The 141,066-nt window shown below is 47.1% G+C and overlaps 7 protein-coding genes and 1 non-coding gene across 9 annotated transcripts; 4 read left to right on the forward strand and 4 right to left on the reverse strand.

Annotated features, from left to right (window-relative positions):
• Positions 1–780: 780 nt before the first annotated feature.
• LOC149364480 (malectin) lies at positions 781–13,349 on the reverse strand. The gene is made up of 4 exons (XM_089574445.1): positions 12,757–13,349; positions 9,177–9,356; positions 4,816–4,873; positions 781–1,996 (listed from the first exon to the last, which is right to left on the reverse strand). The coding sequence occupies exons 1-4, from the start codon at positions 13,105–13,107 to the stop codon at positions 1,758–1,760; spliced, it is 828 nt and encodes a 275-aa protein (XP_089430571.1). The 5' UTR covers positions 13,108–13,349; the 3' UTR covers positions 781–1,757.
• Positions 13,350–13,559: 210 nt separating this feature from the next.
• On the forward strand, positions 13,560–23,814 carry LOC149364481 (protein phosphatase PTC7 homolog). Its single transcript, XM_089574444.1, has 6 exons — positions 13,560–14,011; positions 14,345–14,524; positions 15,809–16,007; positions 18,691–18,814; positions 20,270–20,399; positions 23,488–23,814. Exons 1-6 carry the CDS (start codon positions 13,768–13,770, stop codon positions 23,601–23,603), a joined length of 993 nt encoding a protein of 330 aa, XP_089430570.1. The 5' UTR covers positions 13,560–13,767; the 3' UTR covers positions 23,604–23,814.
• On the reverse strand, positions 16,479–16,552 carry TRNAN-GUU (transfer RNA asparagine (anticodon GUU)). The gene has a single exon. It is a non-coding gene; the product is annotated as a tRNA-Asn (tRNA).
• A 1,205-nt stretch (positions 23,815–25,019) lies between the features above and the next one.
• Positions 25,020–38,454, forward strand: 14-3-3epsilon (tyrosine 3-monooxygenase/tryptophan 5-monooxygenase activation protein epsilon). The gene is made up of 5 exons (XM_089574446.1): positions 25,020–25,302; positions 30,140–30,339; positions 31,431–31,537; positions 32,564–32,907; positions 34,938–38,454. The coding sequence occupies exons 1-5, from the start codon at positions 25,239–25,241 to the stop codon at positions 34,991–34,993; spliced, it is 771 nt and encodes a 256-aa protein (XP_089430572.1). The 5' UTR covers positions 25,020–25,238; the 3' UTR covers positions 34,994–38,454.
• A 1,821-nt stretch (positions 38,455–40,275) lies between these two features.
• Positions 40,276–43,632, reverse strand: LOC149364484 (uncharacterized). The gene is made up of 5 exons (XM_089574447.1): positions 43,413–43,632; positions 43,227–43,334; positions 42,514–42,569; positions 42,340–42,436; positions 40,276–40,636 (listed from the first exon to the last, which is right to left on the reverse strand). Exons 1-5 carry the CDS (start codon positions 43,502–43,504, stop codon positions 40,552–40,554), a joined length of 438 nt encoding a protein of 145 aa, XP_089430573.1. The 5' UTR covers positions 43,505–43,632; the 3' UTR covers positions 40,276–40,551.
• Positions 43,633–43,730: 98 nt separating this feature from the next.
• Positions 43,731–82,723, forward strand: LOC149364485 (ATP-binding cassette sub-family C member 5-like). Its single transcript, XM_089574448.1, has 29 exons — positions 43,731–44,413; positions 45,871–45,966; positions 48,741–48,899; positions 49,997–50,141; positions 51,255–51,402; positions 53,441–53,523; positions 53,634–53,807; positions 54,797–54,944; positions 58,938–59,194; positions 60,854–61,006; positions 61,455–61,598; positions 61,758–61,829; positions 62,643–62,767; positions 62,839–62,911; positions 63,989–64,346; positions 65,762–65,821; positions 66,188–66,387; positions 67,126–67,183; positions 67,310–67,446; positions 68,242–68,371; positions 70,550–70,832; positions 73,207–73,393; positions 73,837–73,926; positions 74,188–74,377; positions 77,383–77,542; positions 77,978–78,056; positions 78,839–78,952; positions 79,528–79,692; positions 81,235–82,723. Exons 1-29 carry the CDS (start codon positions 44,265–44,267, stop codon positions 81,343–81,345), a joined length of 4,248 nt encoding a protein of 1,415 aa, XP_089430574.1. The 5' UTR covers positions 43,731–44,264; the 3' UTR covers positions 81,346–82,723.
• Positions 82,724–88,053: 5,330 nt separating this feature from the next.
• LOC149364486 (uncharacterized) lies at positions 88,054–102,000 on the reverse strand. 2 transcript variants are annotated; one of them, XM_089574449.1, is made up of 4 exons: positions 101,952–102,000; positions 101,179–101,791; positions 95,739–99,749; positions 88,054–89,436 (listed from the first exon to the last, which is right to left on the reverse strand). In XM_089574449.1, the coding sequence occupies exons 3-4, from the start codon at positions 97,376–97,378 to the stop codon at positions 89,202–89,204; spliced, it is 1,875 nt and encodes a 624-aa protein (XP_089430575.1). In that variant the 5' UTR covers positions 97,379–99,749; positions 101,179–101,791; positions 101,952–102,000; the 3' UTR covers positions 88,054–89,201. The 2 variants fall into 2 exon arrangements, with proteins under 2 accessions (XP_089430575.1, XP_089430576.1); XM_089574450.1 differs by lacking the exon at positions 101,952–102,000 and having other exon boundaries at positions 95,739–97,777; positions 99,666–99,749; positions 101,179–101,839.
• A 35,924-nt stretch (positions 102,001–137,924) lies between these two features.
• On the forward strand, positions 137,925–139,109 carry LOC149364487 (uncharacterized). Its single transcript, XM_089568700.1, has one exon. The coding sequence runs from the start codon at positions 137,937–137,939 to the stop codon at positions 139,107–139,109; it is 1,173 nt and encodes a 390-aa protein (XP_089424826.1). The 5' UTR covers positions 137,925–137,936.
• Positions 139,110–141,066: the final 1,957 nt, after the last annotated feature.

Below are 141,066 nucleotides of genomic sequence, written 5' to 3' on the forward strand. Positions count from 1 at the left end.
TAAGATCAATCTGTGCCAATTAAATGTCACAGTGAAGTGAAAATCCTATTAACAAAAGCAAAACTGCTGTATGTAGAAAGAGAAAACAACCCATAAGAGCCCCCTTCAAAAGCACACCAAGAAAAACACTAGCAGAAAACTGGCAACAATGAAAACAAGCCCTTTCACTTCCTTTCTCCAAAAGTCCCCCCACCAAGAAACAAGAAAAAACCAACAACAACGAGGTAACAGAGGGGTAACTTTCAATGTCGCCTGAAATTTCTAGAGTAATGTCTGCATTTTCCTTTTCGTTGCAAAAGTGATTCTCTGGCCTGTGTTTCATAATAAGCCTGTCATGTCGAATTGTATCACGCACAGCAATCAAATGGCGAAGGCAAAATGTGGGCCATACCAACTCTCGCAACAAAATGCTTGGCCTGAATCAAAATGTTAGCCTTTCGCAAGTTTTGCCTTTTGGCACAAAGCATAAGTTCCTCAAACAAGCACAACTTCTGCCCTCTCCACCGCAGGTGCAGAATTGGAAAGCACACTGCGCTCGGAATGTTTCATGGCCTGAAGACAGCTACACGAAGACTTTTGTGTTGAAATTTTTGTGCCACTCCCCTGAAGGTACATGCTAAAACCATGAGCCTTTGCTCTATTTGTGCGTAATAACTTTTATACATATCTAGTATGTACACAGTTTAGTTCTCTGCACATGCTAAGTGGCCACCTTTGCCAGGCAAGACAAGCTACTGAGACACACAGCTTCTCTTGTTTCTGCAGCTGCAACTTGACCTTTTATCTCGTCAAACGCAATCCAATGTCAGAACTACCTGGAAGCAATGCAAGTGTACTCAACATGCTACAGTCAATGCCACGAAAATGATCTGCTGTGAAGAAATGCCCCAATGCACTGTAGTGAATGCAAATACATTCACTGCACTAGACGCACACCCGTACGATATAATCGACAGAGCAGAAATATTGAAGAAAATGTACAAAAAGCAGCACTCACTCAGTACAGCATTTGACCTACCATTATGCGCTGTCATCATCTTGCAAGAAAAAAAAATAAGGCAAAAATCTTCATGCAAAGCACTGGCCACAGAGCAACAGAACTATTAAATTATGCTTATTTTCTACTTGATTTTGAATCCAATTATTAACAACCAACACAAAAGACCGGTAGGACTACTTGCAACTTGTGCCATCAGCCACAATCAGAACAAAATGGCCTGTATTACAAATGCAGACTAACCATGCCCCAGGACAGGGCCTGTCAAGTTTCCACCAGCGCCACTCTGTTTCACATGATCAGTGGAATGAAGCACGAAATTATGAAGTTCCACTTCATGCTGCATGATGTAGACGACAAACTGTGGACCAAGAGAGTCTTTTTCAATGTCCACCTTCCCAAAAGGGTCAAGCCCCCGAATGTCTGGACTTCAAAATGAAATGCAGTAAGCACAGAGCCTGCGTGCTCGCCATCGTTTTCGCCGACGCACATGAGACGACTGCAGTTTCTTCAAAGTTCCTTGGACTGCAGCAAAAGCTGGTGGCCCCTATGTCTAAGCCAGTGCGTTCATTCAGTGCACACAGAGGGCAGCGCCTCATAGAAGTTGGCGTCTTCAGAGGAACCAAACATAAGCTTCGACTGCAGTCCAAATGAACCTACAATGCTCTGCGCATCCCACTCCCCTCACACCCGAGCAGCACCCATTCCTCTTTCCTTTCTTGGGGCTGCGGCACCAAAATCCAAACCATGCGGACAGTGCTCAGAGTTTGCAGAGGCAGAACAACAGCGGAATGAAGGCTCCGATGGCAACAAAGATGGGCAAGAGGGCGCTGCTATCGTCTCCTGTGTACGGGTTTGGGCTGCGAGGCCCGGAGGGCCGCCGCGGCTGATGCTGAGATCCTTGAGCTGAGTCGCCAGAACCATGACTTGCAGGTGCATCCTCCTCCTCTTCCTCATCCTCGTCATCAAGTTCTTCCAATGGGGGCATCTCAGGCACGTCTGCAAAACAAAAACAAGAAAAAAAAACAGCACAATGGATGGTAATACCTTCCAAGTAATGACCACCTTGACCACAATTGCATAACTTTTTAAAGCGTTAGCTCTTCTCAGCTCATTCCACAGTTTTGCAATGTTGGCGTCAGCAGTGCACCTGCCTTGGTTGGCAGGTGGCTGAGTGGAGAGAGCAAAATCCATCTCTCCACTTCGAGGGGAGATGAGAGGGAGGGTGGATAACAATGGGCGGCGAGAGAGACACCACAGCCTCCAAGCACAATCGAGGGGTGAGGTCAGTGGAGAGGAAGTACGGCGTTCACACTGTGATTGCCGGACTGGATTAGGGGAGTGGGCTGGCGGTACGGCATGCAGTGTGACACGTCGCACCACTTGCCCCACTGGCAGCAGCAGTGTCTCGCTCGGTGAACTTGGCAGTGAACCAGGCCACTGCTGTGGCCTGTTGCGGCACTGTATATATGATAAGAAAGGCAGCGAGGCTGCGTGAAAGGCAATACGTGTTACAGAATTGGAGGAAAGTCTGCTCAGCGACAGTCCCCCCCCCCCCCCCCCCCCCCTGCAGTTTCCAACTGTTGGATGTTAGTAAAGTAAAGTTGGATGTTAGTAAAGTAAAGCCGTGTGGCTGAGTTAACTTCATGTGGCCAGTCTTAAAGGTGCACTGAAGAGGAATCTGAACTTGTCTTTTTGCCGCGGGAACTCGATCTACACGTTCCGAGCTTTCTTAGAAACGTCGATTTATTGCCCTGTGTGGCCGATTTCCGTAATGAAATCGAATTAACGTCCGGCTCCCGCCTTTTTTTTTTAATTCTCCCGCGTACGATGGGCGGAGTCGACCAACGCGTGGAGCGCCTTTCACCCAGTCCCGTGGCGCCTTGACGCTCTGCCATCGGCGGAGTAATACGTAGTAGTCCGTAGTAGCAAATAGTCCGCGGGTATTTTTATTTCTGCGGGCTTATTTTGCGGCTATATTATCTGCTAATGAAACTATTTATTCATGGAAACCTAGAAAACAAAATAAAGCAAAAGCAAAGCCTCCATGGAGCTGACTGAAAGGCACTTCACGCGTTGGTATACTCCGCCCACCGTACGCGGAGAATTAAAAAAATAAAGGCGGGAGCCGGACGTTAATTCGATTTAATTAGGAAAATCGGCCACAGAGGGCAATAAGTCGCACTTTCTAAGAATGCTAGGAACGTGTAGATCGAGTTCCCGTGGCAAAAAGACAAGTTCAGAATCCTCTTCAGTGCACCTTTAAAGGTCTTCGTTTCAGTAACCTAACCAATAAGTTCTAAACAGAAGTCACTGACTGGCTGATCGCTGTTCATGAGCACAATTGGCAGAACTGAAACAGACTGCACTGATTTTTTTTTTAATGCACTTCTCGCATATGTATGTTTATAAAGCTGCCCATGTCAGTGTGAGCTTTATATGCATTATACACAAAAGAAATAAAAATATTAAAAACAATCATAAAAAAATAGAGATCTCAAAGTTTTGCACCCTCCCCCTTAAAAAAAAAGTTCCAAAGTCCCCGAGTTTAGACCAGAATAACATGAAAATTCTTTGCTTTCACACCATAGCTAACCCTCAAACATTCGTGTTACACACGCATAATCGTCGTGTGGGTTGTGTTACAGCATTAGCAGCATAGTCCTCATTTGCTGTAAAACCCGCTGTCTCCAATCTCCAGAAGAACCCTCCAGTGGGTCAAACTCCAGGCACCCATCCGTAAAAATGAATCTCCAACCCATGGGCCTGCACCCGCCACCCACACCCACCTCCGCATTCTCAAAGGCCTCCACCCAACTCCTGTCACCCACCAAACACCACCAGTGAAACGGGAAAAAAAAAAAAATCGACTAAGTCACAATGGGAGGCAACCATCGTAGAAGAAAAAAGTAAAACCAACATCGCTAACGCAGATTCGTCACACCAGATCGTATGATCGCCTGTCAATGTTTTTGTTCTTGACGACCAAATAAAAGCACTCGCTTTGTGCCACCAGGTGCTCAAACTAGTACATGCATGAAAACAAAACAATTACGAAAATGACACAACCGGATGCCCCCATACTTAAAAACCCACGTGACAGTTAAAATAAACAAGCCAAAATGCAAAACAGACTGCACACTGACTGCAAATGACTACAAAATGTTCTTAAAAAGCGATCATATGAGGTGGCAATGCTCATTAAGTGATGCTGGGTCTTGTTAACTCCACGAAAAAGAAAGAAAAATATGTTTTGCAAGTGTCGCACTGCATGGAAATGCAGAAATGGATACAGCAACAATCCTGTGCTCGGGAAATTGAATTCTAGAGCATTAACTGAAATGTTGCAAGACGATGGCTGGTAATGATTTTGGACCCGACAACCAGAGCTAGGCCTTCTGGCAAACGGCAATCCTGAAAAGCTCAGCACATGCGAACTGTATCTTTCTTTTGAATTTTCCACGATTTTTAGTCACAAGAGAGCTGTGTCTTCACAACATTTTGACAAAGTACTGTGTCTACTTCTACAAATAAAATCAGTATAACAACCTATGAAAGTGATAGTTTTTAATTCAATGCTGAGACATCATGTATGGCCGATCCAACTCAAGCCGCACAGTCAGAGTTGGGATTAAAAAAAATTGGCATAAATTACGTTTTCAATCAGACTCAAGATCAGTAACTGAGCATTCTTTTGTTTTTGATAGCCAGGCAAATATGATGATGGTTGCAAGACAAGTATAACAAATATGGATGCATGCAAACAAGGCTAAGCAAAAAAAAAAAAAAAAAATTAGAGTGCCCAGAATAAAACTCACCATCCAGAGTTCCCCTCATCACATAGATGGCATTTATCTTTGGGTTGTCCCGGTAGCCCTGTAAAATGAAGCAGGCATGACATGTAGCAACAAACGTAAGCAAAATTAAAGTAGAGTTTGTGTGTACTATAAATTGATATAATTAACAAAGCCTAAGCTCCAAATTTCCTAATATTAACTCTGCTATTAACTCCTACTACTTAGGCCAGACTGTTCAGCAGACAAATTGATTTAAATATGCGATGAAGAGTAATCTGAACTCGTATTTTTACTGCTTAACTCGATCTACACGTTCCGAGCGTTCTTAGAAGCTTTGAAATATTGCCCTATGCGGCCGATTTCCCTAATTTAAGTCAGATTTACGTCGGTTTCCTGCCTTTTTTTTTTAATTCCCCACAAGCAGTGGGAGCAGTCGACCAACTTTTCAACCACTCCCTCCGCGGCTTGCCGCTCTGCCATCGGCGGAGCGATACGTAGTTATCGGCGAAAGCAAAGAGTCCACGCGTATTTTTACTTCCGTGGGCCTAATTTGCAGCTATGTAGTCTCTGACTAGACTGATTTATTCCTGAAAACCTAAAAGAAACAAATAAAAGCGAAAGGTACTCCATGCGTGTGTCGACTCCTCCCACCGTATGCAGGGAAATAAAAAAGAAAGGCGGGAGCTGGACGTTAATCCGATTTAATTAGGGAAATCGGCCGAACAGGGAAATAAATCGAACTTTCTAAGAACATGTAGGTTGAGTTCTCGCGGCAAAAAGACGAGTTCAGATTCCTCTTCAGTGCACCTTTAACACACCTTGAAGCACTGCCATCGAGCCGAAATCACAAATATGTCACAGACACAGCATGAAAGTTCATACCTTTTACTGCAATCTTCCAAAGTTCACTACAGTAGACCCCCTCTATAGCAAAGCCATACAGACCAGCAAAAGTCTTTACTCTATCAGTTATTGGTGATGGCATGGCTCTGAGGATGCTCTCTGGCTACTACACTCAGAAATAGCTTCCATCCTGCTCTTATTGACCCTTTATATATGCAGTGTCGATGCTGTCGTGCTGCGAATGTTCGCCTTGTTCTTCCCTTCTCTACTCATCACTGCACTTTTACTAGCTTTCCTTCCTCAGCGAACCGCTCCGCCTTCTTTCTATGTTCACAGCCCGCTTTACTTTATTATCTTCTGCGCGCGCTCCGCGTACTTTGCCTCGCGGCCCCAAAGCATTTAAAAAGTTGGCTTCTCCTCGCACTCTCAACCTTAGTGGTGAAGCCACCTCAAAATGTTCGCCTTGTTCTCTTCTATACTCATCACTGCACTTTTACTAGCTTTCCTTCCTCAGCGAACCGCTCCGCCTTCTTTCGAAGTTCACAGCCAGCTTTACTTTATTCCCGCGCGCGCCGCGTAATTTGCCTCGCGGCCCATAGGCCTTTAAAAAGCTGGCTTCTCCTCGCGCTCTTGAGCTTGGTGGTGAAGCCACCTCAAAATGTTCCCCTTGTTCTTTTTTTTTAATACTCATCACTGCACTTTTACTACCTTTCCTTGCTCAGCGAACCGCTCCGCCTTCTTTCTATGTTCATAGCCAGATTTACTTTTTTTTTTTTTCATGCGCGCCGCGCGCTTTGCCTCACGGCCCCATGGCCTTCAAAAAGTTGGCTTCTCATCGCGCTCTTGAGCTTGGCGGTGAAGCCTCTTAAAGAAAAAAAAAAAGCGCCATTTTATCCTCTTCGATATCCGTTTTCTTCCTAACGTTGGCCTCACGATCTTCGCCTACGCAAGTGCCGCGATGTCACCATTCCGCGGGAAGTACGCCGCCACGTCCAGATGCCCATGACTATAGCCGTTTCTTGAAAAGAAATCCTTACTATAAATGCACAGTTGTCTATGGAAGGCGAAATGGGCCTGCAGTTTCACTTTACTATATTCGAGCATTTACTATATCCGAGCATTTAATATATCCGAGTTTACTATAGCAGGGCTCTACAGTATTAGTTTCACATCATGTCACCCAAAGAAAAAGTTAAAATATTATGCAAAATTCAACATGCAATAGAACACAGTGCCTGGTTTCTGTGCCGACTTACTAAGGCTCCTGCTGCTGTAAACAATATGCCGTTCTGGTCTAAGGATGCATTCACACCAGTGAGTTGTGGAGGTTGTGCAAACATTTTGCTAAAAAACCAACAGTCGAAGGACAGTTGTGCCCTGCTTAATTTTTGCAGCCTTGAAACCCCGAGTTGCAAACCGCTAAGCCAATCAACGGTGCCTCAGAAGTGATAGGAAGTTTGTTCTACATCTGGCTTTTCATTGCCAGCAACAGTTAAGATCGACAACTCTTGTTCTAAATCAGGCCATTTGGGAAAGCCAACCTGCATGCCACGCTTGCTACGATAATGTGAACAGCAGCACTGTTCACTCGCTCTTTGATTGAAAGTGTGGATGCACCTTTAATCATGTAATGTCCAGGCCACGAAAATGCTGGCAAAAGGTACTAAACATCTGGCACTCAGCTGGTTGCAGTGTAACTTTTCTCTAAATTAATGGAGAAATTTAAAATCACTGCTTTTAATCCCAACAGAAAACTTGAAATTTGCAAGATGTCTTAAACTCAATTGTTCACACCCTGGTGCACACGGAGAAAACAAGGGACGCCAGAACCAAACGGAGAAGAAGGGGTGGGGTTCTGAGCTTCTCCACAAAAAAAACATGGGAAGGCCTTGACACCCCCCCCCCCCCCCCAACCAACCATCCCTCGCCCTGTTTCGGCGTGCCCCTGATGATGTCTGTATTGTTTTATCAGCTGTAAGGAAGTCAGATTTTGCAGTACGTCACCTTGCCACACACCTATTTGTGCCCCTGGCCGGTAACATCGAAACTACGTCTCAAAAATATGTTGAAATATGAGATTAGATGATGCTGTCAGGATCTGATAACCTTACATGGCATTAGTACTGTTTCTATCATGATCGACACGTCGTCAAAGGATTAGCTGCACTATTAACTAATGCACAGCAAGAAAGAAGGCAACAGAAAAGCAACAATCAAACACTGATCCATAACACTGCTTCCCATTGCACAATCACACTATGCAGTAGAACAAAATAGAGTGTTCTGCTTCCATTTTCCGCAGTGATTCAGCACTGTTTTTTGGTAACTCTTTTACACACTAAGGAATGCAGATAAGTCAGAGTTGTTTGGACTTGCTTCTTCCCATACACCACGCCACTCACAATGCTGTGTATGTTTATTCTGTTGTTTCTAGAGGAGTTCACTTCCCAGTACTACCCTGAGTAAGAAGTAACAGCAGCAGCATAGTCAGTCCTGGTAGAAACACAGTTCAAGGTTTTCCTACTTTGTTCATGAGCACCTACACATCTCATGGCTTACATTACATTAGGCCAACTGAGGTTTATGCACTGTGTTGAAGACACAAATCACAGCTGAAACACATTGTGCATTTCATATTGAAATTCTTGGGACTGCCAGCTGACTTAATGTACCGTATTTTCCGGTGTATAAGACGCGGCTTTTCTTTTGAAAATCTTGCTGGTGCGTCCTATACAAGGGTGCGTCTTATATGCGAATTTTTCATCTTTTTTTTCTGAGTTCATCGATTACTCTGGTTCATGCTCAAGCTTTTTTCACCTAAAAAATATCACTACCAATAACGCGGTTGTAACACGGTTAATACTTCAATACCGGGACCGCCGTGCGCGACATTCTAGGTGATCTTTATCATGAAACGGCGGGGATGACGACTTCCGGGATCACAAGCGCGCAGCTGTTTCGGAGGCCCCAAGCAAAAGTAATGAGAAGCGCCAAAAGATGGTGACAATCGCGCTTCTCGCCATTGTCAAGACAAGCCGGCGTTCTTTTTTAGTCTCTTTTCCAACTTTTTTTGCTCCGTGCACGTAGTGCATGTTTCAGCCGAGTTGCTTCCAGAAATGGGTGAACCTTTTGATAGCGCATCTGAAGATGAAGACTTCGAAGGTTTCAAGCAGAAATAAAATGTTGTTATGGACATATGGGGAGCTGTATAGTTTTTCTTTCTTTTTTGCTAAAACGTGGACGGGTACGGCTTGAGTGTTGCCTTTTTCGATCACTTAGCGTTGCTTAAGAATTGCTCACAGGTACGGTGCATTTCGCGATAGTCGCGCAAGCGTGTTTAGTTAAGCCTCAATAGCCTAACTGGGTAAACTGGGGTGCGTCTTATACACGGGTGCGTCTTATATACGAACTTTTTCAGTGACAGCTTGCATATATGGCAGGTGCGTCTTATACACCGGAAAATACGGTAGTGATTGCACTGACACAAAGCAAGAAATTGAGCAAGTGTTGAGCTAGGGAATCCAGGCTTATTCATCTACCTTGATGAATTCAACCTTGATCTTTCCGTCATGGGTGGACTCTTCACCGTTGATGCGCAACTTGTTGCCCTTGATGCTGAATGCAATGTGCTCGTCGTGAGCAACTCCCCGTCCAACCCTGGCATGGATGTCCAGGTCAGCCACCACCGTGTGCTGCCCATTCAAGACGACGTCAAACACCTGCATGGGCAATTTTTCTTTCTTTATTAGCAAGAATGTCCGGAAGCAAACAAAACACAGAGCAAAAGAAAGTTCTGAATGCTGAGTAAAGTTCAGTCCAGACCGCTTTTTTTTTCTTTCAAAAAGTTTAGCACGGAAACACGACGACACTGAAATCTCCCTTCACAAGATCCTCAGCAAACGAGAAAAAATCAAATGTAAATTAGGGGGCCCACTTAGTTGCCGTGGTAGACTTTGCGGCACCATCTTCATATTGAGCAACCTTTACGGCCGCATTAAGGGCACGATTCCTGATACTGCTTCAAAAGTGCAGTAGTGATAGCAGCATTCTTATCACTTTTACTGCTTTGTATGGTACTGCCTCATGAACAGATTATGTCGGTCTTTTACAATAGAAAGCTTTCTCGTCATGTGGCCTGGAGATATTCTAGAACATTCCTTCTTTTTTTTTTTGCACCATTCTGCAATTTTTTTGTGTGCGCAAAGGCTTTCCAGAAAACATTTCTTTGCAGAGCAAAGCACACAAGTCTTTTCCGGAGCTTTTGGTCATGCAACCCAGAAGGTGATGAAGAAACAACGAGCAAATGTTGAGGACTTCTGAAAATGATGAAACACGACATATAAAAAGAAAAATAAATGAAATACAACTTCTTTTCAAGTAGCATTTCAGCCCTTTTGTATAAAAAACAGGCAACTTTCTAGCCACTGCACTTGGACAGCGTGTGGAACCGTCTGTGGAGTTTATTACACCACTAAAGTCACGTAGAACTCAAGAAAGAAGCCCCCCTCAAAGGAAGGCTTCCAATCGTGTCAACCTGTTCTTCTGATGTCTCTTAATCACTGTGCACTTGAAAACATAACCAGGTGGCTAGCAGATACAATCAGGAACAGAACTCTCCAAGACGAGCAAGCAACAACCGAAGCGAATAGCTTCAGCCCACGCTTCAGAAGGATAAAGATGTGCTCACATGGTCTACGGTCTTATGCGTAGTAAACATGAGGTGGTAGCTGGAAGAAGTGGCACCTGTGTAGCTCGACTGCTTTTTGCATGTCCTGGAGGCTTTTGTCCCGGACAGTACAAGGTGACTGACCACGGAATCGTGACAATAAGGTGGTGCCTTTAGTCGGAGGCCTGCTTTGAGGAACACTTGCCAGTTTGTTCCCGAGTTATATTCAACCAAAAAGTTTTCCACCATGGTGGCTCAGTGGCTATCATACATTGCTACTAAACACAAGGTCGCGGCAACCCTGGCCGTGGCAGCTGCATTTTGACAGAAGTGAAATGCAAAATTCAGTGCACACCAAAATACTCCTGGTGGTCGACGCTAATATGGAGCCTACCTCTATGGTGTCCCTCACAGCTTGCAAAAGCAGCAGCTTTAACACTTGCCACACAGATTACATTTAACGGAAAGACAGTGGCAAAGAGCAACGAGAAAATTATTAGCAGCTTTGGCAAACTCTGAGCAACACACAACGGTAGAAAACAGTGTCAGAATTGGGACCAGTCGAACTGCTCATATTTAAGAAATAGTGCACCAGACTAATACAAAAAAAAGAAAAAGAAAACAAAGGCAGAAATGCAGGTACTGTAGACAGACAGACTGGCCTTCCATAAGCGGTCTGTCGTGTTATTCCTTATCTGTCTAGTCATCCCTGCGTGCCTGCGCTCACTGTTTCATAACTAGCCAGGACTGTTATACCTTAAACATAACAGGAGTAAACAAACTATGTTGCAGAGAAATGGCTAAGAAAGAGAGACTGTTGGTAAAATAGAAATTAAATTTCCCACCGTCATCTTAGCTGTACAAGACGGGTGTAAGTTACTCGAGGAAAAATACTGACATTGTGACATTGTGCCTAGAAGCAAAACAGTGAAATTTTAAAAGTTACTAGTGGAAAGTGACAGGTTGCTGGTCTTTAAAGGGACAAAGAAGACAATTCCATCCAACTTTTTCTTCAAAGTAAAAAATTGATTCTGCAGCTCGGTCTGGCTATGGTGATGTTTGGTTGGTTCGGTTTTGGTTTTATTGGGTTTAACCTCCTAAAGCGACTCGAGCTATGAAGGACGCTGTAATGGAGGGCTCTGGATAATTTCGATCACATGAAATTCTTTACGGGCTGCAAGAGACAATTTATTGAAAGGTGAGAGAGTTGAGAAGTGCCGTAAAGATGCTTGTATTTTTGGTTTGTTTAGGCTCTTGGTCTGGTGGCCCCAAATATATTCAGGAAGTGCCGATGCCTTGCACTTATTTACAAATGTTTACCATGTGCCGCGTTACAAATCGAGGTGACCACATCGACATGGTGTTTCAGAAAAAAAATAACGTATAACACCAATTTCACCCATACCAACACATGTGACGCTGGATGAGTGCTGAAGTCTCATGGGAATGTGGTCGGTAGGAGCTACTTGGCCTTTCCTAGAGGCTGCCAACACCTTATGGAATAGGATAAAAGAAGTTCTCATTGCGTTAATTATCTGTAAAGGTAAAACTGTTGCACCAATGGAAAGATCTTAATATTCGCAGCCACAAAGCCTGGATAAGCGATGTGATCCACCGGTGCCCCAGGCCATAACGATTATGCTAACATCACTGCGAATTAGCTTTGCGAATTAGTACATTGCCTGCATGCTGAGAGTAGCCACAGCACAAGTTAATGTCCATATTGATCAGAAATTTTAAAAGCAAATGCAGCTTCAAGTCTAAAGTGCACAGGCTCAACAAGATTGACTGGCGTCGCGCGGTAGGCGCGCTAAAATAAAATATAAAGAATCAAACTAAAGGAAGGAGGCAAACAGAAAGCAGGGAAAATGTCGCGAGGTCGATAAGGCAGCGCGCCGTTAAAATGTCAAGCGATGATGAATGCAGACATTCTACACGGACTGCAAACGTGTAAAACTAGGAGCGTAAGCATGCCTCGTTGGCACATCGAAACATGCGCGAAATCAAGCACGGATGTGTTCTGAGTGGGATTCCCACCTATCTACCGGTGCGACGTGCAAGTCGGAAGACGCGCGTGAAAAAAAAAAAAAAAAAAAAGCAGAAAAACGAGAGCACAGTTTCCTCAAGGTAACGACAAAGAGGGCAAGAAGTCAACACAAAACAAAAGCGGAAGTCTACAATGTGTGCGCTGTAGAAGAGCAGCAGATGGCTCGCCGCAGGTTCCGGCTCCTCTCGCGAGCGCCTGCAGACTGCTCGCGCGGCGAGTTGGGAGATCGAACGCACTCACAACGGAAAGCAAGTGGCGGATAATGCAGTGAAGAAATAATGGAATTAGCGCTCGTTAAACAGCCCGAAGTGCTACGAAAGCAGGCGATCTAAACTGCAGCCGCATGCATTGTAAACGCGTGACTAGCAGTGGAACGCCACGCAAACCGTGCCCCTGCGATGCTTACCTTCCGACCCGGTGAATCGAAGTAGACCTCGCAGAACTTGAGCACCAGGACGTAGTCACCGTCCTTGTTGACTGGGATTTCGTAGCCAAATGTGGCGGTGTGGTAACGCTCCGTCTGGTACAAGATGTGGTCGTTCTTGTGCGCCCGGCCAATGACTAGAAGCTTGCCGTAATCGGACGCCGTGCCGACTTTTCCGAACAGAGGATCCCGCTTGTACCTGATGCCGTGGAGGTCCACATGTTCCTCGCCACCGGCATTGATCGCGTAGATGACTTCGCCCAAGCAGAGGGCAGGATCGCAAAACGAGAGCAGAACGCAGAGCAGAAAAAGTGATGCTACGAAGCGCTGCATCCCTACGACGGCAAGTGAGGAGCTGGTCGCCGGGAGCAATAAATAATGCCAAGAACGAAAGCTAAGATTTGTCTAAGAGATTAGAAGACTATATCCGTCCAAGGACGACTTTCTACACGTTTCAGGCATGAGCTAGTCTGCTTACTACGCACGATTTAGCTAGCAAGCGCGGACACACCGAGAACATTGCGTCTACAGGCAAGCGGCCACCGAACAGAAATCCACGCGAAAGGATCGCTGCGCCGCCGGTGGCGGAAAGCTACGAATTCCTGTAGTTATAGATTCGTATGCGAATAAACGGCAAAAAAAAAATCCACTTTTAATGACCACAGTTATACTCTAACTAGCTTTAAAATTGCCAAAAAAATACTACACTTAAAAATTTATTCCGCAAGCTACTGTTTTATTTTACGGCTACCGATTGCAGAGACGCCTGGTTTGGCGCGCGTCGGTTTCGCGTCTGCTGACCGTGTGTGATCGCCAAAGTGAAGGTCGCCAGAGGCGCTGGTTCTCTCGTTGCAGCATGGTTTAATAATCGCGAATCGTTTTTGCCCGCCTCGTCGGTAAACATCCATGAAAATTGCCTGCTGAAAACGTCAGCTGCAACCTGTCCCTGGAACATGTAAGCCGCAAGCACTTGCCGTAAACACGCACACTGCCATGCAGTCGGTGTTGATGTATGGACGTATCCTCACGCGTGCCCTAGCGAACAGTGTTTTTAGCTATTCGACATGCACCACAAGCTCCGACGCGAAGTACGCCTGGGCCAAAGGCGATCTCAGGCTTCAGACGGTCACTTGCGGCTTTCCCAAGGAAAGGAACCGCTTCTCCATAGGTCTCGGCAGGGGCCAGTTCGGAGACGATGCCTGCTTCGCAGCGAAGTACAAGTCCTTCGACGTCCTAGGTGAGCGTTTTAAGCCTAAAAACTTTCTCTCTGGTCTCTGGAAGTTGGTTTCTTCTAATAGTGTGGCCGTCTTGTAAAGGGAACTGGTGGTATCCGTGTTTACTAGGAATACTCCTTAAACTCTCTCCCTTCTGGCGTCAAAGGATCCGTCAGCGCAATGTCACGCAACAAGGTGAACGTCATTCAGCGCTGTCAGCGAGCTTGGCGGAGTTGAATGCAATGCAATGCAAATGCGGGTGGTCAGGCGCGCAGATCGGGGCTGCGCACGTGATCTTTTCGCTGTTCTCTGAATGTAGGTATGGTTGCTTTTTTCTTGTGATATCTCCGCCGCAGGTGTTGCGGATGGTGTCGGTGGATGGCGGACGTACGGCGTAGACCCGTCACTCTTTTCGACGGCGTTGATGCGCAACTGCGAGCGCGTCGTCCACTCCGGTAGATTCAAGCCAAACTCGCCGGCGAGCATCATCGCGTCCAGCTACTACGAGCTCTTGGAGAACAAGAAGCACATTATTGGTGAGCTGCGCGTGTGCCTGTGTGTGTGCGCAGGCCTGCTGACGACAACGTCCTGCGTTATCTGGGAACACGCGATGCACCTCCATCCGTTTGTCCCAGTCAGTTTAGCTGTTTGAATGAGTGCTGCGCTTGACCGTTTGTTTTGCCTCCAGAGCTGGTTAAAATTTAAGTGCAGCTTTCTTATCTGCGCGGTTGACAGATTATCGTTTACTTTTAGACCTTACGGGAATTCTGAGATGTATGTAACAGTTCAGTGTGGAGGAGGAGGCATATTGGGAATGTATGGAATTTTTTTTTAATCATCTTCAAGTCTATGTTGGCATTCGAGGTGTTCATATGACTGTCTCTTTTATGCACATCGAAGCATGTTACAAGGTTTCTGGAGAAATATGTAGAATTTATAGTTTTGTGAGTCAGAAGTTTGCACAGGATACAGCTGGCAAGTTTCGTTGAGTATGCACTGGTGGCAGAGCATGAATGTCGACACTTGTTCTTTGAGACAACTATTTCCAAGAATCTTACTGCACAGAACATATTGTATATGTCACTAAAAATCCATGCTACCGAGCTTGCAACTAGCGAATGATGCCTGCTAAATGTTTAAGATCAAACAGAATACTGTTCTTACCACGAATAAGACATTGACCTTATCAGTGTACCCTGTTTTACGGTTCATGTTCATGTTGTCTAGAAATGCTTCCACTGAAATGTTAGGTGTGCGCGAAGGTTAGCTTGATTCACTGTTCACTATGTCCCTTCTTCTACACTCGACTGAGGACAGCTGTTAGCTGGATTGTTTCAGCATCATGAATGGCAAGTGCCTACAAGTAGAATGTATGAGAAAGTGGATCGAAAAAATGCAGTGAGGCATACATCTAATGCCACAGTCACAAGGGCAGCTGCAGTCTGGACCTGCTGGTGTCATAAGGTCAATTCCAGTGACCCAATTAACTCAACAGCCATCTCAGTCAGTAGAGGTTTGCAATGATCAACTCAATTGCAAGGATCAATTAGAGCAGCCTTGAACTGTGTGTACAATGAAAAAAGTAATTATCGAAACCTGATAGAGAGGAACAAGATTGACCTGCATTATGTTGCAAATTGTGGACCATACTGACTCGTTCGTCAGTTAATTTTGTTCTGTGCAAAATAACACCCCCACAGAGTTATTAGATGGTCGACCCTTGGTCGGACAAAAACAAATGTTTTCCAAGTGCTGTATCCTTGAGTTTCTTCCATTTTTATCCTCTTGCTCACTTCCTTTTGCGTTACTTGCTTACACAGGGAGCAGCACGGCGTGTGTCCTAGTTCTGAACTGCGTGGAGCGCATCCTGTACTCGGCCAACCTGGGGGACAGCGGGTTCCTGGTCGTGCGACGGGGCCAAGTGGTGCACCGGTCTCAGGAGCAGCAGCACTACTTCAACACTCCCTTCCAGCTCTGTCTGCCTCCTCCAGGTGTCAGTCAGTTCGTCCTCAGCGACAGGTACTTGACTCTTTTTGCTATACAACAGGTCATTTTCAAACACATTGGCTCACTGCTGGAAAGGGCACTTGGAACGCGCTACGATACTTGTGTGTGCACTTCCCCATCACAGCCAGCGTGTTCGGTGCATTCCACTGTGTCTATTTTAATTTTGCACTGGGTACAAAGTCACTTTAGAATCTGTAGGTAGGTGCGTATCCAACGCGCTGTTACAGTAACGAGAGTGCTGGTGTTGCTGACGGCAGCAATGAGGAAGCATTTGTGGTTTGCTGAAATGCACATGTTTGACCGTTTCGAAAAGAACATCCGGATGACTGTTCTGCTATTTGTGTAGGCGCACCCAGCAACCTTGTGGTGAAAGTATTGTAATAAGGGAGTAATTACTCATTGACCTCCACCCAAGCGCTGCCATACGGCTACAAAGGAAAGCTATACAGCTTTCTCAGAAAATTCGCAGTTAAAGAAAAATTCGTCCTGGTCCGGGGTTCGAACCCGGGACCACCGCTTCAACGGAGCAGTCGCTCTACCAATTGAGCTAACCGGGACGGCATGCTTTCCTTTGTAGCCATATGGCTGCGCTTGGGTTGGCGTCAATAAGTAATTACTCTCTTATTACAAATCTACTCCACCTTGGGGGATTCCCTTAAACATTTGACCAAGGAAAGTATTCTGTCCAACTAAATTTTTTCACCATTCTTATGCTCCTGTTCCGACTGCTATACACTTATCGTAAAACCCTGCATATAGTACAAGGTATGATTTGGGGATAGCAAAAACAGAAAAAAGTTTTAATCCCCATATGATGCGAGTACGGAAAGGTAGTCAGCTCAAAGACATTCCGGAAGTCGCGGAAGTTGGTCATCCTCAGAATATTTGTGTATGCTGCCATGCCAAACACAACACGTGTAGCGCAGGTGCCAAATATCTGGCAGGTGCAGATCTGGCCTTTCCCGAATTCTTTCCTTCCTCCATGGCCCTGGTCACCATGAGGTCAGGTCAGTGTAGTGAAATAACGTCTGAATCCAAACTACCAAACTATGCCACCAATGGATAGCACCTCCCCTTGCTCAATAATAACTAAACCGGAACTGCAGATTATGGCCAAAAATTGTTAGGATCTGCATACAATATGAGGTGTAAATTTGGCATGGTAAAATCTGGAAAAAAAAAAAAAACCTATTATGCGCGGGTTTTTACGGTACTCTACATACACCTGAATGGGCTTGGCTCACATCATGGCTTGTTTGTTTCTTTTGTGTTAATTGTTGCATTCTAGGGGAGGTTTTGCTTTAGCTATTTTTTGTGCGGTTGCCTCACATAGAGGAACGCCAAACAAGTAAAATGAAGACACTTGCTCTAAACTCTGTAGTAAGTTACAACTCAAGAATGCAGCGGCGAATGCCCCTCAGAGAAGGCCCATCCAGCCAGTGGCGTCATTCAGTTCTTTCTCTGCAGTAGAGGTTAGGCAGGAAAGGGACAGGAGCCTTCCCCCCTCGGCACCCCTAGCCCAAACAACCAACAACCCACTCCCACGGGGGACGAAGACCCTTCTCCTTCCGTTTCTTCACCACTGGCATTCACCACTGCATTCTTGAGTTGTAACTGACTATAAGTATCTCATTTTTGGTGCAAAGCACACCAATTAATTTCTACTGCTCAAGGAATTCTTGAAAGCACTTTAAGCTTGTCGTGTTCACTTGTGCAGCCTTGACTTGCACAGCAGTTACGTTAAAGGTGCACTGAATAGGATTCTGAACATGTCTTTTTGCCGCGGGAACTCGATCCACACGTTCCTAGCATTCTTAGAAACAGTGACTTATTGCCCTGTGTGGGCGATTTCCCCAATTAAAACGAATCAACGTCCGGCTCCCGCCTTTTTTTTTTTAAATTCTGCCTCGTAAGGTGGGCGGAGTCGACCAACGCGTGGGGCGCCTTTCACCCAGTCCTGTGGAGGCTTTGCTTTCGCTTTATTTTGTTTTTTAGGTTTTCATGAATAAATAGTTTCATTCGCAGATAATATAGCCGCAAAAAAAGCCCGAAGAAATAAAAATATGCGCGGACTATTTGCTACTACGGACTACTACGTATTACTCCGCCGATGGCAGAGCGGCAAGCCGCCACGGGACTGGGTGAAAGGCACTCCACGCGTTGGTCGACTCCGCCCACCGTACGAGGCAGAATTTTAAAAAAAAGGCGGGAGCCGGACGTTAATTCGATTTAATTGGGGAAATCGGCCACACAGGGCAGTAAATCGCAGTTTCTAAGAAAGCTCGGAACGTGTAGATCGAGTTCCCGCGGCAAAAAGACAAGTTCGGATTCCTCTTCAGTGCACCTTTAAGTAACAAGTGTGCGTTAGCCATTGTACTAGTGCAGGGCGGTTGCCTGCTCTTTTCTTGCATTAAAACATCTTTGAGACTTAATTCTGGGCCATGGTTATGATAGCAATTGCAATGCTAATCTGAAATGGAGTGCTTGTCTGGTGTTCATGTCTGTGAAGCAGTGTCCTTGAGAATGAAATGGCATGCTGTGTACAGAAAAACATAAAGATTGTGATATGTTTAACATATTTTTTCTGTACTTATTCAACTGAAAAAGTTCACTTTTACATTATCTTGTAAACAACTTGTGTTTGAAGCTCTGTAAAGGCATTGGATTAATGGACCTCTTGTTCTTGTTTGTGCAGCCCTGAGTCAGCAGAGACATCTTCCTTTCCCGTCCAAGAAGGGGACCTGATCTTGATGGCGACTGATGGCCTCTTCGACAACTTGCCCGAGAATATGATAGTCAATGAGCTCGCACAACTTCGGGTATGTCAGGGGCTTCTCTGAAGTATGAAATGCTTCATGGTGGTGCTTGACAGGCTTCATAAGTGAATTTGCGAAGAGAAAATCAAAGTTAATCTTCGAGCTTAAAACCTCGCCGTCAGTGGAGCACAGAAGTAACACTAGGAAAGGTTCCAAATAATGTTAGAGGTCAGTATAGCAGAAATAACTTGACAGGTGGGTTAATAAGAAATTCATGTGCGAATCGTAGGTATATAACAATTGTGCATAATATTAGAAAGCCAAATTTGGGTGGCCAGTGCCACATGCTGCAAAGCCTGGCTGCGTTGCCAGTTGTAGTGGTGCTGTTTCACGGTGTCAAAAATATATAGTGGATGAATCTGGTTTTCGTTTACATGTTGTGCCTGTTTATGTGATGACATTCTTTGTGATCATACTAAGAATAAAACACACATGCAGAAGTTCTTGAAGACCTAAAATACCACTTGCACAGAAAATAAAATTTGCCAGTATAGAATTTATTTCTATATTCTGTATTTGTACATAGTGTACAGAGAATTCCGTTTTTATGTGCGGGAATTTAAAAAATTCCTGTGAGCAAACTACTGGCCTAATCGAGAGCAAACTTCGCTCACGGGGTAGCATATTATGGTCTACGTTATTTGAGATGTAATTAAACGTCGGTACTTGCCTGCATTTCCTGAAATTAAGAAAAAACTGCTGTCAACTGCGAGTAAAGCTGTCGCAGACGAGAGCTATACGCGAGCCGAGCAGCTGGTTTGACAGGGCGCGCCATCTGCCGGAAGGCGACATTCGACGAGCAGACGAGCCGGGACGTCGTTTGCCTCGTCTTCCGGCAGATGGCGCGCCCTGTCAAACCAGCTGCTCGGCTCGCGTATAGCTCTCGTCTGCGACAGCTTTACTCGCAGTTGACAGCAGTTTCTTCTTAATTTCAGGAAATGCAGGCAAGTACCGACGTTTAATTACATCTCAAATAACGTAGACCATAATATGCTACCCCGTGAGCGAAGTTTGCTCTCGATTAGGCCAGTAGTTTGCTCACAGGAATTTTTTTAATTCCCGCACATAAAAACGGAATTCTGTATATTGCTGCCTTACCCTTATCCTTTTTTCCTATGTCTCCTCCATTCCTTTCCCTCTCCCTGTCCTTTTTATTCCCGCTACCCGCAGCTCAGGTGCTTCAGGTTTCGATGTGCCGTGGCTAGCTACATCTTTTTCCTTCCATTGTTATTTTTATTAATAAATAGCCTCTATTAACAACAGTATAGAATGGTTGAAGTCTGCTGTGGCTTGGAAAAGGTGTAACAGGTTTACCTTCCCTCTTTTCTTTTACGTGGAAGAGTGTAGGTCTTGCTGTACTGCTGTCGCAAATTGTTTTGCAACGACAGGCTTGCAGAGTTGCACCTCACACGTGTGTTCGCCTTTTTTTTTCTCTCTTTATTCTTTTCCATCCTCCAGGACACGAGCTTAGACAGCATTCAGCAGACGGTAAACTCTCTGGCACTGCAGGCCAGGCGGCTTGCATTTGACGAAGCCCACCTGTCTCCGTTCTCCCTACGGGCACGGGACAACGGCATTGACACTATTGGTGAGCACAGGTGTCTCTTTCCATGCACTGTGCCGTCCTCAGGAGTTGTGGCCGGTTTTTTGTTTTTGGACAACCTTGATTCCTCAGGCAGCCTTTTAGCGCCTGCCATTGTGCAGTGCAATCCACTTATGACGATGTTGAGAAAACTGGAAAATCTAATCATTATAATCGATTATCATTATATCTGGACCGGCAAAAAAAAAAAACACCAAAAGAACACCCCCCCTGTATTCCTCTATACTTGTAGGTATAGTTATCATAGTTACTCGTGTAGTGAACCTACTTTTCTTCCAGGAAAGTTGACATCAATTTAGGAAGAGGGTTCATTACGCATACGTGGAAAAAAGGTTTTGAGAGATTTTTTTTTGTGAGAGTCGAAATTTTATATCGTTCGTCTGCCCGCCAGTCCTTCCATCCATTCATCAATCATCCATGAAAGCACGCAGTCGGCCGCATTCGTGCCGCCGGTGTATAGCATCGAAATCAAATTTTTGGCTTCTACAGAGTCCTAAATATCGGTCATAATGTTCCTATGTGCTGCATTGCAGTTCCTCAGTAAAGTCCGTATTAATGTTGTACAATGCACTGGTGGTATCTGTCATGCAGTATTGCATCATGGTGTGGGGCACAACTGGCGTGACAAACATGCAGAAACTACATTTGCTACAAAAAAGAGCTGTACGTTACATAGCTGATGTCCATTATACATACTCCACAAAACCACTTTTTCCAAAATATGAAATTCTTCCTGTGTTTTGTTTTTATAATTACAGGTTGATGTTGTGCTACAAAGGTTTTGTAAAGTTTGGCATTGATTACATAATTCATCTGGCAAAACTCCAAAAAAACACAAATATTCATCAGACCCGACATAAAGAAATGTGGTTTGTACACACCCCGAGAACCTCCTATGATGAACAATCTCTATCTTATACATTACCTTCGCTGTTAAACTTACTAGACCGACAAAATTTTGATCCCTCCAGAAACCGAAACTGTCGCATTAAACATTTTTGTCAACTTCTTCATTTGCAAGATTAAACCATGCCTTCCTATTCGCCTAATTTTGTTCACCACTGTTGCTTATGTGTGTTGATTTATCTGTATTACCTTTTGTTGCTTCTCCGATTGATTGCCGCCTTGTTTCATTCTGTATTACCCGTTGCTTTGTGATATTTTTTCTTTCATTTTTGTGTAAGACTGGCCGTCACCCTGCTGTCATGCCAACTAACAAGGGGTCGGGACGTCAAGCTGTTCGAGCTTTTAGTCCCGTACTCCTCCTTTTCTAAGGAAATAAAATTAATGATTATTTGATTGATTAATAATGTGCAAGTCTGAAAATTTTGGCTACTGTATGGGTACGGATGAGAAAATTTAATGTAATTTTTTTTCATTTATGTTTGCCCCTAATATAACACCCCCACAGATGTGGGAGGGTGTCTTTGTGGTAATAAACTGAATTGAACTGTTCTAAATCCTAACCAGCTAATTTTTTGTAATGCAGCACGAGAGATTCTAACTTTTGGGGTGTCGTGAGGAAGGGCAGTCAACGCGCTGATGTACACTCGGGGGTTAATGGGCTAATGGCAAATCAGCCGCATGCATTGCATTTCCCAGAAGCCACATGCTGTACTTTTGCATTTTGGCCTGGTGGTGCCACAAATAGTTGACACCACTTCTCACACCACCTCCGTGCAGGCTGCAGGATGCGCTGCATTTCTTTCTGCTGCTGTTTACTATTAGTGCCACTTTGCCTTGCATTCTTGCTCCCTTCCTTGACCTCTAGTTCCACACGCTTATGGTTATGATTACGGGCATAATCAACAGCTTTCTTACTAGGTCTTCTGTCTTTCAAAAATTTCTCTGTACAAACTGCTGACTTACTCGTGTTGAAATATTGTGCACTAGAGTAGTGCATTATGGTCTATTTGCTTTAGGAAGTAGTTTAGGTGCTTGCCTGGATTGTCTGGAATCATTGAGAAACTGTTGTCAACTGTGACTCCCATTTGTAGAGGAGTAAGCCAGGTGGCAAATAAGCCAGGCAGTGCAACATGCCACGGAAAAAATTCAGGGGGCACTTTGGCTCTCTAAAGTGCTGCAAGGCGAAAGCGTTTCCTGGCCACTGTTTGTTTCTATTTACTTTTTTTATTTTTCATATTTTTTATTTATTTTTTGCTCTTTTTCTTAATTTTGTTTTTTATTTTAATTTTCACATCTTATTTTATTTTTGTTTATTTTCTAATTTTTCCATTTTCTTCATTTTACTCCTTTTATTTTATTTATGAAGCCCATGCATTCACTAGATGCGCCTTTATTCATGCTGGAACTTTGAGCCTTTTAAGCAGTGACGCCGAAAGGCGGACGAATCTGCCGACTCGTCTGTCGACACTCCTGCGGATGCGTCGGTCGACACGGCTGCCGACGCGTCTGCTAATGACAGTATGAGGCATTAAAGGTTTTCGCCTTAATAAACAACCGAAACAGAGCACCCATTTAGGCGGATGGAGTAGTGGTTAGGTTGATGCCGCCAAATGATGCCGACGATCAAATTCATTGCTTGGCTCCATTTTTTTTAGAAATGGGAGTCTCAGTTGACTGCGGTTTCTTCAGTTTGGCAATTGCTGATGTTGAATTAGTTCTCAAGCAAAATAGACCATACTAATATGCTACTTTTTGTGCTTTATACAGGTGCAAAATTTTCACAATCCTCCAGCCAGATATGAAAGGTTCTGTAGTAGCTGCTTGATAGGACTTAGTTGGAAGCATTAAAAAAAAAAAAAGCCTGTTTTGGGCCCATGCGTGGTCATACCCAAATTGTGTAGAGCTGCATTCAGGTTCAGTTGTCCTCTTCAAATTGATATGCAGGGTTTAGTAGAAGTGCTAGGAAAGGCTGTTAAAATTGCTGCCTTTCAGGTTTTTCATGCTGTCTGTAGCTGTGCAATTCAACGTGTAGATGGAGTGCATTTTTGTGTTACTACCCTTTCATGGGATATGGAATAAAGTTGGCTTTCGTGATTTTGGGTGCTGTACAAAATGTGAGAAAACGCTCTTATTTTTTGTGTGATCTGTTTTTCTCTTTTTCACGTAGGGGGAAAACCAGATGACATAACAATTCTTTTAGCATCTGTGACTTCCAAGCAAGGCCACAGCAGGGAGACGTTGAAGACTAACGTAGCACGCAACACGTCACTTGACCATGGATAATTCTTCCTGCACTCGTTGTTCTTGAATTGTGGACAGTGCGGCGTCAAAAGTCAACCCTGGTAGAGAGGAAGTGGTTGTGCCTGTGGTGACTGCAGTCAAGAACTTAGCCTAGACAAGAGCTACTGGTGTGTCGCCACTTTTGCGGCCAGATATGTAAATAAGTTTCAATTTGAATAAGAAAGTAAATAAAAATGCTGATTTAGGACCTGTGCTCAGTCTGCTCGTCTTTTTATGCGTGTATGTTTGTGTGTGCATGAGTGGCTTGGGTGCAGTAAGTGTGTACATGTAGTGAACCCTTGTTTGCCAAGCCTTTAATGTAGCCATAGTTTTGTTTTGATTGTTGCATTTACGAAGTATGGTGCGATCCCAAACACTGTCGCAGTATGTCGGGACCTTGTCTCAATATTGTTTGCCATTTCATGCACACATTATTAAATTCCTAAAAAATGGTAAAGTGAACAGAAGAGCATGCGAGGCACGTTTCTTTAAACTGTTCCTTCTAACCACCTATCCTATAAACAGTTTTGCTCTCTACTCACCTCTCTTCCTGGTCTTCAGAAGCTATAAAACAAAACTCTGTCATCCATTTTGCCAGGTTTATGGAGAAACATATTAGCATCAGTAGTGTAAAACCACGGTATGTGGCATAAGTTGGTTGCAACCAAGGCAGTTGAATGATGCAAAACAGGAATGCTTTGCTTTGAAGGGGTAGCTTGGCAGCTCTTCTGTACATTTCCAATTTATATCTGCATGGCCTGTGCAAGTTCTTGTTTGAGAATTTTAATAAAGAAATTGGCACATTTAATATCAGCTCCATGCCTCTTGAAATGTTGTACCTGAAAAATGCTTGCAGTAGTGTGTAGTTTTAAGTGTGGGAAACTGCAAAAATAATCGGCACGGCCTCTCGGGAAAAGCAGAGACAAGCCCTCATTCAGAGCGCATTGAAAGCGTTGGGCTGACGCAGCTCGATTGGCTGCACGAATAATGACGCTTATTGACGCTTTTATGTGATCGTCATGAACGTTGTGTTCCTTAACGCTGCCCGTCTCTTGCTTGCGCATGTGATGAGTCTCCCGGAACATTGGTCTTACGAGCAGCTGAGGCGCCGCTAAAACCGATTCGAATTTCGAAGTAGCGGCGAACAAGCGCGCTGCCGATCGACCCTTCCGGGCGTAGCGTTCGGCCAATACGGCTGCAGCAGACGAAAAAAAGAGAGAGGGGGCGAGTGAGAGAGAAGGAAAGGGAAGTGACAGCTTCGGCGAAGAATTTCTCGCGTCCCTGAACTTGCAAGTATCGTTTAAGCGGGCTTTATCTCCGGTACACATAGTTCCTGATTAAGTTGCCGACAGCCGCAAGGGCGTTCGGTTCGGCTCGGGACTACTTTAGCATCGGGGCGCGGCGGAGGCTCCGGAGACACCCGACGGCAGTCCGGCCGCTTTGCTGCATCGGCGACTGCTGTGTGCGTGCGTGCGGCGGCGGCGCGTCCGGCGCGGAGTAACCTGTCGTTCGTGGCGGCAAAGTGTTAGGCCTGGTGCAACCGGGAGGTGGAGCGGACTTTCTCGGCGGTGTGTCAAGCGTTTCCTAAGTTATTCACTGCCTCGGGCACCGGCACAGATTGTCCCTTCCTAGTTCACCATGGCCGAGAGAGAAGACAACGTGTACAAGGCCAAGCTAGCGGAACAAGCCGAACGATACGATGGTGAGCGACGTGCCCTCCCGAGTGTCGAGTCCTTTTTGGCATAGACGTTAGGCCTATGCCGCCTTGCCTCGGCCTCGACTGTTTCTGCATTTCGCAACGAAACGCTAATCCCTTGCGAGAGTTTGGTGCAGGCGTTGCATACTGTACGGTTCGCCGCACCGGATGCGGTACTCGGCTTTTTTTACAGCGTACGCGTTGCCTGTGTAATGCCCGAGACAGATCTCGCGTGCCCTGCCCACGCTAGCTGTGACTGCCTTCGGCTGTAAGGTAGTTCGTTGGCGTGTAGTTTACGTTGGAAACCTCCTCGGGGAGCGCATTTGTTCCGATTAAAAGCGCACACTAACGTGCACAGTATCTTCCGTGCGGCAGTAGCGGCTGCAGTGAGGTCACTGGCTGCTTTGTCCGGCGTTGGCGATATGCCCGGTTTTGACATTTGGCTGAAGGCTAGTGGTTGATGCATGGCGAGCGGTCGTTATGCGAGCTGTGGCTAAACTACTGCGCCGATTGTTACTCGGATATGGCCCTTTGAAAGCTGCGTTTCGCGGAGCGAAGTCGATGCGGTCCTTAGCCGGCGTTTGGTCCCTGCCCCTGGGACCTTGAGGGAAGTGTGCCTGTCACCAGCTTGGCAGCGTTTCCATTTTATATTTTTTTTTTTAAAGCTAGAACGTGTAGGCAGACCGTATGTGCCGGTCGTTTGTTGGGCGTTCGTTTTTACTGCATAATACTGTGGGGCGGCGCCCTTGCTTTTGTGTAGCTGCCGCGGATAGCGTAAGCGCTGCCGTTTTGTGCGGCCCCTAAACGCCGTTCAGATCAATGTCACGGTATTAACAGTGCGCGTTGTTTATTTGTGCGGTGGAGGAACTCGCGACTCCTCGCGTTGAAAACCGCTGCTAATCAATAATCTGGTCAAGGAGTGGAGATCAGTGCTGCTGTTTCCGGTGTGGATAGTGTTCTGGAAGCATGCTTACGTTAGGTATATAATTATTGGCATTTGCGGTTGCTCGGCCTTGTAGATATTCGAAGGGACACTGATTTCTTTTAAGCAGTGACGTTTTGCCCACGAACGAAAGCTTCTGCGGCGGTGGCCGCTCTTCAAGTAACGAAAATGGGGGAGTAACACATCTGATTTGGGATGCAATAGCATGTTAGTGCGGCCAGGTGATGGCCGCGGAAAGCATTTCGTGACCTAGGCAGTGGCATTGTCAAGATTCATCGTGCTATCGTGTTATCTTGCACGGCAGAAATGCCATCCACGGTCGTGGCATTTAATCAGTACTGCATGGTATTTTAGTATCCAAGGGCAATTTGTGTCTCTCCACTTGTGTGCCCTGAAATTTTTTTAGGTGGGCTAAGGCCACACATTATGCAGTTTGTTTCGTAATTCATCGCTCTTGTTGCTAGATCCAGAACTGGCATTGTGAAAATTGTCAGCTCAAACAATGCCTTGACAGTAAAATGGACTAAGCAAGGTATTTCCAGAGGGTCAAGGAACTGTGCAGTTAACACTTTATCATTGCAGTGGTAGTTCATGATCCACCGTAATGTCACACTCCTCTTGTATTTTTATGCACATCCGTGTTGTGCCTTCATTTGTATGCCACCAGAATGCTCATTTTTGGCTTTAGTATTAGTATTACTTTATTTTCGAAGGGCACTATGAGTTCCTGCAATCTGCACTATTGTAATAGTTGGCTGTATGAAACTTCAAATGTCCTTTGACAGTTCCATATCCCACTTTGTGTGGGCCCAGTTGCATCTTGCATTGTGGTGATAAATGAAGTCCTTCAAACCAACTTTTGCTGAGTTGGTCTGTTAACTTTATGAATTTGGATGCTGATTCCTGGTGTGCAATCAGCAATCGATTTGCATCAATTTAACGGTGCCACACTTTGAGGTGCGATTCATAGAAAATGTTCGTTTGCATTCGGCCTTCCTTTTTCTATAATCTCATGGTTTCATGAAAAAGGCAGCCTTGGTGATGAAGCTGCAGGTGACTCTGGCCGCTTCTTTACGTGAATGATTGGGGTGAAACGTCCCTCTGCCCATGCCCAGCGGCTGGGAACTGTTTCCTCGTACACAAGGAAATCTGGAGGCTATAACATGCCCTTTTGTTTTCCTTAAGCATTGTGGGCGTTCTGTTATTCGGTAGTTTTTGTTTTCTCAGACTTCTAAAGGAATCCCTTATGGTGCGTTATGGTTTATTGCTGTGCCTCTTGTGAAGCACTTAACGTGGAAGGTAATGGAGCACCAAAAAAATTGTATTGAAAGTTGTTAGTTTTTATTTGTGGAAAAGCTTGCACCACGTGCGAGTGGCACATTTTGTTAGTGGTTCAGGGTGCTCTGTATCTATTTTAGAGCATTATAAGCACACACTGTGATATTCACCAGAGGAGAGGTTGAGGCGCTTCAACACATGGTTGGCCGCTGCTAGTTGGTTGCTTTTGGCAGGGAAGTGCACAGCGCTGTATGCAATCTGTTGTGCCCAAGCTCACTGCTTGATCATGTGGTAATATGCGCCGACTTTCAGCCAGCATGCCATATCTTGACCAAAGCTAGGATGTATAAACCATGCACAGGCATTGTTTGTTGTAAAAGTAGCGCTGAAATTTCTAAACACATTATTTAGAGAAGCGCATTACAGCCAGATACTCTTCAGGTAAACAAAAAGAAAGTTGTTGCATTATGCATACCGGACCTCTCGGAATAAGCGCGACTCTTGGTGCTCTAGCAGATGTGGCCCACTGCATAGCTCAACTGTCGACTGCATTGCCTGGCAGAAATCAGAGCAAGCCAGCTGCTCCCTATGGGCGAGGCAAAGAATTTATAAACAGTTTACTTTATTAAAAAAACATTGTGCCCAACTTCAGTAGGACAGCGAAACTTGAAGGCAGCACTTTAGTTGGGTAGCACTCACAGGGTCTTCATTTAGGTTAGAGTGTAGTTAGGAATACATTGTTAGCTGCAGACATTGTCGTTTTTGCCGAGATGGCTGGCTGACAATCGCTGCACTGAAACGCTGGCTGTTATCGAGCAACGCAGCCCTCATAGAAGATATGGGATCAAAAAACCTGATGCAGGAAACTAAGTTTCGCTTACATGTTTGTTGGCATATTTCAGTTTCATGTAAGAAGCCTGAAGACACACAGCAGTTTGGTCTCTGCAGTAGTCTCTTATGATTCAGACCTACTGCAGATCTCAAGGGTGCAGTACTTCGAGACTACTGTTGCAAAACCTCTTGGTGCACTTGTATTGTCCGTGACTGTTCTTTCTTGCTGCATCCCAATCCACCTTTTTTCACAAGGTGTGGTGCCCTGTAGGGAGTCCGTGAAAATTTCCTACCCATAAAAACTGATTGAAAACAAATAGTGGATAATGCAGGTGTAAACAGCTTGCTTGAGGCGCCAAACTTTGATGCGGAGTGGCAGGTGTGTGTTCGACAGCTTTGTCATTTGCACCTGTCACCAACATGGAACTGCACATTTTTAGTGGAGCCTGGTACAGGGGAGGGGAGGCGCATATGCATGAAGCGGCAGTGTGGAAAAGGCGGATTTCTTGTGCCTAATTGCCAACTGCACCACATAATCTCCTTGCTTCTTCGCGGTTTGTGTCACAAAAGCCTTGCTACTGTTTAATTACATTCAGCTTTGCCACCATTGAGTGATGGACGTGATACAGCGAATTAGCTTATCAGGGATTAAGTTGTGCGCCTCACGTGACCACTTTGAAATTGCGTTCTCTGTGCACGCACAAATGTATGAGTGTTTTGGTATTGTTTCACAAATGGTTTTGTTTCAGAACCTTGTTGGTATAGTATCGTTACGGATATGTATAATGGCATTTAAAATTTTTTATTCAGTTTGATAGTTCTTTAAACCACTCGTCTTTGTCTCCCTCTCTGGAGTAAAAGGAAAGAGGATTCAACCAGGTTATCCAAGCATACATCCAGTGGGAGGGGTAGAGAGGAGAGGTAGGTTGTGCCCGTTGCTTTTTGGCGTAGTGATGGCCCTGTCGTGGCCATTAACAGCAGACTTCCAACGGAGCATCTACATGCTTCTGCAAGTCTTGTAGCACTGTGGTGGAGTCATGTGGAGATGAAATTTGCAGCCGCTGTCTGTTTTAAATCCCCCGGAGGGAGAAATGTCTGACTGGCATAGTTCTGCCGTGAAACACTTGCTGAGTAGGCACAGTGAAGCTTTAAGTATCACTCGCACCTTTTCTTGTAATGATTTTCCACCTACCCAATAACCTGCTTGCTCTGTGTGCGCAAGTTCAGCAAGCAAGCAGAAGTTGTCAACTTGTTTTGTCATCTACAGTGCTGGCCACGCTGTTTTGGTTGATCATAAGCTAGAGCTAGGTGTCTTCTATAGTACATGCCTATTTTATTACTTCTAGGCATAGCTACTAGCTCCTTCGATGATCCTGCCATGGAGTGCACAGGGCAGTGCTCGTTTCTGGTGTTACTACCTACTTGACTATTGGCGATGGTGAAACAGTGTGGTCCTGTATCATAGGAAGCCTTCACTGCCTTATGCTCTTAGCATTGCTGCCTGATGTGCGGAGGCTAGATTGCAAAGCGCCATTTGTGGCCCAAATTTCTGCTGTATATCCATCTGCCATGCACTGAGTAGTAGTTGGTCATAATAGTGCTTAGCAGAGCAGTGGAATGTCTCTAGCTTTATTACCAATCTAGTAGCTCCTTTCTCATGGCTAAGGGTCATTTGTATCTGTTGGGGATTGCATATCGTGCACTTTCTGAATGTTTCCACTGTTGATCGTTTAGATTGCTCTGGTCGGGCCCCGCTTTGACCGCACACGTCTGCATACATTGACGTTGCAGAGATGGTCGAGGCGATGAAGCGGGTGGCCTCCTTGGATGTGGAGCTGACAGTCGAGGAGCGCAACCTGCTGTCTGTGGCATACAAGAATGTGATTGGTGCCCGCCGCGCCTCGTGGCGCATCATCAGTTCCATCGAGCAGAAGGAAGAGAACAAGGGTTCCGAGAGCAGGCTCGACATGATCCGCCAGTACCGGATACAGGTACCCCTGCTCTCGAGGATTCGTTCATCTGCGCGGTGCTCGAGCTACATTCCTTTCATTTCATAGCTCATAACTTCTACATTAGCTGTATTCATAGCTCATAACTTCTACATTAGCTGTACAAAAAGTGGACATTTCGTGAGTGACTGCAATGCTGTTGTGGTAAAGAGCTGCCTTACTTTGCCTTTGCATGCCTTCAGTGTTGCTTATCTTGTCAGGAGTCAGATGGCAAGCCATTTTAGATGTCATCCTGGGCAGCTGAAGTAGGGTGAATGTTGGAAGAGCGCAATGACTTGCATATTTTACCTTTGAGGAATAGTTGCGTCTCTGATGAAAACAAACTAGATGAGTAGGCGTGTACCTGCTTGCAGACATTAAGTGCTTAAAACTTGTGTGCCTTGTACATTGCTTGCCTATCATGTGCCTGAGGGTGTGTACGTTACTCTATAGCAGCCTCAGAAGAGGCGTACTTGAAATGAGTGTAATAAAGTTTCAGAAACTGGGCACACCTAGTCCCAGCAAGAATTGATCATTAGCATCATCATCATTGATCATCATTAAGCAGGCATCATTATCTTAGTTGCGTGGAAGTTGCATTTCGAGTTGAACTGAAAACATTTTGAACCCATGCAACACAGTGGCATGTTCATTTCTTCAGTTCAGTCAGGTCTACTACATTGACACTTACATGATTGTCTACATAGGCTGCTAAGAACATCCCTATGAAAATGCCATGTGCATGTAACTCTGTATATTGGGTGCTGATTGAACACAGGAGGATTGAAGGGAAGGTCTCTGAATTCGGCAGCTTAGTTTCGACATTGTGTGTCGTATGTGCTTCTTGCAATGAATGCATGCTTGCACTTCATTTTCATGGTTGATATAAGTCTGTGCCGTATGGCATTTGATGCAGAAACATTGTAGTTTGGTATGTCTAAGTTTGACTTCTAGTACTGCTATGCAGCCTGTAGTGAGTAAATTGTGTTACATGGTTACTATTACCAGTTCAAGTTACAGTTACGGAATCAGCAGTGCATATTTGTGTGCCTGCTTACTGACGTTTGGCTGTGACATTTTCTTCTGCTGTGCAGGTGGAGACGGAGCTGAAAGAAATCTGCCAGGACATTTTGGACGTCTTGGACAAGCACCTCATCCCCACTGCCTCCACCGGTGAATCCAAGGTGTTCTACTACAAGATGTAAGTTGGGAAGGTGTTGCAGTGAAATCTTGTTAATTCGCCTGCCGTTAAATCAGACAATTCTGACTGCTGTTTATTCGGATGGCCGGGGCTGGCACCGGTTACTTTGGATGGGGTCCTGAAGTAGCGCTGTGTCAGGGTGTAACCTGCTGGACAAGCGATGATCCAGAAATTTGACCTCAGGCCTGAACTGCATATTGCAGTAGAACCTCATTAACTTTTACCGTACTGGTTGTGTAGTGAAGCATCTTATTTACTTTTGTTTTTCCCTTTCCTTTTGCATTCATTTTTACGGTGATCCACGCGCTCGCCATAATTTTGAGAAATGTATTAATCGTAAACAGAGAACTCTCATAAATGTGCCAGCACTATGCGTTGCTCCAGTGTCTGCCGCTCTTAACTGCACAACTATGCTACCTTCGTGGTACATGAGTAACATTAAAGTTTTACTACAGGTTTTTTTTTTTTTTTTAGCGCAGCGTAACGAAAATTGAAAATTGGTTTTTGAGGGACAGACATGGTGCAGTAATTGTCTCTCATCTCGAACACCCAAACCGTGCCATAAGGGAAGGTGGGAGTGACAGAAAAGAGAAAGGCACTGTAGTGGAGGGCTCCGGAATGACTTTGACCACGTGGGGTTTTTTAACATGCACTGACGTCGCATAGCACGCGAGCAGTTTTGCATTCACTTCCATTAAAACGTTGCTGCCGCAGCCTGGTTCGAACGCGGGAACTCCAGCTCGGTAGACGAGCGCCTTACCACTGAGCCACCGCGGCGGGTCCACTGTTTAAAGGCACCTTTTAAATATGGCTCAACCTGTGCACACTCATATTTCACTCTCACTTCATGGCACTGAAGTCATGCTCCAAGAGCATTGGGAAGTGGTTTAGTTAGGCAGACTTGAAGTGACCATGCATTTCGCCTTCACATTGGCTGATTCTGGCTCTGGACAGTTTGCACTGGAGTGCTGTTGTCGCTGCAGCTCTTCTCTAACCGACAGAGCGCGCTGGTTGACTGGTGTGCAGGAAGGGCGACTACCACCGCTACCTGGCCGAGTTTGCGACGGGCAACGACCGCAAGGAAGCAGCCGAAAACAGCCTGGTGGCGTACAAAGCAGCCAGTGACATTGCCATGACAGAGCTGCCTCCCACGCATCCGATCCGCCTGGGCCTGGCGCTCAATTTCTCGGTGTTCTACTACGAGATCCTCAACTCCCCAGACCGGGCCTGCCGGCTGGCCAAGGCAGCCTTTGATGATGCCATCGCCGAGCTCGACACCCTGAGCGAGGAGAGCTACAAGGACTCCACGCTCATCATGCAGCTGCTCAGGGACAACCTCACCCTCTGGACCTCAGACATGCAGCACGAGGGTATGTGCTCGTTTCACTGTCGAACCCGGTGCACGTCCATATCTGTAGTGCTTTAATACACTTCTGGATGGAACCAAATTAGTTTAACAAAAACAACAGCTAAACCTAGCGATTTCAAATTAAAAAAAAAAATTACTTAATCAAAATGACGTTGGGTATAGTGCTGCTTAGCAATGTTTTGCTGCCACATCTCTTCCATATGCCCAAGACCTGAGCTACACTAATGTTAGCAGGAAAACAAACATGCTTAAAGATCTTGAGGTGTCAGAAGTAAGAAGTTTGCAATCAATGTATGCGCAGGTTTGGATGTATGGAATCTGTATGGTATGTCAGATGTTTGGAACTCTTGGTATGCTACCTTTAAAGGGATTGGACACTGGATTTTAATTACCCCCCTTTTTTTTTTCCGGCACAGCGGAAATCTTGCTGTTTAAGGTGCTGGATTCCGTTTTTAAATTGGTTTTTAAATTGGAGGAGTTTTTAAATTGGTGCATGCACCCGTTTTTATGTGTACCGATGCTGAAAGCAATGATCAGCGAGCATGATGGCGATTGCACGTTGGCAAAAGTGCTGCTCCAGAAACTAATATAAAGTTCTTCTGCCAGACAGTAGTGCTGTTTTTAGCATAGAGTAGCTTCATTTTAATTTCCGTATCCAGAGCTGTTGTGGCACAGATGTACTTCTCATCGGCAAAAGTGCAAAGGGATACAAAGAGAGCATTGCTTTGAATCGAAGGGCATACTGGAGACGGTGTAAACTATAATAGTTATCTATACAGTAAGTAAGCTATATATTAGAGGTGTGGTCACACAGTGGGCTGCAGTGGTTATGGCAGGTCTCACCACAAGATGGCTTTTTATGCGATTTTCAATGCCAGATAAAAATCATAAATCCTTGTTTCTTTGGTATTGCAGTGCTGAATTCACACAATATGAGGCCCAATCTTTTTAATTTCTGCCATAATCTCGTGATGGCTGAGATGAGAAAAAGCTGAAACCATTTTATGCCTGTTATTGCCAGTGTGGAAATTTGGGACTGCAAGCATGTGCAGAAAACGGCAGTCCCATGTTCCCCTGGACAAGAAATTTTCCTGCTGCCTCCTTATGTTCCGTAAATGCAGCTGTTCATTAATGTGTCTGCTGGTTTAGGCTTCGCTGCTCTGTACGTGACCGGCCCGGAATGTTGGACCCTTTTGAAGTTTTAACCGCAATTTTTTTATTCAGTTATACCATATTTACTTGGGTAATTTGTGCAATTTATTTCCTATTTCGCAAGCACATCCTAAAAACTCAACAGTGGTCATAATGCGCAATATTGAATATACTCGTGTAAGGGCCGCACCTCCAACTTGGCATACAGTAACGCGGGAAGGAAAGTCAGCCAAAAAAATTGCGCCGCCGCGGTGGCTCAGTGGTTATGGTGCTCGGCTGCTGACCTGAAAGACGCGGGTTCGATCCCGGCCGCGGCGGCTAGAATTTCTTTGGAGGAGAAATTCTAGGGGCCCGTGTACTGTGCGATGTCAGAGCACGTTAAAGAACCCCAGGTGGTCAAAATTTCCGGAGCCCTCCACTACGGCGTCTCTCATAGCCTTAGTCGCTTTGGGACGTTAAACCCCATAAACCAAACCATAAACCAAAAAATTGCTTCGTGCGTGCACAATTTTGCCCACATGGTATGTTACGCTGGGAGCTGATAGACAACTGCCTGTGACACGGCACGACCACGCAAGAGTCCTCTCGTGCACCGAACTCCACCAGGAACATGCAGTACCGCAGCGCTGCTAACAGTGCAGCAGAAAACTAGAATGGGTTGCATCCGTGCTAGCGGCGCGTTTCTTTGCCTGCCTGCCTTGCGCTCATGCCAATGGTCTGCCGCAGCAGGGAGCGTACCTGGTTAATAAATTAGGCATGTGCAAATTGCACGAGTAAATCTGGTATTTGCTTTCGAAGCAAGCTTGATTTGCTCAATTCATGCAACATTACCTTTGCGGGTTGTAATTGGAAGCCTGTGTTCTCCTTCTTCCATTGTAGGTGACGGTGAACAGAAGGAACAGGCGCCCGAGGTTGAAGACCACGACGTTTCGTAAAAGTGGCTCTAGGCTCTTTCTCTCTACAAGGAATGTGAGCAAACAGCAGCAGCAGCAGCAACAGATGAAGAAAGGGGGAGGGGGGGAACCAGTGGTGGATTGAGTGATCTGTCTTGCGACTAGTACGTGTTTGTTAGTGACCCAAACTACAGCAGAATTCTGTCCTTTTCTTCTTTTTTGGAAGGTTTAACAACACAAATGTGCTTTCTGGAAATCGGAGCAGCTCTTCAGCGCCCTTTTTAATTTTTTCTCTTCCCCCACTATAGGGGAGGCTTTAATACCCTCCAGTTGGATCCCATTACGCACAGCTTCCCTTTGGCCGTAGAGCACTCAACTTGTGGCCGGTGGGCATTTTACTTAGCGTAGCAGTCTTGTAACCAGGCCACGACCAAAACGCGCCCGAATGGTGGCAGCGACCAATGGGGGTGTGTAGAGCATTGCATGGCTGGGGGGGATCTTCACGCCTTGGCGGTGGACGGGCCTGCTCCCAAACTGTAGTCGCCCAAGCAGCGAGGCACCCTGCTCTTGGGGTGTTGTCGCGTGGCTCTCTGTGCGAGCGCCCTTGTGTTACTGTGACATTAGCAAGGTTCACACGTTCAGTGAGGTTTTGTTTTGGGGGCTAGTGATGGAGGGGAGTGAGAGTTGTGGGGGGGGGGGGGTTTCTTCTTTTTGAGGACTCCTGTAGTGTGCATCCCGCTGTGTGACGGCAGAGAAAGACTCGTGCATATGCTGGCCGGTAGTCCACTGTTGTTTTCTAGGTGTGACGCGAACGAATCTCTACTAAGTTCCTTGGTCCGGGATGTTTGTTGATGTACGATGTGTTTGTAAAGCGTAAACCTTGTTTGGCACTGCTTCTTGATGTCGAGTTTGGTCAGAAAGCCTAGTGATTTATTTTTTTCTTTCTCTGCGGTGTCTTGTTAACTGTGCATTTTCATTTTTTTTTTCCCTCCCTGCAGTACTCAAGTGCTTCTTTCTTTCAGTGTTCAACAAGCAGACATTCCACAGTGTACTCAAGATGCCTGGTACTTCAGAGGCAGTCCTTTCACAAAACCGAGGGTTGGTGGGGAGGGACATACAAATAGCAATAGCATGTCGGACGTTCTTTTTTTCCTTTCCCTCTGCGGTGGTAGCACTGCTGGTAATGTTCTTTGGCCCGGAGGGGCAGGGATTGGTACCATTATTCAAGTACAGGGCCTCCCTAGCATTGTCATAAAGAGGCAAGACTTGCCGGTCTGCCGCGATGCCCGCTTCCTAGCAGCATCCTGGAAAAGCTGATTGTGACCACCCTCCTTTTTTTTTTTGGGAGCTTTCTCCTGCGCGTCGGAAGTGGCTTGCAAACTTCAATTGCGTCTGGCCGCGCATTTTTGTTCTTGGGCGGTGCCTTTCATTCACTTTCTCTCCTCCCGTCACGTGCGCCACAGGTGGGCTATAGCAGTCTCTCTCGCGCCTTTGAGCTCCGCCTATTCTTTTACCGTAGTGTGCTGCACATTCTCGTCTCCGTACTCTCCCATTTGTGAATGGGGATAGGGGGAGGACGACAGTCAAATGCCGTGTGTAAATGTCTGCGTGTGTGCATGTGTGCCATTTTTTTTTTTTCTTTAACTCTAGTGCTCATTCCCGAAAGTGGCAGTGTCGTTTTGGGCACTGGGATATTCCTCGAAAATGGAGCAGGACTGCCTGCAGATTGTTTTGCCAGTTTTCTTGAGTTTGATGAAATTCCGCTACCTGTGGGAGCCCTTTCATTTTCTTTTAAGGTATGACAGCACTCTTGAAATGTTAATTTGCTAGAGGAAAAAACCTTTGGCAGAAGCCTTTGTCCTACTGCGGTCATGGTCAGGCTGATGTGACAATAACCTGGAACATTCTTCTACCCTTTGCAAAAAGAATTGATTCTATCTAGTGCTGTTCAGAAGTTACAGCTTAAATTGTTACCTGCACCGTGCTAAATGAAATAAAAAAAAAGCTGCTACATGTACAAAAAAACTGAAACGCTTGGAGAGCCTTCCTACCGCTGTGGAGCATTTTAGTGCTCTAGGACTTTGCGTTTTGTGTACATAGAAACTTGTGTATATACAGCTTGTAATCGTCACTTACTTTTCTCAAAATGCCAATTTGTTTTTTTGTTATTCCCACATGGATAAAGTTGCACTCGGTGAAAATTATCTCTTGAAACTTTACCCTTTCATTTATTACACATCAATGCATGCAGTGAACTAGGATTATCGAAATCGACATATTTCATGTAGTGGCCTGTTATCTGAATGTCTATGCTTTCAGAAAGCCAGTTTTAGTGAGTTTTAATTTTTCTGCGATAATTGCCCATGGACTTAGTGCAGACTTTTTGTTCTAGTTCACTGCGCACCTATTGGGTAGACCTGCTTAAATTCCAAAGATATATGGTGTGCATTAGTTCAGCAGTTATCACTGTTGGCGTGAGGCAAATTTAGCTCTTCTCAAAAGAAGACGTTGCGATTAAAAAATTGCAAAATATTTTTTGGTATCTTTGTTGAACCCATTGATATTAGCATGGTGTGCCTAACAATTCAAAGCAGTAAACAAAATTTTACTCCATCAATTAAACCTTTTTCTTTCAAGAGTGGTGTCATACCTTAACATCTACGGTCGTCATTTCAGGTTGTTGAGTCGAACTTCCTTTCCTACTTCAGTCTTTCTCTTTGCTATAGCCCAGCTTTTTTTGGGTGAGCAAGGTCTTTCGCGTTGCACAGAGTTCTGTTTTCAGGCTTCCTGCATTGAGCATTCCGGACGTTTGTCTAAAGGATTTCTTTGTGCTCGAGTTGCTGCCAACTGAGCTTTTTATACGTGCTTATTTTTCTGTCCAAAGACAGTTGTCGGAGTGGTCATTTGTTGGCAATGCCTAAGGCTATCTTGGCAAAACCAACAGTCTCGACCTTGGGGTCTGATGGGTGCCATTGACACATCTCGCTAGCGCCTTTTTTTTTTTTAATTGAGATTAGCTCTGCTTGTTAATACGAAGGTTCCCCAAAGATAAAGCCATTTTTCACATGAACTGTTTGGCATGATGTTGTGTAAGACCAGCTTTATTAGCTGCTTTACTGCTGTGTACTTTTCTTTTATTTTCTTTAAAGAATAAATTCTTGTCTCAATGTTTGTGTGACATTTGTGAAGCACTCGCAAGTCTGTGCTGTGGACACACGCGTGTGTAGGCCCATGGGGACCCCCTCCACTTGTTCTTGGCGCCTTGCTGTATCTCGGTGCAGGTGGGCACAGCGTTCCAAAGGGGGCTCATCATCCGATCGTGTCCGAAGAGTGTGGTTTAACCCAACGTAGTCATTGCTCCATCTGCCGCGCAACCCCTCTCGACCACTTTCCACAGTTTCCCCCCCTTTGTGTGCTAGGATGCATGTACTACGACTTTATATCTCTGCATACTATGGCATTGTGTAAATTGGGTAATAAAAACTTAAAATTAAGACAACCTACAGACTGTCTTTTTCTTTTCTTCTTCTGCCTTCTACTCGAGTGATGACTTGGCGCATCATTTTATATATTCCTTGGTATGGCAGTTAATAAACGAATGCTGCTCCAGTGGAATGGGTGAAGGGACACTGTATTTCATTGATTTCTTTTCCTCATGAAACTTCACTTTCTACATTCTGTTAACAGTAGTATGTCTGATATGATCATGGCATAGGCGAGAGACTAATTTGTGAGGTTCCCTGGCCTTAGTGTACGAGTACCGTTGCAGAATATGTGATGTTCCAGACACTCCCTCGCCACTGCGGGTGATGCGAATGCGTGAGCAGAGACCCAAAAAGTGAAGCCACCACGTGATTATCTGGAGGGCACTCCATGCTCACTCCTTCTACTTTCAGAGGAGAGTTAAAAAAGGCGGGAGCTGAGACGTTCAATTTAATAGGGAAATCGGCTGCACAGGGCAATAATTCAAAGTTCCTAAGAATGCTCAGAGCGTGTAGATTGAGTTCCTGTGGTAAAAAGACAAGCTTAGAATCCTCTTCAGTGAACCTTTAAATGTAGAAGGAAATGCTACTGGCTGTTTATGTTGAAGCAAGTTTCAGTGGCAGTCCTGGACTGCTGTGACTGGCGAAGCGGTTAATGTGGATAATTGTCCATAAAAAGATGGACAAACCACGCTGTTCACCTTGCAAGCAAGTGTACAGAATCTAAAAAGCAGGCTTTGGATTGACATGGGACTATTAACAGTATGTGCAGCAGCTTTGCAGAGAACGACATGAGGAAGTGGTACCAACAGTGCATACTAGCAGTGCGTATTCACTGGGTGGAAACTTGGAATTATCTGCAGCTGTTTCGAACACACTGTGAAGAGTAGTTCACAAATTCTAGATAAGTGTGGAGAGGCCTACTGCCTGCACATATTTGCCCTATTTTATGCCCTTGTTGCAATTTTTTTATGGTGAGTTGTTGCTGTGTCCCCACCCTGAATGCTTGTGTAACCAAAGCCTGTAGCTGTAGGTCTGCTAGCCAATAGCCAAGCCATTAAAGAGGAGGCAGAAGCCATGGCATTGTGAAACTGGGCAACTTAATTTTTAAATAACATGTAAAAAAATCACATGTATGGTTAGTACAGCTGCCTACTAGCTTGCATAAAAACCGATGTATGAGCGAGCTGACAGCAACATCAGTGCCACAGAAATTGTTGGGAAGGGAGAGATCAAGAAAATGAATGGAGTGCAGCTGTCGGGGATCAGCCAAATCAGACGTGCAGCGCAGCAAACTACATCACTGCAGTGGTCTGCAAGTGGCAAAAGGTGGAAAGGCCATGCATATACTTTCTTTGCCAACAGCTTTATTTCTACTGCACTAAACTGTCTGACTCTAGTACTGTATTGTTTAACCCATTTTTCCATTGCATCAGCTTTGCTTGATGGTAAAGTGGCTTCACGGCATTGTAATGTTACATATCAAGACCATTCTCAGTTGTAGACTTCAGAGCTCCAGCATAAAGTCTGCTTGCTTAGCTCATGATACACTGAGGTTACCATAATTTACAGCATAAGTGATCATGACAACTCGTGCACTTTGTAATGGCTTGGAGAAGTTTCTTTATTGAGCGTAAAGCACAAGGAACATGAAAATAGTGAAATCTCCAATGGTGTCTCCACTAGCTGCAGACTCATTGTCATGCTTGTCATAATATATCATGCTAGGTGCCAAAAATCCAACCACTATGGCATGTTTTTTCTCAGCCTTGAACACTGAATCAACAAAAGAAATGAAATGCTCAAAAAATGATTTTGAGCGCTTGAATGCTGGCTAAGTTACATATGAAATTTTGCTACGCCCTCCGTTTTTTTTAACAGTTCATTTGGTGGGCAGCATTTGAACTCGGGAGTCAGTCCCGAACCATACTAATGATGGGCAATGAATGCACGTAACTATGCAATCTTAAATAATTCACTGATATTGCAGAAGACAATGGATACCTTGTGCAGTTCAGTTACAAACAATAATGACCAGAGAGAAGTATGTACACAATAGAAAAGCCTAAAATCGCCTACTGCTGAATAACTCCCACACAACGCATGGACAGGCTTCACTTATTTGTGTGCACCATGAATCCCCGACTGCTTTAGCACCCATTCAGGTGTCACAGCAACAGCTGTGAGCATGTCATCGGTTACCCTGAAAAAAAAAAAACAGCATTAAAATCTCATTTTCAGTTCACTGTATTTAATTTCAGTTTTGTGGTAGGTGAACCTCTATGAGCTTGTCAAATTGATTGGATAAATGGGCAGGGGAGAAATGACTCCTCCTGTTACTATGTTGTATCAAGACGTAATGAAAGTTTTTTTACGGTATAAATGCATTCTAGGCCTTCCATGCCAAATTTTCACCAACTTCTGCCCTGCAGCCACACTGTAGGGCTCACTCAGATCATCCAGTTCCAAGCTTGCCTAGATAATAAAGAAAACCTGTCTTCGTAAGCATACTGCATCGCTCAATGTAAAAGGGAACGCATGGCTCCCGTGCTTTGCGAAGTGCTGTTGCTGAGAGCTGGCAAGAATAGGCGGCACAGCACTTGCGTGGAAAGAGCAGATGGCTGTGCTTGCTGCGTACGCTCCTTTGCTGCGGATTTGCATCGGCTCTCCATGGCAGCATGTCACAAAGTGCGGATAGCCATGCGCTCCCATGTTCCCTATCATATTGAGCAACCTTGTACAGACACTGCATACATGATGGCCGCATAGGTAGGAAGAATAGGCTATTCATGTTATTCAAGTGAGCTTGAAAGAATAGAAAGGCAAAGTGCAAGCAGTAGATGAAAAGGAAGGTAGCCTCTATAAAATACAGAGCTTCTATTGGCAGTTGGTGGTAACACAGATACCGCTAGCCCGCAAAATTGAAGGAACGCTCTCAAACAATCTCTCATTTGATACTTTTTATCTACACTGAAAGCTGCACAGATGTATGCGGCCTAGGTACACCACCTGCAATGTCATTTCTGTAATACTACACACACAGTTGTAGATGTATGCAGCCTAGGTAAGCCACCTTTAATTTCATTTTTGTAATACTGCACACACGGTTGTAACACACCCACAAAAACAAGAAAGGTATGGAAAACTTCCTTCCACGTGCACATCACGTACTAGTCAACAAGGCAGTTGGGAAAGCTTTATTCATCCCAATGGAAGAGCTCTAGCTTGCTCTTTTTATTTGCTGAGAATGGATACTTGGACAAATTGGTGATGTGTTAGAAAAGATGCCGTGAACCAACCAGATGAGTGAACCAATGAAATGAGCTGACATAATGTGTCAATCAGGCCACCTTCTCACCATTTGTGAGCTGTGCACTTTCTCTTGCTGCGATTCCTGGCGTTGTGTGGTACTGCGGTCAGTATTCTATAGTTTCATGTCACGAGTGAAAAAGGAATTACCTGGGCTTACAGCTGTAGCACCTTTCCCTTTTCACCTCTATAGTGGGGTCACGTACTCCCCACAGTACCGCCATGTCGTGCCCCTGGCAAGCAAACCAGTAAAGCTCATCTGCATGCTTTTGAATGCTATCCAATCCAAGCTTGCTCCGCAGATGTGGGACATATTTTCTGTCATTGTTTTTCCTCCTCCATACATTGGCATTCTTCCTGTGAGCATTCCGTGTTGTGTAGAAAAGCACGGTCACTGTACTGGGGACAGCCACAGTGAATCCCATGACAAGCCCTTACAAGCAGCTCTAGTGTAATCTGCGTGGCTACAGTTTGGTGATGGTGATGGATAACACTGCGTTATACGAGGTTTACCAGGATGACCTACACTTCATATGAAAACTACAATTATGATGCACTACTGCTACTGCTATGGACTCTCAACTTTTAAGTTCTTACTTTTCTTTTGACTTTTTATGCTTCTTACGTGGCCGTTCCACTTCTGGTTCTTCAACTTCTACTAGCTCCACAGTTGAGTCAGTAAAAAGTTTAATACCTGTAAGAGAAAAACAAAAGTTGTTTTCGCGCTTGTGAAGAAGACTTCTGAATGAAGAAGTCCGGAAGTTCACTTACCCAGGCTTTCGTCGCAATCCTGGACATCAACTTGCCTGTCGACTATTTTGATATGCCTGCATACAGGAAATGCGTAGAAAGTGGCTAATTAGCACGACATACATGAGCACGATTTGTTATATCTCAAGATGTGTGGGACCTAAGCTGTCTATCAATGCAGACAAACTGCACAGGCTGAAATGACGTGTGTGCCTTTTGCCTAGTAGTCCTGTTGTTATTAGCAGCTTATGAGTGCGCATGTGGATTCTGGCATGCACGCATGCATGCATAAGTCTATCTTGAAGCTCACAGAACGTTTTAGAAAACTATTATAAGGCTAAGAGCACTCCGTTCCATATGCAGGTGCAATAGTGATGACCACGGAACCCAAAAAAATAGGCCCCATGTTTGTGAATGAAACACGATAGCCAGATGTTCGGCCCAACGCGATAACGGTAAGCGGATGAATTATACCGCATCACCGCCGTGTAGACCTGATGGGCACAACCTGAGCCCTGACCAGTGGAAATCTGAAGTTTCTTCTTCTGCCAGCTTTTCGAAGCAAGAATGAGAAAAGTCGGCCAACTAGCCCGCCAACAGTTCTGTTAGATACAAGCGAAGAGGGGCGAGTAATGCGTCAGTTGTGCACCTTATATTACAGCGCGCCTATGCACTCGAATCCGTAGAAGGGCGAGTTACACAACGCAAAAGAATTAACCCAAAAACGCACTTACTTGTCTAGGCTGTTCGACAGGCTTTTGGCCAAGTACTGTCTGCACTCCAAAGAAAGGTCTGTTATACTGGTACCATGATCGTTGGATGCGTCCAAACTTTCTTGTACACTACATAAAATTGGAATCACTTCAGCGTTTCATCAGCAGTGAAAACGAACAACAAATTTCTTGTAGTAGGCATCTTACCATTTCTGCGGCTTTTTGTTAACGATATCTTTAGCAGTAACCACAGCTTCTCGCAGCCGTTCATCGCTCTCATCAGAGCTACTGTCCGACATATCTTTAGGTAATTAATATTAAAGCACTGCTAAGTTCATATCAGCACTGGGTGTCATTCCTGCATTTGGTATACATCATTTATCAACGTGTTGTTCAATTAGATTACTTAAACGCAAGCGAGTTTGAACAACCAAGGTCTTCGTTTGAAATATCACACATACTGCATGGCGACTTCCATCGTATTCGGCTTCGGCTGCGCACGGGAACTAAGCCAAAACAGCTGACGCGACTACACGAGCTACACTTAATGCATTGAGTATTGAACGTTACGTCACAAATTGTCTAAAGCTCTACGACACGTTTTTTTTCTTTTCTGATTACAGCTGGTATGGTGCAATTCGCTTTAGATTTTCGGACCAAGGCGACCAATCGTGCGACATAATCGGATTGATCGGATTAATAAAACTGCGAATTGCTCTCAAGACGAGCCAATCCAGCTTCAGCTCGTTCGCTCGTTCTGCGCGAGGTCGGCGCGAGCTTCACTTCTCTTCCGCGTCGCCGGCGTACCGGCTCCTCGACCTTGACGGTGCCGTTTGATACGATGCCCCCTTTTGTGTAATATTCTAAAGGCACGCGAAATTTCAGTCCCTATCCGTGACTGCTGTAGAAGCAGCCTCCCCCTGCTTGTCTCGCTTTCAAATTATGACGTGCGAAACCGCCCTTCCTACGTCTCCCTCGTCCAGCTGTAGCAGACGCGTTTGACTCATCCGTAGCGCAACCGCACCGTTTCACGGAAGCATTTCCACACGACTGCGAGGCATGGCGGCACCGAAGTCTAACAGGCCTCCCGCGGACATGCACAAGTGGATGTCGACGGGCTCGTTGTTCCTCCCCTACGGTACTGCCGAGGACTACGCGCAGGTGGACGAAGATGCGTCCGACGGCAGACCTTGTAACATGATTAACGCGTGAGTAACATTTTGGTTTTATAACGTGTTTCCACCCCCTTGTAATGCGCATTCGACAAACCAGCAAGCGAGCAGGCACAGAGAGGTATGCGAACTCGAACTGTTGTATGAATATGCCGCGCGTTGAATTTCAAATCGCGCTCTCGTGCGTACAGCGACTCGCTGGTGCGCTCAGTTTTCTCTTCACGCTGCTATCAAGCTGTAGCGACTGTTAACCTTTCTAAAGCTTCCGCTTCGCGTTCTCGACAATTTTTTTTTCTTTTTTCATTCATTTGCCTGTATCTTGTCTCGACCGAAATCCCTCGGATCTGCTTTCGCTCTCGGCTCCCAGACAAGGCCATGGAGTCGGCCGACACGAACTGTGCCCTTGAGAGGGAAAGTAAAGAAAAAAAACGCGCTGTCGCTTCACTGACAGCACACGTGCTGCTCGCACCTTGCACGCTTGTAGCGTCAGGTTACAGGCCGACCGCGGCGTCCTGTTCATCTCGGCTGTTGTCAGCCTATCCCAGCGCCTCCGGTCCCGGAAACATATGCATACTTTGCACGTAGAACGCGCCGTGGCGACTGGGCATATATTGCCGCGAGTATTGTGTATCAATCTGCGGAACGTTTCGGCACGCTGCCGCGAGCAACAAAGAAAGCGCTCTCTGTGCTTCTTTTTGCCGCTACGTTCGCCGGCATTTTTATGTGCACGGCTGTTGGTCGGTCATCTTGCTGCATTCGCTTCTTGAATGGTGAAGCGTTGGCGCACAAACACCTCCCCCTTCCCTACTTCCTCCCCCCGCACAAGATAACGGAAGGAAGGGTTCAATGCCATTTTACAAGAAATTTCGCGACTCGCAAGAATGCAGACAGCTGTTTGCACCACTTTTCAAAAAAGCACATGCAGATATGCAGACAAAATTAAAAAGTACTCAGAGTATCTTCCTTCAAAAATGTCTGCTTTGGTAAGGAGCTATAGAGCCAAAAAAGCCCACTCTGAAGTTTATTTATTGTAAACTTTGTGCTTTATACAAACAGGGGAAGTATATATGTATGTGGCATGTAATTGGAATGTTGAAAATTGTGTATGCTGAGATGAAACACATTAAAAGCAGCTGGTTCACTGGAAATTGGTAGGAAGTTGTAAGAATTTATTTGCTCGCAAACTTTTATGAGGGATGTGTGGCCTTTGCACCTGTGCAGCCTTAATCGCACATAAAAGCTGTGCGGAATTAAATGTATAAAAGTTGCATTGAGCCATAAATGTTCACTAGGGTGGCTTCAGTATGTATTTAGGAAGTCTCATGTACTTATTAGCGATTAGAATAAACAGTATATATTATTGTGTGGCTTCGTGAAGTGCTAGCTTGTGATTTATTTTCGTTGTGCTCTCTAGGAGCCACTGCATATAGGTCAATAGGTTTGTTTTTATGTGCATTCAAGTAAAGATGCGGTCAACTTTTTTTTTTATTCAGTGATTCTCTGGACTTGGACACATTCAAGGTGAATGAAGGTTTAGCCAAGTACAAGGATGCCCTAAAAGTGCTCATACCTGTCCGTCCTCACTCCAAGTAAGTTTTCTGTTCTTGAATATGTACACTTATGATTACAAGGCTTGGAATATGTAGAGCATGCGCAGTCATCTGTGCATGAACTTAGTTCGGTGTATTGTGTCCCCGAGTAACACATAGGGTGCATAATTAGTATTAAAAATTAGCATTATTTTAATATCAAGTGTTAAAATGAATTGTAGCTGTATGCATTAGCCAGATGATGGGGGAAAAAAAATCTTCTGTAGGGGTAGTGTCTTTGAGTGATGTATCAGCAGTCGAATTTCTAGAAGCCCTGCGATGTTCGTGCACATTAAAGAACCCAAGGAGGTCGAAATTTCCTGAGCCCTTCAATACGGTGTCCCCCATTATAGTCTGAGGCGCTTCAGGACATTAAACTTCCATAAACCATTTTAGGGGTTGTGTGTTCTTGAAATTCTCTCAATAATTCAATGTAACCTAATGGTCTCTCGTGTCTTCTGAGTGAAACAACATTTAGTGATGATCAAAGCAGATTAAGATGGAGACGGCGATAATAGAACTGGGAAGCCATAAATTTTGGCCTTTAAGGCGTTTTACGCAGCAGGTCAAATTTGCTTATGAGGAACAAGAATTGCTGGAGCAACTATGTCACTATAAAATGGCAAGAGGCCTTGCAGCCTAGCTGTATAAACTGAACATGTTTAAGTTCTCCAGCAGTGCTGTTAAACATTACAATGCGTGTATTTATCATACGACAGCCGGACGTTGTAATTGTGCCACTAGCTGGAAAAAGTTGAAACAGAAGGGCATGGCCTTCGTGCTGCTGTGATTTGCCTATGCCACCTGTAACAAACACAAAGCAATGTGCGGAATTCGAATGCCTGCACGATGACGGAAATGATCAATGAGGCCAGAGCAGAACGCTGCAGCTGCAGCAATGGAAAAGTGTCACCACATGCCAAGCAGTTCCTGCCTGGCCTTACGTTACACCTGCACCTCGCTGTTTGCTTTCTTTTTTCTTTTTTAAAACTCTGCTAACACACAGCAGCTGCCAGTTCCTGTTGCTGAGCAAAGGCTTTAACTTTGTTTCTTGTGATGTATCTGTTTAAGAATTTCTCTTGCTGTATTTCCATGAATTTAGACAGCCCTCATTTTAAAGTGGTTACTTCATTTAAAAGCTGTTTGGGGCACCCTTACAATATAGGCAGCCTCATTTCTTTTTTTTGCAATATATGTTGGATAGCATGCACCTATATATGAGCGGTCATGGTTGAATATGTGGTCCAAAATAAGCATATAATTAAACAGGTGGCATAGAATACCTAACATTTACTACTGGCTGCATTTGACATGCAAAAGCTGTTAAACTGTGGACAGGTCAGAAATTGCGGTGAACATAGTTAGGTGACGTATATTATAGATCAGTGTGAGATAGGTATGGAGAACAGGCGTTTGTTGGTCCCCTGGGGTAAAGAATAAGTTATTTTAGTTGTACTATGTTGTGCAGGAGTGTGACAGATTTGATGCAGGGTGGTATAATAGGTGTATGGGAATTTATGGCCGATTGTGATGTAGTAGTCCGTTGGGAGGCACATCTTGAGGCTAGCTAAAGTGACAGTGAACATGACTGCCCTGCAGGCATTCCTTAATGCCTTCTCCAAAGCTGTCATTTTAGCCTCGATAGTTAACCCTGGTCTGTGATGTGTGTACTGTTTATTTTTACAAAGTGCTGAACCTCGTTAACACAGAGAAAGGTTATGAATATGGGTGCCGCTTATCAGGAACTAGCTTGGGGCCCACATAGGCAGGCCAGTCCTAAAGAATATTCATCGCTTGGCTTCCTTCCACTCAGGGTAGCGAGGCAGGGTGGCATTTGCAAGCTGATTGTTGTCTGCCCTAATGATTGTCTGCCCTCTTGATGTCATAGTTCCACATGGATAGTGCAGTGTGTGTTGTTTTGATGTAGTTGGTGATTAAATATACTGGTTTAGTGTAAAGTTGCCAATGTGCAATCCAAATTGATTTCTTTTGAAGCTGAATCATTTCAGCTGTATTGAGTTTCAGTATAGTGTTTTGTTGCATGCTTATGTCTTATATAGCACAATTAAGTCTATCACAAAATGAACAAGGGAGGGGAAAACCTCGGGTTGCTTGAGCCAACGTTTCGACAAGGGGACTTGTCTTCGTCTAGTTTTTTAAAGCTAGGCTTGGCAGTAGACTTGATGATAATACTTTCGACAAATTTGAATATTCTAGCAGGGCCATAATAAAAATTGAAGCTGGTTTGGGTGAATTAAGTGCTGCTATCAAAATAGATTGTTAACATTCAAAACCATTCGTTCATTAGAATGGGTGAGAAATTGAATTTGGACTTTTCATTTGGCATTTTTTTAGCTTACATGTGGAAGTGACTTCACAGGGCATTTTCTGGCCGCAAACTTTGTTACTTGAGCTAGCCATGGAATCTCAATGGTCACATGGCTGTCAGATTAAAAGTTCCCTAAGCATCTCTGGCAGCTTCTTGCTGTGTAAAGCAACGAGATATTTGTAATGAAGATGAGGACATGGGCTTAAGGTATGAAATGCATGACAGAGTGCTGTCAAAGAAGTGGTCAATAAAGCTATTTTGTTTTAAAGTATACATCATGAAAACTGCAGTATGCTGATGCATAGATGATTTGCAACTGATGTTATTTGCTTTGTACGCTGTCCCATAGGTGGAACCTTTGCATTTGTGTTGTTGCAAAGTGCCAGAATAACACAGCAAACATTTGAGGTTCTTGCTGCTTCCATCCTGTCCCCATACACTACAGAGACAAGCATGAGATGCCAACCAGCAAGGCGGGCCTCTTCTCTTTTATCTCACTTGTGTGGATGACCAAGTTGATGTGGAAGGCGTACCGCCAAGGCATCCACCAGGAAGACCTCTGGCAGATGGCACCCAGTGAATCGGCTGAGGTCAACGTCAAAAGGTGAGTCTTCTGCCTCCAGCTGCTGGTTTTTCTCTCTAGTTTTGTGCTGTATTAGCCCTTTATTAGCTCTAAGCTTCCGTAGTTATGCTTAAACCCTTGTTTATAGGAGCCCGAAAAGTCTATTGAACAAGCACAGTCGTGAGAATACTAAATTCACGTGGCTGCTCTGAAATCTTTTTTCCGTATTTCGGTCAAGAAATTTACATTGCACTGAAACTCACTTTCTGCAGTGTTCACATTGCTTGTGATATCAAGGACAAAGCTATCTCTGTGCTGTTTAAGCTGTTAACTGCGTCTTTGTGATGTGAATATGGCCGAACTTAGCGCCAACTTAGTTAGATAACCGCTTGTCCTTAAAGGTAACGGAGTAGATTCCAAGAGAACGCAAGCATAGCAGGGGGCTGCAGAAAGTTAGGTGGGTGGATGAGATTAAGAAGTTTGTGGGGATACGGTGGCCTAAGCTGGAAAAAGGACAGGGTTAATTGAAGAGGCCTTTGCCCTGCATTGGACATAGTCAGGCTGAGAATGATGATGGATGATAGTTCTGTACATTCAGAATTTCGAAACTCAAAATGTTTGCGTCTTTTGGGAGCGAGGAAACTCATTCTACTAAACGATTGTCGAAGTTGCATAAATGCTGCCTTGGCCATAGGTCGCACCTCAGATAAGCACCTTGTGACCAAGTTGCACACATTCCACGTTAAACTCTGGACTGGTTAAACTCTGGACTCGGGACCAGTTTGTCATTTGTGTTCATTCATTGCAGGATTGTTAGCTACAGGTGGATTTAGCCCACATTGTTTAGTGGTGACCATGGCGTCTACTTTAAAGCATCAATCTTCAAAACATGGGCACAGAAGGACTTTGTACTGTGTTGACATTTTTTTTGTTGTGAAACTATATGACCATGCTGCTTTTTTTGTAACACCATGCTGCTTTTTCTGTGTTACTGTAGCTTTTTGTTTTGTGTTCTTTTCTTTTCATGAGTGAATGCATCAGGCGGAAAATTTTTTTGTGAAGCTTTTTTTTTATTTAAACATGTTGATAAACCACATTTAAAAGCTGTTGCTGTTCTGCTGCTGTTTTTTCACGGGTAGGCTTGAACGACTCTGGAAGGATGAGCAGTTACTGATGGGAGAAAAGGCTCAGTTTTGGAAGGCGGCCGCCAGGTTCTGCAAGACACGGGCCATTATTTCTGGCTTCTTCACCTGTCTTGGCATGACCTTCCAGTTTCTTGGACCTGTAAGCAATTAGTCTCTTTCAGCCGATGACTAGCTTGAGCTCTAATGCCACTTCCTGAGATCACTAAACCACTGTGCTGGCCCCTCAGGAACTGTATGGGTTATATCGACCCTTGAAAGCATCGACGTAGAAAGAAACCTCCTGTGACACAACTTTCAGCTACCAGTTTCTGGCATGAGGTGCTGTCCTTGATAGTGCTGGCTATAAAGCCAGCAGTTCAGAGAAGCTGCACGTGAGGGAAGAATAATGAAGCACTTGACTTTCACGCATGTACAGTCTTTGTCAAAAGTAACCAGGCTGCATGGTTTGCTCCTAGCTCGTACAGGGGAGGCCTTACAGCTTCCCTGAAGCTTAAATGAACGTTAAAGGTAAGGACTGGGGGTCTTCTTAGCTTCCAACAACTTTTGATGTTTAAGAAAGTCACAAGGGCTCTAATATACAAGCTAGAAGCAAATCATGCAGCCTGGTTACTTTTGACAAAGACGGTACACACCCAGTAGCAATGTTATTTTTCGCTGTTTCTGTCCTTTACTGGGGATCATCTACGCCAAAAAGAAGTAAAGATTAACAGTATTTGTTTCTAAACTGATGTTGAGTAGCTCATTGTGATCAGCGCAACTTCTTCAAGCAAAATATAACTGTTAATTTTGGTCATGTTCTAATGGCTCAAGTTGTGTTCTAATGGACGCTGTGTTACAGCACCATTCACTTCAAAACTGTTGTCGCCAGTCTCTTTCGGTAAGGACGTCGCAAATTTTAGTCGACTAGTGGAAATATTTTTAAACCAGATTTTCTCACCGATGAGTGCTGCCTGACAAACGTCAGTGTAGCCAGTGCCGATAACCAATTTTTACTGAGAACAAAAATTTTATGGAGTTGTCCCCAGGTGTCCCTTTAAGTGTTAGCAATGCAAGGCCTGACCCAATGCCATAACTCTTCTGGGGTCATTCACGTGTCATTTTAAATGAGAACATCCCAGGCATTTTTTTTTACACGACTGTCAATCAAGCATGTTATGAAAAGCGGCATAAATTGCAGCTCATGGTTCAGTAGTTGTGCACTTGATGTCCTCCCAGCTTGTGTGTGTTTGATGCAGCTTGTCTTGCATTGCAGGCCGTGCTTTTGCGTGCGATTCTGTCCTACATCGAGGACCCCAATGCGAAATTGAGCACTGGTTTGCTGCTTGCCTTCAGCCTTGTGGGGACTCAGCTGATGCGGTCGGGATGCCTGAGCATGGCGTGGGTGATTGGTGCTCACACTGGTGAGGCTGGCTCTTGGAGGTTTCCGCTGCTGCTGACATGCAAGCGTCAAGTGGCCTGTTCTCACTTTGTACACTTTGGCTTGCATTACATTGGGCTGCATTGCCAAAGATGTGTACACACTTGGATAGTGCGCCTGAAGCTGAGGTCTGCAAACCTTTTGGGATTCTACTATAGACATTCCCAGCCTCCTACTTTTGGCTGGGTGCCAAGGAAGCTGCTTGCCTTTGTCATGTATGCGACTTGAGGCATGTCTGTTCAGGGTCAGTCAAGAAAAGTGTTTGTGCCGATAAATCTGCGAAAAGGCTGAATTTCTTGCGGCCTGGTTTTCAAGAGACGTAGCCTGCCATTGCATCTGCATCATCACAGCCTAACCATTCAACAATTGCTTGGTCGAGCTTTGATGGACTTCAGAATTTTGTTCTTTCCTAGGTCTGTGACTGAACATAAGGTCAAGTATTTAAAGGGGGACGTGGGTCTTGAAATGGTAAAAATATGTGAAAATTTAGATTTTTCATAAATGACTTATATTCGGATTCAGCATACTCTAATGGTACCTATGCCAACAAAGTTTCGAAGTCTGTTGAAGGCAGTTGTTCGTTGTATCTGAGACACAGACCCGTGGCCCTAATGGATATTTTGACGGTACCATCGTCCTCGTTCATAATAAGTGAGTTTTCATTTTAACTGCGGCTGTTATAAGTGGGCTCGACTGCATACTGAACCTAATTATATTTTTGAAACAGGAGGAAGAAAGACGTATACACATCTAATTTCATTGCGATATCTCGTAACAACAAAAATTTTCATTTTAAGGCTCTCTTCTCCCCTTATGTGAGTTGCTGCAACTTCTGCACATTTCTTGGAACAAGTGCAATTCAGCATCACAACTATGAGTTGCATTAGTTATGTTCTATTGCATAACACTTCTGCCACCATTTCCCTCGACTCTTCAGTACCATTAGTAGGTGCTCAAAGGTTCTGCAATGGATTCGCAGATGAGGACCTCAAAATTAATATCTCAGTGCTTACCAGGAATTTTGATGCATGTGCTTATACCAAGTTTCGCTGAACACAAGCGAACCTGTCTCAACTAGTGAAACTGCATGAATGCCTTAGAAACCTGGAGTAGGGTCTAGCCTTGCTGCTTCTGCATCTTCCTGCTTGCCATTTTTTTTTGTAACTTGCATTCCAACTGCTTTCATCTTGAACCCTATGCTCTAAAGCCGGTGCACGTGCAGTCTGAGTCATCCTTGTGAAGAGCACTCGAGCAATGCGCTCCATACTATAAAAACTGAAATCGGACAGTTTCCGGGGAATCTACGTGTATCTGCCCGGTTTGTGGCTGTGGCTGTGGCCGCACAAGTGTTCTCTCTAGAACCAAGCAGCTGCAGGGAGATGCAACTTTGTTTTCAGGGCAGCACACCACTCTACGCTCTACACAAGAATGGCGCAGACTGTACATTCTTGAGCATAGCACATTCTTTCATTAGTGGTTGATCTACTGCATTATAGCTGTTATAGTCAAAAGCTCTATTGGATTTTAAGCTGCTTGAATGAACAATGCAAAGTGGTGGATGCATAGCAGGACATAGCATATTTCGCACTCTAGCATACACCAATTCATGTGTAAGCCTTGTAGGTCAGTGCAGGTGAACATGTAGCACTGTTTTCTAGAACAAAGAGGTATTGATGTCAAAAATGAGGTATGGAGAAATTTAACAACCATGTCTGAGAAGGAGCAGAGCTGACTGTGTCTAGGCCAATGCGCCCACTTGCCAAACTCCGAGCAGTGCTAACTCAAACCGCTCTTGCTCCTACTCGCGCCAAATGACAACTCTAGAAACAGTAAAAAAAAAAAAGCTTTTCATTCATGAGATGGCACTGTACAAGCTGGGTTAAAAATGTACAGTGCGCTTACCTGCAGGCATTAAAAGCCATCCCAAAATGTTAGATTTCACCTCTTGCACCACAAAGTGTTAAATTGCTGCCTGGCTTTATTTAGCAAATTATTACTCATGTTTCTCTTACATTTTGCAGGCATAAGACTTCAGGGGGCCTTGCAGTTGCTCATGTACCGAAGAATGCTCAAGGTTAGGGTTGAAGAAAAGCACTCGGGACAGGTCTGTAACTCTTGTTTTCCGAACATCCGATCAGAACATCTTTTACATAAAGAGAAAAAAAGTAACTGTGGTGCGACTTACTTCATGCTTCATTTCTTTTTTCTCTTCAGTTGATCAACCACGTCACAAACGACATGGAACGGGTATTTGATGCAGCCATGAATGGGACTCTGATGCTGGGCACGCCTGTGATGTTTTTGCTGACCTTAGTCTACAGTTGCTACCTCATTGGCCCATGGGCACTCATGGGAAACTTTGTGATACTCCTGTTCTACCCTGTCATGGTAAACACACACACAGTTCTCACATGTTCAGATGTGGCGTGCCCTGTAAAAGACTGCTTAATCAAGCTCTGTGTAGTAGGTGATTGATATAGAAGTTGAGATTTTTTTTTTTCCTTCTGGCTGCTGTTCTTTTTAATTCAGGATAATTGTGCAATGCACTGACCCTGCATTGTTCAGTGCATGCAGTCACTGCGAGCAACCTACTTTCTTAACTTTGCCACTTACCCATTCAGTGACATACTGTGATAATTGTTGTGCCACTTAGTGATTTGAAGTATTTACTTTGATTCTCCTCAGTCAGAAAAATTATTCATTAAATATGGTTTAGCGAGAAGAGGAGTTGCTGTCATGTGTGAAACAAATCAAGAAATGTTAGTTTCTGTATGCTGCTGTATTTCTTGCACTCTAGAACAAACTTTAAAAATCTGTGATATCCTGGTAAAGCCTGGTAATGTTCTTTATACAACCACGAGTGAAAGTTTGAGAGTTGTGGAAGTGTCCAAGACCTTGCTCGAAATGTGCTGTGCTTCAGATTGTGGGTCTATATTTGGCAACGAGCAGCCAGCATTGGCCTGAGCACTGTTAATTTATTGGTGAAGAATAAGCTGTGTATCTATTTAAGGCCTTTCTTTTTATTAGGGGTTCCATCCATGCATAAACTATTTGAATTGGCAGATTGGTCATCTGCTAACAACATATACTAGTTCCCTTTCTTCATATTTGCCATACCATTACAAAGGCCCACAAACTGCTTTCTTCAACAGGCCAGTCAGTATTTAGGTGTGATGTTCTTTACAATCTTCTCGCAATGTGTGCCTTGTGTGTATTTGAGTATGCACGTCCTAGTGGACTAAGTGAATGTGTTAGTGAATACTTCCTTCTAATTATGCGAAAATTGCAGCAATTAATGCTGATTTTGTTCCATAAATGTAGCCTAGATTACCCTTGTGTGGGTGGAAACCTTGGCTGAGTGCGCAGTATGTCTGCAGGGTGGCATTGCAGCGGTCATTGCCAAGCTCCGGCGACAAACTGTGAAGAAGGCGGATGAGCGGGTGCAGCTGATGGCAGAGGTGGTGAATAACATTCGTCTCATCAAGATGTATGCCTGGGAGGACCCTTTCTCCAACAAGATTCATGGTGGGTGCCGCTGTTTTGTTTGTCATGCAAAACCTGTGCCTGTCTATACCTGTTGTCTGTGCATGTAGTAGTACAGTTGAACCTCGCTACAACGAAACTGACGGGGCGCGCGAAAAATTTCGTTGAAGCGAAAGCCACCCGAGCTGGCTTTGAAATCGATGCCCAGCATTCAGGCATAGCCAAGCGCCTTTTACTGCAGCATGTTTCCGCTGATCGGCGTCTTCTTTGCGCGCACGTCGAGGAACCACGTGTAGAGAGCCTTCTCAAGGACCTCGTGAGCCGCATGAGTCAGCTTTTTCCGCATGCGTCAGCTTTTCCGTTTGCGTCAGAAAGAGCTTGGGCTATCGCATCTTTCGACTTCTGGATCGTTGACAGCGTGCTCTGTGAGATGCCGCAGTCCGCTGCAACATCTCCCTTTTTCCTGCTGCTGGATTCTGCGCTGATAATTTGTGCCTTCCCTTCAAGAGAAAGGCACTTCCGCTCGTGTCGATTGCAGCGCTGAAGCAAGAGTGAAAAAAACAACAAAAAAAACTCTCTGCTTCTGTTGCCAGGCTGCTGCGTCCTTTGGCGACGGATTGGTTGCGGCTCTGGCTTGAAAAAAAAAACGGGAGCTTGCACCCGCGCCTTGTCGCAAGCATAGAGGAAAAACTGAGGGAGCGTGACGTCACGCGGCCAGCGTTCGCAAGACGAGTGTTTACGAAGCCGTCTTCTCCCTCAGTTTTTCGCTCTCCCAGTCAGTCCTTTGTTTTGGTTCTGGTATGTTTTAGTGCGCGCGTATGTGCGATTCGTGGCGCGGGCGCCTACAGTAAGGAGGTTGATCTACAGTCAGTTTGCCGCGCTAATCAGCGCATGCGCGCGCGCAGCGGGGCTATACTTTACGAACGCTACCACGTGGCGTGATCACGGAGAGAGGGGGGGGGGGGGGCGAACTTTTTTTACTATATGTTTACCTCTTAAAACTAAGCAAGGTTGTAGCCGAACGCTCCCCTCCTCAGTTTTTTTTTCCTCCATGGTCGCAAGGCAGCCAGCCCGATTGTCATCACCGCCAAGCAATTCCGGTTTTCCGTGGAGCGAAGCTAGCGGAGCGAAGCGTGTAAAACACTGAGGAGGGAGTGTCCAGCGACTGCTTTGAAGCCTTGTCTTATAGGAAGTAAAGATATGGCAAAAAAAAAGTTTGCCCCCTGCCCCACCTCCTCTCCCCCCTCTCTCCGTGATCACGCCACGTGATAGCGTTCTGTAAAATATAGCCCCGCTGCGTGCGCGCGCTGATTAGAGCGGCAGACTGACTGTAGATCAACCTCCTTGCTGTAGACACTCCGCGCCACAAGCCACGCATACGTGCGCACTAAAACATACCAGAACCAAAACAAAGGACTGACTGGGAGAGCGTAAAACTGACGGAGAAAACTGCTTCATAAACACTCGGCTTGCGAACGCTGGCCGCGTGACATCACGCTCCCTCCCTAGTTTTCTTTTTCCTCCATGTGTAAAACTAGTGCACGAACAGCCTTATTTTTTGTTTGTGCGGTTCGGAGGGGCCGGATCAGGAAATTGGACCGAGGCCAGACTATGGTGGCTAAAAAGTGGCGGGCGGGAGCCGGCGGGGCGCATAGGGGAGCTATGAAAGTTGTAGATGGCGCTACTTGCAGCTGGTTTGCAGCTGTCGCGGCTGTTGAAGGGGGCGGTGCAGCACGTGCGTCGCGCGAACGCGTCACGTTTGAAATTTGGTTGTGATGCGCGGTGCAGACATAACGAAATGTCTGCAGCTTAGAGATGCATTAGTAAGAAGAGTGAAGCTTCTGCGGAGAGCAGAGAATGAAAAGATGCGTTATTTGGTACATCGCAGCGCTTAGCAGGTTAGCCATGCTATCTAAAAAAGATCTCATTTTACATTTGGACACACAGCAGAGTTTTTACTCTGTACGCGCAGGTTTTCGCTAAAGACTTTCTCTTAGTGCAAGTGAACGTGGAGAGCGAACAACTCTGAACGCTGACTTGTGATTCGGCCATCTGCCGCACATAGTGAGTGGCCACAGAAAAAAAAATACCATAGTCGGACACAACTTAAGTCTGCAGTGAAGCTCCGCCCACATTCAATTCCAAATGACCTCCACATACTACAGTTCCATGAAGCACCGTCGCAAGTCAAAAAGTCTACAAACAGTCCAGCCCGTTTCGTCAGCAGTATTGCTTCCAGCAAAAGCTTTGGCAGGATTTCACCTGTAATGTTGCCTTTTGATGCAAACACACCAAGTATTTGGGTCTAGTCACGTGCACAGTAAAAAAGCCACACACTCAGCGTGCATAACTTATTAAAGGAGCAACGCAGTTCATATATTCAGTATCTGGCACTGAATGCTTACTGAGTCAAGCATAATCAAAACCTTGTCTCTCCTCATGTTGTTTTTCTTTTTTGTTTGTATAGCCGGGCTGACACTAATTATTAAAGCACAGCTGTAATAAACAATGGGAAACCAGTCCTCTTTATATGTAACAGTGAACCGTGACACACAAGGTTTGTTAGCACACAAAAGCCAGTATAAACAGCATTACACACCTTGAAATGGTTGGAAGAGCATCACCATTCCATGATCTGCAGGAACTGTTTTTTCTTCAGGTGCATGCTTTCCGAGGTCTACGAAACCTTGTACTGCAGCTGAAATTATAAAGTTCCCATAATTATGCAGTGCAACATGCAAACCATGCCAGAAGTACCAAGTGTTGTGGTATAGGTAGCACCAGTGACCGTGCTTACCTGCAGTGTTGACACTGAAGTGCTCGCACAACTTCAGACAACTCCCTTGGCAGTGCCCTACTCTTCGAGGCTCGGGCGGGGGCGCTGCACACGAAGAAGTGGCAAGCGCGGATTATCGGCCAGGACAATGCGGACTTCTTGCACGCAATGTGTGGTCAGGAAGAGGATATGATCGAACATGTGGTTCCGATTTGTCGATCGCTCCACCCCTGCCAACAGAGTGGATGTACCCTTCCACTGGCACTGGGTTTTGAATCAGGTCAGCTGACTGGGGGCAGTGCAACCGGCAGCGAAGTAAGCGAACAAGAAGCCATTTCCAAGGCCAGGGCGTTCTAAACAACAAAGTGCTGCCTTGAAAATTGGAATAGGCTGAAACATTAAGTGGTGGTGGTGACGACACGATGGGATAGACTCCGGCGTAGCTTCTCAACATTGGCTAGGACTTTGGTGTAATGTCCGCCCGTTATAAAGGGTAAGCCCCACATCCAATCGAATCCAATCCAGAGCCTTCGTGTGCGTTTGAATGAGTCGATCAATTGATTCCAGCGAAAGTCTAGTGAAACAAAGCAGCCTGGACCTACGGAAGTACACAGATGGGTGGCGATATGCTTGTTTTATTGTAAGATAGATTTTTTAACCCCGGCTTCGCATAGCAAAAATTTCGTTGAAACGGGAACGCGCTCCAAAAATGGTTCGTTGTGATGAGAAATTTGTTCCATTACTTTCTACGGCGAGGTGACGGGGAATTGGAACTGTTTCGTTGAAGCGACGTTCGTTGTAGCGTGGTTCGACTGTAGTTCGTTGTAGAGAAGTGAAGCTGTGTTGCGGAGTCAGAAGTGCCATTTTTATGTTCATTGAACATACGGCATACGGGAGATGTTGTGGCCTATTTTGCAACTTTCCACGTGAGCATTGTGCCTGCCGAATGGAGGTAAATGGAGATGCAGATCAGTTGGCCTTTCAGTTTAAACTCTAATAACATGGTGCACCTCATCAAAAAGCTAATACGAAAACCTGGGCTAGCTGAGACATAGTCAAATACCTGATTGAAGGCATGTACAACAAGGCATATAGCTGCATATATATACATATAGCTGCATGCTCACTTGACCCTAGCATTAGACTAATCACGGTCGTACTTACTGTCCAGTTTATAAGGATTGCTTGTAGGGCATACTGCAAATCTTAAAACGCTACACAAGTTTGCAATCATTCCTTTTTCTTCTTCCTTTTCACAGGCGTGCGGCAGGACGAGCGCCAAGTGCTGATGAAGGGCAACTTTCTGCAGTCACTGTCAACAACCGTGACGCCAGTGATCCTCATCATGGCGACTGTGACGACACTGCTAGGCTATGGAGCCACAGGCCATGAGCTGCTGGCTTCAAAGGCCTTCACTCTCTTTGCACTTTTTAATGGCATGGGCTTCTCTATCGGCACCCTGCCGTACGCCATCCGAGCAGTCACCGAGGCCAAAGTGGCGCTGCAGAGGATCCAGGTGTGTGCCTCTGCGTACATACACAAGTCTCGTTGGCTGTCTTTGTGTACTTCACGTCAGGTGCTTGGCAGAATCTCATTTGTAACACAGGCTTTGTAAAGCAGTCAGCTAATTCTGAACAGTACAAATATCAACTACTAGTTGTGCAGGTTGTGTGCTTTATTTTTTTAATGGATTTAGCCTGTCAGGGCTGCGGACCTGCCTCTTCAAAATAGTATTGGTTCCTGGTTATGTGTGTTGTCAGTAATACTAGAAGAATGGACAAAGCCAACACTGTCATTTTCTTGAATAATTTTGGATGGAAAAGACATGCAAGTCATCGCAGTGGCTAAATGGTTATGGCACTCGGCTGCTAACCCAAAAGGCGCAGGTTCGATTCCAGCCTCAGTGGCCGCATTTAGAGGGAGGCAAGATGCTAGAGGCCTGTGTACTGTGCGATGTCAATGCATGTTAAAGAACCCCAGATCGTCGAAATTATCTGGAGCCCTTCACTATGGCATCTCTCCTAGCCTGAGTTGCTTTGGGACGTTAAGCCCCATTAGCCATAAACCCACATACCAAACCAAAAGACATGCGATTTTCGCACATAACCCTTAGGTAGAACGTGGAAAATTTCGGTTAGATGTGGGTCAGTGCTCTGAAACCTTGCTGAAGCATGTTCTGCTTGATTAGCAGCCTGATTTGTTTCCAGTTTGAAAATTCAGCGCCATGTCAGAGTTGTTATGAAGTGTTAACATGCAGCACACAATAAGAGGGCAGCATAAATGCATTTATGCAGCTAGACAGTTCATGGGAGACGAAGGTCGTCTCAGGAAATATAGTCATGCTTGAAACTAAGATGCAATGATTAATTTTAATAAAAATAAAATGTTTTGTTAGTGCATTTGCAAAGCTTAATTGCAGTTTTAGTGTTCTCTCACCGCAATCAAAAATGGGAGCCTTGCTGCACCAGCACAACTGTCTTTCTCTAGGTGGCAGGTTCAAGATTATAAGGCAATGCCGCCTTGTAACAGCCGATAAATGTAATTGCTGGTCCATGTTTTACAAGGGCAGCTATTTTGAGCAAACTTTGTCATCACTGCTGTCATGTAATAATCTCATGTGAATATACTATAGCATCAGTCTCTGCATGTGTTCAGTTTCTCTTATAAAAATAAATTCATAACAATACCCTATTTGCTTGAGCCGCTGTGGTGGCTTGGTGGTTACGGTGATAGGCTGCTTACCCAAAAGTTGCGGGTTCGATCCCAGTCGTGGTGGTCATATTTCGTTGGGGCCGAAATGCTGGGGACCCGTGGACTGTGCAATGTTGGTGCACGTTAAAGAAGCCCAGGTGGTTGAAATTATCCGGAGACCTCCACTGCAGTGTCCCTCCTAGCCTGAGTCATTTTGGGACATTGTAGCCCATAAAAGCTGAAAGCTTATTGCTTGAAAACATGTTCGTCTGTCGGTTGATGCTGTGAGTTGACATGACGCTGAAGTGATAAGGAGTGTGCAACGTGCACGGATTGTCAAGATTCTTAGATATAAGAAAAGGGTTCAGTGATTTACAGGTGTTTTTAGTGCATTCTTGTAGTTTCGACATGCTCAGTTTAAGAATCGCATTCTTGGCACGTAAAGCTGATGCGTGTGCATGGGTCGTCTCTAATACCTGTGCAGGAGCTCCTGGAATTGGACGATGCCAAAGTGTGGACAAGGAGAATAGAGGAGAAGGACAAGCGGTTTGCCGTGATAGTTTCAGATGCCACGTTCACGTGGAACATTGTGCCGGCCAACATCAACAGTGTGGACATTGTCAAGGACAGGTTCCAGGTTAGTTAGCCATGGTGTCTTTTAATGCATACTGCCGCCTCTATGTAATTTTCACTCAAAGGAGGCCTCGGTGCAAAACATTTGCCTTTTCTGATTTCTGATGCAATATTTGAGGTCCTGTAGTTGTGTATAAATATGCAATGTCAGTGAAATGAGTCTGACCAAAAAAAGCAAAGAATGAATATGCTTAAAGGCAAAGTGAGAAATGTTTGAGTGGCCATTTACAATGCATTGCACTGCATCTGATTTAATTAATAAGATGTTTTTCTTGGTTTCTCTGAAGTTGGGGAAAAAAAAGTCCTTATTATTTTTTCTGAAACCTTACCCCTGCAACAACTGTAAAGTTGTGCTAACCGAAAGTAAACAGTTTCTTCACCTTGCAAAGTTTGCAAATGGCTTATGGCTTAATCCGGTATTATATTTATTGCCGCATTTTGTTTCCGAAAAGGGTGTGCCAAATACCAAGCGGACAGGGCAGAGGTCTGCACGAGACGATGTGTGCAACGGAGATGCAAACGAGATAACGCCCATTAACGAGACAAACGCTGAACCCGAGGAGGCACTGAAAGATATAACCCTGCACATCAAGAAGGTAAGGAAAGGGAATGCATTAGTTGTTTATGTGCATAAAACACAATATAAGGAAGGTCATCATGCGCTATAAAAGGAGTATATTGCTTTAATGTGTTGCCCAACAACTTTGTTTTGTGGTTTCTATTATTGAGGTAGTGTTTGATTCCACTGCTTTCAGGGCTCACTTATCGGAATCTGTGGCCGAGTGGGCAGTGGCAAGACATCACTGCTGAATGCTATGTGCGGTGAGGTAGGTGTCTACTGAGGGTGTTGAATTTTTGAACACCTCACGTGTATAAATTGCTAACCTTGGGGAAACTGAATTTTCCAGTGTGGATTAAGCTTTGCTTAGTGGTTGTAAATGCAAGCTTGTTTAGGTGGAAGCCACATCACTGTGGCTCTTTTGGTGCAGAAATCGTATTTGAACGTTTGCTGTTCTGTTGTGCAGTCAACAAAGCTGGGCTTTTGTCGATAACATCTCGTATGCCTCCTGCACGTTAAGCGGCATTCAGGTAAATTATCGAGAGTTGACTGCTATATAACTCAACTGTGCTATATAACTCAAAGGGTACTGAAAGTGTGCTCAAATCTAGTTTGCCGCCGCGGTGGCTCAGTGGTTATGGCGCTCGGCTGCTGACCCGAAAGACGCGGGTTCGATCCCGGCTGCGGCGGCCGAATTTCGATAGAGGCGAAAGTTGAGGCCCGTGTACTGTGCGATGTCAGTGCACGTTTAAGTGCCCCAGGTGGCTGAAATTTCCAGAGCCCTTCACTATGGCATCCCTTATAGCCTGACGCACTTAAACCCCCTCATAAACCATCAAATCAGCTAGAGTTCAAATAACTTAAGCCAGCAGTTTGAATGAGTGTTCACTGTATGTGGCTATTCCCTTAGAGTTCTTTATGCGATTGTCTGCTGGTTCTAAGCTGCGAAAGTCTGTTAGCATGGTGCTTTGTTTCACAGTCTCTCCATGCCGTGTTGCTACTGTGGTGTGAATGTGACAGTGTTCGCAACAAGAAGTAAGGAGCCTGTGTTGAGCTGATGGTGCCTCTCAAATGTTTCCAGATGAACCTGCTGACTGGAGATATAGACGTCAACGGCAGCATTGCAGTTGTCACCCAGCAAGCCTGGATTTTCAATGCCACCATCAGGGACAACATTCTTTTTGGGCTGCCTTATTTGAAGTCAAGGTGAAAGATCTGCTGTGCGAGTGATTTCTGTGCCTCTTACTGCTCTAACCTTGGCCTCATTGTTTTCTCAGGTATGACACAGTCCTTGACGTTTGCTGCCTGTTGCCTGACTTGGCCCAGTTCACTTGCGGAGATCTCACAGAGGTAACATTTCTCCTGCCGTGTAGGCTTTTTTTTTGCTTGCACTGTCTGATTTATTTTGGCCTAGTGTGCAAAGCAGACGTGCAACATGCATTTGTGCAGCTAGGAGGTGTGGCTTCTTATTATAATTATAATTCACGGAAACATTCTCAGGTGCATAACATTCCTCAGATTAGTAGGTATAGTGCACTTTATACCTAGTACAATTCTGGAATTGGGCAGTTCTAAGTTCAGTGGCAGTGTAATGCGTGTGAAGTAAATCTCATAGTAGATTGAACATGACGGTTCATTAACCCTCTCTAGCTATCTGGGTGTGATGTCATTTGTAACATTGTCTAACGGCAACAACACGTAAAAGGAGAAATGTCATTTCGCCACTTTCCAGGCTGTTGGGTAGCTACAATAGCAGCTTTTTAATTCACATGCGTTTTCTTCAAAGCTGGTGATTAGCTGCACATTTTATTTGAGTGCCACTGTGAGTGGGCTTATGTAGACATTCTACAGGGAAGAGTGAGCCACTGAGTAGAGCTTCCTGGTGTGCTTATGACACCAGGGTTAGGCTGACTGAACATGTTACTTTGAGGTACATTTACCCAGTGTTAGCCTTGCTTAAGGGAAACATGCATAAATTCTTTCCCTAGCCAACACCCTTATCTTGTTTCCACCCTTATTTATCCCTACAAGTAACTTTGATAGTGAGGTTAGCTCAACAGTGCATCCATTATACTACACAGCCAGAGCGGTTCTTTTCTTCTTTACATAATGAGACGAAGCAGCTGCTGTTTGCTGTGTGCATTTGTACATTTTCAGCTTTATCTAGTTTCCGGTAGCTTGTCTGGTTTGTTTTTTTGTTGGGTTTTAATAGTGCAGCGCCATCACTTCTAGTAAACAAACCCCATCCAGAAGTTTTCAGGTCATATGAGGCGTTGATTTAAGCATGAGAAGTGGTTAGTATTTTATTCAACAGCAACTCGTTGTGAGCATTGCGCGCTGGCACAAATGTTTTTGACTGCCCGTAAAGGTGATGCTTGCTGCCACAGTTGAAGCAAGTTGTCTGCTTCCTGCGACACTTGTCTGCAGATCGGCGAGAAAGGCGCGACACTGAGCGGAGGTCAGCGGCAGCGCATCAACCTGGCACGGGCCCTGTACAGCGACCGTGACATCTTTCTGCTGGACGACCCGCTGTCAGCCGTGGACACTCGTGTGGCACGCCGCCTGCTGGACCGCTGCATCCTGGGGGCCCTGCGTGGGAAGACAGTCTTCCTCGTCACCCACTCGATGGCCGCCCTGGAGCAGTGCCAGCAGATACTCTTTCTGCGCGGGGGGCGCATCATCGAGCGGGGGACACACGCCGCCCTTATCTCTTTCCGCGGAGAGTACCGCAAGATGTTCGAAATGGACGCTGCCGCCAAGGTCTCCGTTGAGTCCGGAGCTGGAGGTTGGTCTCCTTGTGGTTTGTATATATGCCTTACTAAAAAGTTGTTGAAAGGGCGTTCGAATAACGTGGAGGTCGTGGGTTCGGATCCCACCGGCAGCTTGTGGTTGTTTTTTCTTCTGCTTTTCTAATCAATTAGCTTTAAGCGACAACATATTCAGTAATATTCTTACTTGATCAACACCACAAAAAAAATAAATTAATTAAAAAAAAAATCCCCTGTGCTCCTTGGTTTCTGTGGCTGTTGGCTTCTCTCGTGATTATGCAATGTTAGTTTTTGTGTCCGCTGTTACGGGGGCCATGTAGTGTAAGGAGGTCAGGTGTGGGTCTGTGTGTCGTGTGTTTCTTGGTGTCATGTGGACTCATTGATCATTCAGGTTTTATAGTTCATGTGACTGGCAACAAAGTCCTGCAACTTTGCTTTGTTATGTTGCATCATGTACGATGACAATCTCTGAGAGGAGTCCAGCTGTAGCAGCTGGCACTAAAATGTTCTTGTTAATGCAATAGAGCAGCCTTTTTATGCTTTCCAAAATGTGAGCTGCATTTTTGTGCGAGGTTTTACTCTTTATATGGTGGGTGGTGTGTACTAAAATCCTAATATGTACATGCGTGTTTTTGTGCTTCACCTTTGTTGAAATGTGGCCACTGTTTTAGTAGGTCCGTTTTGGTCTTACGCAGTGGGTACAGGCAAATGGCTTGTGGGCACAGATTCTGCAACTGTCTGAGTAAATGTGCCAATTATTGAAGTACATCAAATGTATGGGAGTGGCCTATGGTAGTGAGTTCTTGTAAAAGCTATAGAAGGTATGTTTTATTAAATTTTAGTCGCACGGGTTTCCTCTCCTTCACTATGGTTGAGGTTTGGCTTTGGCAGGTACATGCAAAGTCGGTCACCTCTTTGCACGTGGCCGGACTTAGAGAGCTCGAAGACTTTAACCACAGCAAAAACAAGATACTATAGAGATTATTCTCCTCTGAGAACATGGGCTTGTCTTGGCATGCTATGGTCTTGTTATATTTTGCTTACATTACTTTCCATTTAACTTTCTCTGCAGTATGCTTCCATACTCTCTTTGCACCTTTCTACTGAAAGAAATTTATACTTTTGTCTTTTAAAACCATTTGTAGAACCCACAGGGTTTGTGCATTATATGCAGGACATAATTTACAGCACATAGTTACAGGACATAATTAAAAACCCTTAAAAACAATCATCTTAAAAACTGCATGTTAAAGAACCCCCGGTGGTCGAAATTTCCAGAGCCCGTCACTGCAGCCTCCCTCATAGCCTGAGTCACTTTGGGACATTAAACCCCCATAAACCAAACCAAACCTGAACATGACCCCTAAGCTTTTAATCGCATTGATGAGGAATAGCAGTGAAGTTACAATTTCATGTTTTTCTCTTTCCCCAGATATGCCAAAGGCAGATATTGCTGACTCGAAAGAAACACTCACTGGTGACAAGGATACAGGTAAGCAGTTTTTTCTTGCATGAAAATTTTGTTTTTGCTCGGTAAGATAGCATACATTTGTATTAGTACTACCATTAGTTTTGGTGTCACAAAAGGGAGCTGGGGGCCAGTAAATTTTCCACTGAGTTCAGCCATCAGTGTGGTGAGCAGTAGCTTAATGGTCTTGTACTCGGTGTGTAACATGACTAGACCAGACCGAACCAAGCAGGCTTCACTCATACTTGACTCGACTTGAACCTACTCCAATCGAGTTAGCAGTGCCATAGCTTGAAATCACACTGAGCTGAAACGTGCACAAAAATGAACCCATGGCTTGAAAGTTAGTCTCATGAGGTCACACTTGAGGGACGGCCGCACTCTTCACAGTGGATGGCAGCATGGAAGGAAGCAGCCGTCTGGTGAAAGACGAGGAGAAGGCGATTGGGGGCCTGTCGAAACGTGCGACCTGCCTCTACGTGCGAGCTGCAGGTGGCCCCTGCGTTGTGGCCATGCTGGCTGTGGCTTTCCTGGTCTTCGTTGGCGCACAGATGTTTGCCAACGTCTGGCTGCAGTACTGGGTCGACTCGGTAAGTCTGGCATGGATGCAGATTTGAATACTGGTGAGTTTACGGCAATGTTTCCATGTTTTTGCTCTCCGTATCATTCATGGCAGTCCACGCCACATGGCTGAGGTGTTTTTTTGTATTAAAGTGGACTTTGCTTTGAACTATTTGTGGCATTGCCAGAAAAATATTTAGCTACACATTGATTGTGTTAGGGAAACAGTGTGATCGAAGTTTGTTTGCTTATTTGTGAGTATAGGGTAGAGGTTTTTCAAGCGCTAAGACAACAAGGACGAAGAAGGATGTCTGAGGCTCATCTTGTTTCATCAACACATACTATGAAACCAGATCCAAATGAAAACATTTTTGTGTGTTATTATTTCAGCGTGCAGCACATCAATGTGTAGCAGACTGGCAAATGTGCACTTTTCTTAGTGTTGATCTTGTGTTGGGTGTTTTTTTAGCTGTGGGCCGGCCGCAGTTGGCCATAGCGAAAAGCAAGCTAGTCAGGATGGATGTGCGGGGGCGGTGTACACCATGAGTCATGTACTGTAGTTTTTCCGGGCGCTAAATTGGCTGAACATTTTTGTTCGGACTTTTGTCTAAGGTAGCAGAGCTTCTTATGTGATCTAGTATACATTGATCAAGTGTTACTTGCTCGCTTGCACACTAATTCCTAATGACTATATTGCTTGAGCATTCCATGTTTGTAATTACATCCATCTTTATTAATGATGATTCTCTTTTCCCCTCCCATTTTAGATGCAGGCTAAAAAAACTGCCTTTGCCAATGAAACATCCACGCAGTCTCCAGTCAAAGGTTTGTGTATTGCTTCAACGCATGACTAAGCTGAAAGTCTTGTTGGTTATCTAAACAAAGTGTAAAGATCTTTGGCAACCAGATGTAAATATCTTGCTCTTTTTTTCTTTGTCAACTTTTTTGCAGGCCTTTTGACTGCTCGCAACCAATCGATGCACACAGACGCAAGTGGCCACTCGGACAGCTTCTACTACATTGCGTATGGTGTGGCTGTGCCTGTGATGCTCTTGTGTGGCATCGTCAAGGGCATCGCATGCACAATGGTAGGCTAATGTGTGCACTGCGTGTGTTTGTATTTCTGTGGAGTCTGTAGATTTTTCGTGTAGTTGTGCGAGAGCTTCCACACAGATTATTACAGCCGATTTTCACACCTTCCACAATTTATTTGTGTAGAGTAGTGAGGTAGTAGTTCTCGTTATTGGCGAAAGTAGCTTATTACATGATTCGTTCCCATTTAGAGATCTGTATGATCCTATATGGCTAGTAACATTACATTCAACTGACCTATCCTAATGCAACTTAGCCTAACCAAGAAGGAGCAAACATACTGTTAAGGGCTCCACCCTAGTGGTATATATAGTCCCTGTATTCTTCATCTTTGCAGACTTGCTAGCTTGCAATTTCAAGCAACAAATTTCACTGCCTCTAATAGGGCACAAGAATTGGTGATTGCAAAAGGGATTTGAGAAGAGTAGCAAACATTGAGTGACTTGAGAATAAACTTGTACAGTCAGGCTGGAATGAAACGCGAACAGAGCATGTCGAGAAAACAAAATATTTTACCTGCCTACTTTCAGCTGAAGTGTACAACAAGCCTGATTCATGTCTCTGGGTAAAGGGCCTACTGAAATGCATAATCGAAAAAATATCTCGCTGCAAAGCAGAAATGTATGACATAAGTGTGTTCGCGTTTCATTCCGGCCTGACTGTACAGAATCTGTTCTGTTTGTTGAAAGCTTACATATTTAAGAGAGTTGAACACTCATATCCCTTATCTTGGAGCACCTTGGCATTGCTTGCTTGTGCACTTTAAGATCATTTTTTTTTGTTCCTTCCAGATTATGTTGAATGCCTCCAGCAGGCTCCACAACCAAATGCTTCGAGGGATACTACGATGCCCAACGAGCTTCTTCGATGTGACCCCATCTGGTCGCATTACTAACCGGTTTTCCAAAGACATGGATGAGAGTTAGTGCTTGTTTGATCAGTCGTATTCCTTACAAACTCTTCATCTTGTTTTTGAAAAACCTACTGCTGATTTTACAACAGAGCAGATTGGTCTTGCTAGCCATAGGTTGAGTGAAGTGAGTACCTAGTATACATCATTTTTGAATTTTGGGAATGATTTCTAAATTTCAGCTCCAATGACTGCTCTTGGAAAATGGTGGGTTTTTATCAGCATCCAGTCTATTTTGGCTTTGTACAACACCCCAGGTGTTGGGGTCAGTGGCAGTGCTTGTGTTATTGCACATGAGAGAGGAGTCTACTTTAGTCATGGTGTCTTGTCATGGTGAGCAGAAATAATGGGCTCTCAGTTCCAGGGACAAGAACGTAAATAAACGAGACACCCTTATACACCACATCTGGTGCTCCCATCCCCTGATCCCCTGCAGCATGGCTTCTTGCGTACCCACATGGTAGTGCTGTCATGTCTTCCTGTGACAGGTTGACAGGCTTGCCCAAAGCGATTGCAGTTGCAGTTCTCACACGAACTGGTTCTAAAGGTGTGAGCTTGCCTATTTGCTGGCACGAGCAAGCAGAAATTGAGTATTAAAGGGCAACAACTAATGACCACATCGGATTCCTTGGAGTCCCCTCTCTTCGGCATAACCTACTTGGTACTATTTTAAAACCACAGAAATATCGAGCTGGAACTAAAACTGTTTCTGGCCAGGAACGAAGCTCTGGTTGACGGAGCGATGACTTCAAATACATTATGAAATACACTCGCATGCACTTTGATCGTCCAGGAAAGGCCAGAGCTGACCTAATTCAAGCCTCAGTATTTCTTCATGCAGGGAGCGGGTATAACGTAAGATTAACGCTTCTGACGTCGCAAAAGCAGTGTCATCCACAGAAATCGACTGCACTGAGGCCACAGAAACGACAGTCTTCAATATCGATTTGTGCACGAATGAATTGCTGCACGGCTGTCTAACTAGATGAAATGATCAGGACGGAGAGGAAAAGCTTTAGTAAAAGTTTCATTAGAATACATGAATCGCTGAAAACCTGCAGAGCTGCCCTTTAATTAGTTCCTTGAGAGTGTGAACAGATGTGTGTCTGGGCAATTTAGTGCAAGTGCAAATACTATGCTCCTGAGCGTCAGTGCAGATGTGTGCTATGAACATTAGTTGGCCCAGGTGTGAATGCACGGAGCAGTGGCAATGTGAGTGGCAGTTATATGGGCAGGTATATGTCTGAGTACCGTATTTTCCGGTGTATAAGACGCACCCTTGTATAAGACGCACCCGCCATATATGAAGGCTCTCATTGAAAAAGTTGGTATATAAGACGCACCCGTGTATAAGACGCACCCCAATTTACCCACTTAGTCTAGTGAGGGTTAATTAAACGCGCTTGCTCGACCATCGCGAAATGAACCATGTATGGACTCATCTGATGGCATAAAAGCTCCTTAGCTCCGTAGGCCCGCAGCCCGATTTCCGTTTTCGGTAGCATACTCGACCGCAGATAATTTGAACTTTGCGGTGTAGCTCTTGCGCAACTTCGGTGGCATACTGTAGTAAGACTGAGCACGACAGGTGTAGGTAGTGGAAAACACACGCCGAAGTCATCAACACAGACGTAATACGTACACGGTTCCGAAGTTGCAAAGAATGACTAAAAAGAACACCGGCTTGGCTTGTTTTGACAATGGCGAGAAGCGCGACTGTTGCCATCTTTTGGAATTTCACATTGCTTTTGCTTGCGCCTCCGAAACGACCGCGTGTTTGCGATTCTGGAAGTCGTCATCCCCGCCGTTTCATGATAAAGTTCACCTAAAAAAAGTTGCGCACGGCTGTCCCCGTATTGAAGTATTAACCGTGTTACTACCGCATCATTGGTAGTAATATTTTTTCGGTGAAAAAAGCTTGAGCATGAACCTGAGTAATTTCTGAACTCTAAAAAAAAAACGAAAAATTCGCATATAAGACGCACCCTTGTATAGGACGCACCAGCAAGATTTTTGACAAAAAACCGCGTCTTATACACCGGAAAATACGGTATGCTTCGAAGTGAATGTGTGGGGGTGAGGGCAGAACATGAGATGATACACGTGCTCACGAGGTATATGAAGCGTGCGGGAGCTGACTCATTGCAGAGTGTTTCTACATGTCTTTTGCACCCTCTGCTCTCTTGCAGTGGACATCAGGGTGCCATTCTTCCTGGAGATGGTGGTGCAGAGTCTGCTCTCCATAGCCCTGCAACTGCTCATCTCGGTGTACGTGTACAAGGTGTTCTCCATTGTGCTGGGCGCGTCTGTGGTGATCTACCTGCTGCTGGACCGCTGGCTCAATGTCGGTGTGCGCGAGGTCAAGAAGCTGGACAACGTTGCCCGTTCAGCGGTTGTCGTGCACCTGGCCACCACCTTGCAAGGTGTCGCAGTCATCAGAGTCTTCGGATGCCACAAGTGGTTCACCAGCAAGTGAGCTTCCTGTCATGTGTCTTTTTTTTTGCATCCTTGTGTGAATGAAGGCCAGTTGAAAGAAGCACGGTTATCACTACTCACTGATAAAGTTTGTCTTAAGGGGAGATGCGCGTCGAAAAAGCAAGTTTTTCGCGACATTTTTCAGTTTTCAGTTTTTTACTGCAAAATTATCTTTGGGCGTTCAGCTACAATCCCCCCAAAAATCAAGCCAAAATTCGAACGCGAAGTTAATAAAAAATCCATTTTATTGAGCCACGGTGACTCGAGAAACTGCAATTTTTCGCGCACATCGTCAACTTTCGCGCGTCTGCCTCTCGAGAATGCGGGAGTTCCCGCCATTGCAGTCTGCTTGGAGAGAAAGAGTAAGCCTTCTTCTCCCAAACACCATATCCTGCAGTTTCGTATTCGGGCTGTAAATAATAAAAAAAAACATGTTTTCGGCGCCTATTTCAAGCGTTTCTACTGGACCTTTAAATCATGTGGTGCTTTAGCGGAGCCACCATTGGCCGAGACCGATGCGCAACTGCGGTGAAGCACCCTCTTCTCTCATCGCCTGCTTTCACTTGTGCTGCGTCTACATCGATCTCTCCTTCCTGTCATGTATCTTTTTTTGCATCCTTGTGTGAATGAAGGCCAGTTGAAAGAAGCACGGCTATCACTACTCACTGATAAAGTTTGTCTTAACCGTGGTCCTGAAGGTATAGGGTTCTGGACACTCTAAAGCCGTTTAAAAAGCATGCTGTGTTTCGAAGCTTACTGCAGACACGCACTTGGTCATCTGCAAATCTTTATGCTGGCAGCTTCACATGTATGTGACAGTATGCCTTGTTCAAATGCAAGCAGTCAATGATCATGTTCTTGTTGCGACCTGGTTAAAATATTGGAAAAAAAGTTCGCTTGAGGTTTCGTGCTGACAGAAATTAATTCTAAATGCCGGCACAGTGTAATAAGGTTTTAGGTAGTTGATCATTTGATGCAGCGCCATCTATTCAAGGGGAAGCGCATTGTGAAAAATGCATAAAATGCTCACTGAACATATTCGACGAAAGCAAGAACAGTTGATGTTCGAGGCTCAGTGTAGAACACTTGTTTACAGTATCACACATATCACTTACTTCAATTGTTGTTTGACTTTGGTCAGTGACTGTTCTGTGCATTTTTCACGAAAGTGTAAGGCGCAGTTGTAATTCTAGTTTCCTCACAGAAAGGCATGGAATTTTCGTCGCAGACTTTCAGCATTGGATCGTGTATGCTACATTGCATCCCTTCAGCGAATCATTACTGAGGTTATGTGGCTCATCAAAAATTGACCGATAACTACAGTACTCCCTGATGCGAAATTTGAGTGCAGCTTGCTTTTGCAATATATTGAGGCAGAATACTTAAGCTACCCTTGAGGGTGCAGTGAATCAGTGCCGCTTGGCACTCAAGGAACTATCGCCCTGAACGAATGCTCCTCAGTGGTTCAGAGCAGTGCGGCGCAACGTTTTGCCTGGCTGCAGTGTCCTCTCCCGCATTTGCTGCTCCCTGCGCGAATGCATTTGCAGCGTGCTTTGAGGATTTGTGAACATTAGAGAATTTGTGAGAAACTACGCATTGCCTTGCCCAAGTGAGATTCTTTGCACAAAGATTTTGGGCCCCTTAAATGTCGCACAGGTGCCATAGTTAAAGGCTTTGAGAGCAAAATGCAAAGCAGTGCCGCTTTGTCACTCAAGACCTCTAAACTATTGCACTGACCAAAGGCTCCTCAATGGTTTATAGCAGTTCGGTGCAATGTTTGCCTGGCTGCAGCGTCCTCTCCCACATTGGTTGCTCCCTTTGAGAAGGCATTGTAACGTGCTTGTTTCATTGCTTCAAGGAGGAATACTGTAGCCACTAAGAAAGAGTCTTAGTTTGTGCTGGTTGAGGGATCGACTGCCGATTCATCATGGCTGACTTCAGTTGAGACTAGCAGTTTTGAGGTAGACCCTAGGCTGGTTAGGACAGTCAGCTGTGCATCTTTGCGGCAATTAAGGGGCCCATGGTCTTTGCGCTAGGAATCGCCTTACTGGGGCAAGGCTGTGCGTCATTTTTCACAAATCATCTCTATGCTGCCTGAAAGTGCAGGGTTTCGGGAGTGTCTGCCTGATACTGCATCCATTGTAGTCGCTTATGCATAGGTGGTTGCGGTGCTGAAGCATGTCTAGCCCGTAAATGACCCTGGGAGGTTGATTTCCAGAACTTGTGGTGCAAGCACATATAGTAGCTAATCGGCATTATATACAGACAAAATTGAATTACAGTTGCAGCATGTGGTTGCACGCTGTGGAGGCATCCCTTGCATTTTAGTCTGGCGTTGACGATACCTGACATTCTCTTTGGCTTTCTTCAGGATGTACGAGCTGGTGAACAAGCACTCGGTGGCACATGTGGTGTTCCACCTGGCCTCCCGGTGGTTCACGCTGCGCATGGAGTTTGTGGGCACCTGCATGGTGGCTGCCGCAGCCTTCATCGTGGTCGTCATGCGACAGAGCGTCAGCACTGGGCTGGCAGGCCTCATGCTCGCCTCTGTCTTTTCTGTACGTCATTTTTTGTGGTGGATGCTTTGAGTTATGTGACAAGCACCATTACCAGTGTCATTTCCTTTTCCTGCCAACTCTGGCCAGGGAATTGTGTATAAGATGAGAACACAGCTTCTTTTTGTTATTTTGGCATATATACACAATCAAGGTAGCTTGTGTGGATAATCTAGAAGTTAGGGTTTTGATGACAGCAATTTGTAGAGGAACCTTTCCAACTTTCTTCAGGTGAAAGCTGTTGAGCAGCCTTTCCTGCGTGCTTTCGAAAACGGCTTCTCAGATGTAATCTTACCCCTCTGAAATAATGAAGTGCAAATTACCATATACATTTGATAATTCCTCTACTGGTGACTTTGGCTTTGGTTTCGTTCCTGCCTGAGGGTAATTCTTTTGTCAAAGTTTGTTATGCCTGTTTACCATATTTTCACTTTTTTGTTTTGCAGGTGTGTACATTTATACCTTTCATTATGAGGCTGAAGTCTGAGCTGTCAGCCAGGCTTACGTCAATGGGAAGAATTCACGAGTACTGCGAGGTGAGTGATCCAGTGCTCAAAGCTGTTATTCTTGTTGTCTGAAGCGAAGTCTGTTGTGTTTTGATCAGCAAGCATTCGCTAATAGTGGTTATCAGTGCATGCAGAGCAATGCTGCAGAAAAGCAGGTGCAGACATTTTCACATGTAGTTCGAGTTGGCGACCATGTGCACGTCGCCATTGAATGCATTGAGCAGCCATTAAGGGTTGGTTAATTTGAGGAGTCCTCGCACATAGTCATGATACCCGTCCCCGCCAATGCAGGAGCTGACTGAAGAGGCCCCCACGCACACCGACGCGGGTGTGGACCCCACGGGTTGGCCCAGCCAGGGGGACCTGCGTTTCGACCAGGTGTGCCTGCGCTACCGTGAGGGACTGCCCCTAGTCCTGCACGGCATCAGCTTTCATGTGCAGGGTGGCCAGAAAGTTGGCATTGTCGGCCGCACCGGTGCAGGTGAGCCGCTACTGCCTTTACTTATTTGTGCCTTAAAGGGCTCCTCAATTAGGTTGGGCTTTTGAGTTAGTACTGCTTGCATTCTGTTTGGCACTAGGTCAAGGGAACAGTGCTTAGAAAATTGCAAACTAATTCCTTCTATAGCCCCAGCATCCTTAATTAAATTTTCCCAAATCTTTATAAAGTGGAATGCCAACTTTGTAACGAGAAGGCAGGCCTTTACCACATAGTATGGGTCTTCCAACACAATCCAAAAATAGATGCAATCGGGAACCTAATACGTGATCAATGCGTGATCAATGCGTGATCAATGCGTGATCAATGCGTGATCAATGCGTGATCAATGCGTGATCAATGCGTGATCAATGCGTGTTGGCTAAGTGGTGGCTGGAGCCCTGGTGGCAGCAGAGTTCAATGGCTTCCTGGAATAGGGCAGCCACCCACTGTCCCTGGCTGTACTTGGTAAAAGTTTTATGCACTCATTCTAGGTCGTATGCTCTCTATACTGAATCTATACTTTGACTATGATCTTCAGCAGCGGGCACACTGATCTGCTTAAGCAGTGGTAGGTGTTGTGGTAGTCGTTGGTGATGCATGGCATCATCGGAGCAGTCCTCATGGGACCACTTCATGCATTGCTGTTGAGACAAGTTTGATGAGCCAACTCCTCTGTTTGCTTCGTGGCATGTGAAACGGCTGGAGGAGTTTGTCACTTGAAGTCTCTGAGCCATGCCACTGTTGGAAAGTTTTATTTGGCGGTGTTGGAAAGAAAAAAACAGCTCGACATTTTCAATGTTCTGTGTAACCTGCAAGTAGCATGAAGTTGCATCGTTTCGCTTGTAACCAATGATAGTTTTCTGAACATATTTGCACCTAATAGCAAATAATTGGGCCGCCGCGGTGGCTCAGTGGCTATGGTGCTCGGCTGCTGACCCAAAAAACGCGGGTTCGATCCCGGCCGCGGCGGCTAGAATTTCTTTGGAGGAGAAATTCTAGAGGCCCGTGTACTGTGCGATGTCAGTGCACGTTAAAGAACCCCAGGTGGTCGAAATTTCCGGAGCCCTTCACTACGGCGTCTCTCATAGCCTTAGTCGCTTTTGGATGTTAAACCCCACAAAACCAAACAAAACCAGCAATTAATTGGAGAGGAGTGATTTTGCACAACTGCAACATGCTCTAGGCTTGCTGCCAACACACAAAATTGCTTTTGCTGCTTTAGCATATCTGCATCAGTGGTGATCAGTTGCTATGGGGCTCAGTTGCCAAGGGAATCAAAGCGGAAGTCTTTGCCCTTAGCTCAGAATGCAAATACAAACAGTGCAAAAAAAATTATTCTCCAACCCAAGCTTTTAAAACCCATGTATACTGTGTGCAGTAGAATTGGGCCATTATTCGGACAACACAAGCTGTCCGAAGCTAGTTCGAAGTGAATTCGAAGCAAGTAATTTTTTCAAATAATTTTTTCAAATAATTTCTTGGTTATTACAAATACTCCCGGTGTACAAAAAAAGTTGAATGGCACACTAGGCATTTTCAAAACCATGTGTTTTTCAAACACAGCTGTTACATGAAGAAAAAAAAAAGAATGCATTGAAGCTTTGTTGCACTCATTGAAGCTGTGTCGACTTTGTACAAAAATGGGTATTGGAAATTGGGGGAGCCGACCTAATGTGGGGCCTCCATCTGCTGCTCTTAATTGCGATTGAGTCGTTGCACAGCGGTCACTCCATGACACCTGCTAGACATATGCCGCGGTGGCTGAGTGGCTGTGGTGCTCGGCTGCTGACCCGAAAGACGCGGGTTCGATCCCGGCCGCGGCGGCTGGAATTTCTTTGGAGGAGAAATTCTAGAGGCTCGTGTACTGTGCGATGTCAGTGCACCCCCAGGTGGTGGAAATTTCCGGAGCCCTCCACTACGGCGTCTCTCATAGCCTTAGTCGCTTTGGGACGTTAAACCCCATAAACCAAACCAAACCAAGCACTGTGTACCCAGTGCCATCCTGTGTCAGGCGTTGGAAAGGGGTCTCCATGTGCCTTGTGCTAGCTTCCTTCTGTGCTCGCACCGTCTCGTTTGTTTAGAGATTTCCAACAAAGAGTGGCTCCGGCACCCAGCTAGCTGAGGCATCCAGTTAGCTGAAGTCAAAGGAGCCATGCGTCCTCAGATAAGAGATTTAGCATAGTGCAATCCGCTTCCGCTGGAAGCCGCTGCACATGTACATATCGCTTTGAGGACGTCGCAGTGCGCCAGGTACCTGCCAGCTGTTTGCATACCTGCTGGCATCGGGACCAATCAGCACATGCGCTGTGCTGTGCTGATTGGTCCGGATTGTGCTGTGCTAAATCTTTGTTGATGCACCACCACCATGCCGGTTACGGCGCGTCCGCATCACGGGTAGCGCGGCTGCAGGCACAGAGGTCTGGGCGCCGCGTTTCCGCCCGCTCGCATCTGTCGCCACAGGCATACGCGGGGGAAGCTCAGGCACACGGAGGTACGCTGAACTGAAACACACGCAGTAAGAGTTCCAGGAACATTATTCGCTAGAGACGAATACTTCAAAATTTTGGATACCAAACGTTCGGGTCAAATTGAATATTCACACACGCCGCCTAGGCACAGCTTGTGAACGGAATATTTTGCTTATTAATCTGTTAGGGTTGTTTTCAGATAGTTATATTCTTGCTCTTTCTGTGCCTAGTCAGAGGAGCATGTAGTAGTGTGCAGTGTGTACTTTCTGCAAAGCAGTGCTGTATGCTCCTTATACTGTTAGTTTTTGTAACTAAAAACAAAATGTCTTGCTTGCTTGATGAAAGTACTCTGCAGTTTCTGATTTATGTCATTATGGATGTTGATGTGATGTTTGGCTGTTCGCATCATCTCTCTTGTGCCGTGCTGCGAATGGATGAGCTCTTATGATTGGTAGTAGGGCATTAAACTCTCATTTCAGATCCCTGCAGTATAGTGAAACAAGGTATTTTTTTTCATTTCCAATCTCTGTTCTTTCACAGGCAAGTCATCCATCCTGGTGTCACTCATGCGGCTGAAGGAGCTGGAGTCTGGACGTATTCTGCTGGACGGTGTGGATATCAGTTCCCTGGGGTTGAATCAGCTGCGCTCTGCGGTGGCTGTGATTCCACAGGACCCTGTGCTCTTCCAGGGTACCGTAAGGTGTGTGTGCTCACATTCAGACCTGACCTTGCATTTGAGTACCTTCTTTGCCCTTCTGCTTGGTGAAGCAGCTCCGTGATTGCCCTATGCCCTGGAAATGGGGATGACAGAGATCCTTTGAATGGCACCTGTGGCATTAAAATAGGTTGTTTTCACCAGTGCGATGCCCACAGGCCGGGCTATGTAGGAATATTGGCATGCTCAGAACTTCAGCTGCTGCTGTTTCCGTGACACTTCTTGTATTGCCACATCTTTGTTTAATGCTTGCACAGGTGCCTCGCTGGTGAAGGATGTCTGTTTTTTGGAGCAAGGTTTCGTCCGCATGAAAAAAATGTTACTGTCCTTAGGAGAGGGTGCATTGCTTTGCCGTTCAAAATTAGAGGTGTTGCTACTGCAATAATATATATACATTCTGATTTTTAATTTGTCATGTAGATACAACCTGGATCCCACGAATAAAAACACCGATGAAGAACTATGGGATGCCTTGGAGAGAGCACACTTGAAGGGAAAGGTGAGCTCTGAACTTGTATTGCATTACTGTGACGGGTTCCTGAAAGGGCAGTGTGCTTGTAAATTCTGTTCCAAACATTCTTTTCTGCCTTTTTTTTTTTTCATCTTCTAACTGCAAAAAAGTTGACTTTGCTTATAACTTCATGATGTTTTCTCATGATGTGCACTTAGTGCAGAAACATTTCAAGCACTTCTGCATTGTAGTACTGGGACCGAAACTGCCAAAATTTCCTCATTATTCAAAGCGCCCTGCTTTGTCTCAGCAAGACACTTTGTATTAGTTCCTGTAGAAAGCATCAGTAGCAGTAAGTAAGCATCATTTTAACTATTTTTACTAAATTGTGTTGCATATTAGTTCAGCAGGCAATATGCGTGTACATGCATATGTAGCAGTTCTCGCTGTTTCTTAGAATAGCTCTTGATAGGGTGAACATGCTTGCTGCAGTCACAAAGTTGTGCACAAAGCCATCTATTTTATAAGAATAAGAGCATTGCGACAGAAGAGAAACCACTTTTCTTTGTTTTGAACTAAGTTTGCTTTGTCCATTTGTGTTGGAGTTGTGGTAGTTGGATGTTTGTGCCTATGAAAGGGTGACCAACTTGGTCACTATTCGCAACTTGCCCATATAGCATACCTGTGCTACGAATTCCTCTTAACGAGTTGTGGTTAACTGTCTTGCCTGCAGTGCCCCACAGGACTTCAGCTGCTGCATTGTATTTCTTGTTGTTTTGTTCAGCTCATGCATGGTTTACATTTTGCTTCCTTGTCTTTGTCTCATCTAGATTCAAAAAGAGGACAAGCAACTCGAATGTGTCGTGGAGAAGAACGGAGACAACTTTTCAGTTGGCGAGCGACAGCTCCTGTGTCTAGCGAGAGCACTGCTACGTCACAACAAGGCAAGCACCTGTCACATGTGCACAACTCTGTATGCCATAGCTCGAGCATTCTTAATCTTGGGGCCGACGTGATGGCTCAGTGGTTATGGTGCTCGGCTGCTGACCCAAAAGGTGCGGGTTAAATCCCGGCTGCGGCAGTCGAATTTCGATGGAGGCAAAATGCTAGAGGCCCATGTACTGTGCATTGTCGGTGCATGGAACCCTAGGTATTCAAAATTTGACGTCAGAGGCCTCCACTACGGTGTCCCTTATAGCCTTAGTCGCGTTGGGACATTAACTCCCGTAAAAATTAAACCATCTTGGCGATGGCTTTCGAGAGACTGGTCTGTGATACAATGTGCACTGAGCATTAGGCACAATACTCAATATACAATTTGTGGTGCATGTTAAATGACATGTTTCACACATAAGATCACCTGTTTAATTGTGCGAGTTATTTTTCTGTGCTTGGGACTGAAGTGTGGCTATGCAACTTGGTTAACGATGCCTTGCTTTGCTTCATTTAAAGTTTGTTTTTTTTTTTGCTTTAGCAAAACAGTGGTGTCCATGTGGTTCACTTCTTCTGCTGCTCGCAGGTTTTAGTCCTGGATGAAGCCACCGCATCTGTGGATGCCGAGACAGACCGTTTGATCCAGCAGACAGTGCAGGAGACCTTCGCAGACTGTACCGTCCTGACCATTGCGCACAGGTTGAACACTGTTCTTAGCTGTGATATGGTGCTGGTACTGGACGCAGGAAAGGTGAGCACTGGTTATGTAAACAGCTTTCTGAATTCGGTTTTAGCGTTTGTATAACTCGTTGAGAACTGATTATTGGTAAAGGTTACTTGACGTGAATGAATTGATGGCTACCTCGTGAGGCTCAGTACTCAAGTTGGCCCCATGCCGGTTTGACATGCTGCTTCTGGAGGTTAGGATTGAAACGAATTTACCTCCTAATTCTTCAGTAAAATATCTGTTTAAGCAGGTCGCTTTCATGTGTTCCAAGCTGTCAGTTCCTTTAATTTTTTTACAGCACTCTCAGAAACATCTTAACACACCTGTTCTTTGAATGGTATACCTATGTTGCTGGCAGACATGATGTACCTTTGAGCATGGTGTTCTCAGGATGTTACATATAAAACTGTTTATATGCCCAGTTTAATGCGTTTGTCTAATTACAGTAATAGCAACTTCACTTGGAGCGCATTGAGCAGATGTATTTACTTAGTGTGCAAAGAAAACTAGTGCAATACTTGAGCATAAGTTGAGGCCAATATCTCTTTCATGCATAATGTTGAGTGCCAGTGTAGTTTTATAACATGCCACTCCATTGAGGAAGACAGTGCAATGGTAATTTTAGGTGTGCATGCATGTCTCCATATGTGCATGTGGGTGAGAAAGATTGCGAGATGAAGGCAGTCTATTTGCAGATGAAAACAAGGCCCTCAACTCTTTTGCTTTTCTCGTCACGTTACACTGGAGTGAAGTTCAGCTGTTTTAAACTTTATACCTAGCATCACACTTTTTAGGAGCTGTGCAGGTGCGATTTCTAGCAAGTGTACTAACTTGATTGGCGTGTGAGCTTTGTCTCAACTGCATGTGGTGTTACAGTAGTCATGCACTGATGTCAAGAAGGTTTTGTTTGATCAGGCTTTGAATTTGATCATTCATTATGATGTAAGCAATTCTTTTGTGTGCAGAAATGTTGTTTAAGGTGACAGCCTAAATTAGACATTTAATGGCAAAGCTGGGTTTGAATTAACTGATAAATCTGAAGTTCTGATCATTGTGAGTCATCAGGTCACTTCCATAATGTTCAGCTGATAAAAGTACTATTACAAGATAATAATAATAATAATAATTATTATTATTATTGTTGTTGTTGTTGTTGTTGTTGTTGTTGTTGTTGTTGTTGTTGTTGTTGTTGTTGTTGTTGTTGTTGTTATTATGGCCTGCGCCTGTGATAAGAAAGCTGCTCAGTATTGAGGTTCTGTTTGGAAACATGGTGATATAGCTGTACAGGGTCCGTCAAAAGTTCCCAGGCCACATGGTCCGCTTTTCATCGGTATATCCTGGCACTTAAGATTCCGATAGGGCTATCGAGGTTCTCAGATGGTAGAACGATCCTTCTTCTATTCTCTACAGATATTTTGAGCTTCGAGGGTATCTCAACAGCCCGACTATGCTGCTCAAAAGCAAACCCTGTGGCCTTGGAACTTTTGACGGACCCTGTACATGTAGACAGCTATTCTCTCTATCAGGCATGAATTAACTCCACTGTGATGTCTTGTTTCTTTCTAGGTTGTTGAAATGGACAGCCCTTTTACTCTTGCCAATGACCCCAGCTCAGCATTTTCGTCGATGCTGAAGGCAACTGGCATTCAAGCACCCCCAAGGGAAGGGCAGCAGTGAATGTGATTAGGTTGCCACAGTCCTACTGTCACTGGAAGAGGGTTCCTAAGTATAGCCAACATCTCATCATTTTCGGACAAGGTTTTTTTGAACTGCGGGATCTGATTTTGCATTTGTTTTTGTTTTTTTTCACCCGTGACATGTCTTAATGTTTTCAAAAGACTTGCAGATCATTTTACAAGTCTCTTCATCTGTCTGGTGCAACCACTCATGAATCAAGTGCAGCATGCATTTGTTGTGATTGTTGTGCCATCAGTTTTGAAAAGTGTTCCGGAGGAACTGTCTCTTCTCGGGGTGGATGGGGGGAGTATGAAAGGAATCTCGACTTCAAGTGGCATGTTGACACCGTGCAGGCTGTGTGTGCTTTCATTTACATCTGTGGGCATCCCAGTAAAGTGGCTGGGCCACACTTCAAGCTGCATATGACAAGTATTTTTATATGGTGTGCGCATTGATCTTGGCCACCACATCATAGCTCGCTGCGGCTAATTCATTTTGCGTACGCGTTGAGACTTGTTCACTGCAGAGGCACCTTCGCCTTCTGCGTCGTGCTGTCAGGCCACCCATTTCAAGAGCCTGCTACAGCTGCGGCCATACCTGCAAAGTGTTCATAGAAGCCCTCATCTGCACATTGCACAACTGCCGTTGACACCGATATGCCTTTGAATCACTTAATTGAAGTTATTTTGCCTTAATTTTTTGGCGCGGCCGTCGGCACTTATTGTTCGCTTGTGGCTGTCAGCAATGGTGTGCCTTATATAAAGTTACTTTCTGGCCTCATAAGGTCAGAAATCATTGCCTAAATTGAAGGCCATCCGAATGCATCATACTGCTTTAGATGCAGACTGTCGATAGAATCGTGAAAACTTTGTATGTGTGCCTTCATGGGTAGACCGGTGTTTTTAAATAATGCATTCTATGCATATGCCAGCCTTAGAGGAGCTGCGTGGAGAAAAAGGTGATTTTCACTGCATCATTTTATTCCTTTAGTTGTTCCTATGTGCAGGTCATCGGCGGGTATTTTTAGGAATGTTTTTCTTCACTAGCACTGAGTATCATTCACCTGAAGAATTTTGTAGCTCAGTGAAAAGCCGGTGCATTTTTTTGTTTATCAGTATTAGTGTGAGACTAAGCCTGCATATGCACCAGCATCTGGGTGTTTATAAAGTGTTTGTTCAATGTCTTTCATCTCGAGTGATGCTGCAGGTAGTCTCGCATTTTGTGATATTGTTACAAGTGAAACATATTTTTTAGTGCAACACATTCTATTTATTCAGCTTACATATCATTGTACACAAAAGCTTGTCACCTTTTCATATTGAAGATCTGCTGTTGTTTCTCAATGTCTCTGAGAATAATAAAGCTCTGTTATACCTGACCAGCTTGTTTTGTGCCACTTGACTGTGGATCAACTGTTTCTCTTTGCCATGCACCTTAATGTAGTAATCAAGCAACAAGTGAATGCAAGAGTATGAAGTGCATCATGTTAAAACCTGCTAGTAATTACAATTCATTACAGAGGGAGCAGTCATCTATCCAGAAGGTAGTCGTGCTGGTTTGAGCTCCATAGTAATTCGGGGCTAAGTATGCAGGACACAGTACTGCAACAGCATACTGAGCAGTGCACCCAAGCTAACTAGCCAAAGATAAAAATTACTTACTCACATTCACTCTGTATGTACTGTTTTTATTATGTTCCATTGAATAATTGCTTCTAAATTTGCACTCTGCAGGAATTGCGAATGACAGTGCCACTGGACACCCACCTAGTCCGATGGCGGTGCGCGCTAGTGTTCTCTCCTAAAAACATGTTTGGCTCTTACTAACTGCCAGCTGCTGGTTTCATTAACATTGAAAATGGTTATTTAGAAGATAACTATTAGAATTCAGTTACTCTACTATTGGCATATGATTCACCTGTTTTTTTTTTTCTGCTTAGGTTTAGGTTTATTGGGGTTTAGCATCCCAAAGCAACTCAGGCTAAGAGGGACGTCGTAGTTAAATGCTCCGGAAATTTCGACCACCTGGGGTTCTTTAACGTGCACTGACATCGCACAGCACACAGGCCTCTAGAAAGTTTTTTATATGTCAACCAACACTGATAATACAATGGCACAAAAAGCTTCCCTTTACCTAAAAACATTATTTTTTAAAATTTTATACATTATAAAAAACTGGTACTTGCGTAAACTGCTTCTACTGGCGATATCAAACTTAACCGCAACTACGAAATACACAATGCATAAAATTGATAACGCGGCACGCACGTCAGAAACATTAATGAGCGATCATAATCACTGTAAATGCGAAGTAATAATTACGTTAACACAATAGGGGGATTATAAGTAAGCCGCAATAGGTACGCACATATAGAGTTGCAATAAGCAAAAGGACAAGAAAAGTATCAGGGTTTTCGTTTGATTAATGAGGCTGGGCTCTGTGAAGGGCTCTGGAAATTTCGACCACCTGGGGTTCATCAAAAGTGCACTGACATCGCACAGTGCACAGGCCTCTAGAATTTGCCTTCCATTGAAATTCGACCGCCACGGCCGGGATCGAACCCGCGCCTTTCGGGTTATCAGCCGAGCACCATAACCACTGAGCCACGGCGGCACACGGGCAGCATTAGTGGAAGAAGATGGTGTGCAATGCATAGCGCGAAAGTGGCGCCCAGCTAAGAGCCTTCGCTGCTTAGCACAATGGACCTTTTTCATAGGAGGCCTCTGCGCATGCGCCCCCCCCCCCCCCCCCCCCCCCTTTTTTTTTGTGTGTGTGGTTCGGCCGGTTCTGTCGCTCGTCGCTCCGTAGATGCCGGGAGCGTTGTGTCTTTGACGCTGTCGTGACCGTACTTCTGGCCACGTGCGCCCGATCAAGCAGCTACCGTGAACAGTCGACAAGGCCGACGACCTCGCGACGGCGGTGGTGCAGTGGGGTGCTTGGAATGCCCCCCTCCGAGCCTAAGTGGATTAGTGCAGCGGAGTGCAGGTGACCGCGGCAGCAGCGGCGAAGGCAGGAGCCATTGTCAGCAGCAACCACAGCGGAAGCGAAGGCGACGTGGCGGCGCCAGTCACGCTGGCTGTTAATTGAAGACGGCTGTGTTCCCGACTCGTGTTCTGGACATTCGGCGGAGAAGCAAGTTCATTCACCTGCTGGAAGGCTGCGGGAGATCCTTTCCCGCCGGGCTGGATTAGTCAGCATCTCCCCCTTCCCATCGACCCAGCTGCGAGAGAGTGGAACAGCCCTGCCGTGGGTGGTAACACCCAACGTTACACCAGCGTCTACTTCGGTCCATCCGATTGGACAGTGCGACTTTATTCCCCAGCCAGGGATCTGGGGAATCCGAACACTATTTAACTCGGCTTTGAGTGTGGCCAAAAAGAAGCCTGCTAGCTCCAGTCGACTATGGTTGACGAAGACATCCCCTTCTACTGAGAGTCATTCTCAGTCGCTCTATGTAGATAATGTAAATAAGTGTATAAAGTTTTCGTTACCTTCCTCTAAACCCAGTCTCCCATCCTCCTCATCCCATCACCGGTACCCGGCCATGCTACCCGGGTCGCAACAACGCACGAACTCAAATCGCTGGCCAGGAAATGCAAGGTTCTTCACATTTTCTGCGGCAGCGCTGCACGCAGCCAAAAGGGCGAAGTGGGTGCGGGCAGCGTGCGGCGTGTGAATGTTGACTGATCGAAAATTGGTTGTTGAGGAAAGGAAATGGCGCAGTATCTGTCTTTCATACATCGATGGACCCCTGAACCACGCCATAAGGGACAAGAGGAATTGAAGGTGGGAATGAAAGAGGAGAGAGAGAGGTGCCGCAAAAGAGGGAGTGAAAGAAGAAAGGAAGAAAGAGGTGCCGCAGTGGATAGGCTCCGGAATAATTTCGGCCACCTGGGGATCTTGCCGTTGTCAGATGAGACGGGGACTTAGCGCCCGAAAGTGCCGAGCCCCAGGGTCACACACAACCCATCAACTCCTCATCATCCAGCCGACACCCCCGGCAAGGCCCCCTCTCCCTCTATAAATGGGGGGGGGGGGGGGGGGGGGGGAGGTTGGACAAGGGCCGCGACGCTCCAGGAAGACAGTCACGGTCGCGGGGCGGCGATCCTCTTCATCCGAGTTCGTGCTGTAGGAGGCATCGGTCAGGATGCTGCAGTCGCAGTTAGTCACGGCACTGCAGGAATGGAAAAGGGCGCCTTTGCGTTCCGCCTCCGTCGAAACGCGGCCCGATTCTCAGTAGCCGAGCGTCCTAACCACTAAGCCTCCGCGACGGGTTGACGGATCTCCACTGACCACGTTTTGAAACTCTCCTCTTTTCGGCGTTTCGCGGTATTGCTTCTGACAAAAAGTGTGCAAGAATGCGGAGAAGACGCTTTTGCTTGGCATAAAAAGTGGTCATTGGAGATCCCAAAGCAAAAGCGTCTTCTCCGCATTCTTGCACACTCTTTTGTCAGAAGCAATACCGCGAAACGCCGACTTTCCGCCCTGCGTGGTAGGTTCGCAAGTAGTAGTAGAAGTACCTGCACGAAGTGGAAATTTTCAAAAAGTGGTCAGTCGTGATCCGCCAACACGCCGCGGGGCACAGCCGCAGGGTATAGTCACCGAAGAGCGCGTGCCTGGCCTCAAAGTGCGTGTTGCGAGTGATAAGCAGCAGAGAGCGGTGTTATGATTCGAGGTCCACTCCTGGCAGGGCTGGATGGTCGATGCTGCCCCAGGGCGTGAACCTTGGTCGCGATTGATGTTTATTTTTTTTTGGAAGGTTATTGAATCGAGTGTTACTACTCAAACGGGAGGAGATGACGCGACAGATGATGTACCAGATTTGAGTACAAACCTTTCTCCGTAAACCGAGCGAATCTTCAAGGTGCCGAGTACGCACTGCCCGACAAACCCTGGGTGCTTCAAATACGAGCACGGTGGGTAAGGGCAAGGAACCAGGTTCTCGCTTAAGGCCTCATTAGAGAGTTTTTGTTGACCGGAGCGACGGCCCCGCTCCGCTCAGGCAGTCAGCGGAAACACAACTGCGCATGCGCAGCCCGCTTGGCTCTGAGCGGGCGACCGGAGCGCATCTCCACCGTAATTTGAGCATCCGGCCGCCTCGCATGTGTACATACATGCGAGTCACATGCATGTACTGCTCGCATGAGGCGGATACAAGTTGTTTTCCGGTGTAACGAGTCACTAAACGCAACGGCATGGTCAGAGCAACGCAACTATGGTAGTGGTTTATCGCTCAACACTCGGAAGGTTTGCAAGAAAACACATGATGAGAAGGACATCACGATACACAAGCTAAGTACAAGCTAAACTGTATTGGTTTTCACCCAGCAACTCATTTCCTTTTACTTCGTCGCATTTCACTGATTTTATGTTACATCATCATTTTCACTATGATATCAAGGCTTGGACTGCGTTTGTTCTTCGCAAGCTGTAACATTGCAAGCTACAACGATTCCTCACAAACAGAACAGCAGTGATAACGGTCGGAACAATAGAGTATGCCCCAATCACACTAGGAACCAAAGGAACACCACAGGGCTCCATCCTGTCACTTTTCATTTTTAACCTCTCTCACATCAAAATCAAAATTCCCCCCAAATTCACAGAAATACCAGACCTACATCACAAGTTCTAGGCAGGTGACATCAGGCTTTGGGTAACCAAAGTATGCGAAGGCATATAGAAGACACACTCCTAAAAGCAGTGAACATCATTGAGGCATGCGCATGGGAATCCTGCATCACTTGTTCAGAGCAAAAATCTGAACTCTTCGTGATACGACATAAACAAAGAGGTAGGAGAACTACGACTTCCTCCGCAGCAAATAAACTTCTATGGTAACGGACGATCCGTCACAGAGATACACACCATGAGAATACAAGGGTTGTATTTACAAACAAATAGAAAGAATAATGACACACTCACTAAGCTAAAATGCACGGTACAAGCGACGGCGCTATTAATCCGCCGCATAGCTAATCGAAGAGAAGGGGTGAGGGAGAAAGATTTATGCAGACTAGTGCAGGCCTTTGCGCGAAGCAGGATACTCTATATGCCACCCCTTATCTCAAATTTGCGAAAGCAGAAAAGGACAAATTGCATAGCATGATATGACAGGCCTACAAAGCCTCCTTAGGGCTGCCACTACATGCCTCAACCGGAAGAGGTTTATGAGGTTAGGAATACATAACACCTATAATTAACTGAAAGAAGCCCATTTAATGGCTCAAACGGCGAGATAAGCCAATTCCAGAACTGACAGGAGTATTCTTACTAGGCTTGTAAACCTACAAATCAAGGTGCTAAAGTAGACTTGCCCCGCGACTATAGGGCAGCCCTACTAATCAAACCACTTCCCAAAAACATGCACCCCTTACACCTTGAGGGTAGAAGACAAGCACGAGCCAAAGCCCTACGTAATAAATACGGACAGTGCGCCGGAACACTTTATGTAGAGGCGGCAGAATACAAACATACGAATGCCTTTGCAATTGTGGCTGTGAACGAGAATGGCGACCTCATCGTCTCGGCAACAATCAAAACGGAATCCTCTGAAACGGCACAGGAGGCAGCTATAGCCCTCGCCCTAGCGCATACCCAAGACAGCATCATTCTAACCGACTCCAAAATAGTTATCAATAATTTCGCAGCAGGGCGGATTACAAACACATCCCTTAGAATCCTTAACGCCACCAAATTCTCACCAAATTATTCCGAACTGGTATGGGTCCCAGCATATTCGGGGAATCCGGGGAACGAGGCAGCCCACAATAAAGCCCTAGGTTTCGTCGAACGGGCAGTGGATGAATCTGGCTCCCTGAATTTCACGAAGACTCCATGATCACATATCATTATCTAACCAATCATTTTAAACTAGAGAGGAGAGCTTTCCCCCCTCCGGACAAAAGCCTGATTAAAGAACAAGAGGCTACGTGGCGTCGTCTACAGACGAGATCGATACGCTCTCCATCACTCCTCGCGCACATTTATCCTGGTCTATACAACCCGAACTGCAAACACTGCAGCCAACGAGCCAACTATGATAATATCCTATGGGATTGCAAAATAGAGCCACCTCCGGATGATCTAGTTACCGCTCGATCTCTCGAGCGGTGGGAGACCGTGCTGGCTAGCTCTGACTCCAGAACGCAAGTTCTGGCGGTGGAGTGGGCTGACAAAGTCGGCGTTGGAGAACATAACAAGCAGCCTTCCTCCTTGTGTGTTAAACTGCTAGCCTCTCACGCTGTGGCACTACATGTCGCAGCCACGCAGAGAGTGCGTCACAGATCTCTGGCGCATGCTCTAGTTTGCGTGACTGCACAAAGAGGTCACCACGAGTCAATGCGCCCACAAAATCGGAGCCCATTTGCCAACGTATTCCCTTACTCATCAATCCCACCGAGTGCCCGTGATTTTTTTTTTCTTTTCTGTTTATGCACTGTATCAATGGTATTCCGCAGATTCCTTGCAATAGACCCACAAACAGCAATGTCCACATTCACTGATGGCACTAGAACTCCGAGCGAAAGGCCCCACGCTTTTGGTAACTACAGTTTCGCCTCAAGGCAGAAGTAAATGCCACAGTAATTAATGTGTTTTCTTCTGATTTAGTGCCCAGGAAAAGAAACACAAATATCGAGCACGCACAAGGGACACAGAACACGTGCATTAAAGACTATTCAGCGAACGCGCATGAAGAAAGGGAGTGCAGAAAGAAAGCAAGAAATGCATTCACTGCTGCAATGTCGAGCAGTAGGAGTTATGTACACATGGCAAGACGACTATCATGACAAGTCGAAACAGGGATCGTTGGCCGCACGCGCCGCAGCTTTAGAGACTGCGTTCTCGATGGCATTTCAAACAAGGATGCTAGGCTTTGCAAGACCGATGAAGGACCTCCGGGAGCAGCCAAAGCAGGGCCGGTCTTCGAGAAAAACGCTGCTTCCTAGGCGCCGCCGCTTTTCTCCTTTGCCGAGCTGAGCCGTAACCGGATGGCGCTGACGAAGCCATGTAACCTGCTTCAGACCCCGTCGCGTGTCCATGTAGTGTGCGTGAAGCACCTGCAGGAGAGGCAGTTCGGCCTCCATGAACCTGAGAAGCGAAAAATAGATACGTATTAGAAGAAACGCAGATCTGATTTTCTGGCAAGAAAGAAAGGAAGAAGCGAAAAGAAGCGGGTGTTATAGAAAGAAAGAAAGAAAGAAAGAAAGAAAGAAAGAAAGAAAGAAAGAAAGGAAAAAGAAAGAGGAGAAAAGAAAGAAAGAAGGAAAGAAAGAAAGGAAGAAAGAAAGAAAGGAAGAAGGAAAGAAAGAAGGAAAGAAAGAAAGAAGTGCATGATGGTCAAATGAGGCGTGAACTATAATACAGTGTAGCGCTGCAAAAGACGAGGACACAAGAGACGAGAGACGAACACCACAAGCGCTTGTGTCTCTTGTGTCCTCATCTTTTGCTGCGTGAAATCACGCTGCCACGCTGCGTGAACTCATTACACCTCACTCGCACACACGTCTGTGATGAGTGACAGTTGGCATCAGTGTGAGTGAGCGTGAGTGCATGTGAGTGGTCAGCAGGTGCGACAGCGAAGTTGTCCGCGTGTTTCCCGACGACGGCGTAAACAAGGGGAGCAGCGGGAAAGAAAAGGCGCCTCATTCATCAACGCAGCCGGGTATGACGAGGCGTGCGATAAGCAGCGGCGCAGGAGACGTGCGCAGTGGCTGGTTGGCTTCACAAGCATGCCGCTGCGCTCCTGCGGCTATGTACAGCCTTTGTCAAAAGTTTAGAGCCCAGGGGGTTTGCTTCTGGGCCACATTGCTGTGCTCGTAATGCGTACGTCCTCAGCGTCCCAAATCTCCTGAAGGTAAGAAGATTTTTGGTCCTGCTTGACAAAGGCTGTACATACAGTTTACTTCTTTTTCGTAAGTGATTGTGCGCAGTGGCCGCTCGCGCGCACTTATTTTCGGACAATGTTTGGACATTAGCGCGCGAAGCGGCGCAAACTTGGTTACTTTTGTATTTTGTAAATAGCGTGTAAAAGCTTTTCCCTGTCCTTTCTTGCTATTGCTCCCCTCTATATTCTCCGCACTATCCTCTCCCTTTCCCTTTCATTTCCGCTGGTTGCAGTTCGGGTTGGACCTTTTCATGGTGGCCCTTTGCGCATGCGCACGTAATGCATTGCGGGAAGCGCGCGACCGCCATTCGGAGGTCGTGGGTTCGGATCCCACCAGCGGCATGTGGTTGTTTTTTCTTCTGCTTTTCTGATCAATTAGCTTTAAGCGATAATATATTCAGTAATATAAATTGATCAACACCACAAAATAGATAAATAAAATTAAAAATCCCCTGTGCCCCTTGGTTTCTGTGGCTGTTGGCTTCTCTCTTATTCATTCCCCTTTCCTCGTCTGCTTAATGGCTTAACGAGGGCCTCGGTTCTGGCAGCCTTGATGCTTTAGGAAGCATAAGAGGGTTCTCACACAGCTTCCACCCTCGCCGTTCGATGACATTCTACGTCACATCAGCGGTAACTCAGGACGTGCTACGTCCGCTGCTTAAGAACGTGGGTGGCGCTGGTGAACACTCCCAAGGTTAGGTTATTTGTAAACATAAATACCGCCGAAAAGCAGAAGGTTTGACAGCCGCGCCGTAGCTCAGTTGGTAGAGCACCGGACGCGTAATTCGGAGGTCGTGGGTTATAATCCCACCGGCGGCATGTGGTTGATTTTTCTTCTGCTTTTTTAATCAACTAGCTTTAAGCGATAACATATTCAGTAATATAAATTATCAACACCACAAAATAAATAAATTAAATTAAAAATCCCCTGTGCCCCTTGGTTTCTGTGGCTGTTGGCTTCTCTCATGTTTTTTGGTGGCTCGTCGCCCAGTTGAGCGGTCGGTTGCGTCGCTCGGCCGGCACTTCGCTGCTGCCTAGTTGTCGTCAACTCTGCGCTTGCTGGCGAGATGCCTCAGCGATGCGCCGCCATGTAATTATTTTATGCGAAGCATATTACTGGAGCTACACTACAGCACGTCGAGCGCGGCGGTGGCGCTACCATTGACCTTTAGCGTGACCACGTGACACCACGTGACAACATGACGTCACAGCAGAGGAGAGATGGGCTGCCGGCTCGCGCGGTCGACCGCGGCGGTGGAGGCTCCATATCAGAGGCGCTGCAGCTGACCACGTGACGCTACAGCAGCGGTATAAAGCTGAGCTTGCCTCGCTCTCCGGGCACTTACGAGGCGGCCAGGTGTTGTATTAAAATGACCAAGTATTCAACCAAGGAAAGCCATGTATTACCAAGCCTAGCCATCAATATGCTTCGCATCTGACTAGGCTTAACCTTAGCTAAGCCTCAGCCATTTTTTTAAGAACCCAGTGGCATCACTGCATGCAGCAAAAGGGGAAGTGGGTGGAGGCAATGTGCCATGTGAGTGTTGATTTAGCTGCGAGGCAGCAAACTCGTGTGTCTACAGCGACCACTTTGTGACAGGCGCAAGCTTAACTTTTTCTTTCTTGCACTCTGTTTTCCAAGAAGCTGTAGCGTGAAACACGGGGTGCGACGCTTCTGTTGTCCATTTGCTAGAAGTGGCTGCTCAAAAGAATAAGCGGCAACTGCGCTTGTCTGTCAACTACTCCCCGTGGATTATAATAACTTCAGTAGAACTTGTCAAGCTAGTTGATTCATATGGACGCGAGGAACTGCGCGAACGAGACGCGGACAGCGAAGAGGCAAAGGCTGAGTGTTTGTGTGCGTCTTTGCCTTTTCGCCGTCCCTGACTCGTTCGCGCAGTTCTTTCTTTGCCGCATGCGGATAGAAGGGAGCCTAAAAAATAGGGTGAAAGGCAAAAAGGAATGTAGTATGCCTGCGGGAATGTGCGCGCGCCGTTGCACGGCCAGCCTCGAGGGCAGCGCACGGCCGCGGCCAACAGCGTTCGCCGAAACGACGACGATGTCTCCAGAACGCCGGGTACCTTCCGCACAGGAGCAGCTTCCCTGCGAAAGCAGTCGCCTCGACATCTTTTGCTGCAGAGTATTGTGCCCATTTCAGACCATCGCAGCGTAGTGGACTATGCGAGTGCGTGGCGACGGATTCCTCAGCCTAAAGGCCCGTTCACACTTGCGAGTCGCAGAGGTCGCGCGACTGTTTTGGTCGAAAAGCGACAGTCGCAAACGGTCGCCCTGGTCGAAAAGCGACAGTCGCGGGCCAGTCGCTCGGTGCTCGATTTTTCAGCCTCGCGACTGCGAGTCGCAAACCTCTGAACCAATCAGCGAGCGAGCCAAGCTTCCGGCAACGACACCGCTCGCGGGCGCGCCGGGCGACGACCTGCGCTGCTCCCAGCGGGCTGCCGTAGTCGTCGCTAAGCCTAGCCGGTTTCATATCGATGTCGCTGCTGAGGGCGCTTCGGATCCTGGCCAGCGCTAGTAATTAAGATGCTGCTTTCGTTACCACTTTATTGTGGACCTTGTATCATAATAATATCAAGACATGCTCGACTTCCGCGACGCCTTCAGCAGCGGAGCTAGCAGACAACAGTCGAGCCGCATAGAGCAGCAGCAGCAAAGCGGCTCTGGGAAGAAATTTGCTTTTGTCGCTGTTATCCCTTCTACCAGCAACTCGGTACTGGCCAGCGATCTTCAAAAATGATTCATTTTTTACATTCCTCTACCCAAGGGCTTGGTATGAACGCGAACAAGCAATATTTGCGCATTTTTGTGACGCCGCGGCGGCCGGCGTACTGCAGGCTGGTAGGCCGGCCCTACAGAGAAGCGCGCCTCTGTCATCGTGACGCTTGTACGACCTCGGTGCACATCAAAACCGTCACGACAGCCTAATCTTCGCTCGGGTAGTTGTATTACATTGCGAATAGCAGTTTAGACTATCGAGCGCGAGTACAGGAGGCGCGGCCAAAACAGGCGAAACTCTCGAAAGCGCATTCCCGAGAGTTTTCGCTTCAAACGAGAATCTAACGAGAAGGCGACCCGCTGGTCGCGCTTGCAAGTGTGAACAACGGTGTTGTCGAGCTGCTGCTTGGTCGCAAGCGACTGCGAGTCGCACGCCCTTTGCGACTCGCAAGTGTGAATGAGCCTTAACTCTCGTGCGCTCGCGAGCAAGACGAATACGCCGGTTAGTAAGCACCTCGGCACCTCCACAGCGCTGTATCACGTTGCGAGATCGTGTGCACATCATCATTACTCAGCCTTGTTATCAAACAACGAGCACGCTCGACTAGGTACCCCGATCGGGCTTTCAACCCATCGATCTTCAAACACAAGAATGCTAGCCGCGTCGGGGCTGCCGCCCGCTATCTCAGTGTCAGCAGTTCGCCCCTCGGACAAGTGCTGAAGAAGGCAGCATTAAATGCGGCGAATTTATTTCTCCTCTTTGAAAGGCCGTCATTTCCGCAGTGGCCTGTTCGATGCGCCAAAGTGCATGTCAATCACATTGTCACTAACCGGCGACACAGAAGTCAGATCATTCGTCCACTGCTTGCTGCGTCCAAAAATTGCGCGAAATCCATTGTCACCTCAACAGAAAGAAAATGTTCACAGCACTAAAGGCAAAAGCATGCTGAAAGGAACGACGAAAGGATAGCTGGGGGGAGATAGTGCTGTTTTTTCCACACTGCCGATACTTAGAAGGCAGCGAAAAAAAACTGTCGTCTTCTTGACTCGCACGCAGCTGGACGCAAAAGCGCAGGCTGTGACGTCGCTGGCGAGTGTTGGGTAGGCCTCCCTGTCAAAAGGCTAATCCCCCAGAGGTGCCGCTAGCTCGCCGAGAGTGCGTCCGGCCGCCAAGGTGAAGCTCAGAAGCAACCACCTGGTCACAGACCCTGTGATCTGGCCAAGCGGTGACCTGACGGTGCCAGTCGTCAGTGACGCGGGACAAAAGGGAGACAGCAGTGACGAGCGCGGCAGCGGAGAAAGGCATTTCTGTCCGGCCATGGGACGCACATTCCGTTGGGCCACAAATATGAAAGGGAGGGGGGGGACGAAGGGGTTGGAAGGGGCGGGGATCCGGCGGCCCTCGGCGTCGAGTGCAACATTTGCGCACACCTGCTCTGGCTAGAGGAAGCCAAGTCCAAGGGGCGATTGTAAAGGGATTTGCAATGGTCATCCACCCTGCATCCCTTTTACGCGGGGCAAAACTGTACTTGCGTCTGTGGTTTTCCTTTCCCCGGAGGAAAGATCTTTTCAAAAACTCTCGATTTCCCACACCTCTAAAAATATTCATAGTCCCCACGTGCGTCCACGGTGTTCATGCATACTTCAGACGTTATTCCGCATCGCAAAGTAGCCATTTCGTAGCCCCCTTTAATCTAGACACTCGTCGTCTCATCAGCAAGCGTGGGAGCACACGTGCGCAACATAAGTTGGGGCCAAGGCAGATCCTTCAAGCAACAAAATTGTAAAAATTGTTCAAAGAACCCGACAAAACACCGGGCAGCTCATCACTGCATCTCTGCAAAGAATGCTCAATGTGTACGCGTCATGCTACGCTAGGGGAGGGGGCCCGATCAAAGGCCGTCTTGCCCACGAGCGTCGTTTTGTCCGTGTACCTACCCCCTCCCTTTATTAGCCTATCGAGAACCAGCTGCCCGAGATCTGTCCTCGCTTCAACAAGCACGTCGGCTGGGTCATCGCCGGTAGACCGCCGCCGTAGAGAATATATTTAGTTTTGCTGTAGCTATGAGGCACACCTGCAAAATTTAAATAAGGAGAAAAGAGCTAACCATGTTTGCAGCGGGCTGAGGGCGGGAGCACTTCAGGGCGAGGCGTATGTCCAGCGCCCGATCCCAGGCACCGACTACACTTCGGTGGACGCAGGCACAGACAAACTCACAGAGCAGCTGTTCTTTTCCATAGTTTGCTCACTTCCAAGCAGATAGAGGTGACAGGTCACGGGGTTTATTAAGTTTACTAAGTCGGAGTGCGCAGGCACCGTAGGAAAACACATATCCGCTGCTTATACCGCTGGTGCACGTAGCCTGCTGTCATCGCTTGCTTGAGGTTTGCCCACTAAGCGACGAAGCGAATGTCGACGGTCCTCCCCGCGCCGCCTCGCACGCTTTTTCACGCACACAGAGCCCACTGTCAAATCTCACACCCTCCACTCTCAGCAAACAAGGAGAAAAGAAAACTCTATCTATAAGGATGTGCCGTCTATTCGGAAACATGCACTGCAAAGTTCATGGCGAGTGAAACTGTGAATGGGCATGTGAGTATGCGAGTGCGAGGGGACGTTAGTGGTTTTTATGTGAGTGGACTTGAGAAATGAGCGAGTGTGAATGTGTCGAGCCACTTTTCAAGGCGCCGAGGTACGATGATAGAAGACGATATGAATAAAGGGAACGTGCGAATATATGTAGTACATGCAAACATAAAACTAATCACTTACTCGAAGAAGGAAGCGACGTCCTCCTCTCCGGTCACCGCCTCCGTGAGGACGCAGAGATGGCTCAGAGTAGAAATGGTTGCGAGGCCCTCTGCGGATGCGTTGTGCTGCAGCTGCATGCCGCGGGTCTCAATCGTCAGGAAGCTGAGCCTCGTGTTGGCTCGCAGTAGTCGGGTCAGGGTAGCGTAGAGGTCGGCAGTGTCTGTCGCCTCTTCCTCGAGGCTGTACAGACTTAACCGCAGGTCGGTGACGCGGCACTCTCGCAGGAAATCCAGCGATGTCAACTTAGCCGCGTCATCCAGACTCAGCCGCCAAAGCTTGGTCGTCCTCTGGAGCTCCTCGAAGCCCGCTTTGCTGAACCGAAGAGGCGTCTTGCAGAATTCACACGTACATTCCCCTTTCGCATCACGCTCCGCCCGGACTTCCAGCTGCATTAGGTTTCGGCATCCACGCGCCAGAAAGGTGAGGGCGTCGGCCTGGTTGACCCCGCAGGGAGTGAGCGCCAGCGCCCGTAGATGAGGCAGAGTGGAGCCCACGATCGCGGAACCATCGCTGCCGTGATCGAAGTGGAACGACGTCATGTTCAACTCTGTGATGCTGGACACGCAACTCTTGAAGAAGAACTGTATTGCTTCGATGTGGTAGCTGCTGGCGCATGCAGTTCCTGGCAAGTTCTCTCCACGAGGGGCCTTCAGGACTAGGCACAGGCACGAGACATCCGTCCAGCAATCGGGCTTCGAGACGGCCTTGGGAAGGCGGTGATGCTTTATATGGTCGATGGCTTCCATGGCCCCCATTACTTGCCGGACTCCTCTAAGCTGCTCGATCTGCAGTCCGTCCTCGAAAATTACCAAATTACTCCTAAGTACCGGCTTCAGCTGATAGCTTAAGCTGGAGAGCATAATGTCTTCGGCTTCAACCGGGAGCCGCTCAATATACCTGAGCCATTCTTCTTCTCCAGGGAAGAAGGCCCACTCGCTGGTGAACTTCACTGTGTCCAAACTCGGCAGGAGATGAGCAAAGTACGTGTGCAGGTCGATTATCTGTGCGCATGCTCTGGCTTTGCGGATGGAGTGGACGTGCAAGTTTCGCATCTGATGGCATAGCTGCAGGATCCGAGTTAAACGACTGAAATTCTCTATCCTAGGCACCAGCTCCACGTACATGCTCTCCAGTTGTGTACACAACGGCTGGAAGTCGTGGCCCACCCGCCACTCGTAGAACCTGCCATCGTGAAGAGACCATTCAAGCCGCCGCACCTGAGGCAATTCGGTAGCTAGCAGGGTAAATAGATGCAAAGGATGAATTACGCAGTTGACACAGCACAGTTCTTTCAGATTACTGCACCTGGAAATGCAACTTATGAGCACTGCTGACGGAACCGCAATGCAGTTTTGGAAGTCCAGCTTCTTCACGCGGTCGGAAATGTTTGCTGCGAGGAAGTCTTTTATAATGCGCTCATCTGTGTCGGGCGTAAATCTGAGCGCTCGAACAAAGCGTTCCTGGAAGGTGATATATTCAAGACTGGGAAAAGCTTCTGTGAATGCTACCAGAGACCCTCCGTCCAGAAATGAAAATATGCGCTCCCATGCTAAAACTGGCAGGGAATCAATATACTTGACGATGTCGAAAGCCGGCAGCATGTTGAAGAGTCAGTGGGAACGAATCAAGTCTCGGGCCAACGCGATAAACACGACCGGAGCCTCCGCATCCAAAGGCGGGCCGCAGAACGTCAAATAACGACGACGATACTACTCACTGCATTCCTGACGGGTCTTGAAAAATCAAGGCACGAAACGAACGGGGAGATGTCAGTGGCCGAACTGCTGGTGCGAGAGGCGAAGAACCCCTCCTGAGGGCGGCAACAGAGACGCTCTGAGAGGAGAGGGAAAGAGCCTAGAGAAAGGGAGAGGACGGTTCGACGAAAGGTTTCAAAGCTGCGCTGAGAGGCACTCTCCAGCGTGACGCACCACGTCACCCTTCTTAACACGTGGGGGGTTGCGTGTTGGTTCACGTCCCGTGATAATCCACCACTGGGGCAACTAGAAGAAACACACAGGGCACACACGTCAACACACTAACAACTGATAGCTTACTTCTTGTCAGTGGAGGACAAGAAGTAAGCTATCAGTTGGCCAGGCTGGGGGCTGGCTGCACGTTCAGCCTGGATACTGGTGGCAAAATAATGCGACATAATTATGCATGCCTTGCACTAAAAAGCAGAGACTTTGTAGTGCATATGCGTAATCTCTACACAAAGGGCACTATCATTCATTTAGTCATTTAATCTGCAGCAACAAGTCAGTTTGGGGCATGTTTTAAACTTTTTAGGGCACAGGAATTAACATGCATCAAAGGCTTTTCAATTTTAATTTCAGATTCTTATGCCATTTTGTTTAAAAAGGTCTACCCCACTGAATGAATCTGTCTAGTTTATCCTTGTGCCGTAAGCAGGCATTTAAAACAAATAGAAGCAACTTTATCATGCTGACACCACCTGTTTACATGTTATGTTTACAAAGAAGCTGGAGCACGGAATTTTTCGAGAAGTGCAAACTAAATGCAATAGCTTAATGTCCTTCCAAATGTCTCAAGATCCATTAAAAACAAAAAAGAGCATTTCTGAATGGTGACAGATGACACACTATAGCTCAAAACATGTGCAAACATGTGTTCATGTGCCAGTGGACTGCTGTGCTGTGTGTGTACTGGGCCACTATACTTCATATGTTGGCCACATTAATTAAAAATAAGCACTCATTTCTACACAAAGACAAATTTTTCAATGCATGTGGCCTTCCATATGCCCTTAAACCAGGTCTGTTGATGTTTACTGTCTGCTATATCATCCCGTGTGAGGTTCAGTGACTTCCCTACACACCCCTTGTTTTTCTGAAGGCACTTCCTTAACTGGTAGCGAATTTATTTTTTCACATCTAACTGGTGGATGAAACTGCTCGGAATGTGGTCGAGAATGCGCCATAAATTTGTGGCAGTTCAGTTATTTTATTAGTAGGAATTAGATAGGTACTCATGTCTTAGTTTATATTTATTCATTATTTTATAGTTATTGAGTGAACAGTTGGAGTGTGCGAAGTGCCTGTGCTTGTACGTATTCAGCCGATTGAGTGCAGCCATAAGTTGTGTTACCTAGATGTGTCAGTGTCGTGCAAATCGTCATGGCTGATATCAAAGCTCGTATATGTATACGTACCTTCCACGTGTGCGTACAGTGTTCAGCATGCACCCGACTTCTTTGTGTGCGTTTAATTATTGACTTGTGTCTACAGCATAGGTGCGCGTTTTGCAGAGTTTCCATGTCTGCGATACGCGACTGGTGTTGAACAGTGACAGTTTTTTTTTTTGTACGACTGATTAATTCGCGCTATTCCACAGTTTCTGGGCACATTTCATGTAGTCCTTGTTCTTTAGTTTTGTCTGCAAATAAATATACGACTTGTATCCTAGTGCAGAGCAAAGCAATTGTTGACACTCTTTGTAATGAGTGCTGAAGTCATGAGCCTTTCTAGTCCTACATGACACATCAAGACACAAATAAAAACTGAAAAATGACTACCACTACTCCTCTTCCCTCAACATCCCTCTGATTTTATTCCTGGGGAAACCCCGGATAGTGTTTGATTTCAAATATGTTTTGCACAACATTCACAATCTTTTCCGAAAGTAACCAAGCAACTGAGCTTGTTCCTTAGGCATGTAGTGGAGCACAGTATATGGCAACTCTTAAACCCTAAATCTGTAAGGAGATCCATTCCTCACTATTTGAGGCCATTTGGTGTGTAGTGGTGCCATAAGCTAGGGCTCCAGTATATGGCTGAGAGGCAAACCCCATTGACTAGTTACTTTTGTCAAATGTTGTGCATGCATACTTTCTGTCGCAATTGTTGAATACAGAAAAAATTTACTCACTCTTGGGTGATCCGCACCAATCCTGGCCCCAGCAGGTAGGCCGGGTTGATACTGTGGTTTTTTTCCAAAATTTCAGCGAGCTCCCTGAGAACAAAAAAATGTAGGATCCATTTGACACATATACGACACCACTTAATATGCAGCCAAGCATGCTATTCCACGCATACCTTCAGTGAGACAAGACACATGCATAGCCCATAACCACGACATGCATAATGCAAATGCTGCTGTGTGACCTATTATACCTTCCCATTACAACAGGAATTACATCATTTAGACAAAAGATGTCCAAAATTGGTACAGCTATTCTGCCGCACATTCTACCTGGACCAAAAAAGTAAAAAATGCCACAAAATTCTTCACAGGCTTGTGAAATGACTAAACTGCTTCAGGGGCAAACGTCACATATGCATATAATCAGGAAAACATAATAAGTTTTCCATTCAGTAGACTCTACCGAGATCATAAATAATACCTACTCTTCAAATTCACATGTTCTCCGGTCCGTCCCTGATCGGCTGTTATGTTGACGCACAGTTTTGTATTTTTTCTCAAGACCCCCTCCATTTGTTTTCAATTTGCGAATAGGTTAAATGACATCCGAATTTTGAATTAACCGAATCGGCCAAATGTTCTGTCTTTTAGTTTTTAGGCGCACAGAGGGGTCTGTTTTGAAATTTCTAAATTCTTCGATCAGGAACAGAACTTCGGCTCGAGGCCACAACTCCTCGGGCTCGGTGGGAGGTGGGGGGGGGGGGGGGGGGGGGGCAGGGGCTGCCGGCGCATTCAGCCAAAGTTGCACGTTGTCTGCAACCAAAGGTAAGCATGTATATTGCGCTGTACATGCATTAAATACTCCACATTGAGAAAGTAGGCACGTACCGTCTTTGTCAGAAGTAACCAGGCTGCATGGTTTGCTTCTAGCTTGTATAGTGGAGCCATTGTGACTTTCCTAAAGATCGAAAGGTGTTGGAAGGTAAGAAAACCCCCAGTCCTTACCTTTAACGACCATTTCAGCTTCAGGGAAGCTTTTAAGGGCTCCGCTGTACGAGCTAGAAGCAAACCATGCAGCCTGGTTACTTTTGACAAAGACTGTACCTGTCGTCACATAAAGGCGCTGGTTTCCGTGGACAATGGGTGCACCGGTGTCGTCGAGTGCCTCAAAAATTTCGGTTTCCACACCTGCCAGGAGGATTCTCAGTGGCGCGGCCATCCTATCTCCTCCGAAATGAACGTATGAAGTTAACGTCGGAAGGGAGCTGACGTATAAGTAAAGATACAAAAGATAGCATGCAGAATTGAGATCCCTGCTAGACATACGCAGACCGCCAAAGAAACAGAATAAGATACCACTCGTAAGCTTGCACCAACACAGGCGCATGCACGCATGTCTGCACCAAAGAGATGCCGCACGGGTGCCGCGCAGAGCTGGATGCCGAAACGCGGTCCGAAGCACAGGCATCAGAACGATATCGCTCAACCTGCAAGAGACGAACCAAAGATACGTTGTTACCAGAAGAAAGCTGTAGATAAGACGCCGCAAACGACGAATTTAGACACCACATGTAGAGCCAGCAGCAAGGCGCTACAACGCCTGCATGCACATCAGAGGGATGCGCCGACGCGCGCGTCCGTATGTGCTGCAATAAAACGCGAGCCGAAAACAACTCCATGAGCTCACGAAAGATAACGGATGCATCTTATATGAAAGTCCGGTGGATGCATTCGTTATCTCTCTACGAGACGCTCGGAGCGCGCGCATGCCGATACGATCGAGTCAAAGCCGTCGAAGCCACGAAGCACGCAGTGCGAACGAAACAGGCGTCGGAAGCGATCGCCGAGCCTGTAGGCGAAAAAAAAAAGCAAAGATAAAACCGCGAGATAGACGCGCCGCGCGCAAACGAAAAGATAAATAAGCGCGCGCGCTAACGAGTTTTAGAGAGATACGCCGACACGCGCTAGTATGTATGCGTTTAGATAAAATGCTGCCCGAAACCAACTCAGCAGCGAAAGTAATCATGGGAGATAACGCCGCCCCGTTTGAGACGCCACGCAGAACTGCCGCGCGGCCAGCGCTGCCATCGTCGTCGTCCGAAGGACAGATCAATCGGGAGTGGTTGCTGAACCTGCAATACACGAAGCAAAGATATATACGGCTGATACAAGAATAGAGATATCGCATAGGCGCCGCAAGAAGAAGCAAGCGTTCTCATGCATGCAGTACGTCAGTGCGATATGCCGACGCTCACGTGCATGCAGTAAAATAAAATACGACCCGAAACTAACCCATCTCCGCGAGTAATCAAGAGAAGTAACGATCGACGCTTCGCACGAGACGCTGCGCAGAGGTGCCAAGAAGCACGAGTTGAAACGAGTAAACAAACAAGATGCGCCGTTAAAATTCGATTATAAATGAGATAAGTATAACCATCGGAAACAAGATTTGCAACACGTTTCAGGACACCACGCGACGTGCAAATGTTAGGGAAATAGCGGAGATACGAACGCAAAACCCCGTTTCTTCGCGCTCTTAGCCCCACTCCCAAGCTGTCCCGAATCGCCTTCCTCCATTTTGTCGTCTGCTAGCTGCCACAGCGAGAGCCGTGTCAGCTAGCAGACGACGCTGCCAGCACAAAATAGTCCTGGTGAGTCGGGCTGCCAGCTGGCAGCCCGAAAACGCCCAGCCAGAGAAAAACGAACGCGTTCCGGGCAGCCACCGGAAGTGCGCGGAGCATCCCGAGAAAATCGAACGCCTGGCGCCGCGCTCGGGCAGCCCGCGAGCTGCTTGCGGGCAGCCAGAGGCGGATAATCGAAGAGGCCCGACGACTGGCACCGTCAGGTGACCGCTTGGCCAGATCACAGGGTCTGTGACCCGGTGGTGGCTTCTGAGCTTCACTTTGGCGGCGGGACGCACTCTCGGCGGGCTAGCGGCACCTCTGGGGGATTAGCCTTTTGACAGGGAGGCCTACCCAACACTCGCCAGCGACGTCACAACCTGCGCTTTTGGGTCCAGCTGCGCGTGAGTCAAGAAGGCGGCAGTTTTTTTTTTTCGCTGCCTCAGCACTCGCTCCCCCCCCCCCCCCCCCCCAGCTATCCTTTCGTCGTTCCTTTTCCCATGCGAAAAGCTCACAATGGTGGTGGTAGTGGTTTATTTTTAAAAAATAAAAAAAAGATGAAGCAAAAGTGTTGTTGGTCGCGTCAATTGCTATCTAATATCTGCAGCCGGTGAAAATGAAAGGGGAAGGGAGATTATAGTGAGGACAGTATAGAGGGGAGCGATAGCAAGAAAGGACGGGAGAGCCAACGTTTATAGATACTTTTAGAGCTGCCTTGCCAGCAGCTGATTTCGCTCACTCAAGCCAAGGTTGAGAGCAGCACGATCGTGGCGCGCGAATGCGCTAGTACGTGATTTGGCCACGGCGGCGGCGGAGACGCGCCTCAGCAGTCGGGACGAGCGGACGTGTCTCACGTCGGCTCCGCCGAATTTTATGATCCTTTCCCGAAGCATTTGCCGAAGCGCTGCGACACCATCTGGCTACACTTCCAGAACAACGAGGAGACCACTCACCCTTGTTCAGGTGGGACCGTTTTCTCAAATCCTTCGAGAATTTGAAGACCAAGCGGATCGCGCGAGTTGCTAAGCCTAACAGTTAGGCCACGACTCAGCTGCCCGCCGCGGCTCCGCGGGCAAATTCTGCCGCAAACCATGACGACCCTGATGGGATACGACCCGGAGGGGATGCAGATTGTCACCATGCCGCAGGCGAAAACCCCAGTTTTCGACAAGGTTACGGAGGCGATTATCCAACGCAAGATAGAAGAGTGGGAACGCGCATCAGCCCGTGACGACCACTCGGCACGGCAAAAAGGTCGAACGCCAGATGGACGCGTCACCGCGGCAGGGGATACGCCGCTGCAGCAGACGCCCCGCACGCAAGTCAAGCGTTGGAAGCCACCTCCGCAGCCGCGTCTGGACAAGCAAGACGCAGTGATCATAATCAAACCTAAAGGAACGCTGGATCTCAGCAAATTCAGGGGAAGCAACGCGGTCGGAAACGCCTTGCACATTGCTGCTGGCGTCGACAAGGGCTCAGCCGAGCTCAGCGTTTGGCCCATATGGGAACAGAACATCATCGTCGTCGGGGTGCGAGACGCCCAAATAATCAGAAAGATCCTGGCAATTCACGAAATTCAGCTTGGGGACAAGGCACAGGCAGTGTACTCCTACCTCCGCCCCTCCGACGACACTTGCAAAGGAGTAATACAAGTGGACCCGAGGGTTTCCAACGAAGACATCACGAACGCGCTTCGCTCCCCGGACGCACCAGTGGTGAGCGTGAGAAAATTAGGTTCCTCCAACGTGGCGGCCATCACGTTTGAAGGAAGAAAGGTTCCGTTTCACGTCTTCTACTACGGTGAAGCGGTTCCAGTACGCCTATACAAGAAAACAACGCCAGCCTGCGCACTGTGCGGGAAACTTGGACACCGGGCGGATGTTTGCCCTTGCCCTTCGAAGTCAAGATGTCCGCAGTGCGGTCAGCAAGATGTTCCAGAATCCCACGACTGCCAACCCAAGTGCACGGTCTGCGAAGGTCCACATCCCATGGGGTCGAATCAGTGCAAGTACAAGTACCGAACATCACAAAAAACCAAGCCCAAGACAGGAGAATTCAACCACCGGTCAAGATCCAGGCTTCGGAACCGGTCCGGCAGCAGAGGTCCATCGAGCAGCGGGGACCGACTGACCCACCAGGACCAGTCCAGCAACAACTCAGCACCACCCGGCTCACGCTCTTCAAGCAATGGACCGGGGACTACCGATAATGTGACGCACAACAACGGCAGTCGTCCAGCCGAGAAGACAACAGGACCCCATAACAAGGAGCAGCGCAACGGCAGCAAGGTGAGCTGGGCAGATGTAGCTGCCTCCTCCCCCGAAGCGTTGGCTTACAAACGACTTAAAGCAGAGATTGAACAACTAAAATCAGAAAATAGCACATTGAAACAGCAGTTAGTCATCGCAGTCAATCCAAACAACACATTACCTCCATCGACGCAACAGGCATGTCCGATGGAAGAAGATAGGGCAGAGCTACACCCTCCGTCTCCACACCAGTTAGATGCTAGCACCCCCGAGAGGCAAGCAACTACACCAGACGCACCCCACCAGGCACCAACTCCGCAGGCACCACCATCGCAGGCACTAAAGCAGCAATATACAGAGCACCCCCAAACCCAGGAACGCATCACTCGCTTGGAAAAAACAATTCAAGACCTCATTGAAAATAAATTACAAATTATGATCGAGACGACAATCAAAAGTATGTTCGAATCAGTTATTAAACCCATGATGGAAAACCTCGAACCAGTTTTAATAAGGATGCAATCGCAGGAGATCAGAACTGACCGCAAACTTCAGGAATTATCAGATGTTTCTCACAACAGAGGCACAAAGCTGCAGGGTAAAATGGGAACTCGTCGTCTGCCAAGCACTCAGCCAGATCAACAACCTGAGGGCGCACCACATGATGAGGCACAAGTTTCTAGTGTTCAGCATGGCTCCACAACGTAGACATAAACTTACTATCCTACAGTGGAACTGCAGAGGACTAAAACGGAAGAGGGAAACATTACAGCAATACATAGACTCTCATCCCGATACGCCGCAAATAATAGCCCTGCAAGAAGTGAATATGGAGGCTAAGATCAGAGGATACTCAACACATCAAACAAATCCCTCGACATGCATCTTGGTCCACAAATCATGCACGGCAATCACTGTAGACCTTAATCTAGACAGCGACATTGAATATACCTTCATAAAAATACTGCCACAGCACAGAAACAGCAAGGGCACCTATATACTCAATATATATAGTCGCCCCAAACAGCACCGCGTAGCCTTCGACGTGATCTTTCTTAAAGCCCTAAGAGAAGCCCAAAAAGCTCCCCTAGCTATAGTTGGCGACTTTAATGCTTCTAGCCCCCTATGGGGATACCCCAGGGAAGACACGAAAGGCAGAAAACTAGCATCCGCCATCGCTGACATGGCCCTGACCCTACTCACGGACCCGCAGCACCCGACGCGAGTCGGCACCAGCGTAACGCGGGATACTTCTCCCGACCTCACGCTCGTCCGCAATGCCCGCAACTATGAGTGGCTCAATACAGGAGAGACCCTAGGCAGCGATCACTACGTGCTGCAGACCATCTTCGAAAGCAACAAGCACAGCAAACCACGAGGGCAAGCCAGAATTACAGACTGGGAGACATTCAGAAAGGACACCAAACTAACCACATCCGAACAAATAACCAGCTACGAAGATTGGGCGGCTTCCATTCTCGACCTTAAAGAAAAGCTCACAAAGTCTCTTGCCACCACGGAGGACCACCCAGCTGTTGACAACCACCTCCTACACCTTTGGGAAGCAAGACGTAGTCTTATAAAACGATGGAAAAAACAAAGACACAATCGGAAACTAAGACTTCGAATAGCCAAGCTTACTATTCAAGCAGACCAATACGCATGGGACCTCGCTCGCACCAATTGGCTAACGAAGTGCGAATCCCTCAAAGGCCACCTAGACACCAAGGCTACATGGAACCTTCTGCGATGCCTAATTGACCCTCCGAAAGCGAAGAGTGAACAACACAGAAATTTGCATCGAGCCCTACACAGCTTTCAAGGCACGGATCATGAACTCGTGGATGAACTCACGCGTCGCTATATCTGCACCGCGCGAGACCCACAACCCTACAATAAGGAGTACCGTGGGGAACCGAACGAAGACCTAGACAGAGATTTCACTTCAGAGGAAATCATTGCAGCACTAGCAGATATGCGCCGAGGCACAGCCCCGGGACAAGACAAAATTACTGTCGGACTTCTGGCCAACCTCGGCACGGAGGCTCTGCAGCAACTCACGGATTACATAAACGAATGTTGGCGTACCGGCACCATTCCACAAGCATGGAAAACAGCCAATGTACACTTTATTCCCAAACCCGGCAAGAAAATCAGCATTGAAAACCTGCGCCCCATATCCCTCACGTCGTGCGCAGGCAAACTCATGGAAAAGGCAGTCCACACCCGTCTCTCCAATTATCTTGAGGACAATGAGCTACTGCCACACACGATGTTTGGATTCCGGGCACACTTGTCCACCCATGATGTGCTTCTGCAAATCAAACGTGAAGTCATTGATCCCGCACGCACGAACAGTAAAGCAGGGAACACATGTCCGGCAACGCGTCCGGCGCGCCGCTCCGGTCGCCGCTTCCGAACTGCCGCACCACAGCAAGCAGGGACACACGAGGAGCGGTGAGCATCGCTGCGCCGCTCAACCCAAGCTCCGCCCACAACCGGCGTCGCACTTCGCCGCCGCGCAGCGGTGCCTGAGCGCTGCTTGGCTTGGTGTACAAATATTGCAAGAAAAGACGGCATCGCCTTGTTATCAGAAAGACTGCATGCTATACTCGAGCGGCGACAAAGCATGCCTGCTTATGTTGCGAGCTTTCGGCAACGGCACCGCTCGCGGGCGCTCCGGGCGACGAGCTCTGCTGCTGCCTGTCTGCCGTGGTCGTCGCTAGGCCTATAGCCTGCTCCGCATCGAAGCGGCAGGGGCCGGCGCTTCGGAAGTCGCCTGCGCTATAATTCAAGGCCTATTCTTCACTCCGCTTTGCTGTCAACAGCATCATCACACAATAAAATAATAGTATGGTCAGTTTCCGTGGCGCCTTCAGCAGCGGCTAGCGGGCGCCAGTCGAGCCGGACCCCAGCGTCGGGCCAGCTAGCGGCAGCTGCGAGGCGGTTCTCGCAACTAATTCGCTCGTACCACAGTTGTTACTTTTACCAGCAACTCGGTATTGGCCAATGAACCAGAAAAATGATATAATTTTCTCATTTCCCTATCCCAGGGTTTATTATTTCCGTCAAGAACACTCATTAGCTCGTTTTTATGACGCCAGCAGACGCGATCCAGGCTGGTCGGCCGGCAGGCTCGCTTTACTTCACGTTCGCACAAGAAAATACAGAACAGCCATGCTACCAGAAAGGATGCTTCCTAGATGCGAGCAACGACAGCATGCCTGTGCTAGAGTGGAGCTCTCGGCAACGACATCGCCTGCGGCAACGCCGGGCGACGAACTGCGCGATAGTCCCCGACTGCCCTAGTCGTCGCTAGGCCTAGTGGTTTCGTATCGACGCCGCAGCCGCGGGCTCTTCGGGACTGGCCAGCGCTCAAAAAAGGTGCTACACTCGGCACCCCTTGTTCGTTCTCCCAAATCCGGGACTGTTTGAAATGAAGACATGGTGTTCGGTGAAAACAGCGCTGTCAAACTAACCGTACAATTGAGCAGCCGACACACCGCTCACCACGGTACCTCTGTCGTGCTCACCTGTGACGTCGCGAACTCGACGTCATCGTGACGTTGGCGCTCTGCGCGCTCGCATTGGCTGCCGCTGCCCGCCGGAGCGGCGTGCCGGACATTCGCCGGACGCGGTGCACCGGACATATCTACGCGGTTTGACGCGTCCGGCGGTCGCCGTCTGGCCGGAGCGGCGCCGCCGGACGCGGCGAGCCGGACCGGATTCGGAGCGCCCGCCTGACATGTGTCCCCGCCTTTAACCGAGCGCTTCTAACACTTGACCTCAAGGGAGCGTTTGACAATGTCAAACACTCCACAATCCTCAACAACCTCCACAGCATGAACTGCGGACAGCGAGCCTACTCGTACATCTGCGATTTCCTTACGGACAGAACCGTCAACATCAGCACCGGCTCAAAACACACAACGCAAGTGAAGATGGGCACGAGAGGCACTCCGCAAGGGGCAGTACTATCCCCACTTCTCTTCAACATAGCACTCCTAAACCTCCCACCTCTTCTCAATCAGGTACAGGGAATACGCCACGCCCTGTACGCTGATGATATAACCATCTGGACAACCACGGGAAGTATGGGAATGATTGAAGAACAACTACAAACCGCGGCGACAACAGTTCAAAATTATGCCCGGGCGTGTGGACTAACGTGCTCACCCGAAAAATCCGAACTCATAGTCTTCCGTCAACGCAAGAATCAAGACACCATCAATATCCGCGTAGACAACTCACCCATCAAGGAAGTTCAGACCCTGAAGATACTGGGTCTGTACATAAATAGCGACGGCAACAACCTTCTTGCCCTCCAGAAACTACGGCTCGTGAGCGAGCAAGTCGCCAGGATGATCGCCAGGATAACGACGCGCAAATCAGGGATGCGAGAAGACGATACTCTGCGACTGGTGCAGGCTTTCGTTGTAAGCCGCGTCGTCTACGTAGCGCCCTACCTCCGCCTTAAGAAGCGTGACATAAAAAACCTCGACATCATAATCAGAACTGCCTACAAGAAGGCCCTGGGACTCCCTCTTGCGACATCGACGGACAGGCTCTTGCGACTGGGTGTGCACAACACGATCGATGAGCTGATAGAGGCACACCTTACGGCGCAGGTGGTACGGCTCTCCACAACTCGAACTGGCCGACAAGTCCTGAGTGATTTAAACATCAATTGCCCCCGACAGCTAGACACCAAAACCGACATCCCAGCCTCATGGAGAGGACAACTCAAGGCAGCTCCACTACCCAGGAATATGCACCCTGATTTTCACCAGTCAAGACGACAAGCACGAGCCGAAGCCATGAAAAGACACTACGGCGAGCGCGAGGGCGTGTTCTATGTCGATGCTGCGGGTCCCGAGCAGGGAATGACGGCCGTCGCGGTAGTGCACCAAAATACAACAGTCGACGGACTAGTACTGGCTAGCCAGGACATACTGGCTGCGGAAGAAGTGGCGATTGCTCTAGCTGCAACACACACTAGCTCAATATACATTCTCACAGATTCACAGACAGCGTATCGCAATTACCTCAGGGGCAGGGTCGCACCGCTAGCAGCTAAAATCCTGCAAGATAGCTACATCCGTGGCTACCAACCCACACACAAACACTTAATATGGGTACCAGGTCACCAGGGCATCCCAGGGAACGAGAGCGCACATGCCTCAGCCCGAGCATTTCTCCCCCGGGCACCCAGTGCGGATGCCGTGGAACCTCCTACCCCACTACTAACTTACAATGACATACTTCAGCACTTAAGATTATCCCGTCGGGTCTACCCTCCGCCGGCTAAGACACTAGATAAAGGGGAGGAACAACACCTCCGAAAGCTACAGACCAACACTTACAACAACCCACGAAGACTACACGCCATAGACCCGGAGTCATTTGACTCACAATGCAAATTCTGCGGGGAGAAGGCGGACCTGTACCATATGGTATGGGCCTGCCAACGAAATCAGGCGATCACTGTTAATAACCAGCCAACGCAGGAGGGGTGGGAGGCAGCTCTGTCCAGCTCGGACGGAAAGAGTCAAAAGCAACTCATCGAAAGAGCCCGGACAGCAGCCTACGCCAATGGGGTTCCGGACTGAGAGCTCCAACCACGGCTACAACCTCCTAAACCATTTCATTAAAATATTTTCACCACCACCACTAGTACGTGATTTCTTTTTTTTTTGTATTTCGCGTGCTTTCTTTGTCGCAAATAAATGGAATGGGTGTTTCTGAAGGTGCTCTCCAAATTTGCTATTCACATCTGCTGTCTAATGTCAATATTTACGCACTTAGAAAAATGCTAATTATTTATTTGCAAAACAAAAAATTGCCTAAGATGCGCAAGCCGGTTGGTAGGTGTATGTAAGTGCTTTCACTGGCCTGCCTCAAATATCTTATTTTTTAAGCCTTGGCTAAAGTTAGCCTGGCCACCCGGTATAATTAGAGCCAGTGCAGTACTCCACCCTGCACATACCGGGACATAAAAAAAATCCTAAGCGTCCAGGGCAGTGATGGGTGCCGCTTTACGCTAATTAATGCTGGTAAGCGGACCGTCGTTGTCTCAGCAGCAAGCATTGGAACTAGTAATATGGGCGCGATCCGCGTAGAAGGCGCGACAAGTGACACCCATCCTTCTAGCAGCGGCAGCGAGGAGATTGGTCAAAGGGCCCGACAGATTCATTGCCGCTCATAACACCCGCGAAGGGTCTGCGCCCATGCCAACGCTAAACTATAGCAAAGGGAACAGGAACAAAAGGTTGCCGTCGCTGCGCCTGCAGAATCCTCTACTGCGGTCCTCCAAACACACCGGCATGTTGCCTCGCCCTCGAGCGCCCTCTGCAGTAAATATTCGCTCCCTTCAGCTGTAAACTACATAAAACACTAACCAGACAAGGAAAGGGGAATGAGGGGCTCGTTATAAATATGAGAGAAGCCAACAGCCACAGAAACCAAGGGGCACAGGGGATTTTTAATTAATTTATTTATTTTGTGGTGTTGATCAGCTTATAATATTACTGAATATGTTATCGCTTAAAGCTAATTGACTAGAAAAGCAGAAGAAAAAACAACCACATGCCGCAGGTGGGATCCGAACCCACGACCTCCGAATCACGCGTCCCGTGCTCTACCACTGAACTACGGCGACGGCTGTCAAACCTTCTGCTTTCAAACCTTCTGCTTCGGCTTTCTACTTTCGGGGACCGCATACTGTCCATGACGGGGCGCAGCGGCATGCTTGTGAAGCCAACCAACCACTGCGCACGCCTCCTGCGCCGCTGCTTATCGCACGCCTCGTTATACACGGCTGCGTTGATGAATGAAGCGCCTTTTCTTTCCCGCTGCTCCTCTTGTTTACGCCGTCGTCGGGAAACACGCGGACAACTTCGCTGTCGCACCTACTGACCACTCACATACACTCACGCTCACTCACACTGATGCCAACTGTCACTCATCATCACAGACGTTAGTGCGAGTGAGGTGTAATGAGTTCACGCAGCGTGGCTTCTTGGGCTTGTTGGTACATAGTTCCAAATACACTGTAGCGCAGCAAAAGACGAAGGCACAAGAGACGAGAGGACACAAGAGACACAAGCGCTCGTGTTCGTCTCTCGTCTCTTGTGTCCTCGTCTTTTGCTGCGCTACAGTGTATTGACCATCATACACCTCTTTCTTTCTTTCTTTCTTTCTTTCTTTCTTTCTTTCTTTCTTTCTTTCTTTCTTTCTTTCTTTCTTTCTTTCTTTCTTTCTTTCTGTCTTCCTTCCTTCCTTCCTTCCTTCCTTCCTTCCTTCCTTCCTTTCTTTCTTTCTCTCATTCTTTCCTTCTTTCTTTCTCTCTTTCTTTCTTTCTTGCTTTCCTTCTTCCTTTCTTTCTTGCTTTCTTTCTTCCTTTCTCTACTTCTTTCTTTCTTTCTTTCTTTCTTTCTTTCTTTCCTTCTTTCCTTCCTTCTTTCTTTCTTTCTTTCTTCCTTCCTTTCTTTCTTTCTTTCTTTCTTTCTCTACTTCTTTCTTACTTTCTTTCTTTCTCCCTTTCTTTCTCTACTTCTTTCTTTCTTTCTTTCTTTCTTTCTTTCTTTCTTTCTCCCTTTCTTTCTCTACTTCTTTCTTTTTTCCTTTCTTTCCTTCTTTCTTTCTTTCTTTCTTGCCAGAAAATCAGATCTGCGTTTCTTCTAATACGTATCTATTTTTCGCTTCTCAGGTTCATGCAGGCCGAACTGCCTCTCCTGCAGGTGCTTCACGCACACTACATGGACACGCTACGGGGTCTGGAGCAGGTTACATGGCTTCGTCAGCGCCATCCGGTTACGGCTCAGCTCGGGAAAGAAGAAGAGCGGCGGGGCCTAGGAAGGGGTGTTTTTCTCGAAGACCGGCCCTGCCTTGGCTGCTCCCGGAGGTCCTTCATCGGTCTTGCAAAGCCTAGCATCCTTGTTTGAAATGCCATCGAGAACAGTCTCTAAAGCTCCGGCGCGTGCGGCCGACGATCCCTGCTTCGGCTTGTCATGATAGTCGTCTTGCCATGTGTACATAGTTCCTACTGCTCGACATTGCAGCAGTGAATGCATTTTTTGTTTTTTTTTTCTGCACTCCCTTTCTTCATGTGCGTTCGCTGAATAGTCTTTAATGCATGTGTTCTGTGTCCCTTTTGCGTGCTCGATATTTTTGTTTCCTTTCCTGGGCACTAAACAGAAGAAAACACATCAATTACTGGGGCATTTACTTCTGCCTTGACGCGAAACTGCAGTTACCAAAAGCGTGGGGCCTTTCACTCGGAGTTCTAGTGCCATTAGTGAATGTGGACATTGCCGTTTGTGGGTCTATTGCAAGGAATCTGCAGAATACCATTGATACAGTGCATAAACGGAAAAAAAAAAAATCACGGGCACTCAGTGCGATTGAGGCGTAAAGGAATACGTTGGCAAATGGGCTCCGATTTTGTGAGCGCATTGACTCGTGGTGACCTCTTTGTGCAGTCACACAAACTAGAGCGTGCGCCACAGATCTGTGACGCACTCTCTGCGTGGCTGCGACATGTAGTGCGACAGCGTGACAGGCAAGCAGTTTAACACACAAAGCAGGAAGGCTGCTTGTTATGTTCTCCAACGCCGACTTTGTCAGCCCACTCCACCGCAGAACTTGCGTTCTGGAGTCAGAGCTAGCCAGCACGGCCTCCCACCGCTCGAGAGATGGAGCGGTATCTCCCGGAGGTGGCTCTATTTTGCAATCCCATAGGATATTATCATAGTTGGCTCGTTGGCCGCAGTGTTTGCAGTTCGGGTTTGTATAGACCAGGATAAATGTGCGCGAGGAGTGATGGAGTGCGTAACGATCTCGTTTGTAGACGACGCCACGTAGCCTCTTGGTCTTTAGTCAGGCTTTTGTCTGGAGGGGGGAAAGCTCTCCTCTCTAGTTTAAAATGATTGGTTAGATCATGATATGTGATCATGGAGTCTTTCGTGAAATTCAGGGAGCCAGACTCATCCACTGCCCGTTCGACGAAACCTAGGGCTTTATTGTGGGCTGCCTCGTTCCCTGGATTCCCCGAATGGTTTGGGGCCCATATCAGTTCGGAATAATTTGGCGAGAATTTGGTGGCGTTGAGGTAATTCGCCCTTTTGCGAAATTATTGATACCTGTTTTGGAGTCTGTGAGAATGATGATGTCTTGGGTATACGCTAGGGCTGCCGTTTCAGAGGATTCCGTTCTGATTGTTGCTGAGACGATGAGGACGCCATTCTCGTTCACAGCCACAATAGGGGATGTTAAAAATTCCTCAAGTGCGCTTTCCCGCATAACAATGTTTCCCCAAACAAGATGGCCGACTTTGCTATAAAGGAACTACGTGGGCTACAGGACAGGCGCTAAAGGTGCGATAGAATGTAAGAAACGTATTTTAGAAGAATCAAACAAAAAACCAGTCTTTCTTGCTTTGTTTCAGCTGGAAACGCATGGTCAGCCATCTTGTTTGGGGCAACATTGTTATGCTGGAAAGCGCACTTGCAGAATTTTGAATATCCCCTATTGCAAAGCCATTCATATGTTTGTATTCTGCCGCATCTAAATAAATTGTTCCGGCGCACTGTCCGTATTTATTATGTAGGGCTTTGGCTCGTGCTTGTCTTCTACCCTCATTGTGTATGGGGTGCACGTTTTTGGGGAGTGGTTTGATTAGTAGGGCTGCCCTATAGCCGCAGGGCAAGTCTACTTTAGCGCCATTCGTAGGTTGAACGCTAATTACAAGCCTAGTAAGAAACCTGCCAGATCTGGAATTGGCTGATCTCGCCGTTTGAGCCATTAAATGGGCTTCTTTCAGTTAATTGTAGATGTTGTGTATGCCTAACCTCATAAACCTCTTCCGGTTGAGGCATGCAGTGGGAGCCCTAAGGAGGCTTTGCAGGCCTGTCATATCATGCTATGCATTTTGTCCTTTTCTGCTTTCACAAATTTGAGATAAGGGGTGGCATATAGAGTATCCCGCTTAGCCCAAAGGCCTGCACTAGTCTGCATAAATCTTTGTCCCTGACCCCTTCTCTTCAATTAGCTATGCGGCGGATTAATAGCGCCGTCGCTTCTACCGTGCATTTTAGCTTAGTGAGTGTGTCATTATTCTTTCTATTTGTTTGTAAATACAACCCTTGTATTCTCATGGTGTGTATCTCTGTGACGGATCGTCCGTTGCCATAGAAGTTTATTTGCCGCTGGGGAAGTCGTAGTTCTCCTACCTCTTTGTTTATGTCGTATCACGATGAGTTCAGATTTTTGCTCTGAACAAGTGATGCAGGATTCCCATGCGCATGCCTCAATGATGTCCACTGCTTTTAGGAGTGTGTCTTTTATATAGCCTTCGCATACTTTGGTTACCCAAAGCCTGATGTCACCTGCCTAGAACGTGTGATGTAGGTCTGGTATTTCTGTGAATTTCGGGGGAATTTTGATTTTGATGAGAGGGAGGTTAAAAATGAAAGGTGACAGGATGGAGCCCTGTGGTGTTCCTTTGGTTCCCAGTGTGATTGGGGCATACTCTATTGTTCCGACCGTTATCACTGCTATTCTGTTATTGAGGAATCGTTGTAGCTTGCAATGTTACAGCTCGCCAAGAACAAACGCAGTCCAAGCCTTGATATCATGGTGAAAATGATGATGTAACATAAAATCAGTGAAATGCGATGACAGTAAAAGGAAATGAGTTGCTGGGTGAAAACCAATACAGTTTAGCTTGTACTTAGCTTGTGTATCATGACGTCCTTCTCATCATGTGTTTTCTTGCAAACCTTCCAAGTGTTGAGCGATAAACCACTGCCACACTTGCGTTGCTCTGACCATGCCGTTGCGTTTAGTGACTCGTTACACCGGCAAACAACTTGTATCTGCCTCATGCGAGCAGTACATGCATGTGACTCGCATGTATGTACACATGCGAGACGACCGAATGCTCAAATTACGGTGGCCTGCGATACGTTTGATGTCACCCATTTGGGGACATTTTTTCCTACTTCACAAATCGGGACGTTTTTTCCAGGGATGTATGTTCCGGGGACATTTTTTCCGGCTTCCGGGGGCAGCCATCGTGTTCCGCTGCCGGGGGCCGTCTCGCTGAGTTCGCTCCCCTAGGGTCCTCAGTGAGCGCAACGGGAGATGCGCTCCGGTCGAGCAGTCGAGCCCGCTCAGAGCCAAGCGGGCTGAGCATGCGCAGTTGTGTTTCCGCTGACTGCCTGAGCGGAACGAGGCCGTCGCTCCAGTCAACAAAAACTCTCTAATGAGGCCTTAAGCGAGAACCTGGTTCCTTGCCCTTACCCACCGTGCTCGTATTTGACGCACCCACGGTTTGTCGGGCCGTGCGTACTCGGCACCTTGAAGATTCGCTCGGTTTACGGAGAAAGGTTTGTACTCAAATTTGGTACATCATCTGTCGCTTCATCTTTTCTCGTGTGAATACTAACACTCGACTCAATAACCTTCCAAAAAAAGTAAACATCAATCGGGACCAAGGTTCACGCCCTCGGCCAGCACCGACCATCCAGCCCTGACAGGAGTGGTCCTCGAGTCATAACACCGCGCAAACTCTCTCTGCTTCTCGTCACTCGCAACACGCACTTTGAGGCCAGGCACGCGCTCTTCACTGAGTACCCTGCGGCTGTGCTCCGCGGCGTGTTGGCGGATCACGACTGACCACTTTTTTAAAATTTCCACTTCGTGCAGGTACTTCTTCTACTACTTGCGAACCTACCGCACAGGGCAGAACAGTGTGCAAGAATGCGGAGAAGACGTTTTTGCTTGCCGGATCTCCAATGACCACTTTTTGTCAAGAAAAAGCGTGTTCTCCGCATTCTTGCACACTCTCTTTATCAGAAGTAATACCGCGAAACGCCGAGAAGAGAGTTTCAAAACGTGGTCAGTGGAGATCCGTCAACCCGTTGCGGAGGCTGATTGGTTAGAGCGCTCGGCTACTGAGAATCGGGCCGCGCTTCGACGGAGGCGAAACGCAAATGCGCCCGTTTACATTCCTGCAGTGCCGTGACTAACTGCGACTGCAGCATCCTGACCGATGCCTCCTACAGCACGAACTCGGATGAAGAGGATAATCACCCCGCGACCGTGACTGCCTTCCTGGAACGTCGCGGCCCTTATCCGGGTAGGACCTTCACGCCGAGTAAAAAAACTGTGCACCCCCCCCCCTCCCCCCATTTATGGAGGGAGAGGGGGCCTTGCCGGGGGTGTCGGCTGGATGATGGGTTGTGTGTTACCCTGGGGCTCGGCACTTTCGGGCGCCAATTCCCCGTCTCATCTGACAACGGCAGGTGGCCGAAATTATTCCGGAGCCGATCCACTGCGGCACCTCTTCCTTCCTTTCTTCTTTCACTCTCTCCTTTATCCCTTCCCTTACGGTGCGGTATTGTGCGGCACCTCTTTCCCTCTCTCTTCTTTCATTCCCACCTTCAATTCCTCTCGTCCCTTACGGCGCGGTTCAGGGGTCCATCGATGCGAGGCAGATACTGCGCCATTTCCTTTCCTCAATAACCAATTTTGGATGCGTCAACATTCACACGCCGTACGCTGCCCGCACCCACTTCGCCCTTTTGGCGGCGTGCACCACTCCCGCAGAAAATGTGAAGAACCTTGCATTTCCTGGCCAGCGATTTGAGTTCGTGCGGCAAAGACACAACGCTCCCGGCATCTACGGAGCGACGAGCCACAGAACCGGCCGAACCACACACACACACACAAAAGAAGCGGTGCGCGCGCATGCGCAGAGCCCTCCTACGAAAAAGGTCCAATGTGCTAAGCAGCTAAGGCTCTTAACTGGGCGAGTTTGTTTACTTAATCCGAAATGATGACTAGCGCTAAAAACACATGGACACAGAAAGAAGCGACAGCGTGTGTCCTATCGCTTCTAAATTTCTCTATCCGAGGCTTCTTAGCGCTAGTCACCATGTGCTAGGCAGGACTGACGATAATATAGCGAGAGAGCCTTGAAGATAAAAAAAAAAGAAACCCTCGCTATTCCTGTGTCAAAACGATATCAGTACCTCTATCGGAAGAAGAGTCGGCATGCCCCGTATCCAGTGCATAAACGGAAAAGATAGAGAAAATATTACTCACCGCCCTTTCCTTTATTTTTGTGCGTGTGTGTGCTGTGTATGACTGTCGAAATTTCTTGGATGTGTGCGTCTTGACCGCAGTAATTTGTCCTCCACTGACAAGAAGTAAGCTATCAGTTGTTAGTGTGCTGACGTGTGTGCCCTATGTGTTTCTTCTAGTTTCCCCAGTGGTGGATTATCACGGGACGTGAACCAACACGCACCCCCGCACGTGTTAAGAAGGGTGACGTGGTGAGTCACGCGTTAGAGTGCCTCTCAGAGCAGCTTTGAAACCTGTCGTCGAACCGTCCTCTCCCTTTCTCTAGGCTCTTTTCCTCTCCTCTCAGAGCGTCTCTGTTGCCGCCCTCAGGAGGGGTTCTTCGCCTCTCGCACCAGCAGTTCGGCCTCTGAAATCTCCCCGTTCGTTTCGTGCCTTGATTTTTCAAGACCCGTCAGGAATGCAGTGAGTAGTATCCTCGTCGTTATTTGACGTTCTGCTGCCCGCCTTTGGTTGCGGAGGCTCCGGTCGTGTTTATCGCGTTGGCCCGAGACTAGATTCGTTCCCACTGACTCTTCAACATGATGCCGGCTTTCGTCATCGTCAAGTATATTGATTCCCTGCCAGTTTTAGCATGGGAGCGCATATTTTCATTTCTGGACGGAGGGTCTCTGTTAGCATTCACAGAAGCTTTTCCCAGTCTTGAATATATCACCTTCCAGGAACGCTTTGTTCGAGCGCTTAGATTTACGCCCGACACAGATGAGCGCACCATAAAAGACTTCCTCGCAGCAAACATTGCCGACCGCGTGAAGAAGCTGGACTTCCAAAACTGCATTGCGGTTCCGTCAGCAGTGCTGATAAGCTGCATTTCCAGGTGTAGTAATCTGAAAGAACTGTGCTGTGTCAACTGCGTAATTCATCCTTTGCATTTATTTACCCTGCTAGCTACCGAATTGCCTCAAGTGCGGCGGCTTGAATGGTCTCTTCACGATGGCAGGTTCTACGAGTGGCGGGTGGGCCACGACTTCCAGCCGTTGTGTACACAACTGGAGAGCATGTACGTGGAGCTGGTGCCTAGTATAGAGAATTTCTGTCGTTTAACTCGGATCCTGCAGCAATGCCATCAGATGCGAAACTTGCACGTCCACCCCATCCGCAAAGCCACAGCATACGCGCAGATAATCGACATGTACACGTACTTTGCTCACCTCCTGCCGAGTTTGGACACAGTGAAGTTCACAAGCGAATGCGCCTACTTCCCTGGAGAAGAAAAATGGCCCTGGTGTCTTGCGCGGCTCCCGGTTGAAGCCGAAGACATTATGCTCTGCAGCTTAAGCTATCAGCTGAAGCCGGTACTTAGGAGTAGTTTGGTAATTTTCGAGGACGGACTGCAGAGCGAGCAGCTTAGAGGAGTCGGGCAAGTAATGGGGGCCATGGAAGCCATCGACCATATAAAGCATCACCGCCTTCCCAAGGCCGTCTCGAAGCCCGATTGCTGGACGGATGTCTCGTCCCTGTGCCTAGTCCTGAAGGCCCCTCGTGGAGAGAACTTGCCAGGAACTGCATGCGCCAGCAGCTACCACATCGAAGCAATACAGTTCTTCTTCAAGAGTTGCGTGTCCAGCATCACAGAGTTGAACATGACGTCGTTCCACTTCGATCACGGCAGCGATGGGTCCGCGATCGTGGGCTCCACTCTGCCTCATCTACGGGCGCTGGCGCTCACTCCCTGCGGGGTCAACCAGGCCGACGCCCTCACCTTTTTGGCGCGTGGATGCCGAAACCTAATGCAGCTGGAAGTCCGGGCGGAGCGTGATGCGAAAGGGGAATGTACGTGTGAATTCTGCAAGACGCCTCTTCGGTTCAGCAAAGCGGGCTTCGAGGAGCTGCAGAGGACGACCAAGCTTTGGCGGCTGAGTCTGGATGACGCGGCTAAGTTGACATCGTTGGATTTCCTGCTAGTGTGCCGCGTCACCGACCTGCGGTTAAGTTTGTACAGCCTCGAGGAAGAGGCGACAGACACTGCCGACCTCTACGCTACCCTGACCCGACTACTGCGAGCCAACACGAGGCTCAGCTTCCTGACGATTGAGACCCGCGGCATGCAGCTGCAGCACAACGCATCCGCAGAGGGTCTCGCAACCATTTCCACTCTGAAACATCTCTGCGTACTCACGGAGGCGGTGACCGGAGAGGTGGACGTCGCTTCCTTCTTCGAGTAAGTGATTAGTTTTATGCTTGCATGTACTACATATATTAACAAGTTTCCTTTATTCATATATCGTCTTCTATCATCGTACCTCGGCACCTTAAGTACACTCGCTCATGACTCAGATCCACTCGCATCAAAACCACTAACGTCCCCTCGCACTCGCATACTCACATGCCCATTCACAGTTTCACTCGCCATGAAATTTGCAGTGCATGTTTGCGTATAGACGGCACATCCTTCTAAATAGAGTTTTCTTTTCTCCTTGTTTGCTGACAGTGGAGGGTGTGAGATTTGACAGTGGGCTCTGTGTGCGCGAAAAAGAGTGCGAGGCGGCGCGGGGAGGACCGTCGACATTCGCTTCGTCGCTTAGTGGGCAAACCTCAAGCAAGCGATGACAGCAGGCTACGTGCACCAGCGGTATAAGCAGCGGATATGTGTTTTCCTACGGTGCCTGCGCACTCCGACTTAGTAAACTTAATAAACACGCCCGTGACCTGTCACCTCGGATCTGCTTGGAAGTGAGCAAACTATGGAAAAGAACAGCTGCTCTGTGAGTTTGTCTGTGCCTGCGCCCACCGAAGTGTAGTCGGTGCCTGGGATCGGGCGCTGGACATACGCCTCGCCCTGAAGTGCTCCCGCCCTCAGCCCGCTGCAAACATGGTTAGCTCTTTTCTCCTTATTTAAATTTTGCGGGTCTGCCTCATAGCTACAGCAAAACTAAATATTTTCTCTACGGCGGCGGTCCACCGGCGATGACCCAGCCGACGTGCTTGTTGAAGCGAGGACAGATCTCGGGTTGCCGGTTCTCTGATAGGCTAATAAAGGGAGGGGGCGGGGGGTACACGGACAAAACGACGTTCGTGGGCAAGACGGACTTTTCTCGGGTCCCCTCCCCTAGCGTAGCATGACATTGAGCATACTTACCACATAGCACATTGAGCATACTTACCAGAGATGCAGTGATGAGCTGCCCAGTGTTTTGTCGGGTTCTTTGAACAATCTTGACAATTTTGTTGCTTGAAGGATCTGCCTTGGCCCCAACTTATGTTGCACACGTGTGCTGCTATGCTTGCTGATGACACGACGAGTGTCTAGATTAAAGGGGGCTACGAAATGGCTACTTTGCGATGCGGGATAACGTCTGAAGTATGCATGAACACACTAGACGCACGTGGGGTCTATGAATATTTTTGGAGGTGTGGGAAATCGAGTTTTTGAAAAGATCTTACCTGCGGGGAAAGGAAAACCAGTGACGCAAGTACAGTTTTGCCCCGCGTAAAAGGGATGCAGGGTGGATGACCATTGCAAATCCCTTTACAATCGCCCCTTGGACTTGGCTTCCTCTAGCCAGAGCAGGTGTGCGCAAATGTTGCACTCGACGCCGAGGGCCGCCGGATCCCCGCCCCTTCCAACCCCTTCGTCCCCCCCCCCCTCCCTTTCATCTTTGTGGCCCAACGGAATGTGCGTCCCATGGCCGGACAGAAATGCCTTTCTCCGCTGCCGTGGTCGTCACTGCTGTCTCCCTTTTGTTCCGCGTCACTGACGACTGGCACCGTCAGGTGACCGCTTGGCCCGGTCAGAGGGTCTGTGACCCGGTGGTGGCTTCTGAGCTTCACCTTTGCGGCGGGAAGCAGTCTCGGCGAGCTAGCGGCGCCTCTGGGGGATTAGCCTTTTGACAGGGAGGCCTACCCAACACTCGCCAGCGACGTCACAACCTGCGCTTTTGGGTCCAGCTGCGTGTGAGTCAAGAAGGCGGCAGTTTTTTTTTTTTTTTTTCGCTGCCTTCTAAGTATCGACAGTGTGGACAGCAGCACTCGCTCCCCCCAGCTATCCTTTCGTCGTTCCTTTTCCCATGCGAAAAGCTCACAATGGTGGTGGTAGTGGTTTATTTTTAAAAAATAAAAAAAAGATGATGCAAAAGAGTGTTGTTGGTCGCGTCAGTTGCTATCTGATATCTTAAACACCCGAACTGCAGCCGGCGAAAATGAAAGGGGAAGGGAGAGGATAGTGAGGAGAGTATAGATGGGAGCGATAGCAAGAAAGGACGGGAGAGCTGCCTTGCCAGCAGCTGATGTCGCTCACTCAAGCCAAGGTTGAGAGCAGCACAATCGTGGCGCGCGAATGCGCTCGTCACGTGATTTTTTTTTTGTATTTGGCGTGCTTTCTTTGGAGCTCGGAAAAAAAAGAGACACGTGAGGCTTTCTTTGTCACAAATAAATGGAATGGGTGTTTCTGAAGATGCTCTCCAACTTTGCTATTCACATCTGCTGTCTAATGTCAATATTTACGCATTTAGAAAAATGCTAATTAATTATTTGCAAAACAAAAAATTGCCTAAGATGCGCAAGCCGGATGGTAGGTGTATGTAAGTGCTTTCACTGGCCTGCCTCAAATATCTTATTTTTTAACCCTTGGCTAAAGTTAGCCTGGCCACCCGGTATAATTAGAGCCAGTGCAGTACTCCACCATGCACATACCGGGACATAAAAAAAATCCTAAGCGTCCACGGGAGTGATGGGTGCCGCTTTACGCTAATTAATGCTGGTAAGCGGACAGTCGTTGTCTCAGCAGCAAGCATTGGAACTAGTAATATGGGCGCGAGCCGCGTAGAAGGCGCGACGAGTGACACCCATCCTTCTAGCAGCGGTAGCGAGGAGATTGATCAAAGGGCCCGACAGATTCATTGCCGCTCATAACACCCGCGAAGGGTCTGCGCCCATGTCAACGCTAAGCTATAGCAAAGGGAACAGGAACAAAAGGTTGCCGTCGCTGCGCTCGCTGATTCCTCTACTGCGGTCCTGCAAACACACCGGCATGCTGCCTCGCCCTCACGCGCCCTCGGCAGTAAATATTTGCTCCCCTCAGCTGTAAACAACATCCTTACTGCATACTAACCGCATAATGTCCGTGACGGAGCGCAGCGGCATGCTTGTGAAGCCAACCAACCACTGCGCACGTCTCCTGCGCCGCTGCTTATCGCACGCCTCGTTATACACGGCTGCGTTGATAAATGAAGCGCCTTTTCTTTCCCGCTGCTCCTCTTGTTTACGCCGTCGTCGGGAAACACGCGGACAACTTCGCTGTCGCACCTACTGACCACTCACCTCACTCACACTGATGCCAACTGTCACTCATCACAGACGTGAGGTGTAATGAGTTCACGCAGCGTGGCTTTTTGGGATTGTTGGTACATAGTTCCAAATACACTGTAGCGCAGCAAAAGACGACGCAGCAAAAGAGACGAGAGGACACAAGAGACACAAGCGCTCGTGGTGTTCGTCTCTCGTCTCTTGTGTCCTCGTCTTTTGCTGCGCTACAGTGTATTGACCATCATACACTTCCTTCTCTCTTTCTTTCTTTCTCTCTTTCTTTCACTCTCTCTTCCTTTCGTTCTTTCTTTCTTTCTCTCTTTCTTCCTTTCTTTCACTCTTTCTTTCCTTCTTTCTTTCCTTCTTCCTTTCTTTCTTCCTTTCTTTCTTTCTTTGTCTTTCTTCCTTTCTTTCCTTCTTCCTTTCTTTCTTTCACTCTTTCTTTCTTTCTTCCTTTCTTTCACTCTTTCCTTCTTTCTTTCTTTCCTTCTTCCTTTCTCTCTTCCTTCTTTCCTTCCTTCTTTCTTTCCTTCTTCCTTTCTTTCACTCTTTCCTTCTTTCTTTCCTTCTTCCTTTCTTTCTTTCACTCTTTCTTCCTTCCTTTCTTTCTTCCTTTCTTTCCATCTTTCTTTCTTTCCTTCTTTCTTTCTTTCTTTCTTTCTTTCCTTCTTTCTTCCTTCCTTTCTTTCTTTCTTTCTTTCTTTCTTTCTGTCTTTCTTTCTTGCCAGAAAATCAGAATGTGCGTTTCTTCTAATACGTATGTATTTTTCGCTTCTCAGGTTCATGCAGGCCGAACTGCCTCTCCTGCAGGTGCTTCATGCACACTACATGGACACGCTACGGGGTCTGAAGCAGGTTACATGGCTTCGTCAGCGCCATCCGGTTGCGGCTCAGCCAAAGCCACCTTTCAAGATGACGCTGGCTCAGCTCCTCCATGAGCTCGGGAAAGGGAAAGAAGAAAAGCGGCGGCGCCTAGGAAGCGGCGTTTTTCTCGAAGACCGGCCCTGCTTTGGCTGCTCCCGGAGGTCCTTCATCGGTCTTGCAAAGCCTAGCAGCCTTGTTTGAAATGACATCGCAAACACAGTCTCTAAAGCTGCGGCGCGTGCGGCTAACGATCCCTGTTTCGACTTGTCATGATAGTCGCCTTGCCATGTGTACATAGCTCCTACTGGTCGACATTGCAGCAGTGAATGCATTTCTTGCTTTTTTTCTGCACTCCCTTTCTTCATGTGCGTTCGCTGAATAGTCTTTAATTTGCGTGCTCGATATTTTTGTTTCTTTTCCTGGGCACTAAATCAGCAGAAAACACATTAATTAGTTTGGGATTTACTTCTGCCTTGAGGCGAAACTGTAGTTACCAAAAGCGTGGGGCCTTTCGCTCGGAATTCTAGTGCCATCAGTGAATGTGGGCATTGCCGTTTGTGGGTCTATTGCGAGGAATCTGCAGAATACCACTGATACAGTGCATAAGCGGAAAAGAAAAAAAAATCACGGGCAATCAACGCGATTGATGCTTAAGGGAATACGTTGGCAAATGAGCTCCGATTTTGTGAGCGCATTGACTCGTGGTGACCTCTTTGTGCAGTCACGCAAACTAGAGCGTGCGCCAGAGATCTGTGACACACTCTTTGCGTAGCTGCGACATGTAGCGCCACAGCGTGAAAGGCTAGCAGTTTAACACACAAGGAGGAAGGCTGCTTGTTATGTTCTCCAACGCCGACTTTGTCAGCCCACTCCACCACCAGAACTTGCGTTCTGGGGTCTGAGCTAGCCAGCACGGTCTCCCACCGCTCGAGAGATCGAGCGGTAACTAGATCATCCGGAGGTGGCTCTATTTTGCAATCCCATAGGATATTATCATAGTTGGCTCGTTGGCCGCAGTGTTTGTAGTTCGGGTTGTATAGACCAGGATAAATGTGCGCGAGGAGTGATGGAGAGCGTATCGATCTCGTCTGTAGACGACGCCACGTAGCCTCTTGTTCTTTAATCAGGCTTTTGTCCGGAGGGGGAAAAGCTCTCCTCTCTAGTTTAAAATGATTGGTTAGATCATGATATGTGATTATGGAGACCTTCGTGAAATTTAGGGAGCCAGACTCATCCAGTGTCCGGTCGACCAAACCTTGGGCTTTATTGTTTACTGCCTCGTTCCCCGGATTCCCCGAATGGGCCGGGACCCATATCAGTTCGGAATAATTTGGTGAGAATTTGGGGTCGTTAAGGATTCTAAGGGAGGTGTTTGTAATCCGCCCTTTTGCGAAATTATTGATACCTATTTTGGAGTCTGTGAGAATGATGCTGTCTTGGGTATGCGCTAGGGCGAGGGCTATAGCTGCCTCCTCTGCCGTTTCAGAGGATTCCGTTTTGATTGTTGCTGAGACGATGAGGTAGCCATTCTTGTTCACAGCCACAATTACAAAGACATTCGTATGTTTGTAGTCTGCCGCATCAACATATATTGTTCCGGCGCACTGTCCGTATTTATTATGTAGGGCTTTGGCTCGTGCTTGTCTTCTACCCTCATTGTGTATGGGGTGCACGTTTTTGGGGAGTGGTTTGATTATTAGGGCTGCCCTATAGTCACGGGGCAAGTCTACTTTAGCATCTTTATTCGCTGGTTGAGAGCTAATTACAAGCCTAGTAAGTAACCTGCCAGTTCTGCAATTGGCTGATCTTGCCTTTTGAGCCATTAAATGGGCTTCTTTCAGTTAATTGTAGGTGTTGTGTATTCGTAACCTCATAAGCCTTTCGGTTGAGGCATTTAGTGGGAGCCCTAAGGAGGCTTTGTAGGCCTGTCCTATCATGCTATGCAATTTGTCCTTTTCTGCTTTCGCAAATTTGAGATAAGGGGTGGCATATAGAGTATCCTGCTTAGCGCAAAGGCCTGCACTAGTCGGCATAAATCTTTCTCCCTCACCACTTCTCTTCGATTAACTATGCGGCGGATTAATCACGCCGTCGCTTCTATACCGTGCATTTTAGCTTAGTGAGTGTGTCATTATCCTTTCTATTTATTTGTAAATACAACCCTTGTATTCTCGTGGTTTTTATCTCTTTGACGGATCGTTCATTGCCATAGAAGTTTATGTGCGGCGGGGGAAGTCATAGTTCTCTTACCTCTTTGTTTATGTCGTAAAACGAAGTGTTCAGATTTTTGCTGTGAACAAGTGAGGCCGGATTCCTATGCGCATGCCTCAATGATGTCCAATGCTTCTTGGAGTGTCTTTTATGTAGCCTTGTTTGGTTGCCCAAAGCATGATGTCACTGCATAGAAAGTGGCATGTAGATCTGGTATTTGTGCGAATTTGGGGGGAATTTTTGATTTTGATGAGAGAGGTTAAAAATGAAAGGTGACAGGATGTAGCCCTGTGGTGTTCCTTTGGTCCCGAGTGTGATTGGGGCATACTCTATTGTTCCGACCGTTATCACTGCTGTTCTGTTAGTGAGGAATCGTTGTAGCTTGCAATGTTACAGCTTGCCAAGAACAAACGCAGTGCAAGCCTTGATATCATGGTGAAAATGATGATGTAACATAAAATCAGTGCAATGCGACGACAGTAAAAGGAAATGAGTTGCTGGGTGAAAACCAATACAGTTTAGCTTGTACTTAGCTTGTGTATCGTGATGTCCTTCGCATCATGTGTTTTGTTGCAAACCTTCCAAGTGTTGAGCGATAAACCACTGCCACATTTGCGTTGCTCTTTCAATCTTACATCTTTCAATATGGTTCATATATATAGCTCTTTTTTTGATCTATGAATTTTTTTTTCACTGTCCCACCCCCTCTGTAATGCGAAAGCCCTCAGGGTAAAATAAATGAAATGAAATGGCGTTGCGTTCACGGGGCAGTGACTCGTTCCACCGGCAAACAACTTGTATGCGCCTCATGCGAGCAGTACATGCATGTGACTCGCATGCATGTACACATGCGAGGCGGCCGGATGCTGAAATTACGGCGGCTTACGATACGTTTGATGTCACCCATTTGGGGACATTTTTTTCCTACTTCACAAATCGGGACGTTTTTTCCAGGGATGTATGTTCCGGGGACATTTTTTCCGGCTTCCGGGGGCAGCCATCGTGTTCCGCTGCCGGGGGCCGTCTCGCTGAGTTCGCTCCGCTAGGGTCCTCAGTGAGCGCCACGGGAGATGCGCTCCGGTCGAGCAGTCGAGCCCGCTCAGAGCCAAGCGGGCTGAGCATGCGCAGTTGTGTTTCCGCTGACTGCCTGAGCGGAACGAGGCCGTCGCTCCAGTCAACAAAAACTCTCTAATGAGGCCTTAAACGAGAACCTGGTTCCTTGCCCTTACCCACCGTGCTCGTATTTGACGCACCCACGGTTTGTCGGGCCGTGCGTACTCGGCACCTTGAAGATTCGCTCGGTTTACGGAGAAAGGTTTGTACTCAAATCTGGTACATCATCTGTCGCGTCATCTCCTCCCGTTTGAGTAGTAACACTCGATTCAATAACCTTCCAAAAAAAAATAAACATCAATCGCGACCAAGGTTCACGCCCTGGGGCAGCATCGACCATCCAGCCCTGCCAGGAGTGGACCTCGAATCATAACACCGCTCTCTGCTGCTCATCACTCGCAACACGCACTTTGAGGCCAGGCACGCGCTCTTCGGTGAGTATACCCTGCGGCTGTGCTCCGCGGCGTGTTGGCGGATCACGACTGACCACTTTTTGAAAATTTCCACTTCGTGCAGGTACTTCTACTACTACTTGCGAACCTACCGCATAGGGCGGAAAGTCGGCGTTTCGCGGTATTGCTTCTGACAAAAGAGTGTGCAAGAATGCGGACAAGACGCTTTTGCTTGCCGGATCCCCAATGACCACTTTTTATGCCAAGCAAAAGCGTCTTCCCCGCATTCTTGCACACTCTTTTTGTCAGGAGTAATACCGCGAAACGCCGAAAAGAGCAGAGTTTCAAAACGTGGTCAGTGGAGATCCGTCAACCCGTCGGGGAGGCTCAGTGGTTAGGGCGCTCGGCTACTGAGAATCGGGCCGCGTTTCGACGGAGGCGAAACGCAAATCCGCCCGTTTACATTCCTGCAGTGCCGTGACCAACTGCGACTGCAGCATCCTGGCCGATGCCTCCTACAGCACGAACTCGGATGAAGAGGATAGCCACCCCGCGACCGTGACTGTCTTCCTGGAGCGTCGCGGCCCTTGTCAGCCCCCCCTCCATTTATGGAGGGGGAGGTGGCCTTGCCGGGGGGGCTCGGCACTTTCGGGCGCCAAGACCCTGTCTTATCTGACAACGGCAAGATCCCCAGCTGGCCGAAATTATTCCGGAGCCGATCCTAGGGCGTCCGCAGAATTTTTTGCAGGGGACAGCCCCATTGGTTGTTGGCGCCGGAGGAGGGGGTGGGGGGGTATATTCGTAGCAGAAAGGCACTATTTGAAGAGTAAGTTTATTTATTTATATATAAATAAAAAATAAGTAAAATACACACATGAGACAGAAAAATTACAAACAGCAAATTAAAGCGCGGCTAGGAGAGTTACATTAAAGGGCCACTGCCCAGGGTCCGGACATTTTTGAAAAACAAGCCCACTGCATAGATGAAGGATCGAAGATAACCTCTGCAAAATACTAGAGCCATGCGCGCCCCGAAAAGCTGCGAAAATTCAAATCAAAGCCCGTTCGTTCTTTCCTTCCTTCAAAAACGGGCCCGGCCCACTACTCTGCACCCCGCTGACGTCAAGGGGGGCTACTTTCGCTAAAGGCACTCCATTGGTGCATCGTTCTGACTGACGGGAGAAGGTTGGGCGTAGCCTTGGCGTCGCGTCGTCTGCACAAGGCTTTCCGCAGCGCCTTCTGTTCTGGCTCATGCCTACAAACCCGCATGAAGGAAAAAAAAAAAAAACTGCGGAGGGAGCGTGCGGCGACAGCCTTGAACCCTAGCCATAAAAAGTAAAAAAATAGTAAAACTGAGGGAGTTGGTTCGCCCCCCCCCCTCCCCCCCTGCCGTGATCACGTCACGAGACGCTCTGCGTGCGCGCTCCCTTCTCAGTTTCTTTTCTTCTATGCGAGCCCCCCAAAACAAGGTTTTAATTAGTAGTGCAGCAGAGCCTTTCCCTCGCTCGCCCACTTGACCGCTCCGCACACACACCGCTTATCTTTCGTGCATCTTGCGTACGCCTTGACTCCAATGAATGACATATGCTTTGCAGCGGAGAAAAGACACAAACACACAGAACACAAACACGCATGGAGAAAAGCAAACGGGCGGTTGCCGGGTCCGCGCTTCGCCGTGTGTTTCGAACACAACCGACTTCCGCCCCTCCGCTCGTGAAACGGTGGGGAGGCCTAAAAGAAAATGAAAAGGTGGCTCGTTAACTGGGAATGACAAACAGATGTATGAAAGGATGCGCTCGCTAACAAGTCTAGGTGGTCGAGCCGATCGCGCCTCTCGATCGTTCAGTGTGCGGAGAAAATGCAAAAACCAAGAAAAGAATTCTATTGAAGGCGGGGCCATGACGTCGCCCTGCGACGCACTCCACAGACACCACGCCTCCGGCTTACACCGGAGAACGAAGGGGTGATTTTGCCTTGCCGAGCCTACACGACGAGGAGCGGGAGAGAAGAATTTCGAGGAGGGAATGGAAGGAGGGGAGGCTCGCTCAAAGAGAGGTAGAGAGTGTCTGCTGCGCTGGGGTGGGCACGGGCCGTTTAAAGTTTATCAACGAATAAACAATTAAAATTAATAAAAAATGCAAAAAGATACTATCGCTTCGTGGAGAAGAGTGCTCAGTCTTGCTGCATACGGGTTCTCGACTCACCCGGATTGATGACCAGCACACAGCACAATATGTTCACAAACACACAACTACAGTCACTCAGTCAGTCTTCCTTGAACAGCAACTGTAGGCGCCTCGAATTTTTCTGGGCGAATTGCGTAATTAGACGGGTGATAAATTCATTTTTGTGCTTCATTACACGCTCTCGGTGCACACTCATCATACACATTGATTGGAAAAACGGTTGAACGCGTACGTTGAAAACAAAAGCTGACTATATATAGAACGAAAACTTATTTACAAGATAAATGCACGCTCGCAGCTTCATACACCTCGCTCCATCTTGCTCGCGCATCCGCACAGTCGTCGAGCAACCGCACACACACTGCTCGCCGCTCGTCGTTTTCTCGTCCGCTGTCTTGGTTGTTCTCAGCTTCGTTGATAACCGGCCACTAAAAAAAAATTACCGACGATTACGTTACTTCCTAATGCGAAATTTGAGCGCAGCAAATAAGTTGTTTCACCTTTTCGATAGATTGAGGCAAAGAAATCGAGCAACACATGTATGCGCTATCACAGAATTTTTATTTTTATTTTTCACACGTATTCCTTTAACAAAGACTCCACTAACAGTTCTTGACAGTCATGAAGGAAGCTTTGTGGTCGGAGAAATAGACTGATATATGTTCGACTTGGTACACCAATGCTTGATTCTCAAAGACGAGATCTATACAAGTGCCTCGCGAGGTTGTCACAGCCGTGGGACGCGTTACGAGCGAGAGGAACGGGATGTTCTCCCGCATAAGTGTTAGGAAATTGCTGTTTGTCTTTATGTCAACATTAAAGTCCCCCACTACTAACATCGGTGTGGATCGATGGACGGTTAATGCGAGTTGCAGGAAGTGCACGACGTCTTTCGTGAGTGTGGTAGGGGCGAAGTAGGCAGCTACTACCAGCAAGCCGTTGGGCAACTTTGCGGCGCACAGTTCGCCAACTTCATGTGACGTGCCAAACATTTCGACTGGTATTGCAGAGAGACCTGTGCGCAAGTAGATAGCGACTCCCGCCGCTCTGTTGTGGTCTCTGCGAGCACCACAGCAGTATAGGAACGTTAACATTCAAAGATTGAGTAATGGTATAACGTCTATACCTTTCGCCATTTATTTTTCAATAACAAAGCGCAAAAAATTTTTGTGTAAATAAAATAAAAAATCGTTGTTTCTATTTTTTCTTTTTTTATAGACAGCAGTCTGTCCGCTCCCCCTAAAACCACTCTCTGGGACCGCCACTGACTGAAGTAATGTAAGGTGTCATTTCTCTAAAAATGACTCAAACATCAGCGAATAGGTGAATATGAGAATCCATAAGAGAACGGGGATCATTAATGTTAAATCAGGAACAGTAGCTAGGGTCCAAGAACTGAACCTTGTGGAACTCCGGAAGACACCTCTGTAAAACAGGTGTTATAACCGTTAACAAAAACTAATTGTGAGCGATTAAGTAGACATTCAATAAGTTACAGTCAATATTCGGATGTTTTAGTTTGTGAGCCAGAAGGTTGTGACATACATCGTCGAAAGCCTTTGAAAAATCCAGAAATATACAGTCAGTTAGTGATGATAGGTCTAGAATACAGTGCAATGCATGTGTAAACTATATTAACTGTGTTTCGCAAGAGTAATGTTTTCGAAAGCCATGTTGCGCTGACATAAAAAAGTTGTTCAGTGAAAGGAAGTTAACAAGGTTGGTGAGTATTATATGTTTGAACATTTTGGGTCAAGTATTGGTAAGGAATATGTGACGATAATTAATAGGGGATGCTTTGCTGCCGGATTTGTAGACTGTAACCACCTTTCCGATCTTCCACTCAGTAGCAGCGTTGACTCTCAATGCTGGAAAAGTTTGGTTAGTACAATGGGCGAATAAGCTGCAGTGCTTTTTAAGTAACGCAGTCACAACCCGGAGCGGAATGAACACTGAGTCCATCAATAAGCTTATTCACACCAGTAGGAGCAACAGTTATAGGTGGCATGAAAACATAGTTGAAGTGGTGAGTTGTAGGCATATGTATACATCAGATATGGGTGTAAAGTTGTCAGTGATAGCGCGGTTAAGAATCGTGACGCAAACGTCGGAAGGGATGGGGTCGCCTAACGGGTCAGAGAACGCAAAACTATCGTCGGTGGAAGGATTAATGACCCGCCAGAATTTTTGACATTGGTGGTTACATGTGAGTGGAAGTGCTTTTAGCGCTTTTGAGCTCCTGAACATACAGGCGCGGCCATAAGTAAACGGAGCACGATATTGCGTTCGAAGTGCAATCACGCTTTCTCCATTGGTAATGAAAAAGCGTTGTTTGTCTACAAGAAAGCCCACCAACCTCCGCTACCAGCATGCGCGCACCACTGCTGGAAATTTCAATTAGTTGACGCGTGAAAAATATTCGAAGACAGTTGCGTGCTCCGTTTACTTTTGTCCGCGCCTGTACATGTTGGAAGCCGCTGAATACGAAGTCCGATCACTCACTAGTTGGCGAGAACTTTACGATGCGGTAGAGGCTTTCTTTTTGTTAGATAAATGTTTAATGTGATTATTACACCAGGGAGCTATTGAGTGGGTGGTAGCAGTGCGTTCAGGAGTGCATTGTTCTGTGAGTTGGGTGACTATAGCTGTGAACATGCTCCAGTTGGTTGGAATGCTGCGGACATCAAAGCTATGGGAAAGCATCGATAAAAAAAATTGTTCATTATTTATCGCCTGAAAATTTGCTCCGTTGTAGTCTCGTATTATTATTTTTTTCTTTTTGTTAGTGTTCGGAGCGGCTAGATTAATGTCAGAGTGCATTAGCAAGTGGTCGCTGATGCCTGCCAGGTAAGTAACAGGTGAGACTATGCCAGATCGATTTGTCAGGATTAAATCTAGCGTATTCGCCGCGTTGGCTGTTATAGTCCCTCGTGAGCACAAATGCACTAACGAGAATACTGAGCGCACATCTAAAAATTAGCGACTTCGAGACGAGAACGGGGACATTAAAGGGGAGTTGGTATCCCATGTTATCTTCGAAAAAATTAGATCGGCAAATAAAACAATACTGAAATAGATCATGGTGCTTTGTTTTTAAGTGTTTCCATAAAAAAGTATGGCAACAGATAAGGAAAGGCTTAGGTGATCGTGATCGAGGAGGTTAGAGTGAATTATAGTGCAACAGCTTGAAACAGGTCTTCACATCATTCATATGTACTAGAACATTGCAGGAGCCCGGACAAAGCAAAATTACACAAATTACGTTTGAATAGAGATCATGGCAGGAAAGTGGATGAAATATCGCTAAAAGAAGAATTGTGAACCGAAGCAAAGTATGTAATGAGCCAGAAATATGCCTATCAAAGAAGACACTGCACTGAGAAAATGGATAGCATGAAATAAATGAGCAGCACAACTGCAGCGTACAGGCCTTTATCAAAGAATTTATTTTTTGTTTATTTACCACGTCCTGGTAGTGTTATCAAAATTATCACAATTTTCAGTTTTGTTTGCTTAGGAGAACGTTAGAGCAATAAGAACTTGGTTCATAAATGCACTTCAAATATTGCCATAAATCATCGTACTCTTCGTCCTGGGCCACAAGAGCTGGGGCTTCATGAGATAATTATTACGGTGCATTAACGAAAATTTCAACATGCCGTCAGCATGCAAAGATTTTATACTGGCGCTGAAAAAACCGCATTTTTTAAATTTTCACTGGCAGGAGGGAGTAACTTTCTTGACTGCGCTGCTTTCTTCCTAAGCAAATGAAAGACGTGTATGCCGACCTCTTATACCTGTTTTGCAGCAAAAACAATTCGAAAATATGTAGCGTAAGATATAACACTAATGCACTGTGAAGCTTGATGCCTTATTGGTCCAGTAGAGTGGAGAGCTGGGCGAGTTAATTGGTTCACGATTGTAGAAAGAAAACCAGTGCAAAAGACGGGGACACAGAACTGGGAACACAGAATACAGGAACACAGAACACAGCGTCGTCCTGTGTTCCTGTTGTGCGTCTCTGTCCTTTGCCCTTGTTTTTTTTTTTCCTTAATTGGCCGTGCACTTGTGGCAATTTAAGTGCACTTCCTGTGAATTTTGTACAAAAGTAGTGTATTTTTGCATTCACCTTTTTTACACGCTGAGTTGTTTTATCTTTTGGTCAATTCAGAAGGGAGGAGTTAGTATATAAGTAATTTACTCGAAGAATACAAGGAAATATATCTTGCGATGAATTTTCTCATATTTTAATTCTGCCTGATGGGAATGCATTACGCGCCATACGGTGTTACTCACAACCAAACGCCCAGGGCTCTAAGTTGGGCAAAGCATGTATCATATATGTGGAAGTGCGAATATGGCTGTGGTGCGCTGGGCGTCTTGCATGCACAGCAGGAACTGATTTGTGTCTAGACCAGGGGTTCTCAAACTGGGTTCCGCGGAACACAGAGGTTCCGCGGGCTGTCTTCTTGTGTTCCGCGAGAACTCTCACCGGCCCTGACCCGGCAGCTGATATGAGACTGTCTCCGAGGGCTACTGAGCCACGCTTTGACTTGCTCTTAAAAGATAAGCAGTACCACCCATCACATTAGTATTTGTATTAATCTGTGCAATAAACATTTAACCTTTGCAACTCTCTCTGCAAAAATGCACTCGACAACATTGCTGGTAAGTGAAAGGGGGAGGTGGGGGGGGGGGGGGGGGGGTTCCCTGGAACTTATTGAAGGCTTTTGGTGTTCCTCCAAGCAAAAAAGTTTGAGAACCCCTGGTCTAGACCATCCAGGAGGGAATGTACAAGGACGGGAGGATAGTACAAACGCTAAAAAAAAAAAAAAAAGCTAGCTGGGGCTAGAAACGCATTTTTGGTTCTAGCAAGTACCAACGTTGGGGAAAAGCAACCAGTTTTGGGCGCCTTGTAAGAAGAAAGGAAGGTTCTGGGAAGCGGAGGCAGGGCTGCGTACCGCGCACGCGAGGTCGCGGGGTCACGGAGTCGGAAAAAGGTTAAATTCTTCCACTCGCCACTCGCAGCGCACCGCAGAGCCGGCAGCCTTCTCTCTTGTCCGCCTACCCGGCAGGAGCTCTCCGGTTCCGGCCGGGGAGACGGACAATAGTCGCGGGCGAGAGCGGAGGGGGGGCCCCCACCACATGAATGGCATTAGAAGAATGTCACTGGCGCCTCGACTACGGCTCAGCTCGTACTATTCTGGCGCAGCCTTGGTTGCTGCGTTTCGCCCGAAGTGAACACAGCACCGTGCCTTCCCGTGAATAGTAGAAGCAGGGACGTCGCGGCCACATCGGCATTCGCAGGATAGCGCCGCCCTGTCGCTTATTAGCTCACTTATTCTCTGACAAGTCAAAAAGTCTTCCTGTCGTGGCACGCCATGGCTTACGACACCACGTCTGTCATTCCCCTTCGTACTTCAAGCGTTTCTCTTCTTGCTATGAAAGTATTAGCCGTTGCGGCCACTAATTCAAGCAGCGAGAAAAATTTCAGCGCCGAAGGATTTGTAATGAAAGAGCGCCGCTCTTGTTTCGATCAAGCCATCATCAATGAACAACTTGCATATTTAGAGTGATAAATCTATACCTTTATGCGTTGTGTCTTGTGTATAATCCCAAACTGTGATCTGGAATGCGAGGTCAAAATTTGAATGTCATTGAAATAAACTAATTTTCCTGAAATTCTCTTTTTGTGTCGTCGCCGCTTTGCAGGTCGGGCCGAGCACGAGCGTGCTCAGGGTCCTTCAGTGTCGGGCCGAGCTTCCTGTCGGTAGGTTAGGTCCCGGGCCGGGCGCGGGTTCGAAATTGCGGCCCGTGCACAGCTCTATTCAGAAACCTAATCACATTTCCTTTTGTGAAAAAAGAGCTATTTAAATGGTGCAAGTATGAAGCTACAATGAAGTCAATTACAGATTTCTGTGCAACAGCTAGAGGAATTTCAAGAGCATGTTATACGTGATGCTAGTTGCCTCAGTCACAATTGATGCAGTCAAGTATTATTTCGTATATTTTTTTTTTACCCAACAGACATGAAATGTCTGAAGATGAATATGTACCAAACACATCGAAACATCAGTTGTGATGCCTGAAAAAAGTTGTACTGCAACATATAAATGCTCAAGTCCCGATAAGCAGGAATACTGAAGGGGAATTTCAAACAGTTTTCTTTTGTTCGGGCTCACGCACCTGCTACAAACCTGTCCCCAACCGGACATGACGTCATTAAATATCACGTGACCAATGACGTCACGCGTATGACTTCATATTTTTGTGACCAATCAGCGTTTCCAGCCTACCTACCCGCAAACGCTTGCCTGCTTTTACCCTTTTGGCTGAGCGCACCACCGCCCCTGGCGTGCGGCCATCACTCACGGTTCGAGTGAGTGATTTTCCAGGGGGGTGCAGCCGCCCCCCTTTGCCCCCCCCCCCCCTCCGGACGCCCATGAGCCGATCCACTGCGGCACCTCTTCTTCCTTTCTTCTTTCACTCCCTGCTTTATCCTTTCCCTTACGGCGCGGTAGTGTGCGGCACCTTTTTCTCTCTCTCTTCTTTCATTCCCACCTTCAATTCCTCTTGTCCCTTACGGCGCGGTTCAGGGGCCCATCGATATATGTGAGGCAGATACTGCGCCATTTCCTTTCCTCAACAACCAATTTTCGATCAGTCAATATTCACACGCCGCACGCTGCCCGCACCCACTTCGCCCTTTTGGCTGCGTGCAGCGCTGCCGCAGAAAATGTGAAGAACCTTGCATTTCCAGCGATTTGAGTTCGTGCGTCAAAGACACAACGCTCCCGGCGTCTACGGAGCGACAGAACCGGCCGAACCACAAAAAAAAAAAAAAAAGAAGCGGTGCGCGCGCATTTGCAGAGGCCTCCTATGAAAAAGGTCCATTGTGCTAAGCAGCGAAGGCTCTTAGCTGGGCGTGCTAGTTTACTTAATCCGACATGGTGACTAGAGCTAAAAAGACACGGACACCAAAAGAAGCGACAGCCTGTATCCTGTCGCTTCTAAATTTCTGTATGTGTGGCTCTTAAGCGCTAGTCACCATGTGCTAGACAGGACTGACGATAATATAGCGAGAGAGCCTTGGAGATAAGTAAAAAACAAAAATCGCTATTCCTGTGTCAGAGCCATATCAGTACTTCTATCGGATATGAGTAGGCATGCCCCGGGTCCAGTGCATAAATGGAAAAGATGTAAAAGAAAACATTACTCCCCACTCTTTCCTTTATTTTTTTGTGTGTGTGTGCTGTGTATGACTGCCGAAATTTCTTGGATGTGTGCGTCTTGGCCGCAGTAATTTGTCCTCCACTGACAAGAAGTAAGCTATCAGTTGTTAGTGTGTTGACGTGTGTGCCCTGTGTGTTTCTTCTAGTTTCCCCAGTGGTGGATTATCACTGGACGTGAACCAATACGCACCCCCGCACGTGTTAAGAAGGGTGACGTGGTGAGTCACGCTTGAGACTGCCTCTCAGCGCAGCTTTGAAACCTGTCGTCGAACCGTCCTCTCCCTTCCTCAAGGCTCCTTCCCTCTCCTCTCATAGCGTCTATGTTGCCGCCCTCAGGAGGGGTCCTTCGACTCTCGCACCAGCAGTTCGGCCTCTGAAATCTCCCCGTTCGTTTCGTGCCTCGATTTTTCAAGACCCGTCAGGAATGCAGTGAGTAGTATCCTCGTCGTTATTTGACGTTCTGCTGCCCGCCTTTGGTTGCGGAGGCTCCGGTCGTGTTTATCGCGTTGGCCCGAGACTAGATTCGTTCCCACTGACTCTTCAACATGCTGCCGGCTTTCGACATCGTCAAGTATATTGATTCCCTGCCAGTTTTAGCATGGGAGCGCATATTTTCATTTCTGGACGGAGGGTCTCTGGTAGCATTCACAGAAGCTTTTCCCAGTCATGAATATATCACCTTCCAGGAACGCTTTGTTCGAGCGCTCAGATTTACGCCCGACACAGATGAGCGCACCATAAAAGACTTCCTCGCAGCAAACATTTCCGATCGCGTGAAGAAGCTGGACTTCCAAAACTGCATTGCGGTTCCGTCAGCTGTGCTGATAAGCTGCATTTCCAGGTGCAGTAATCTGAAAGAACTGTGCTGTGTCAACTGCGTAATTCATCCTTTGCATCTATTTACCCTGCTAGCTACCGAATTGCCTCAGGTGCGGCGGCTTGAATGGTCTCTTCACGATAGCAGGTTCTACGAGTGGCGGGTGGGCCACGACTTCCAGCCGTTGTGTACACAACTGGAGAGCATGTACGTGGAGCTGGTGCCTAGGATAGAGAATTTCAGTCGTTTAACTCGGATCCTGCAGCTATGCCATCAGATGCGAAACTTGCACGTCCACTCCATCCGCAAAGCCACAGCATGCGCACAGATAATCGACCTGCACACGTACTTTGTTCATCACCTGCTGAGTTTGGACACAGTGAAGTTCACCAGCGAATGGGCCTTCTTCCCCGGAGAAGCAAAATGGCCCAGGTATAGGCGTATTCCGCGGCTCCCGGTTGAAGCCGAAGACATTATGCTCTCCAGCTTAAGCTATCAGCTGAAGCCGGTACTTAGGAGTAATTTGGTAATCTTCGAGGACGGACTGCAGAGCGAGCAGCTTAGAAGAGTCGGGCAAGTAATCGGGGCCATGGAAGCCGTCGACCATATAAAGCTTCACCGCCTTCCCAAGGCCGTCTCGAAGCCCGATTGCTGGACGGATGTCTCGTCCCTGTGCCTAGTCCTGAAGGCCCCTCGTGGAGAGAACTTGCCAAGAACTGCATGCGCCAGCAGCTACCACATCGAAGCAATACAGTTCTTCTTCAAGAGTTGCGTGTCCAGCATCACAGAGTTGAACATGACGTCGTTCCACTTCGATCACGGCAGCGATGGGTCCGCGATCGTGGGCTCCACTCTGCCTCATCTACGGGCGCTGGCGCTCACTCCCTGCGGGGTCAACCAGGCCGACTCCCTCACCTTTCTGGCGCGTGGATGCCGAAACTTAATGCAGCTGGAAGTCCGGGCGGAGCGTGATGCGAAAGGGGAATGTACGTGTGAATTCTGCAAGACGCCTCTTCGGTTCAGCAAAGCGGGCGTAGAGGAGCTGCAGAGGACGACCAAGCTTTGGCGGCTGAGTCTGGATGACGCGGCTAAGTTTACATCGCTGGATTTCTTGCTAGTGTGCCGCGTCACCGACCTGCGGTTAAGTCTGTACAGCCTCGAGGAAGAGGCGACAGACACTGCCGACCTCTACGCTACCCTGACCGGACTACTGCGAGCCAACACGAGGCTCAGCTTCCTGACGATTGAGACCCGCGGCATGCAGCTGCAGCACAACGGATCCGCAGAGGGCCTCGCAGCCATTTCTACTCTGAGCCATCTCTGCGTCCTCACGGAGGCGGTGACCGGAGAGGTGGACGTCGCTTCCTTCTTCGAGTAAGTGATTAGTTTTATGCTTGCATGTACTACATATATTCGCACGTTTCCTTTATTCAGATATCGTCTTCTATCATCGTACCTCGGCACCTTAAGCACACTCGCTCATGACTGAGATCCACTCACATCAAAACCACTAACGTCCCCTCGCACTCGCATACATGCCCATTCACAGTTTCACTCGCCATGAAGTTTGCAGTGCATGTTTGCGTATAGACGGCACATCCTTCTAAATAGAGTTTTCTTTTCTCCTTGTTTGCTCACAGTGGAGGTTGTGAGATTTGACAGTGGGCTCTGTGTGCGCGGAAAAGAGTGCTAGGCGGCGCGGGGAAGACCGTCGACATTCGCTTCGTCGCTTAGTGGGCAAACCTCAAGCAAGCGATGGCAGCAGGCTACGTGCACCAGCGGTATAAGCAGCGGATATGTGTTTTCCTACGGTGCCTGCGCACTCCGACTTAGTATACTTAATAAACACGCCCGTGACCTGTCACCTCGATCTGCTTGGAAGTGAGCAAACTATGGAAAAGAACAGCTGCTCTGTGAGTTTGTCTGTGCCTGCGCCCACCGAAGTGTAGTCGGTGGCTGGGATCGAGCGCTGGACATACGCCTCGCCCTGAAGTGCTCCCGCCCCCAGCTCGCTGCAAACATGGTTAGCTCTTTTCTCCTTATTTAAATTTTGCGGGTCTGCCTCATAGCTACAGCAAAACTAAATATTTTCTCTACGACGGCGGTCCACCGGCGATGACCCAGCCGACGTGCTTGTTGAAACGAGGACAGATCTCGGGTTGCCGGTTCTCTGATAAGCTAATAAAGGGAGGGGGTGGGGGGTACACGGACAAAACGACGTTCGTGGGCAAGACGGACTTTTCTCGGGTCCCCTCCCCTAGCGTAGCATGACATTGAGCATACTTACCACATAGCACATTGAGCATACTTACCAGAGATGCAGTGATGAGCTGCCCAGTGTTTTGTCGGGTTCTTTGAACAATTTTTACAATTTTGTTGCTTGAAGGATCTGCCTTGGCCCCAACTTATGTTGCACACGTGTGCCCCTACGCTTTCTGATGAGACGACGAGTGTCTAGATTAAAGGGGGCCACGAAACGGCTACTGTGCGATGCGGGATAACGTCTGAAGTATGCATGAACACCGTGGACGCACGTGGGGACTATGAATATTTTTAGAGGTGTGGGAAATCGAGTTTTTGAAAAGATCTTACCTTCGGGGAAAGGAAAACCACTGACACAAGTACAATTTTGCCTCGAGTAAAAGGGATGCAGTGGATGACCATTGTAGATCGCTTTACAATCGCCCCTTGGACTTGGCTTCCTCTAGCCAGGGCACGTGTGCGCGACTGTTACACTCGACGCCGAGGGCCGACGGATCCCCGCCGCTTCCAACCCCTTCGTCCCCCCCCCCCCCCCCCCTCCCTTTCATCTTTGTGGCCCAAGGGAATGAGCGTCCCATGGCCGGACAGAAATGCCTTTCTCCGCTGCCGCGCTCGTCACTGCTGTCTCCCTTTTGTCCCGCGTCACTGACGACTGACACCGTCAGGTGACCGCTTGGCCAGGTCAGAGGGTTTGTGACCCGGTGGTGGCTTCTGAGCTTCACCTTGGCGGCGGGCGCACTCTCGGCGAGCTACCGGCACGTCTGGGGGATTAGCCTTTTGACAGGGAGGCCTACCCAACACTCGCCAACGACGTCACAGCCAGCGGCGTGTGAGTCAAGAAGGCGGTAGTTTTAAGGCGGAAGCCTTTAATGCCTCATCGTTGTAAGCAGGAGTTGTCGACAGAAATGTCACGCTTTTCAGTTGGTCGAAATGATCGTGACGTCACAGTGCGCGAATTTGAAACTCAGCCAATTGTACTTTGCCTAGTATCCATGCAACCAATTCAAGGGATGGCATAGTGATGCTCCAAATAAGTTGAAATGAGTTTAGTTAATTCGTTAATTAACCAATTA

The sequence above is a fragment of the Amblyomma mixtum genome, chromosome 2 (assembly GCF_055824585.1).
Source record: "Amblyomma mixtum isolate Tamu chromosome 2, ASM5582458v1, whole genome shotgun sequence".
Taxonomy (NCBI): Eukaryota; Metazoa; Arthropoda; class Arachnida; order Ixodida; family Ixodidae; genus Amblyomma; species Amblyomma mixtum.

What these genes read in the sequence shown, in the direction of transcription:
- LOC149364480 (XM_089574445.1), bottom strand. Translation starts at nt 13,107, where the DNA reads ATGCAGCGCTTCGTAGCATCACTTTTTCTGCTCTGCGTTCTGCTCTCG. An exon ending in TCGATTCACCGGGTCGGAAG is followed by an intron (nt 9,357 to 12,756) that starts GTAAGCATCGCA and finishes TTGCCCATGCAG; the next exon opens with GTGTTTGACGTCGTCTTGAA. An exon ending in GATGAGGGGAACTCTGGATG is followed by an intron (nt 1,997 to 4,815) that starts GTGAGTTTTATT and finishes TTTGTTTTGCAG; the next exon opens with ACGTGCCTGAGATGCCCCCA.
- LOC149364481 (XM_089574444.1), top strand. Translation starts at nt 13,768, where the DNA reads ATGCAGTCGGTGTTGATGTATGGACGTATCCTCACGCGTGCCCTAGCG. An exon ending in CAAGTCCTTCGACGTCCTAG is followed by an intron (nt 14,012 to 14,344) that starts GTGAGCGTTTTA and finishes TCTCCGCCGCAG; the next exon opens with GTGTTGCGGATGGTGTCGGT. An exon ending in CAACGGCATTGACACTATTG is followed by an intron (nt 20,400 to 23,487) that starts GTGAGCACAGGT and finishes TTTTTCACGTAG; the next exon opens with GGGGAAAACCAGATGACATA.
- 14-3-3epsilon (XM_089574446.1), top strand. Translation starts at nt 25,239, where the DNA reads ATGGCCGAGAGAGAAGACAACGTGTACAAGGCCAAGCTAGCGGAACAA. An exon ending in AAGGTGTTCTACTACAAGAT is followed by an intron (nt 31,538 to 32,563) that starts GTAAGTTGGGAA and finishes ACTGGTGTGCAG; the next exon opens with GAAGGGCGACTACCACCGCT. An exon ending in CTCAGACATGCAGCACGAGG is followed by an intron (nt 32,908 to 34,937) that starts GTATGTGCTCGT and finishes CTTCCATTGTAG; the next exon opens with GTGACGGTGAACAGAAGGAA.
- LOC149364484 (XM_089574447.1), bottom strand. Translation starts at nt 43,504, where the DNA reads ATGTCGGACAGTAGCTCTGATGAGAGCGATGAACGGCTGCGAGAAGCT. An exon ending in AACAAAAAGCCGCAGAAATG is followed by an intron (nt 43,335 to 43,412) that starts GTAAGATGCCTA and finishes AATTTTATGTAG; the next exon opens with TGTACAAGAAAGTTTGGACG. An exon ending in GGATTGCGACGAAAGCCTGG is followed by an intron (nt 42,437 to 42,513) that starts GTAAGTGAACTT and finishes TTTCTCTTACAG; the next exon opens with GTATTAAACTTTTTACTGAC.
- LOC149364485 (XM_089574448.1), top strand. Translation starts at nt 44,265, where the DNA reads ATGGCGGCACCGAAGTCTAACAGGCCTCCCGCGGACATGCACAAGTGG. An exon ending in GAATTCACGAGTACTGCGAG is followed by an intron (nt 73,927 to 74,187) that starts GTGAGTGATCCA and finishes CCGCCAATGCAG; the next exon opens with GAGCTGACTGAAGAGGCCCC. An exon ending in TGGTACTGGACGCAGGAAAG is followed by an intron (nt 79,693 to 81,234) that starts GTGAGCACTGGT and finishes GTTTCTTTCTAG; the next exon opens with GTTGTTGAAATGGACAGCCC.
- LOC149364486 (XM_089574449.1), bottom strand. Translation starts at nt 97,378, where the DNA reads ATGCTGCCGGCTTTCGACATCGTCAAGTATATTGATTCCCTGCCAGTT. An exon ending in GACGTCGCTTCCTTCTTCGA is followed by an intron (nt 89,437 to 95,738) that starts GTAAGTGATTAG and finishes TTCGCTTCTCAG; the next exon opens with GTTCATGGAGGCCGAACTGC.
- LOC149364487 (XM_089568700.1), top strand. Translation starts at nt 137,937, where the DNA reads ATGTACGTGGAGCTGGTGCCTAGGATAGAGAATTTCAGTCGTTTAACT.